Genomic DNA, 127,780 nt, shown 5'->3' on the forward strand with positions numbered 1-127,780 from the left:
TAATGGTACCTGCTCATCAGCATACCCATCAGCAGCTCCTCCACATAATCCAAACTGAACAATGCAGTCATTTACTGACTCAGCCCACTCACCAGCTTGTATTGTGTGACATCCATCATTTTCTCAGCTTGCTAAAACAGCCGTGCATGCAAAGAATCTGTTTCAACAACTGTTTGTCTTCAGGAATAGCAACCGGCGATTTCCCCATATTTACAGTAGCAGCGTGTGTCACTGGAAGACGGGCCTGGAAGCTCAATTAGCAATCCATGCATCAAAAGTGATTGTGTTTCTAGTCTCAGCATGACATTCATTTCACTGGTAAATGATAATCCATCCGGCTATCCTGAGTTACAAAAAAAGCATAAAATGCCATTATTGAGCACAAACGTCCCTATGTTTCACAACCCCTGGGCCGTCTATCTCCAAGCTAGTGCTTATCAGCGAGTTCCAATGTGCAGTCTGTGAGTATTTCTCTGTGAACCCAAAACATACTTCACAGATCTTCGAAAGTATAGCACCGCTGCCATTTAATAATAAAGGAGAAGATCACATTGCCTTCATTTATTGTCACATTGCCTTAATTTATTGTCTGATTAAAATGCAGCCTTTGCCGTCACCTTAGCAACTGCTTGAAAAAAGGTGGGTGGCGTGGGGGCTGAGAGAGGCAGGCATGTGAGCCTGTTGGTGTTCATCTCGGTGTAGTGTGTGTGTGTGTGTGTGTGTGTGTTGCTGCAAAGTTTCATCTCCCCACACGAGTCCTTGTACAAGTGCAGTAACGAAACATTCTTCACAGGCACACGACCTTCAGCTGTGCTCTTGCCGAAGATGCAAACTTGATTTGTTCACACTCGATCGGGCCTGCACCCTAAATCTGAATGGAGATGAGAATACTTGGGAATGATGCATAATTCATCGCTTTCAGAAAGAGGCGATGAACAGCCTCAGACTTGAGATGTAAGATTCAACAGATTGGACCACCTGTTCCCCCTCCTCACTTTCCCCCTTCTCTCCTTCCGTTCTCCATCTCTCCCCACGCCTCTTCCTCCTCTTGTCTCTCTTTCTGTCTCTGCTCCTGTGTTTTTTTCCGATTCAGCACCTACAGACGAGGATATTGAGTTGCTGCCAGTATCCCTCGTGGGGGCTGCAATGGAGGTTTCCACTCTCTGTCCGCACTCCCTCCCCTCCCCTTCTTCCTTCCTTGCTTCTTCTCTCTTTCTCACACTCCTCTCACACTCTCGCTATGATATGATTGTTCTCTTCTCACCTCAAATAAGCGCAGATGTAGACAGCCTGATGAGGGTTTCCTCACGAGCCGAGATGGAGTGGAGGGAAAGGAGCGAATGAGGGAGCATGAAAGACATAGAGAGAGGGGGGACAAAGAGCGTGCCTGCTGAATATGTATGATTTGAATCTTTTTGCGCTGCAGCGATGCTCTACTTGGCAGCTCCATGGACAGTTTTATGGGTCCCCTCCACTAACATGCTGTCATTTCCTTTAGGTGCCTGATGAAGAGATGACCAACATCGACACTATCAGGTTAGCTTCTCCTTCTCCATCTCTTTCTCTCTCTCTCTCTCTCTCTGCACATATCTTTCAGCGCTACACCATCACGCCCCCGCGCTCTCCCTGTCGTCTTCCTTTAAGCTCCTTCCCTCCCACTCTTCCTCTCTGTCTTTCCACTCTCGCACAGTCTCTCTCTCCCTCACTCCCTCTGTCTTTCCTCCCTGCTGCTGTTGGACTGGCGTGGTGGCGGCGTGCTGGTGTGCATGTGGTGGGGTTTCTCTGAGCTTTAAGGGAGAGCTGGGTAAACCAATCCACATCGCATACAGAGTGGGGTGTTCTCCATTTCCCCTGCGAGGCTCAGGCGGCAGGATTGTTATCACTCGGTCTCCAGGATGAAGCTCTGTGTGAGCGGAAGGTACCGCTTCCCTGTTTGCATCTTTGATTTGGATTACAATGCTGGCTTGGTTGTGTCTGTGTGCGAGTGTGTTTGAATGTGTGTGTGTGCGTGTGTGTGTGTGTGTGTGTGTGTATATATGTGCTCATCTGTATGTGATGTGGCTGCACTCACAGTGTCAGTTCGTGCTCTCTGTGTATTGATGCAGTGCTGTTGAGTATCATCTGCTTTTCTGATAGTTTGTCAAGATCACAGGGTGTTGTTTTTGCAGAACAAGGCTGGTGGTTGTATGCAGGGAATCTCTTGGCTTGAAAAAATTCACTGCAGCGTTTGTGGCGTTACTGTAAAAGCTTTTTTCTCTCAGGAATCAATCAACAGTCTTTTTAAAAAATTTAAAAAAATGTATTAGTCTTGAATGTGTTATGGTAGTAAAAATGTCCATCCTTGACTGTTTCACATCTGCTTCTGCATGATTTCAGTCATCACCTGTCGGAATGCACCTATAACCACTGATTAATTACTCTGCATGGCAGTGCTGCTTCACCTCGATGAGCAACTGAGCAATTGTAGCTCGAATCAATGTTTTTTAAATGTTTTTAAACAAATGTCTCAAATGTTCACCAAAGCCTAGGTAATAACTGAACTAATGCCTCCACACGCCTGCATTAACAGATTTGAAATGAGCTCATTACCAAATTACAAGTGCTCACCCAATTTTCTGATCAAAGTTGCATTACACGGGAATGAGGCAGCAAAGCAAACATGACGACGGTGCAGAAAAGGATCTGCTCCTTTTGATTTTCCTCCCTCTCTCCTCTCTCCTTTATCACCTCACTGTCCTACAGCAGACACGTTGTAATTGATACTATTACTAATGAACCGTTATTAATCCGGCACAGACGGAAATAGATCCCGAGCTTTCCCTTTTGTGTTCGCTTACCGATGGTATTATTACGATTTCAGGCCGACGACGGGGTAATTAATCTGACGGGGGTGTTTCTCCGTTATCGGGCATAAATTGTCCTCACCACTGTGTCACAGCTTTAATTGAATTGAAGCAGCTCTGCTGAGATAAGAGGACGTAGTCCTGTGTCTTTCCTCCTCGCTCTCTGCTGATTAGGAAACAAGGTCACCTGTGGCCTCTGAAGACGCCGTGACGAGTTTCAACAGGTCGCTCGATCTACCCGGAAGTCTGACCCGACATCTACATCCTATCCAGCCACCCCCCACTTCTCCACCTCCACCCATACATCTCATCTCCAAGACGCCTTCATCTCTAAGTGATGAAATGTCCTGCAATCTCATATCCCTCTCTCTCTCTCTCTCTCTCTTTCTCCTTCTCAATTTCTGTCCCTCCCTGTGTCGGGGCCCTGTGGTGGAGATAGAGATGCAAATTGTACACGGAGATACAGCACAGCAGGGAGCTCCAGAGCAGAGGAGACTTTGGATAAACAGATTTTATGTTTTTTAATAAAAGTGTTGTCAGAATATTCAAAGCACTTGTCACAAAACAATCTTCTGCTGAAGTGTGTTATTTTAGAAATCAGATTGACACCACTTGGGGGGTGAAGATAAAGGACAACTCCTCTCCAGGATGATTGACTTCCCAAAATGTAATGCAGCTTACGAAAGAGTGATGATGAAATGACATCCTTCGTGGCAACAGAACAAAAGTTTGACATAGTATTAGGATTTAAGAACCTGAATTAAAATAGTCAGGTAGCATAGATTGTACATTTAGAATGATACAGTCAGTGTGTCATTTAAACTATTCATTATAGAAGAAGAGCAAATAAGTGTTATTGAATATCGTCAACATCTAAGCAGTATCAAGTGGTTATTTACACTTTCCCAGTAAATATTTTTTAAATGTTCAAACTTATTGAATATCACCACAGTCACTGGATGGGGGAAAAAAACATTCACTGAATTTGACAACCTCGCGTCAAAATCAATTAAGTAGCTATGCTGGACCTTCGGATCATATCACATTCATTTCAGTTGATTTGAGACTTTGTGAAGGAAGCCAAAGCACAGGATGCATGCATCATTTTTCATTTAACCATTCGGTGACCTGCATTGTTGTCTTCCCATGCACCTATTCAGGTTTTTCCTTTGGAATACATTGTTGTCATTTTTGGAATATTGCCGATCCTGGCTGAGAGTTAGATGAGACACTCCCACGTCTTACCACCAGTTCAGGTAGTAGCTGTTCACGCTAAACTACATAAACCGATTGTTAATTAATATCAGTACCAGAAATATTAAACACTTTCGCAGCTATATCGTCCCAGATGAATTAGGCATCCATTGAATCACTTTTATTATAGATGAAGTGTTGCTACAGAAGAGCAATAGCAGACATTACAATGTGTGAGAAAGTGTGTGGGAGAGAGGCTGGTCTGAAGAGAGGTTAGTTTTGATCTGCTTATGTGGACACTGTTGGTCTAACAGACTAATGCGCTCCTCTACTGTCTGCGGTCTGAACAGTCCGCCCTCTCTCTCCCACTCTTGTGTCTATGTCTCTCTCTCTTTCTGTGGTGGAGCGCTGCACAGCTCATCTGGGGCTATTAAGTGTATCTTATCATCTCAACCCCATTATTCTTCCTCCCCTTTGCCCTCTTCTGCACCGGCAGTCGGATCGGCACAGGTCAGATTTATTTCTCGTGGCGATTGAAGCCGTCGACCATGTTACGGCTTCACTGCATAAACCAGTCTTTGACTTGAATTACACATTTACATAATAATCTACAGTATGTGTTAGGTAGAAAACATCACACTAATTCAATTAAATTCAAAGTGAGACTTTTGCTGAGCAGCCGACAAGTGCCCTCAGCTAAAATACTGAACTAATGTAGAGTGGCACCAAGTGGAGGAGAGTCAAAAAGTCATGCTGTGTATTTGTTTTGTTGCTTATGAATTCAAGATAGCAAAATCAGTCAGTCAGCATCTCTAAAGCTCAACAATTAGCACTTATATCTTGTTTGTTTAATCCAGAAAAAAACTACTAAGAAAACTGTTTCATCAACTTACTGAGAAGAATTTAAAATATAAAATAAAAGTAGGTTTATTAAGGAACCGTCACCTGGTTAAAGGAATAACCAGATAGCTATCACAAAAACTCCGTAAAATCACAAATCGTTGTTTTTACACCTCAGTTTTTATACACAATAATGACCTCGACAGAGACAAGCGAGCTGCTTCCAGTCTTTGTGCTAAGCTCAACGAGCTGCTGGCTGTAGCCTTATATTACCAGGCAAACATTAGAGTATTGTAACAATCTTCTCATTTCAGTCTGCAAATAAAGTTATTTTCCAAAATGTCTAGCTATTGCTTTTAGTCTTTATTGTAACCAAACATTGATTTTTCACCTTTGATCCCAAACTGGAGGTCACAGATTTCATACTATGCCACTTAATTAATGTCGTGATGCTGGAAAGCTGTTAGCACTTTATAGCTTTCTATATTTTCTCATCATAGTCTCCATTCATGCATCCCTGAGTTGAAGTTTTTTAGGCCGCCTCTTAAGATAGACCTTAAAGTACATCTGAGCCGCACGCTGTACAGTTGTGATGTATGATGCAAATACACATGTACACACACACACACACACGCACACACAACATACAGACTGACACACATGGAAAACACAACACGGAGCGGCACACTGCAGGCTAGCAGATTTGCAGGGGTGGCTCCTTTGTTGCGTCTAATCACTACCCTGTCCATTCGAGCGCCACTCGTAAACAATATGTTGTGAATCGTGGGCAGTGTGTCTTGTGCTTGTGTGTGTGTGTGTACGTGCGTGTGTCTGTGTGTGCGTGTGTGTGTGTGGTATGTGTTTGTGTCTGTTCTATTTTTAATGAGCTGAACCTTTTGAAAAGCTGCTTGTGCTTCTTCGTACCATCTCCTTTTTGTTGGGGCTGAAAAAATGGCAAACGCTGGCCTTATTGTGTGTATGCCACAAACATTTTAGTCGAGTCTTTTATTATTTAAATTACTGTTGAGACAAAATTTGGGAAGGCCAATAAAAATGACGGGATTGAAGGAAACGGAGTGGACAGAATTGGGATTTTCTTTACTTTATGGAAAAAATTAAATGCTGAAGCATTTCAGACTCACTGATTTGGGATCTCGAGGAAACTTGATTTCAAAAGAGGTTTCAGATGAAGTTTCAGAGTGAGTTTGTGGATTCTGGATTGGAGGAAAACCAGGTCTCAGTGGCTTTGCTAGGAAAGCTCTCAGTAGGATTTACTGGCATCGCAAACACCGATTTTCTTGTCGAGAGGCAGACGCTGTTTTTTGGTAGAACGCATGTGCTTGTGTGTGTGTGTGTGTGTGTGTGTGTATGTTCGTGGTCTTATAGCTTGGGGGTTTCTTGCCTCTACTCTACTCCAAACTTGTATTTATTTTGACTTGAATTATTTATGACAAGCACTTTTGAGAGACAAGGTTTGTGACAGTATTTTATATTATTTTGTATGTATCTATATTTGGAAACCAACTCAAGGTTTACATTTTCATACTATGTTAACTGCAACTTACATATATATATATATATATCTATATATATATATTATATATATATACACACAACACAATATACACAGTAATTATAGTGCTCATTATCTTTATATTTAGAATGTATCTGTGTTTTTATAATATAAGTAATAATTTCACAACATATTTCACAAAAATACATAACCTTTTACTCAAAATCAATGTATTAATAAGTGATTTTTAGAGGTGCTGGGAGACATATTTAGTTACCTTTGAACCTTGCATAGAGCCGCGCTAGCTGCTCCCCCTTATACTGTACAAACAGGAAATAGTGCATTTCCAAAAATTGTCGAAACTATCCTATAAAGCTCATTCCTGTGTAAGCAAAACTGACATTTTAATTTTTGGACCAACCTGCATACCTTTTTAATTTTTTTTCTGATTGCATTTTGCTGAAATAAAAATAAGCCGACCGACGCCGGCTCGCACACACATACATGCCTCAATCAAATGAACAGAATCAGAAACAGCCGTCTGAATAAGTCTTCACTGTTGGCTATTTGTATTTATACGAGTTTTCTTCCATTTGTGTTGTTGTTGTGTTTTGTGCTGTCTGTTGTTTACACGGCTAACAGGTTTTTTAAAATGCTGGTTGCAGGTGCTGCATTGGCTCATGTGTCACCCTACTCTTACATGACTCATGGTTCCTCTTGTGCAGGGAGAGTACGTAACTCAGAAATAGGAGCTAAAGAACAATGATCGTTCCTAAAAGAAAAAAGGGGGCTCTTAGAACAATGTTTTTAAAACTGTTGAAAAAATGCAGAGCCATTTTCAGCCTAAACTACAACTTGCTCTGACCCAATCAGTTCTCTGTGTTCTCTCCTCTTCTTGGGTTCAGACGAGCAACAGGGCTGTGTATATTCTTGTGTTTCATTTGGAGCTCAGCTAGTCTCCATCACCTCTTACGCTCATCCTGAAATCCTGTTGGGGATGTTTGCTGTGATTTGCACACTCCACATCAGCAGCACATGGAAACCCGTTCAGCAGGTCAATATCCCCGGCTGCTGCTAATGATGTTGGGAGTTGGTGTGTAACTGCTTAGTTGTCCTGCCCCCAGGTTAAACAATGCTGGGACAGAGAAGCAGCAGAGACACAAACCCACATACACTCTTAGTGCCCCAAGTTGAGAAGTGATCTTTCTCTTTTATTAGGTGGTTGAGTCATACTGCTGAGTGACAGCTGGAGGTTAGCCTACCTTGTTAATCTAAAGGGATACGAGGCCGAAAGAGCGTCTTCTTTGCCTTCTTCCTCTGCTGCTTCTGGATGAGTCACCCCCTTGGGTTCCCCCCTCTCTAATGCTGAGGTCTGGGCCTCTTTATTAGGGCTTTTCCTGAGAGCCTGTCTGCGAGGTACATGCGATCAGCAAGGCAGGAAGGAAGAAACAGAACAGGCGGAGGAGACGAGAGGAAGGAGAAAGGCAAATTATGATTTCCAGTGGAGACTGTTTGCTTTTCCTATCTAATTTAGTGATGGCTTCGCTCTCTTTCCTGTCTTGATTTAATTGCGACTACTCTAACTGGCGTCCCCCCCCCCCCCCCCCAAAAAAATGCTTCCTGCTTCTCCCTCATCCCAATTCCTCAACTTTAATATTCTCCTCCTCCTCTACAACCTCCCTTTCCTCTTCTTTTCAAATGCTCTGAGTTCCTCTCGAATGTCAGCATGGCACGAGGTGGGTGGCAGGCAGCGCCATCTGAACGAGCCCCGTCTCTGGTTTTGCTGCAGTGTGAGGATCGGGCTAAAGGAAGAAAGAGCAAGCGAGTGAATGAGCGAGGGAGCGATGGGAGAGTCGCTTGTGTGCTGGCGGTTTGACAGCGGACACCTGACGTGGCCTGAGATGTCGCCAACAGACGTCCTTTTTTGACTTCACGATCGAGACTGTTGGTTTATTTCATCCTTGAAATGGGGGTTTGAATTGGCACAGCCGATGCCGCAGCAGACAAACACGCACATACACGAAAACACACGCAGACGCACAATTGGTTGGAGACGTATAGACGAATGCACACTGAAAGTAGGAGCCTACATGGTCACAAAGCAGCAGCCACCAAAAGATGCTCACACCCACACAGATCTCACAAACACACACACACAACTACACACACACACACACACCACACACAGACACAGACACACACCGAGAGCCGTGGTGCTATGACTCAGAGGGGAGCAGTCTGGATTGAAGGCTCCAGTGGCAGGTGGTGAGCTGTCACAATATGGAGGAGTGCATGTCTCCCTGGCTGCCTCCTCAGCCCAGCAGCATAAATCACCTCCCAACAACTGTGTGTCAGTGGATCAAGCATGTTTTCTCTACTGGTATGTCATCAGGTTTTACTCATGCGTGTGTACAGTATCTACGGATTACAATCCTAATCGTGAGGCATCCCTCGCCTGTACCCCCACTGCACAGTCTGTCATTGTTTCGCGGCAACGCGCTCGGATCGAGCGCCTTTGATCAAGCTTTTTGACGCGCCATCCCATCTAAGTGATCTGCTAGATTTGTCTGCAGGCTGACAGCCGCACCTGTGCTGTGAACGCCATCGAAACACACGTGGCTGAGCGTACCGTGGCAATATTTGTAAAAAAGAAGCCTCGGTGCATTGGCCTTGTCAAAGCTCGTTTCATTCAAGACGTGTGTAAGGATGTGTCAGTTCATGTCCTTTTTGTTTGGACATGTAAGAGATGAAGTCTGCAGAAAGAGAATAGAGGACAGATAAGTCTGCTTGTCACAAAGGCCCCTTTCATCCAAGGCACCAGTGAATATAAAGCAGGCCTGTGTCCATAGCACAAAAAGCAGCATAAAACCTACAAATACCATTGCCTTTCTCTTTTAAGGGCCTTTGAAAACCATTTCCAACTGTCAGCTTCGTACTATGACAAATCGGCTACTACTTTAAAGGAAAATATGTTTTTTGCTAAATTTAGTCTGTTTTTAGTCTTTTCACATGAGAGATTTCTGTTTTTGTTTGTCTCTGTGCTCATTTCTCTGGTTTAAAGAAGAAACATTGAAATCAATATGCGATGACAGGTATGGGGTTGTTTCTGTGTCTTGCCAGCAGACTATTGTTAAAATGTAATCAATAATGTTGACAGATTTCTTTTTTCTGAAACATTAACCAAATTAGCCACATCTATGTAACAAATAGTATCAACCCAAAAAAATGCTGCAGCAACTTATTGGACATAAGAAATGCGCTGAACTTTAAACATTTGAATTGGTGCCTAAACAAAACACAACATTTATTTCAGATTTACGGTACTAGAAAGACTAGATCTCAAAATGAATCTTCAATGTCCCAGCTTTCCGATGATGTTCACCACTTTTATGTGGCGTATGCTGGAGAGCTGCTGTCTCCCCTTAAAGACAAAAATGACTCCATAGCAAAGAGAGCTGGAGTAGAAGAGGTTAATAAAAACCAATAAAAAGTGCAAATAAGTTGTAATATTTCATTTAAACCAACATGAAGCAAGCTGTGGAACATATCTCCCTCTGTAGATTTCTCCCCATTTGATTGTAAAACTCTTTAAGTCTGAAGGACTGAGACTAAAGCTTGACATTTACCACTGATGTCCTAGATACTTTCATTTTCACAACACAGTGTGTGACACATAAAAGCCACTAAAATGAAAGCCACAACACCATGGGTGGACTTTAACCTTTTCAGATTGTTAATACATGGAGCTTACTCTGAATTTAGTACAGTTTAAGGTTATTGCAGCATTCTGGTCCAAGATAAAACTGTGGGTAATTTTGCCAAATAAATATCAACGTTGTCCTTCAAACAGGATCCCTTGTTGATCTGTAATTACTAATATTGGCAAATATGTGTGTTTACTTTGTTTGGCAGGATCAGCGCAGGTAGAGTACTCAGTAACTCTGCAGGCCACACTTAGCGGGTCTCCTTTGGGAAACTAACACATATGACGGCTCCCTGTGGTCGACCCCTAAACACACGAGAGGGAAGGAACACAGACAAACCATGAAAAAGATATACATTGGCAAAACTGCCTTAAAAGTCCCCCGAAATGGCGGCAAACATCCGAAAAAGAGGTAAGAGAATAACTCTCAGACGCCATCTTTCCATCAGTCCTCGTTTGTATCTGTTTGTCCGCTCATCCGCCCACAAGCTGTCTTCTCTGGTCGCCCAGTGATGCTGAAGCGGGCTCATCCTGCCCGTCCAAGCCCAGGAGTCACGCTGCCTCGTCATCTCATCTCACCGGAATGAAAGCACTCATTATGTCTGACTCAGCTGGCGTTCACAGAGGAGGTCACTAATGGGGGATTTTTTTATCCCTGGAGCTACTTCACGTAAACTCATCCTCTATCAAACAACAAACACCTGTATTCCCCTGCTAATGCCTGCCAATCAAAGAGCGGCAGGAGGCGGGGGCTGCGGGGCAAAACAGCACAGCAATGCCTTCCAGTCAGTTGAGACACTCATTGAATCCCTTCGTAGGCAGGTATGGTTTTACAGTAAAAACATACCTGCCTACGAAGGGATTCAGCGGCTTTCAGCGTAAATCAATATGAACTTTTATTTATAATTCAGCCTAGTTTAGTACTGTATTTTATTTTGAATGGTAAGTGGAGATTTATTTCTACAAATATTTGTATACATTAACTTTAAAGGAGCGAAAGTAAGAAAGAGTCAGTTCCTCACAAAGCATCTTAGGGAGTAAGGTGGTGCCTTTAAAACCTGTGCTGAAAACCAACATGTCCCTTCTTCTACCAACAGTCAACTGCAGTTTAAATTTTAATATCTTACATCAAGAAATGAAGGAGGAGGTTAATAGCGCTCAACCTCACAGGGAATGTAAGGCCTGTCCGGGGCTCTCAGAATAGGTATACACTGTAACACGTAGTGTTAGTCTGGGTAGTGTGTCTGTAAATCAAACCATATCAAAAATACCATAATTGTTATTATGTATGTGACTGGCCAAGATTAACAATCAAGCAAAAGTGTTTTATAAGACCACAAATGTGGAATTAAACAGGACAAAATTACAAAGAAATGGCTGGTGCTATTTAGTCTTACCAACTCCTATCAAGCATATTAATATGCTGGGAACTGGATGAAAGGAACCTGTCCCTGATATTGTTTCAGTCTTCATCAGCCCCCACCGTGTGCATCTATGATCTTGTTAAAAGAAGAAGAAAGAGAGGAAGTGAAAAGAGCGCCCCACATCTCCATCCACTCTCTGCTATCTGTTATCAGGCTGCAGATAGAGTCATTACCCTCCTTTCTCCATCTGTCCGTCAATACAGGGTCCATTAAGCCCAGCCGTGCACACTCACATCCATCACGGCAACAGACATTTCCTCTTTTCCCACTCACACATGCCCTTTTATGAGACACAGTCCAGGTAATGCACATGCTCTGAAAATAGTCATCATTGTGCTGTCTGGCTGAATTACATGTGGGGGTTATTTATCGCTGTTATCTGAGCCTTCACAGTCTATTTGTGTGATATATTAGAGTTCATTGGCTCATATTTCATCACAGATTACACACTTTTTTGTCTTCTTTTGCTCAGTGATGATGGGGTTTCTGTGATGATCTTTTATGCAGAGAAAAAGATATAATACCAAAAACGACATTTAAAAAAAAAGAAAAGAAGCTATGTGTCCTGGCCTGCCTGGATTCTTAATTAGAGATCTGTGTTTTAGTCCCATGTTTTCCTCACACAAAGCACTTTCTCACACAACTTGTCTACTGTTATCACCCTCTCATGATGTTCTCATCACCGCTGCATGGCCGCTCAGGGGCGCATTTAAAAGATATGTGGACCCTTATAAGTCCATTTAGATAAGCATATACCCGAGTTACAAGCTTGTTTTCTTGCAACATAAGCCCTGAACACAATCATCTGCTGTGTGTGTGTGTGTGTGTGTGTGCGTGTGTGCGTGTGCGTGTGCGTGTGCGTGTGCGTGTGCGTGTGTGTGTGTGTGCAGCTCACTGCAGGAGCAAAAGGAGGATTTACGGAAGAGGCTTTCCTTCACCACACACAAGCTGGAGCTGCTGCAGAGCGAGTTCGACTCCACGCGGCAGTACCTGGAGACGGAGCTGCGACGGGCGCAGGAGGAGCTGGACAAGTTCACGGATAAACTGCGCAGGTAGGCGCGGACACACCGGACCGCACAGTGGGGGAACAAGTGTACCAGAACACAGCACCGGAATCTTAATACAGAGGAGAAACATGGACTGACAGGGAATGTGATTACATGCCCACAGTTAAAAGTGTATATTGATCCAGTGAGATGAGACATTCAAGCTGCATATCCTTTGTTTGTCACTCCAGTTATACCATGAAGCGATACACCACACCTTCAGTATAGTCCCATGTGTATGTGCATCTAAAGTTAGCCATGCAGTGTTGTGTTCTGGTCCAGTGAACAGCAGCTTTAAAATGGAAGAGATATTTGATATACTGTGTTTAGAAGGAGGCCCTCAAAGCCTAAATAGAAAGGAAAATATGTATTTCTTCATTTGCTGCTATGAAGGACCAGCTGACTTTTTCCTCATAGTGTGACAATCTAAATAATCAAGCACAGACAGGATGTTTTTTTTCAATACAAAGAAACCAACAGACACATTTTTTGAAATTTGGAAACTATTTCCAGGACTCTTCCCTGTGGATTCTAAGTACGAACCCGTACAATAATTTATTAACAAAGCCGTTTTGGCCCTAGTCAAGTACCAATTACTGTTAGTTTGAGTACATACATACAGTACATACATTTGAGTACACAAGAGTAAGTATTTTTTTCTTAGAAATCTGGGTCTTTGTGAATAAAAGAATTGTTATCTCATCAGCATTTGGTACACGTTCAAGAGTAGTTTCTAAAAAATGTCAAAAGCAGATTGTTATCTTGAATTAGAGCAGAGTCAAATCCATTTAAAGCCATGTTGTCTGCATGGAAATTGGCAAAGCAAAATAAACAAACAATAGTACTTCTAAAGAATCTAAATAATTATGGAACAAGAATTGCACCTTAAGGTACACCACAAAAGCCTCCGTCCCCAGGTTGGGATCCAATATGAGGAGTGAGTAATTCACATTATTATCTCGCCTTAAACAGTATGTCACTGCCTTCCGGGTCACATATAACAGACCAAAACATTCACAAAATCATCAGATCAGTCGAGTGAGGTCAGTGAGATGTGAAAATGACTTTTAAGTGCTATAAACTGAAACCGTGGCATGCAATTTAGCTCTGACTTGTGTACTGCTGAGAATACCGATTTGCTTTTGGAAACGTCTCCGGCTGCTATGTACAAACTATTATCTGCAAGTGAGCTGTGTCATTTATTGTGTCGTTTAGAATACAAAGCAGCTACTCGGCACTGCAGAGGATCAACCAAGATCTGGAGGAAAAGATCCAAAGAAATGTAAGTGTGTGTGTGTCTGTGTGTGAATTTCCATGCTAAAGCTTAAGTACCTGTAGACACAGAAGAAAGAGAAGCGCCTCAGCAAGTCATGGGGTTTAGACATGGTGGAGAATATTTGGTGAGACCATTTTAATATGGAAATGCCCTGCCGTTGGTGCAACTGAAGTTAATTATGGCCTATTACAATGGCCTGTCCTCCTTCTAGTGGCAGAGTGGTGGCAAACCCATTGTTCCTCAGTGCGTTGCACCTGACTTCATTTGTCAGACGCTGCTTTTGCCGGTGGAAAGATACAATTAACTGGCCTGCAGGAGAACACTATATGACAATCAGGCGTCTTTGCTGTTGAATGGAGAGCTGAAAACGTTTAGCGAATGGGTTCGTTACAGCACAAGATAATAATCACCACTGCCCTCGCCGGGATTACAACGCCGCAGCAGTTAGATACCACGTCAGTGAGGCGCTGAGGGTCACCCGGCTTTTTATGACAAGACAAATTGTCGGCGACAGCTTATTTTTTATTGTGGTGGATCGTCCTCATCAGCTGTTATTGATTCCTCTCACGTATTCCATTCTCAAGGGAGAGAGAGGTGCTGAGTGATCGTAAAGCTTGTTTACGCCACAGGTGCCACACACCCATCTGACCCCGTGACCCTGTACAACTAGTGGATGTAATTACAAGACCGATAAACACAGTGATATACTTTGTGTGTGCTTGTACTCGCACAGCTACACGGTTCCACCGAGAAAAAGCCTGAAGAGACACAAAACCTTTGCAGGCAAAGATACTTTTCTTTTATTGCAGCTCATATCATACTAACCTCAAACACTGGTGGGAAATTAGCAAGCACTGAATTAAAACTTCACACAAACCTGGTCTTCATCAGCCAACAAGGAGAGAAAATGTACTTCTGCGGAGGGCTCAGTTTACTGACTTCATGTTACCATAGTAACCCAAAAATTACAGTATCTCCTGCTGCCACTTATATTATTTTTATTATTATTATACTCAATGTGTGAAGTTGCTCTACACTCTTAGAAGTGAAGGTGCTAACAATATAAAAATCATCAAGGCATATATTCAGTGTTGAAATATTGATGAGAAACTTGAACTTAGACAAGTCACGGCGAATTTGCTCAGTTCTGTGAATTACTGTAGTGGAATTTGATTAATTAAAAGATTGTAAAAACTGGGACGCACGCTTTGATGAGTGTTGTTTCAACTGAAAACATCATCGTTAACGTCGATAAATCTATAAGTCTTCTTTCCATGCTGGTAATTTGTATAAACGTCTCTCTGGTCATCAGACTCAGCACCACGATGATGAGAAGCGAGCACTGAGCAGAGAGATCATCGTCCTCAACAACCACCTGATGGAGGCAAAGCTCACCATCGAGAAGCTGCAAGAAGACAATGTAAGAGCCTTGTTATGTTTTCATCTTTAGAGAATACAGTAACGCAGATTAATAGCTCCATCTTGTTTATCTGCCTTGAACAAAAAAATGGCTACGTTTTCTATTACAATTAGACATATTGCCTCGTTATGAAAAGGTTGTTGTCGCAGCAAAACTGATCACACACGAGCATTGAGATACTTTTGCTCCTATTAATCTTATTAATCTTCGCACAGAGAACGTTATATTTGCAGCTATAAACAGTCCGACTTTCAGTTTTCAAAGCAGAGAAAGTTTCCGGGCTAGAATAATCAGTGGAGATGATGAAAATACTCACCAACACGAGTGCATATTCATCCTTGAAAGTTATTTCTTCTCCTCTAATTGCGTCTCCGTAGGACATGTACAGGAAGGACTGTAACCTGGCTGCTCAGCTTCTCCATTGCAACAAGTCTCTCTACAGGGCGCAGCTCTCTGAGGTGAGATCTGCTCTGACTGTTTCAGGTCATTCAGGCTTGTAATCAAGCTAAAATCTTGGGTTTTTTTTGTCTGGAATTTAGTCTTCAAAATATATGTTTTTACATGTTTCATCCATGTTATCAAGATTTCAGTCACGTCCGATCCCTAAGAGGTTCAGTGTAACAGTTAATGAAAGTCACAAGCAACCAAAAGTTCACTTTTTTCCAGAAATGTGCACAATTCAATGTGCACTACATTTCTTAATACAACAATAGTCAAGTAAAAGGAATTCATTTTCTGAGAAATAGCTGTGATGAGCAAACGAAGAGGAGATGTGAGTTTCTTCAACAGCACTATGATGAATGTTCAGCTGACATAAAGAGGGACCAATAAGAAGCGCTGACTCGACTGTAATGGAAGGTGCCCTTTGGTGAGGCAGAGGAGATAAGAGACGAGACATGCAGGAGCGATGACTGCTGCCAGTCACTGCAGGAAGGCCAGAGGTTAGAGGAGTCAGGCTGTTCTTTGGCTAAATAACCTTCAACTGAGAGAAGTGAAAGAGGGTTGAACAAGTTGGCAGCTAATTTAAAAGAGCTGAACATGTTACCTGAGAATGTAGACATATGATCTTTCGCTTCAAGTTATGCCATGAGAGCCATGGTTGTTTTTGGTCATGGATGAAGGAAAAATGATCTAGTATTGTTATATTATTTAACCATTCAAGTGTCGTTACCTCGTGCTGGAAAATAAAAAGTATGAAAATAGTTTTCCTCATTTCTCTTGACTAACTATTTAAATGATTACAACGATATTACATGTTAATTGATGGAAGTATTACATTATTTTATTTCCATTTCAATATTAGATATATTACTTTACTTTTTTTTTTAAAGGTTTAAGGAAATGTTCTTAGTTCATTTCCATCACGGAAACGTTCATGAACGTTCATTCCATTATGTTGGCAATTTGTTAAAAGCTGAACATTCTAAATTACATTTCTATCAAAAAGAGGAAAGGATATATCCAATAAAATGTTTAAATAACATTTAAGTTGTACTTACATATCATTTTGAGGTACTTTACTCCCCTATATTTCTGAGGGTAACATACGTTTATACATTTATTTGGCAGCTGTAGTTACTTTGCAGATTTAAAATATTCATATGAAATAATATTAGCATTTTAATTATTAATTATTATCGATTAAGCAACCTAGCGGTTTGGACATTTGTTAAAATTAGTTCCTCCTTTACCAGCTGCAACATGAAAGTGATGCTTAGACTTTAATGCATCAATAATTATTTATTACTTTGAAATCGTCAATTCTGCAGTAATGACTACTTTTTGCATTTTAAGTATATTTTTGATGCTTTTGAAATTAATGACTTACTGTTCTTTACTGTTCCACCTTTCCTTTCATTCTCATTCAAATCTTTTGGAAATGAACCGATATTACATGCAGGCTTTGATATGAAAAGTAGCGCAAATCTTGTCATTCTCCTCCTGTCCCTCAACATGCAGCTACATCAGAGTATAATTATACTGCACTGGGTTTAATAATCATGTCATTGTATGAGAGTGATGAAGCCAGAAGCTACTCCAAGGCAGTTTGTGCACACATGTGAGGGACAGTTAACTGTTCAAGGAGCCTAAACTGCAGTGCAGCCTCATCATGCTACCCCGCTGCTACTGCTTGGGAAAAGATGCATATGGATATTGATGAGTGTTTTGACACCGTGCCAGCTGGGTCCCACTTTCCGCTGCATCAGCCCTGGCCTTGTGCCTACAGTATGTGACAGGGGTGGCTTTCAAAGCTGGCAAATGTCCACGTTGTTGCCCGCATGGCTGAATGGAATTTATCAATGCAAACGGCATTTGGTTGCGTACAGCTGACACAATATCCCCTTACACACAAACAAATACACACCCTCCATGTACAGAGGACAGGATTGGTAATAGAGGGGAACACTGTTGTGCCAAAAAGAGTGCAGGTCAAAGGCCATCCACGCACGCTCTGTATGTCCACCTGTCTCCTGTGGGTGGGAGCTAATCGAAAGCATATTGATGAATTGTGCTGCAGCATTTTGAGGAGGGCATTGGCTCTTCAGTGCCTGCTAAAGTGCTCCAGTTGTTTGTTTTGCTGCAAAACAACCACAGAGGGTGTGAAACGATTAGGCTCGGATATCTGAAACACCACATAAAAGCTCATCATGATCCTGTTCAAAACAAGACCAAGTGAAAAGTGTGTGGACAGTATTATGGCGTTCGGTTTGGTTCACGTTGGAGTAAAACTGTTTAGATCAAAATGTCTTTTCATGTTTGTCTGTCCTCTATCTACAGAGTTAAAATTAGCTCACATCTCATTGCCAATTAGGAACAACTGACTAGATTCCTGTTGATGGTGTGCTGCAGTTTACTTAATTAATGCTTGTTGCTATAGAGAGACACAGATAGTAGATGGAGACTTTTTTTCATTGAGAAATGCTCAGAATAGAACAACTTCTGTTGTTTTTCAAAGAAGGAGAATCGTTTCATCTTAATTTTCGCGTATATTTTTCTCTTTGTTTTGTCTCTTGTCACTTGAAAATGACAAGACAAGAATGGCAAACAATTATTCCTGACGAGGTGTAAATTACTCATACTACCGTACTGTGTGACATACTGACACACACTGCAGTGCACAGGGACATAAAATGCAATATATTTAGTTAAGAAAGTAAACTGTAGTATGAGCTAGATATCTTATTATGAATGTATATTGAGTATTCATACAATAAAGAGTTTACATGTTAAGGTCCCTTTACAATGTCGCATTTGGATCCAAAAAGGTGGTCCTAGATCACATGGAGACACGTCCAAAGACAACCTTCTGCAAAATACTGACATTGTCTGAAATCTAGGAACTAATTTCTCACAATTTCATTTCAAACATCTTCAAACCAACCTATTAGAATACAATGTACAATAAAGGACAATGCACTGGCCAGCAGGACATTTTGTAGGAACCATTTTTATTACATTTTGTAAGAAAAAAACACATCACAGAACAAAAGGAACAATAAAGAAACCAGCCACAAGACATGAAAGTACCATAAACAAAATATATGAGCAAGGAAAAAATAAATAGGAATATCAGTTCACAAATCTTTAGTTTTCTGATATAAATTGTAGACTTTGAAAAAATATCAACTAGAAATGAATAGAAAGAGGTTTGTTGCACCACTCGCATATGTGAATGTTATATTTACCCAGTAAAATAAGAAAATTAATAAGATCCAGCAAGTGAGTAATGAAAATGCCTGTGGGACTCGGGCACAGACGAAAAGCTTGCAGACTTGCATTTTCCCGACGTGAGCTGATGTTTTCATACACTATTTTCTAGTTACATTGCAGTGCTTCCAATTCACCATGCAGCCATTGCACGATCTGACACAGTTTGTGAGCAAAATTGTATTAGACCTGTCGCTCTGTGTGACTTGCAATACACGTTGTCACACAGTGTAGTGCACCTTTGATGCAGACAGCCTGGTAGACCTTCTGATTATAGTAAATGTCCAAGGAGTCTTTTCAAGTCATTTACACTGAATAGAATGCCAAAGCCTGTGAATGTTGACCTTCCTCAACCAATCATCAGGAGAGAAAGTAGTGCGACAGCACATCTCTATCTGTTGGTACAGCAACACTTATGTCTCATGTATTTTCCTGCCCTTCTTTTTTCTCTGACACTTGTAGCTGCCGGCTGATTTTCAGGAGCGACTGACCATGCACATGGAGGAGTCTCCTCTCTGCCACACTTACTCCGACTCTGTCCCGGCCTCTCTCATTGGCAAAGTGCTCGAGAAGCCAGACGAGGCCTGCAGCAGCTGCCAGGCCTCCCGCTCCCCCAGTCCCCAAACCCAGGACCATGCTTTTATCTTGGAGAGCTTGGGACCAGGAGAGCGGCTGGGGCTCCGAGCAGCCTACAAATCTGACCTGTACAGTAGCGACACGGCACTGTACTGCCCTGATGACCGGCACCGTGAGCGGAGGCCCAGCATGGATCTCCACGGTCAGAGGAAGCTTATCTACGGGCCCCAAATTTCTACCGACAGCAACCCAGAGGAGGGCTCGGTGGGCTTGAGGGCTGGCTTCTCCCAGGAGCACTTTGCTAAGTTTCCTGCCACACTGGGTGCAGGCTCCAGCTCCTACTCCAGCTTCAGTGGAGGCGGGTCTGAGGAAAAAGGCAACGGTCCGCCCAGCAGTGCAGCTTCCTCTCCGCACCACCATTCCCTCTACATGGAGTGGAGAGATGCAGGCGACTACGAGAGAAAGAGTGACTCATCCTGGGAGAGGGACAGTCCAAGAGGCTTTGCCAACGCACATCCTTTCCAGCAGACGGAGCTGAGCCACCACCAGAACGGCAGCTCGCCTGTCTACAGCCGCACCATGTCCTCCTGTTTCAGCGAGCCTTATGAGCCGCTCCCTCCCTCTTCATCCCCAAGCGTTGCCTATGGAGACAGTCGTCGAGGCAGCACATTTGCCCCCGAGGAGGAGGAGCTGATTGGTCGATGGAGACAACTCAGTGTGGAGGACTTAAGTGCCCACGCCTACCGCAGCCCGGGCCGGGCTTCCCCTTATAGCTTCTCAGAGCAGCACTTCTCCATCCAGCCTTCCAAGATCCGACTTGGCCCGCTCTACAGCAGCTTCCAGGAGGGGGCTGACGGTTACCATCATGGAGGGGGTGTCATGGACCCGGTGTGGGTAGCCGCCAGCACCAGCCCCGAACGCAGCCCAGGGCTGCGGCAGGCTCATAGCCAAGCCCACCTGTACCGAGCCGAGGAAAGCCACGGGTCGGAGCATAGCCTCTACCACTCAGGGAGCTCCAAAGACAGGGAGGGTAACGGGGCAGCTGGCGGCCTCAGCACGGATTATGTAGACCCCAGCCCCAACAGCTCTACAGAGTCTCTGAACCAGAGGGCCCTGGAGATGACCGCTGAACTGCAGCACTACCAAGTGGAAATGCACAGCCTGCCTGCACAGGGGAGCCAGTCGCCACCACCAGCCCCACCCCCTCCTCCCCCGTACAACCAAACATTTGGCTCCTTGGGACTTTCCAGGAAGGACAGTCTGACCAAGGCCCAGCTTTATGGAACACTTCTAAACTGAAGACGCAAGGCCTTCGTATGTGCAGCGACACCGTCTGTGAGCACCATCATTTTGAGAGACAATGGTTTGAATGGCAGCCAGTGGGCGAATAATTCAGTCTCATGAACATGTAACTATTGCTGAGTATTTAAATGCTTTGATCGTATGGCAATGGATGGAAACCGTTTACACTACAATTGTCCTGAGCAAGTACTGTAGGTCACGTTATAAGAGTTGGGTGGTGAGGAACTCAAGCAGCACGTACAATTTGTAAGAATGTGTATGTATTTAAATTACAAATGGTATAAATATATACTTATAACTAAAAATTGAGTGATATATTTTATATGTAGCTGTTAGCGAGATATACATCCAAATCAATCAAACAAAATGCAAATCCTCTTTATAAACCTGGAAATTGTACATAGATTAAAAACTGCCAATCCTATAATCGAAAACTCAAAGAGGTATTTTAATTGAGAATTGATGTGCGTGTAAACTACACATGGATTCAGTCCTTATTTGTAATGGACTGAAACAGTGCTGGCCTTGTGAGGCTTTAAATGTTAACGTTGAACACATGAGGACAACACAATCAATGAATCACTTCAATGAGAAACACACATTTAGTTTTTGTTGATTGAATTTGACGGTATCGGTGGGTGTGTTATATTGTTATCGATGGAACATTTTGAGATCTGTCTTCGCAGTCAGTATTATTTATTTTTTGCTCTTCTATTTCCCACACAGAGGTTTTCCTAACTCCATTCTACCTCAGATTTGGATGCCCACACCCCAACAAGCCACTGTAACCCTGTTTCTTTGACGACAATGCATGTTTATATATTTTGGTTGTTTTGTTCGCCTAATAAAGCACAAGTTATACAAATGCGCTCCCACGCCTTCCTTTAATGTTGAAATGTTGCTGTGGGGGGGGGGGGGGGGGGGGGGCCCCAGACATAATTTAATGTAGTCACATATGATCGGTGTTGTTTTAAGATAATTACATGTCTGCGGATGCAAGTTGATTGACTGAACTAAGAGGGAGACCCTTTATCATCCACACTCACATTGTCTGCCGAGTCACGACGAAGCCGGGCTCTCTCACTGGTGGGAATTTAAAGTGAGCTTTGGAGAGCCAGCTTGTGCCCAGTCAGCCAACTAAAAAACAGAAAGGGGTTTATTTGTGAGTTCCAAGGAGTCATCAAGACATCACTGCAAGGAAATGTGTGTTATGCTGCGAGTTATTGTGATATCAAACACACGAAATAACAGTTCATGCGCAACATGCAGCAGCAATGGCTCTTCTGCTCTTCTCGTGTCACGCTGACGAGAGGAATGTACACACTGTGGACAAAATATCAAGAATACCTTGTAATATAAATCTAAAAAGTATATATCCCTTCAGTAAATTCCACTTTTGTGAAGTTTCATACACTGTGCTCTGATTGATTTGCTGATTAATGGAATACTTAACCACACTAAATAACTATTTGTATATCAATTAATCACGTTATCCCGCGTTATCTTGAACTCTCGCATGCTTCTGCAGTGAACGGAGAATAAAAAAGCAGACAAGTCTTAATGAATTAAAGTAAATGGGGCCCCATGTTTAACAACAGCTAATCTATATCATCACATCCGTTCACTCACAGAACTCCGGCAGTATAATCCTCCTAAAAGTCTCATCTATCCAGTCGTTTACTCACCACTTCCCAAACATGCACCTTCGCCTAAAACCTTACTAATTAAAACCCTTCTGCATAAACAGGCTTGCACCGGCACTCTACTCGTCCATGTGAGTCCTGACGAGTCCAAAGTGTTTCAAATGGTAAAGCTTTAGCTAAGACACATGTTTTCTTTGTTCACCGGGAGACATTCGAGAAAAACTGTTTTCTTGAACAATTTACACGGCTAACAGAGGGCGTTTTTTGTGGGTGAAGTATTTAAACTCTTTTTAGGTTAACATATTGCAATGAGGTGGAGGGCTCGGATGGATGATTAATCATTGAACAGAAAATTAACAATTTTTCAAGCAAAAATGCCAACAATCCATATCCGCTTCTCTTGCAATAGTAAACTGTATATTTTTTTTTTTTTTTTAATATTGGTCGGACAAAACAAGATATTTTAAGACTTTCCATTAGGCTTTTGGTAATTGTGATTGTGGTTTTTCTGTATCTACAGACCAAATGACAACAATAATTGGCAGATAATCAATGAAAATAATTGGTAATTGCAAGCGTAGATTTAGTCCAACCTCAAAATCTAGCATTCTTAGCAAGCAGTTGTTTTATTATCACATACTGTGTGCGACAGTGATTTTCATGTATTTATACTTAAGTATCTGAATATCGCGTTGTATTTGTAGATAAATCTCTCTCCTGCTGAGGTGAAAGCGGATTTCCATGTGAGATTGAATCCTTCCACAGGAGGGAGTCCCGGTGCAGCAGCATCTCACCGATTTACATTGTCAACCTTTTTGTTAAGTCTCCTTCAGACGCAGCAGAAAGCATTTACACTTCAAACACATCAACACGGGGAAACTAGATTAAGAGCTTCCCCCACATCTCTTCGTTCTCTTTGCACTGCGTAATGCCTGCGTAAGCATACAGTTAGCATTCAAGTAGATTTCTTGTCCATGAACAGATAACAAGGTTTTTTTATTGTCTTTTTACATATATGTATGTTCATGATGAAGACTTCTTCCAGGGTTAGTCATTGTGGATGGAGCAGGTAAATTAAAAGGAAAACAAATTTTACACAGGCATTCATCTCGGTTTGAAACATATTTTTATTTATTTAAAGCTTTATACATTTTCTGCTCAACCCACTGCAATGTACACATTTCATTGGCACAATATGTCATTGAATTATTGATCTCAAAGTGGCAATAAGTCTTTTCACAAGCCATCTCCCGCAGAGCATTGTCGGCGGGCCTGCTTTTCTGACCAAGAATACAAACCATCCACATCACAGCACTCTGCTCAGTTAGCGAGTCCAACCATCCCGCTGCTTAGGTCCCACAGTTTCTTGGCTGCTTGGTCGTCTGTGGCTTTGGCCATCAGCTCCTCCTCCTCACAGTTAGCGAAACACTTCCCCGACACTCCCTCCACCTCAGGGGAGCAGGCCAGATAGAGAGGAGTCTGGGCCCCTTCCAATGGACTCTTAAAAAAGATTAGCGAGGCGAGGTAGAACAGCGGCTTTGCCAGGAGAGGGATTTGAGCATGCCTTCCCAGTCTGGTCCTCACGATGCCTGGGGTGAGAGCGTTGACTGTGACCCCCGTGCCCTCCAGCTTGCGAGCCAGTTCGAGCGTGAACAGCAAGTTGGCCAACTTACTCTGACTGTAGCAGAAGGCCTTGTCGTATTTACTTTCACTATTCAGGTCATCGAAGTTGATGTGGCCGTACTTGTAGAGCTTCGAGGAAACCACAACGATGCGGCTGGGAGCCGAGGTCTTCAGGAGGTCCAGCAGGAGATGCGTGAGGAGGAAGTGACCCAGGTGATTCACGCCGAGCTGCATTTCAAAACCATCCTCTGTCTTTGAGTAGGGACACTGGTAGAGTCCTGCATTGTTGATGAGAACATCAATCCTGGATTCCTCCTAAAAAGGGTCAGAGACATTTTAATCATCTAAATTCTAAATATAAATTTGATGAAATCAAAGACCATTCCATATAAAGTAAATGTAAATCTTCCTAAATAAATATAAAAAGTAGTGGTCACCATAATTAGCCCCCCGAAACAGACAAGTCACAATCTTGTGGGTTGGATTCTTGACTTTTTAACTAATAGGACACAAAGCGTGAGGGCAAATGGAATTCTGTCTGACCAAGTTTTCTCCTCCACTGGCTCCCCACAAGGATGTGTTCTTTCGCCCCTACTCTTCATCCTCTACACACATGTGTCCAAGCAGTACCACATACCTGCTCGGCGAGCAGGTATGAAAATAGGACCATTTTAAAATATGCAGATGATTCTGTTATTGTTAGTCAACTGCAGGGCGATGAGACCAGCCACGGTCCGGTCATCCATGACTTATTGAAGTGGTGTGAGGAGTTTTGAGCCAATTATTGACCCAAAACTGAATTTTGATGCAAACTGTGAAGCTGTGTGCAAAAAGGGTTTGAGGAAACTGTCCTATTTCCACATTGACAAAACCATGATGACCTTATTTCATCGTGCTTTTATTGAATACATTTTGATCTTTTTCTTTGGTGTCATGGTTTGGAGGCCTGTTTTTAAAGAACAGTAACTTCAGATTGTGAAAGGGTCTAGCAGGCTGATTGGTGAGTCACAGCTGAGCCCAGAGTCCCTGAACAGCAGACAGATACAACGGATAACCGGCTCCATCTTAAAGGACGACTCCCACCCTTTGCACAGGGAGCTTCAGCTTCTCCCTTCTAGACGGAGGTGTTTTCCAAGCGCTGAACATATTCAGGCTTACCAGACAAACCTTTGCAATGCACCTGCCTTTATTAAAACACTACTTCCTTTAGATCTTCAACACAGAGATGGCTTCATCTGTGAGACAAATTAACAAGTTCATTTAAATAAAGAACCACAATGGATTAGTTCATTATTTCATGTTATTTTCTAGATTCCAGGTATTTATAGAGTGTGTAAAGAGTCGACTAAAAGTTCTTCATTAAAGGGCACGCCCAACTTTTGATGGAGCTCCCTTCTCAGAACATACCGTCTAATAGCGTGACATTAGACGGTATGTTCTGGAATAATGAGCTATAATAGTAGTATAACTCTAATGAAAAGAGCTGGACGGAACTATTTTGATCATTTATTAAATTGTTTAATCAAATATATGATGGTTACGGGTTTCCAATTGTCACAATTTCCTGCTTTTCTTTGTTTTACAATATATTTTATTGGTTGGACAAAACAAGGCGTTTGAAGATGTTACATTGGGCTTGAGAAAACTGTGATGGACACTATTTTCTGTGTTTTATTCACAACATTGATGAATCGTTAATTGTTGTCATCTGACGGAAAGTGCATCTTGACTACATCTCACAAACACAATAAAAGGTTCAGGCAAGGGGGCCAACATTTCTAGACAGACCTCTGGCAGGATTTCGCTGGTAGATGCTGTCAGACTCTCTCATCCTTATTATTTAATAGGTGATCACACTGATACCTAACGGTGGTTTGAGGATACATATTGAAGTTCAGCACCGTGGACAGACCCCTTGCAGCTAAAGTACACGTAATTGGACATAACAAAGAAAGGAAAAGAACCAGACAGTCGGTCACTTCAAAAGCTAAACTGTATCTAAACAAACTGTCCAGTCAGCTGACTTCTCCATCTAACGTAGCCTGTCGTCTAACTTTACCTGTAGAATTTCCTCACAGAAGGTCCGGACTGATCTAAGAGAAGCGAGGTCCAGGTGTTTGACGACCAGCTCCCCCTGCTCTGGCCCCGCTAGTCTCTGGATGTCCTTCGCCGCCTCCTCGGCGCTCCGCTGGTCCCGACAGGCCATGATGACCCGGGCATGGAGCTTCAGCAGCTCCCCGGCCAGGGCCTTCCCTATCCCGCAGTTAGCCCCGGTCACGATGACCGTCTTTCCTCGCATCATGTCGGCTGGATACCGGAGGAGCTGTGCAGCTTTCTGTCGCGGGAACAAACGGCGCACGAGGAGCAGGACGCCGCCGCCGACAACAGCAGCTACGATCACGGCAGCGGCCATGACGACGACGGGCTACGGGCTGCGACAAGATCTCTCGGTGACACGGTGTGTCATGTGTTCAAGAGTTATGAAAGTACCCCGGAAATGCTCCACGCGCACATTCGCCACCGTAACGAGCAACGGGTCACTATATATTGTGGGTATTGTATCGTATAGAATCCGTTAGCATGACCAACATATGACGTTTCACAAGTTCACGAGAACACAAGGACGCAGATTGAGAAACGGCCTACGACAACCGCTTAAAGTCACCAGTTAACACGGTCGCCTGATAACACCGTTCTACATCCGGGGTATTTCGGTTGTCGAATACGTCATACAAAATATAGCGTTACAGTTGTTTCAACACTTTCCGCTAATATGGAGAAGACTTGAATGATCATCTTTCTGTCCAGAATGTATTTTATTATCCAGTCTCGTCCTTGTCCATCCAGTACGTCACAGTCTACGTAACGTCCATTGAACACTAGATGGAGCTGTATGAACATAAGGAGGGCAGCAAACGAGCTATTTTACCTTCAACCGTCTCGATATATTTAATATTGTTTACTGAATTATAAAGTCAGCAGCTGTGCTCGTATAGCCTATTTAGTTTCACCGATGCCACGTTCAATCTCCCCTCTGGTAGGAGACTGCGGTCCATCAGGACAAAGACCTCTCGCCACACCAAAAGTTTTTTCCCGTCGGCAGTCGGGCTCATCAATGGAGCCCGGGTCCCCCACTGACTGACTGTCATCCCCAGGACTACCTCCTCTTCTTCCTCCTTCCTCTCTCCTCCTTCTTCCCCCTCTTTTTATTGGCTTTGTTAGATGCATTGCATGTGTCATGGTTTTGAGTTAATGAATCCACTCTTTATTGGGACAGCACACTAGGGATATACAACGTGAGACCAAACTGCTTTCCTTGTAGAGTTGCTGCCTGGTGGATTTCTGCTGCATATAAGTTATTTGATCTAGCCTATCAAATATCACATATCTGAATTTTATTTTTTATATTTTTCTCTCAAACAATGGTAGTTTAGCAACAACAGATGAAGTGTTTGCTTACATGAACAGTCTTGAGTTGCTTTTGGTTTTAATCATTCCATTTATCTGTTTTTGCATCCTACTCTTTATCTACAATCTCTCTTGTGTGAATCCATTAGTGCAGGATATGGTGCTGCCAAATATGCGCCAGGACATTAGGGGTTATTGCTTATCAACAGTGTGTCGTTCATAACTGAGTCATAGTGTATTTCTGAGAGATTTATTGTCCTAATACATTGCTCTCATGTGTCTCTGATGAGAACAGAACCACATTGAGAGGCTGTCGACCAGTTAGTTCACTTCCTCTTAGCTCGCCGTGTTTCCAGTTGTGTAACACCTCCCGTTTATTTCAGGGCTTGCTTCAGTTCCTGTTACTTAATGGCTAAAATACAAAATTATTGAGAATAGGCATTGCAGTGTTACAGTCGCATGGTCTTGGACATAATAGTGGCGGTTTTAATTATTTCATCTTTTACCTCTGAATACCTCACAGCTCAAAGAATATTTTAAAAGTCTGTTTCTTTCTTCTTCTTTTCCTTTCTTTCTGGTAATTGGATAAAAGAAATGTCTTTATTTCTAACTCTATTCATCCTGGCTGCCACCCCCTCCATTTGTAAAGGTAAGTGAATCTCTTATATTTGATATTTGACTGGTTAGAGACGGTTCTGTGATTTATGGGAAATGCATTGTCTTGGTTTCGTGTTCACTGAGGTTAACATGGGTTTATAAACTGTTGGACTATAGCGAGAACTATTTTGCTAAAGTCATACAATGTAATTGTTTTCATCCAATCAGCATTTCATATCATAATTACTATTATGATTATTATTTATAGTTACAGGTGGGCCCTGCAGTCTAAGACTACAAACTGTTAATTCAACTTCAATTCAAATCTATACTGCTTTATATACTATTTTACATCCCAGGTGATACTTCTTATTCAAGAATATATCATTTAAAAATAATCCCAAATCTAACTTGGAATTGAGAATATTTCTATCACATTTAAGCATTATAGTATTCCTACTGCAATATTAACAAAGGTATTGCCCTAACAGACTATTCATACTAATTGTTTTATTAGTATATTTATGTGATATTGTCTAACAAAGTTGGTTAACTAAGTAGTATACACTTAAGTGCTCTACTTAGTACAATTTTGAGGTACTTGTACTTCACTTGAACATTTCCATGTCATGCCTCTTTATACTTTTACTCCATTTCTGAGGGAAAAGGTTTAGTTTTTATTCTCACTACATTCTTTTGACAGCTGCAGTTACTCTCCAGATTCAGATCAGTAATACAAAATCTAATTACAAAAATAATTATGATGTACTATTCTTAAGCAACCGTGCAGATTTGACAATTGCTAAAATTAGCTGCACTTTAACCAGCAGTAACAGGGGAATTGTTACTACACATAAATGCATCATAATATAATTACATAAAATACATCATTCTGAAATAGTTAATTCTGCATATTGTGCTGTTTTTTTTTTAACATTCACAAATCATTTAAATTAAAACTAATTCTTTTAAACAAAGTCAAAAGAGTCTTGTGAAATATCTGAGAGTCAAATTACTCTCATGAGTACTCAAAAGCAATCCAACAACACTATAACTGCTCCATGTTTAGCTGCAGATATTTTCTTAAGTCTTTCTCACCCAGAGACACAGATAACAGATCTCAGATGATGAGCACCATTTGAAGATCAGTTTATTTCGATAAAAGTTTTCTGGATTATCTGCACAGCCAAGTGACTAAAGTGCCTCAACTGTAGTGGGATGGTAGTAGTTTTGAATCAGCTTCATCCGTGATAAAACTAGTCTAAATATTACCAACAGTATACCAATAGCTCTGGTTAGAGTTTCAAGTTCTTTGTTGTCATTTGCACAATGATTACAGAGACCAGAGGGTGGCAATGAAATCCTTAGATCTCAGGCTCTCTCCAACAATGCTCACACAAATATGTATTAAAAAAAGACATGAAAATGTGTAGCAGTAATTGGAATACATTATAATATATTGTACAATATAATGCTTTGGTAGGGATACAGTATGAGTAACCATATTGATGTACAAAATGCCTCTTTTTCATCCTGCATCAGTTATAAATCAGTTATGTTTTCATCTTAGTGACACCAGAGAGCATAAATATGCCCATGAGAAGCATTAATGAAGCATTAAAGTCTTTATGACTTCATATTTGCTCCTTTTGGTTTGTTTGTATAAAGTCAGTGTGAACTGGACCATACCTAAAAGGCAACAATGTATATTTTCTCCCTTGGTCCAGAACAAATGAACTGTACAACTGTGAAGTCAAACAATATGCTGTCTGTTGCACAATAAATCAGATATTTGTAACCTGCCATGGGCACTTCTTGGCTTTTGGGGCTGTAGTTAAGTATCTTGCGATGCCAATGTTTTTTAATAATGCAATTTAAAGTCTTCCAATTGAAGTCTTCCAATTGCGGGATAACGTGTAAAAACGGAAAGTGTTGCGTCATCAGAGTTAGTGATCAACCAACCGACGACGATTGGTATGCATGTAGATTTTGAGATTTGTCTGCACTTTATTGTTTGATTGATCAGTTTCTAATATTGAAAAAAAAGCCCCTTAGAAAAAAATGCAATCAAAAGTCAACTAATCAGTCGGAAAACAAAAAAACAAAATAAACTGGCCAAAGAAGATGTTGTGTCTCAGCATTTGGAAACAGAAACCACCTTTTCCACCCCCACGGATGGCCCTCAGCTTCGTTAGAGTGCATGAGTGCAACATCAGTTCACCAGCACCTTTAATCCAACTTGCTCTTTCCACCTGATTCCAGTCTTCATGCTAAGCTAAGCTAACCTGCCGAACAGACATGAGAGCAATGTCAATCTCCTCATCTCACTCTCAGTGAGACAACAACCTAAAGTGTATTTCCTAAAGTGTCAAACTAGAAATATATCCGCGTCTTAAAATATGAACATTAACGGTACTGTCTCCTGCAGGCCAGCATGAGAACACCTGCAAAGTTGTCCCGCGCAATGAATACATTGAAGTGGGATCCGATACCGAGGTAGTGTGCCAGACTTCATGTATCCCCGGCAAAATCTATTGGACACTGAACAAAAGACGTATGGATGAAAGCCAGTCAAGCACGGTCAACTCGTCACACGCAGTCCTGTCACTCAGGAACTTCACCCTTCAGAACGCGACCCTGCAGTGCCTCAGTGCAGATACCCTGCAGGCCCTTGGAGGCACCATCATCAGAACGTACTGTAAGAATTTTATTTCTGCTTATACACCTGATATGGCTGCTTTGCAATAACATAATGTTCAATGCTATAACGTTGGTGATTTGCTTTTTTTCACAGCAAAACCCAACAATATATCATGCATCTTGCATCATGAAAATCAGTTCGAGGACTATTCACCAGACCTGTTCACGTGCAACTGGGAGCATCAGATTAAGCCTTCGCCGTATATAAACTACACTGTATTGATGTGGGTGTCGTGTTTTCCTCATCTTGTGTGAGAACTAATGCAGGACCAATTGTTGGTCTCGTTGATTTGTGTACTTAATATAAAACGTGTTTCTTTCAGTGGCTCTTTGTCACACGAGTCCCAGCACGAGATCTGCAAATCACGTATAACAAACTGCAGAACCACGTCTGAAAGAATAAGTCTAATTGACAATATGACTATTACTGTGAGAGCTGAAGCTGCTGCTTGGGAAGCTGTGTCTGACCCTCGTGAATTTTGCCCAGATCACATATGTAAGTACCATATCAAATATATTCCTTAATGACATTGTTGTGTTTTACCACAGCACCTTTCTGCATTTTAATGAGCGGGCGTATCCATTTTCCCTCAGTGAAAATGATCCGTCCGAAGTTAACTTTAAAAACCTCCTCCGATCATGTGTTGGTGAGTGTCAGTGCGAGGAGCCGAGCAGCTTTTTTAAAACAGTGTCGCTGTGAAGTCAAATACAGAAAGGTATGTCCCTCTTTGATCACCTGAATGCAGCATTTGAAGTATTTCCCAGAAGCAAACTGAGTTTGGAATAAAACCCGACAGTCTATGACTGATCACAAATCAGAACACGATAAACACCAAAGATATTACAGAAATGAATCAGCACACTAACTGAATTGAACTGGATTTAGAGCGTCGACTAACTGTCATCTTCTCCCTCGTGACAGGAAGAAACAAAGTATCACACAATAAAACTAATCAATCTAGTAAACATATAGCCTACAGTTCATATCTGAAAAAAATACGTTAATATATGCTATACTGTATGTGGAATCAATTCTCATGTTATTTGACATCTCAAGGTGGTTGTAAGTTGCAGAGTTTTATAGTATGACTTTGGCATTATCATACTGCATCCCATGAATGTGGATCAAAAGACTGAAGTGTATCCATGCTTGGTTGGTTTTCAGGGACTTCTTTCATTTGTATTATTAAGTCGAATATATCAGACCTTTTTAAGAGAAATCTGAAGTTCTGAAGAATCTGAACGGTGTGTTATCAAGTGAAAGCTGGATGTTTATATTGGATTTTATTCAGATGTAACAACCAGAATTGGGGCCTATTTACAGCTGACCTCTTTTCTTAAAACAACACCAACATGTAACAATGGCTGTTTCCAAAATCACTTTCTTGTTCACTCATTCACTACTTCACTACTTCCCAAATGGACTCTCAATGGTTTACTCAATAGAGAGAGCGACACATTGACATTTCACACACTTATCATCATTTTGCGTCATCGCTGACATCTGTAGATTAGTGCAATTGTAATTTTCTTATCTATAAAATGCTATGCATTATGGGATTGTTAGCAAAAGGTATACAAGCCTGACAGGGAAACTACTTCATGCGCAATTGTGAAATTTGTAGTTAAATGTGGTTAATTAGTGGTTAAATGTACACAATCAGAATACTCATACACAATGGTGGACAGTGAATGTAGTGGACTACAGACCAGACCAGCATTGCCTCATCAAGAGCCACTCACTGTGTAAGCGCCCTCTTTTGGGGGGGAAGAGTCGCTATGTCACATAAGGAGAGTAGAAAAAAAAAAAGAGTCCAGATCTTATGTGACGCACATAAGATACGAAGAAGGGTCAAGGTTGCAAAAATAATTATTAGACATGTCTTTAAAACAAAAGGTTTGTTTAACAAGAAAGAAAGAAATACAAACTTTGTCAAATTGCATTGACATCTATAGGATCTTCAGTTGTCTATCACCCATAAAGGGGCACAGCCTTGACGTTTTGACCGGCCTTGACCGGCAGAACACCAACATTTGTTCAGCTGTATTTCTCCCAATGGAAATAAAACAAGGTAAAAAAGTAGCACAGCTGTTTTTGATTCCGATGTTTTTTTTTGGACTCCCCTTCATGACTAATTGATGCCGTTTCTGTTGCAGGTTGTTGATGAAGGACCTGTTTCAGAGGTAAGAGAGAACCGACCGTGTTCGTTACAGATCTGTCTCGGTAGTATAATTATGGTCCTTCTGGGACTTCTCGAGAATTTTAATGGATGTTTCGAACAGAAATCGTTCTGTTTTCTTTTCCCCCAGTGGGTGCGCAATAACACTCTGAAGGGAGGTCACGGGAACGAGACCATTGAAGAGTTTGATTCCTGCAGTAACTACACATTTTCAGTGCGCTGTGCTTTAGTCGAGGCCCCCTGGAGCGACTGGAGCGAGAACAAGACAGTTCTGACCAAACTAAACAGTGAGAGCAACGTCCAGTCGACTCAATCACCTTTGCACAAATATCGTTCAAATATCTCTCATTGTTTTTGAGCTCTTGGATTTTATTTGTAGTAATTGCGAAAAGCCTGTAGAATATTTGTCCATTTAGGATTGATCACTTTAATAGTTTGGAGATGTCTGCCACCAAGGTACCAGCTCACAGGGATCCTAATACATGAAGTCACACAATCAAGCTTTGTGGCTATTTCTGATCTCAATTATTCTTGTTTTTTTTATTGTTCCTGTGATTCTCATTGTTTTATTAAACAGGCCATGTCAGGAATATCTCAAATGAGATCACATATCTGTATGACTACTCGTGTTTGTATTCACTTCTGTGTTGTGGGATTGTTTGGAACATATTTTAACTCTTTACAGAGAGAGATTTCAAGCTGCGCCTGTGGAGAAAGGTGGCTGAACCAGAGGAGAATGGAGTTAGAAAGGTTCATGCCATGTGGACAGTAAGGAAGCCTTAAAAAATGAACTTACCTCATTTCCAAACTCATAATTCAGCTTTACAACCTACATTTCCTCAGAGATATGCTCCTCACAGTACGTATTGTGCTTCAAACTGTCTACGCAGGAGATTCCCTCAACATGCCGAGGCACATTTACCTACACAGTCAAACAGACTCCCTACCAGGAACACGGGATGGGAGTAAATTATACGGAGACTTTATGTGGCAGCTCAACTTGTGGTGTTTATGTGAACCAAGATGCACACAGAATAAAACTCACAGTCCTCCATAGTGGAGCCCTGCTTCTAGAGGACTCTGTTTATGTTCCAGCCATTGGAGAGAGTGAGTTCTAATGCAATTGATTCCGTTTTTTTAATGGATAACCACAAATTATGGATCGAATTGCTTCATTTTAATGGAACAATGCTTTGCCCTGATGCATGTTTGTGATTTTGTTCGAGGCTATTAGCTTAATTTCTCCTGACCTCATTGGGCAGGCCTCCCTCAAGTTACTGACATCCAGACCTCAACGCTTGAAGGCAACATCCTGGTCAGCTGGAAAGCTTCAATTGAGCCGGTCACTGGTTACATGATCGACTGGACACACGGTGGAAATCAATACTTTTGGAAGGAGAGCAACGGCACTGACACAACACTGTCTGGTAGGTTGGAGAACAGACACTTTATGGTTGTAATATCCAGCTGGCTTTCCTTCAGTAATCCATGCAGTGAGTCCTCATCAAACCCATGCTGCTTAACGGGCTAGGACGTCACCTGTTTTACCATCAGATCAATTTGTGTCGTCCTATCTCTCATCGTCTGGGTGTAGCAAATAATGGATTCACTGGTGCAAACAGTTTTGAAAGCTGTAATGCATCTTACATTTTAAATGTGGAGCTTCCAATAACTGACGGACCTCCCACAGGAGGGGAAAATGATACAGTCTCCTCTGTTGCTTCATTCTCAAAAATCAAAGCTTCAGAAACCCTCGGCACCTTTTGTGTTGTCGGATTTGGGGATGGGGGGTGTAATGTTTACCAAGCTTACCCTTTTAGTTTAGCGTGTAAGCAGTTAGTTAGCAGTTAACACAAAATACATTTGAAAATTAACACTTTGACCTGATGATGACGCTACATTTAACGTCTAGGTATCAGCAAAGTTATTACAATTCAGGATTGTATGATATCAAATGTGTATTGCCGAGCAACCTGCTGCAAATAAATAGAAGTCAGCATATCATCTCCACTACTTGGTCCATACAATCTACATTTACAGTCATCAGTCTCACATGAGTAACAGCAGCTGCTGAAGGCTCTACTCCCGATGGAACAGCCTCATTACACACAATGCACCTTATGGCCAAATGGCACACCGGGTTTAATACTAATGTTGTGAAATAATTTACAACCACAAATGTCAACCTTGTGGTGGCACTTGGGGGATATCTAGGGGATCCCTAAAGCCAGTTGACATCCTCTGAGAAACATGAATGTCATTACCACATTATCACATGTGGCGGACCGGCTGACACTTTAATGTGTTTTAACAATCACTTGCCCCTTTTCCCCTTCCTTACAGGACTCCCGGATGAGCAGCCCTACAACGTTACAGTAACTCCCCTCTTTGATGGCAAGACAGGTCACGGCACACAAGCCCTTCAGATCTGCTCCAGAGTCGGAGGTGCGTCATTCAGATTTTTTAAAAATAATTCTGAAAAGTTTTTCTTTTTTCTTTTTCATGATTATAAAAACGTGGTACCCACAGAGCCGGGAAATGTCATGATCCAGGTTCAGGCTAAGGACAGAAGTGCCCTCGTGAGCTGGAATGTGACAGACCAGGGGCCATGCAGTGGTGTTGTGGTCACCTACACCGTCTTCTATAGTGTACAGAAAGGACCACAGCTCAGTAAGTCCACCTCAGACTTGGTTGAAGTTTACAAATGAGTCGAAGATGTGCTCTTGCTGTTCCTCCTATGACATTGCTGTTGTGGTTTTCTTCTAGATGTTACTGTTAATGGCACAGAGCGGTTCATCTCTTTGAAGGATCTGGTTCCAGACACCCAGTACAGCGTCCATGTCAACGCCACGGCTCTTACTGGAACCACGCGAAGCCATGAGACGCTCTTTAAAACCAAAAGGTTTGGTGAGTACTCTGCAGCCATCTCACAGGAATCTGGAGGCATGACATTGAACGGAGTGACTACTGCACTCACAGAACTGGGGGTAGAATGTGCAACAGTTTTATGTCAGACATTTGTCTCCCTCTGTTGGGTTATAGGTGTAGAGCAGCACACGCCAACAGCAGCAACAACACATAACATAACAGTGAAAATGTCCCAATCCATAACTTGAAAAATGGGCCCTCAGAAATGAAGATATTCCGGCTCGATGGCATCACTTGAAGCGATGGTCAATTCTACCACCTTCCTGTACTGTCGCTTGTGGCTACAGTAGCTGCTGTCCTGGACATAGACATAGAGCGCCTTGTGGTAGAGATTATTATCTGTGGCCCATATCCACAGGTTCTCTTCAGCCTCCAGTGACGGCCATGAAATAAGCGCCACTGTCTGTGTCTAGAAAGTATCAAGAAAGCCAAACAAAATGGAGGTTCTTGGACACCAGCAGCTGTCATCTGAGTTCAGGTGCTGTGAGATGTGTGCGGAATAAGAGTCTGCATCAAGCAGAAGACAAAGATAAAGTACTGTTTTAGACTGAGGTTGTAAACCAGTATGATAGTACAAATGTCAAATATGTGTGTTAGCTCCTAGTTGCTCAAACTTGTCCTAATACATCAGGTCTGATGCAGTAACACACTGCATGCATTACATAGAGTTCGAGAGAAGTGAGTCATTTGTTCGTGTGCAACAAACTAATATGCAACAAGAATTATTTTTTCTTCCGTAGATCCGGAGCTCATCACAGTAGTCAGTGTCTGCGGAAGCATCGTTATACTTCTTGTGTTACCCCTTGGGTTATGCTGTGCTATTCGGTGAGTTGGCATCTTTTTTTTGTCACTGATGATGTGATATGGATTTATTTCAAGAGAATAAGCTGAATCTAGAACATTTCCATGTCACCATTAATAAAAGACATATTTAATATTTTTTATGGCCACAGAATCTTGAAAGAAAGTGTCCTAACGCTGCTCTTAATCTGATTTTTAGATGGAAGAAATTTAAGGAGAAGCCAGTGCCGAACCCCGGCCTCAGTTCTCTGGCGTTGTGGCCAGCACCGAGTCATCAAGAGGTGAACTCAGCGAGGAGGGAATAATTACGCCCATTTTAAAGTGTCTGAGGGAGTGAGACGATTCAATTCTAGGCCATTTCTGTGACATTTTACAGTAAAAAATAAGAATAGTTTTTATGATAAAATAATTTAAATTATTATTAGTTTTAGCTCGACATCAAATTGTGCTTCTCAACATGAAGATATAAAGCATTTAGATGTATTTCACATTTATAAATATATTGAGTCTAAAAATACTGGAATCAGCCTTTGTGTATATATAAGTGTTTTTCTTTAATTGTCGAACGTAAACTCTCCCCAGGTTGCTTGCTCAACCCACAAAGTCACCGAAAAATGTATTTTAAATAATACATTTTATTTGTGATCTGCAATTCTTTCGCCGACATTTCAATGTTTATTTGTGTTGTATGATATCTACAATATGTTTTATTTTAATAAATAATAACACATATAAAACATTTAGAAAAAAAACACTGAAAATATAATGAGGACATGGCCTCAGAGTTCTCAAAGGGGACTGCAGCCATAATGTCGCATCAGTACTGCTGGCTGTGTACGATGTAATTCCCACCAACAACATGACACCAGCTGATTTCACTTTGAGGTCACTTTTTTCTGGTGGAAACACCAGGGAACACCTGCTCAGGTGGTTTTAGAGTCATGATTCTGTAACCGGGGTTCTATCTCCTGAATAATCCACCTTCTGTGTGTGGATGCATCCACAGGGAATGTGTCCCTTCCAGCCATTCAGCAATCCTTCAGAAAGCCTCTGTGACAGGGTTTACACGGGGGAAACTCAGCAAGGGACCACCTCTCCACTCGCCGCAGGCTGTGATGGAAACCCAGACAGTTTCCAGACGGAGGAATACATCGACCCGGCCACGTTCTCGTCGCCAGAAGACCCAGTCGAACCCTTGGAGACGCAGCATCTGTCTTCTCCTGATGATTCCACTGCCTTGCTTCCTTCAGGGAACAGCCCGTATCGAAGCCAGACTTTTGCGGAGAGCTCTGCCTCGAGGTCCAGTAAACAAAGTAAGCGTGTTGCAGTGAAACAGACAGAGAAGATAACACCGGTGATGGTTTACTTCACTTTGGACATGTTAGAACAACACCAGGGAAGTGACAACAAGACAATATCTACGTTCCAAAAGTAAAGACTTGATAACCCAGGTCATCAATGCTATGTTTTATGTAAATAAAAGTACATTATGTTACTGTCCACCCTTTATTGATCCTAACATGTTAATATTTATAGCTGAATAATGTGTGCAGCTGCTTTATTGAGTCAACTCGATGTCTTTTGCCGAGATAATTATATAGAGATAACTATATATCCCTCTAGCAACATTGTTTGATCTGATATAATGTAAAGTCAATGAAAGGGATTTATTTTTTCTTCGGTAGTGACAACATCTACGCCATAATGTGGACCATTCAGAACATTTAATGTAGATAACATTCATTTTATAAAGCAATTGGGACACATATTATGTGGTGGAAATTATCAAAATATGTAGCCTACATGTACAGACTGTATAATATTATATTACAAAGCACAGGTTTCTCCAGTGATCGCAGGCTGAAGATTTATGTCAATGGTGAGAATGTGTACATTTCGTAAAAGTCATAATATTACTGATAACAACAATTCCTTTTCACATCTTTCTTGTTTGTTATCAGAAGTAAACTGCTTGCTCGACACTGGAAAGATGTTACTCGTTGCAATTTTTCCTGTACAACTTGGCATTCAATTTTAACAATGTCATGCACTTTACATAAGCTGCTTAATTGTATAGCATTTATTGTTTCACGCCTAATTTCAAATATGCATGAGATAGTATAGTCTTTGTTGTATAAAATGGAGCGCAAAAGGCTTCAGAACTGCACTTTTTACAGAGTAATGGATTATTATCACATATATAAAAGAATGTTTAAATATTACATTTGTTTAATGTGTCAAACTGCGTAAATTACCAACTGACATTGCAACATGTAATACATATTCACAAAGTAAATGAGTTTGAAAACTGGCATGGATTCTATGATCTATTTTTATTGAACAAAAATAACAAACATAACCAGTAAGAAAATAAACAACGTATATATATTTTGTGTTTTACAAGCTGTCGTGTTATTTAAGTACAAATATGATTTAATGTGCTACCTGTAATCAATTTTAAAGATAAAGGAAGATATGTCTTGTGATTAGAACATACATTTATGAATGGGCTAACAATAAAATCAGACTAGTAATATAGTACTACTAGGCTTTAACAGAGTAATAATTGGCATAACATCAGCAGGCTACATGTTAATAAGGATGGGGCATATTTGTGTCAATATGTTGATTAAAAATAAAAAAAATATTTTTTAATAAATTAAAAATAAATAAAATCTTCCGAGTATAGTTTACAAAAACATACCTCTTGTGTAATGTCTCGTATGTGCCAACAGGTGGCAGTGTGGCGCGAGATGTCGTCTGAACTACAGACATTAACCAGTAGTAGAAGGCTCGTTTGGTGACTGGAGGGACGTTATGCTAGCTAATTGCTAACTATCTGGATTTCAGGAAAACAGACTAAAAAGATGACGTCATTTTAGGGATGCTGATCATCCGCGCGTCGCAATAACCTATGTTTCGTGTAATTACCTGCCGGCCCGTCATAAAGTTGACTGCAGGCGTAAAGTTGTTGGATGATTCTCCTGAATCAGTACCTGAAGGGCCCTCAGTCCGCGGTGCTTGGGTGAACGACAACCGGGGATCACCGCCTTTTGAGAGCGGGAGCATCGAAGCTTCAGTTCATACCAACGACTCACTGCACCGACTCTTCTGAACATGTCACACACCGGACCCCCCGGACCCCCTCCTCGATGGCGGAATTGTCCCAGAAGAGGACAACCGGTGGCAGGTGAGAGGAGACAACACAACGTTAGATTAAGCAGTTTAATGTAGCTAGCTAAGCTACGTAACGTTGGTGCTATTGCTACAAGCTACGCAATTAAACACATGCTGGTTGAACATCGCCATGCCTTTCCCGATACCTTTATGATCAGCTTTTTAAATTCCCAAACGTCATGATGTAACAAGCGGCACATAACCAGTGATTTCTGTCTACTTTCAGTCGTGCATAAATGGAAAAGCTAGCATCACAACATAGTGACGTTGGCGAGCAATGCAGTCCAAATGAATACTTTGACAATTTAAATTAAGCGATAGTTGGTATGAACTGGGATGCCGACCTCACTGGAGGACATTAATGCACCACAGAAGCTGAGCGTTATTTTAATTATAAGCGCATTTTATGGTTGTAGCGAGATCAACTTAGTTAGCTCCATTTTTAAATGGAGTGTGGTTTGACCCTCTTTTCCGGCGCGCTTTGTTTAGCTAACTTTGGCACCGGGGGCTGACGGGCTGCCAGTGCCCAGCTCCCCGCGAACATCAATGCTTTTTTGTTAGTTAATAACTGATTTAATTCTGAGCAAAAGATGCATTTGTGGGTTGTGCATCATCTATTTTTTCCCCACTAGAAATAATGAATCAGAAAAGTGCTACTGAGTCGGCTAGCTTTGCTGTCGAAGCATCACGTGTCAAAACAAACCGTGGCTGAAGCATCGATGTGCATGATGCTGCGTCGTAGTTATCCATTAATGACAACACATACTACTTGTGTGCTATTTCACGGTTGATTTAAGACGAACATATCTCTTAAACTGCTATATATATTTTTTATTTTTTTGTGGGGGATTTGATTCAATATGATAATTGTGGTCATCTTGGTAATTGTTGACAATATGTCATAGTTTATTTGACTGGGTTTGGGAAAATTCAGTAATTTGATTTAAGGACAAAGACAAATTAAGCTTTGGATGAGCCAACTAATCAGTGCGTTGGCTCTCTGGTTCATTACTTGTGTTTTCACTCGTAGGTAAATTCCTGCCAATGAAAACAATGTTGGATCCCAGATATGATGACCAAGTTGCAGAGGAGAACAGGTTTCACCCGAGCATGCTGTCCAACTATTTAAGAAGTCTAAAGGTAAGTAACTCTGTGAAGACTGAAGTTCAGGGTGACATTTTAAAGTGGGAAAAAAAAATTAATCCCACCATGTCTTTTTTTTGTCTTTCTTCAGGTGAAAATGGGTTTGCTGGTGGATTTGACAAACACGACGCGTTTTTATGACCGCAACGACATTGAAAAAGAAAGCATAAAATATGTTAAGCTTCAATGTAAAGGGTACGAGTACATTCACTGTCATAATAATAATAATAGTCATTGCTTTTCCAGACCCAAAGCTCCATGAGTTAAACTAATGTAAGTTGTAGTTCATTCATTGGTAATGTCTTAAAACCAGTGTGTCATCCTGTCTGTTTTAGCCACGGAGAATGTCCTTCAAAAGAGACGACTTCGATGTTCATCCGGCTCTGTGAAAACTTCATCGAGAAGAATCCCGAAGAATTGATAGGTAAGGAAACCACAGCTTAACAGTCTAAGCAAATCGATAACTGATTTTGTGCTGGTTTGTATTTTCTCTATTAGTCAGAGATGTTTATCTGGTCGTGAACTTGTTTTCATACGAAGGCTTCAATAATCCGTCATTTCTATACATATTCAATAGTAGCATCATGTACGTGTGTTATGTTGTTGAATCTGAAGTACATTAGAGGAAACCGTACTTGTCACTGCAGTATTTGATCTAAGCCCAATGGTTGCACCTCTTTGATGGTTTGATTGATTTTTGTTTTTTTTAACTTTTGTTTATGTAACAGTTTTTTTATATTTAAAAATGCTCAGTTCCACCCACGATAAACATTTACACTGGAGCGGGTTTGAATTTCTTTCTTGTGTAAAAGATGTGAGCATAATGTCAGAAATGAAAGAATAACTCATTTTTATTTCAGTTCTTTAAATTAAAAGTAGATTTTATCACGTCTGCTCACAGAAGAATATGAAGATGTATGAAAGCAGAAGTTCAAAGAGTGTAAAAAAAAACAGCTGGCACTGCAAATTAGTTTTCACTGTAATTTACTCAAACTGTTGGAACAGCTTTGCCTCAACAATAACTCATTTAGATTTTGTTTGGATATTTCTTTTAGCACCCTCAGTTCTTAGTGTTCAGACATTCAAACTTAATGCCTGAGCAACATTTGAAAACCTTGAATCTTAAGAACCAGCACCTGTGCTTTATTTCTAAAAACATTACTTTGGCACTCTTTTATCAAAGTAAAGACTAACATTGTACTGCATTCTTTGAACATTTCTGAATATCGTTTTGAGTTTCCTATCGTGTGACCAAGATATTCCTAATTGTAAGTGTGCTTGCAACTGTGTGCCTGAGTTCACAGTGAGCATATTGTATCTAGATATTAGGTTTACTGTGGTGGCTGTGTTTTCTACAAGTTCTGACAACTTTATTTGTTTGACCAATTTTTTTGGGATTATTTAGTTACTTACAACTACTTACTTATCTTAAAGGTGAACTACTATGTTATATATATATATTTCTATGGTCGAAGAAAGTCCAAAAATGTTTTTACGTATACAACTCTCTCCCAAAAGCCTTTCTAAGTAAAGGTTATTTGTTAAATTAGCTGAGGTTAACTAAAACAGACTTCAATATTTTTAAGAAAAGCCTATCTTTATTGGCATTTTTCCTGTGATAATAATATAACAACGGATAAAACTCCTAATAGGATTTAGATTTATTTTGTGAAAAGGCCTGCTTAATCCATAGAGTGCAAGACTTAATCAACTGTGCTGTTGGTTGCATCAACATATGTGTCCAGCAGAGAGCAGCCTTACTTGCAAATGGACAAGAGGTGCATGTTTTATATTCATATAGTCACACTTTTAAACATCTGACACCTCCCAGTACAACCAGCCTTCTGCTGATGGTCACAGAGTAGACCATGAAGCAGCTGGAGGTTAAATGGCCATTCCAAGGTTTGTTCAAACGCCACATGGCATTTGCACATTTCCAAAACAAAGACAGTGTCGTGCAAGTCACTATGTTGTTAGTTTTTTTTTTTTTTGTGCATGTGCGTGGGAGTTTCCCATGAGAAACAATACTCCTCTCCAGTGAACACTGTGTAGGTGATCTTGAGGTGAAAGGACATCAGTAGGCACCGAGTCTAAACCTCGACTAAATACATTTGGTTCAAAAGGCAAGATTGTGTAGATGTCTGTATGTGGACAGGTTTATGGACTGTTTCAACTATATTTCATTTTTGACTTCATGTAAAGGGATACATGTAATACTACTCACTTTATTGATATGTATGTGTGTTAATTTGAGTTGGGACACACAAGTTCTATGATGCTGATTGCTTCATGTCACAGTCTTCATGCATGTGTGAGTGGTTTCCAACACAGCTGAGAGACCAAGTGACCCTTGACCGCATTCAAATTGCTTAATGCATATATCTGTATCAGTGTGTAATTCGGACCATAAGTAACATATCATTACTACACAGAATCTGAAAAGTGTGTGTCAAGAGCTAAATGGCCCAGGGCTAGTGCAGGGGGTTCTTAACCTTTTTGACCTTTTTAAGTACAAAGTGGCCCATTAAAAATTAATATTGGTTTAACTAATTGATCTCACTCTTAGTTTGATTTGTATTCAATAACTAAATCAAATCCACTTACAGTTTAACAAGCAAATCCCTGATACAATGTGATCATCACAAAGACATTTGTTCATCATGTGTATGTAAACCTGCGCATGCAACAAGACGCCCAACAGGCGAACAATTAATGCAACAAATCAAGCCAATACAAAACCATTTTGAAAGGCTGGAGTCAGGCTTATTAACACAAAAATACATAATAATTAGATTGTACTACAGAAAAAAAAGGAGGGACTGGAAATGTTATAAATAAATAATATGTGGTAATAAAATGAATACATTCAAAATAATATGTTTCAATTTAAATAAAACTGTAAATAAAATTTAAATACGGTGCAAATGAAAATATAGCCTTTTACTCTGCTAATGATATGCCACTTTAGCTTTGAGTGCTGCATTGATGGCGTTCACACACTGGGCTCTGCCTCGTCACCTCCCTTTACAAAGCCCTACTTAAAGTCGTGATTTGTACTTACGCAAACCACTTTCATCTTCATGTTTTCTTTTTAAATACTTCTCCATAACCTTCGCTACAGGCTAGCGGCTGGATCGGGTGCACAACTGAAAGCTTTTTGCGTCCCTCTAGGTGGCGATCAGGGGCCCCATGGTTCACAATCACTGTTCTAGTGGAACACAGTTTGAGACTTCTCTGGTTTTTACATTTTTGAGAAAGAGAAAAACATGCTTTTTCTTCTCATTTGTCTGGTTTTAGTGTCAAAAGTTGGTTTGAAACAATGTTCTGCTGCAGCATGGTGCATCCTGGGAGATTCTTATCATGGCCACATGGGTTTAGAAGTGGGACTTTCCCAGTATGGACAGCAGGGTGCACTCCTGTACCTCACTCTGGCATCCTTTAACCCTGTCCTGATCTGTTCTTACCTACTGACTGCTGCCTGGCTTGAAAATCCAGACATCAGAGAAGAATGTGTGAATGTCATCTCTGCAATGTCCTGTCTTTAGCCAGCTGGTGATTAGGCGTTGTTGTCTCTGTGGTAGACAACAATTGGGATGGTGAATGTGATCCCCATCCTCCGACGTTGGTTCATTTCATCTTCATTGGCATTGCCAGGCAAACTTCCTTTGCTGGGGAAATATGAGAGTCGGAGTGTTTTTATTTTGTTGTAATTTGAACCTTGCTGTGTACCTGCTGGTTTGGAAGAAGGTCACTTTGTTACAGATTTATTATTATAAATCTTTTTTTTTAGTGGAACATCTTTTTGACGTGATGAACTAACATCTTCAGGGAGCTTTTTTCACCTTGAGACAGAGTTTCTTCACACAAATTTAGTTTGCAACTTTATGAACAATTTGGTAAAAAAAAAATAAAGAACGTGTAAATATAAAGTGGGATTCTTAGTTTTTTACCTGTGTGCTGCCTTTTTTTTTTTCTCTTGAAGGAGTTCACTGCACGCATGGCTTCAACCGGACAGGCTTTCTGATGTGTGCTTACCTGGTGGAGAAGATGGACTGGAGGTAGGAGCATTTCCCAGTTGTCTTGAGCGACACCACAACCCCCCTCCCTCCCTGTGGGTTTATAACCTCTCACCCGTCAGTCTTTTTTTATGTGATACTCCCGTCTTCCCCTGGTAGTTCTGTTTGTGTGATGGCACTGGAAGGTGCACTGTCAGTTCAAATCAACACAGACGTCTCAAAGAAGCTGGCTGGTTAGTAGTGACCGAGATGTTAAATAATTTACAGCGGCTGAGCAGGGGAGGTTGAAGATGTGTCTTTAGTCAGAGGTGGAGCAGCAGTCGGAGAAGGCTGAAGCCCTGGAAGCTGTCGCCAAGTGGGCTGATTAAAACCCTCCCCCGCCTGCTACATCCTGTGTAATGAATATTCTGAGAGCAGTTACAGCCCTCGTCCAGTGTCACGTGTTGCAACATAAATTGCAACTAATGATCAACGCTGGTACAAATGCTTTTTTTAGGTTATGGCTAGTCATGGAAAAAAAAACCTAAACCCCTAAACATTTAGCAGCTAAAGATTATTTTCATTGTCTGAGTCTGATTTTTTTGTATAGTTAGCCATTATGTTATGTTATGTTATGTACTATTCCTCTTGAGGAATATTAAGCGTTAACATTAAGCGTGTACACTGAAAATAAAATGATTAAAAGAAAATGGCAAAAAATGGCCATCAGTATTTCCTAAAGCCCAAAGCAGTAACCCTAACCCACTAACAAATTAAATTTATAGCACAATTAGTCACTTTAGATAAACAACAAATTAATTAATAAATTAATTAACTGTTTAAGTCATTCTTTTCATCGAAATTGCTCAATGATCCTTTTTCAGTTTTGTCAATGTGAGGATTTGCTGAAGATCCGTTAAATGTGAAATTCAGTCAAGAAAGAACATAAAAAACAATATAAAAACTACACTTACAATAAATACAGAAATTCCGCTTTAAAAAGATAACCCGTCTGTTTGCTCCCTCTTATCAGCATGGAGGCAGCTGTGGCTGCCTTCTCCCAGGCCCGGGCCCCGGGGATCTACAAGGGAGAGTACCTCAAAGAGCTTTTCCGCCGCTATGGTGACGAGGAGGACGCGCCCCCTGCCCCCGCGCTCCCTGAGTGGTGCTTCGACGACGAGGACTCCGGGGACGTGGACGACGACGGTAACTCCGTTGGCCAGGAGTCGGGCCCCAGCTCCTCCGGGTCAGTGCCTGGCAAACGAAAGAAGGAGAAGCTAAAACTGGTAAGACTTCGGGGAGCTCCAGGAAATGGACTGTTAAGTGCCGTTGGTCCCTCTCTGCTCGACATGGGCCTCATGCAGGGTGATGGAGGGTCTGAAGGGAGACTTTGCTTCTCAGGGATGAAGCTCTTTATTTATTGTTTATTGCACAGAATTGGCTGAAATTGTCAGTAACACTTTGATATTGCGTTACTTTAAGATGTCCACTCGTTCAAAACTCTGCACATTCAATATATATCGGAGAATAATAAAGTTGTAATATTCTGAGATAAAAGAGAGCATGCTACCGAAACTTGTGGTCAGCAAGAAAATCCAAGATAACATCAAAAAGCATTAAAGAATGGCAGAAAGTTTTCAATAACGTCTTCAAATCCTTTACATATATCAAGTGTTTGTGTGTGAAATCTCTGCAGTGAACGCGGCTGTGTTGTCACTAGAGACACCGCGGTGGACACACATCTGGTCCACAACCAGGACCACCCACCACAATAAGTTCAGTCTCACCAGAACGTTTTGTGCTCTAGTAATTTAGAAATACTAAATTATTTATCCAAAGTGTAATTTGATCGGTGCCAGTCGTCTCTCTCTCTCTCTCTCTCTCTCTCTCTCTTTTTCTTTCTTTCTTTCTTTCTTTCTCTCTCTCTCTCTCTCTCTCTCTCTCTCTCTTTATAAGGTAATTGGTATTATATTACATGTTTTAATGATATAGCTTATCATATCTTTCTACTAATGTCCGTTGACCAAACTAGGTAGATTAAATGTCTTTTTTTTTATCAGTCCAAAACCCAAATATGTTCAATTTACTATCCTTTAAGACGCAGAAAAGAAGCTGCAACTAGAGAATGTTTGGCAGTTCTGCTCGAAAAATGACTGACACGATTAACTTGTTATCAAAACACTCGCCAATTAGTTTACTCTTGTTTGTCTAATTGTTTAATTGACTAATCGTTCCATATATATATATATATATATATATATATTATATATATTCATACCACAATAATGATTTGGCCATGCCGCCCAGCCCCGTCTTTACCAAGGCTTTCCAATTGAATCACTGCTGAGTTTTTTTAGATTGGTTAATGCAATTTCAAATAGCATTTTCACATATTATGCCGTAATACTTAACCTCCTTCCAGATAGAAAAGTGGAGAATAAGATTGATATGACCATGATGGTGTCACTGCAGCCATCATACTAAAAAGATATGCACCACTGGCACCTGGGGTGACACATATGATCATACCACATCTGCGTCTGTTCTAATTGGCGTATATTATCACATTATACCAGTTTCAAGTCTGATCTTGTCAGATTTAGGGGGGCAAAGGTAATGTCAAAAGAGAAACGGGTGAGGTAAATGAGCAAGAATCACTCTTATTAAGAAAAGAGGGCTACAGTGTTTCGCTCAAAGTAGATAGGAGATGATATCTGCATAAACGGGTGAAGGTAGTGAGGGGGTGACGACAGAGGCGGCAGTCTAGTTTCCAGGGAGATGAAGCAGAGGAAACAGGGTTTATGAGGCGGATTCATAGAATAAGTAAAGTTAGAAGGGTAGAGTTCAAATGAAAAGATGGATTTGGTTGACTTTGCACAGAGGGATTCATAAAGCAAAGAAGCGGCTGTTTATGAAGCATCACAGGGATTTTAAATGTTTTTTTTTCTTTTCTTGTATGTGTAGGAGGGTATGAGTGTCTCTTTATATACAAGCTTGTGTTTTTCTTCTTCTTTCTTTACCTCCCAGGGTGCAGTATTCCTTGAAGGCATCACAGTGAAAGGCCTCACACAGGTCACCACACAACCCAAACTAGGAGAGATCCAAAGAGATGTGTCAGGGGATGGCCGAGTGGGAGCGGTAAGAACCTCTCTTTGCCCTCCTGGTTACACGTGCTGTTCATGTGGATGTACTGTTCTGTGTTGTCGGTGACTCATTTGGCGTTAATCACCCAGCGGTGAGCCCTACTAGTTAACTATTCCGTCTACGGAGCCCGATTCAACTGCTAATCTCTCAGTCGCAGCGACGCTGACCTGAGAAAGCAGGCTGGCTCGGTGCGGGGTTGTTTTGCTTTGGTTGGGCTTTTGTTTTCACGTTGGCAAACACAGCGCACTCATGCGGACCTGAACCGAACGGCTGTGCGCCACATAACGTCTTGTCGCGGCTGAATCCAAGCAGAGCACGTCCCTCTGCCAGCAGTTGAAAAGAGTTGAACAGATGAAATGGAAATATATATCACAGCATCTGATTCTTTACCGCCCGCTGTTTGATTATTAGCTGAGAGACATTCAGCAGTTTCATACCTGTCCACTTCACACGACACCTGGCCTCCATTGAACAAATGTCCCCGTCCTTGCTGCTTCATAAAAGGATGCCCATATCATTATTGCCTTGGCAACATCTACTCTACCGGGGCTATATTGAAACATGAAATAACAATTATTATTGATGATTAAATTAGGTTATAAGTGATATTTTGTTAAAAATATTGAATATCTATTATCGCCATAAATAATTGAATGTTATATAAATATGTTATGAGTTAAATAGAAAGTAACCAAAATAAACTATTCTATAGAGGTCCTATAAAATGGTACGATAAAGTGTATTTCACAGTTCATTCAAAATGTATTGCACATTTTATAACTGTTACACGTAAATGTTTAGGATCAATCGCACTAACATGGACATTCTATTATATTTATGCTGAATTCATCATCTCACAAACTTGTTCATAGGAGTTTTGCTATATGGACATACCTTGTATCTTTTTTCAACTTATAATCATACATTTCCAAGATATGGAGTGTGTAGCTGCCGCCTCTGCTGCTCACTCCTAACTGACTGAGGAGACATCTGGAGCTCCGTAATAATCATAGTGTTAGGACCATAATAGAAGTCTGTTAGAAACCCGGTTATAAGATGTATTTATTGTTGTTGTAGGTCTGGTTTTCCTGGTGCTCAGCCCGTGTCCATGGACAGACAAAACCTTCATTTCCTGGAAAAGAATCCATACAAAGTCAGCTGGAAAGCTGACGGCACGCGGTAGGTCTATTGTTCATGCTTTTCTTTACAATAAATGTCTTCACGTGTCAATGCAGGTAGCGCTCTCTGTCGGGGCTGATTGGCTTCTCTTCCCATTCTCGAGGCCCTTTTTTAAAAGTCGGTACGTACACACTGTCATGGGAGTTGTCCAGCAGAGGTGTTAAGTTACCTTTCTGTCTTGTTAGTGAAGACTTGAGAGGAATGCTAACGGGACTTTCAGTCCTAGTGCTCGGGTTAGATGTGAACAGATTTGTAAAATAGCTTCACCGATGGAGCCACAGACTGAACAGGATGGCCGTGTCCAATGTGAAATGAGAGGTGCAATAACACATTGTGTATTTCCTGTCACATTTCGGGTTTTAATTTGTTGTTTTCTCTTATGTCTCTGTTGCCAAACGCTAGCGTCGAGCACGTAAATGGGAATTTTAGTATTCCACTAGCATGCTGTGAAGCCCTGTCTGTGTCTGTGTCTGTCTCGCTGGCACAAATGTGCAGTGTGCCGGTGAATATTTAATGACTGCAGTCCATTTCAGTATTTTATATAACGGTGCTTTAATTTCCTGTAGGAGTGAGACCAGCAGAGTACCTATTTGGCCCCTGACCAAGCTGCTGTAGATATGTGTATACGACTGCCATCATCGGCAAAGGCTTGAGTGTTTTTAGAACGTTTTTCTCTTAAATGTGTATAGAGCGATGCTGAGCCCTTCCTCTCCAGCATGGAGCTCTTGTCCTTCGGCCCCAATTTCCCTTCAGCTACTTGAAGAATCTCGCTGAGGAGTGACGCCATATTTCTTTAGCCATGTGCAACAGAGAGAGACACAGTATGCATACTGCTCGGTATGAGTCATTCCTCAACTGCAGGATCTACTATGATCTCTTCAAATTTGAACATTCAAGCAGTAAAATTAAAGTAAAAAGTTATTTCGACAACTGGAATAAAGTCGTATTTTTTTTATAATCAAAACAATATCAGCGAATCCAGGAAAACTGCGTGTGCGTGGGTGTTAAACAACACCGTACGACGAAAATACTTGGGGGAAAAAAAAAACAATTGAATAAAGCTACCAATTTCAAACATGCACTTGAAAAAAAATAAAAAATGTTATGCAGAATAATCGAATGTGGAGAATCTATTGATCAAAAGTTGCTCCTCAAAGACGAGACTAGCTGAGTTTTGTGAAACCCTGAATTAACGTTGGATGTGTCCTCTTAGAGTGTTCTGTTTTGTACATGTTGGTAATTCCTCTCAGCTAAATTTGTGATTTTTGAGTTTCATAAGAATATTTCTGTCAACTTGAGTTACTGCCAGTGTCGCCAGGACCTGATATATCTTGTTCCTGTGTGCCATAGACCTCAATTGTGTCCAACAACTATTAAAAGCACACCAGTGAGTCACATTGTTGCACTGGGTGACATGTTCCCTCATTATGATTAACGTGGGCAACTCTGAATCTTTTTTGAAGCGCTAACTACGTATTAATCCACGACTGAAAATAGTCCCCAACAAATGCAGTTGCAACTAGTTTTGTTATCAGTTATTTCTAAAGAATGACAAGCAGGCTTGGTGCTGCTGAGCGCCACAGACTGTGAGGGCAGTCAGGAAGTAGACTAATGCTGCCTTCACATGGGGTTGTGTAGTGGAAGTGGACTTTTTCGGGTTCACTAGTTGTGACGCATTTGTTGACGTTTTTAGGAACAGCGGAGGCAAAGGAAGTTTATTTTATTGGTTGATGGTAAGTTAATGAATTGTGTTTTGAGAGTTTTTCTTTGTAATTGTATACATCTGAGGAAAAATCCCAACAACCTCATCTTTTTGTTGTTGTTGTTGTTATTATTATTATTATGTCTTTACCTTTCCTACATTATGTGACTTGCAGCTTGCAAAATATATTACGGCTGGGATGCCAGCTCCTGGAGTTATCATCACACGGGTACTATCGTCAAAAAGCCAATGAGATTCTTTCCATTGGATTTTTTTTTTATGGATTTTTGCAAACAAATAAGCTGTGTGACAAACACACCTTTATGACTCTTAAACGTTTAGTTAAGCAAGATAATCTTCACAAATGAACACCACTTGGTGCAATGTTAGGGTCCAAGTTGCGTTTTCACGACTTAACCACATGAATGCCAAACTTATCATGAACATTAATGTCCACGGCTCAACCTCACAAGTTTGACGGCAGCATAACACATTGCTTTTGGTCATTTAAATTGAATTTGTTGACTAATATCGGGGGAAAAAACGCAGCCGTATTCCTTTTTATAAAATCTTGTTTGGAGTTTGGGTGAATGGTTAGTTGTCTCTTTGGAGTTGATATGAGCTCTGACCCTGTTTTAGCCCATCTGTTACACAACCAGGACCATAATAGGCTCACCTGAAGTGTGTGTGTGTGTGTGTGTGTGTGTGGTGTGTGTGTGTGTGTGGTGTGTGTGTGTGTGTGTGTGTGTGTGTGTGTGTGTTGTGTGTGTGTGGTGTGTGTGTGTGTGTGTGTGTGGGTGTGTGTGTGTGTGTGTGTGTGTGTGTGTGTGTGTGTGTGTGCATTAACCATGAGAGGGTCTTGGTACACTCAGTGTTTTCCCATATTCTCTGTTGGATAATTGAAAGGCTTCAGTCCTTTTCATACGTAATGTTAGTGCTGCCCTCATCTGGAACATCTTTCTAGATAATTGGTTCACCATGTAAAAGAGTGAACTTGGAGATGTGTATATGATTTTGGTTAAGATATATATATATTATATCTCTTATTATATACTTCACTGTATATATATAAGAAGATAGAAAGTAGTGTCCCATCAATGATTTTTTTATTTTCTCACAATGCAATATTGTTTTTTTCGAGCTGCATCCAATTGTCTGATAAATAAATATGTTTTTGCAACTCTTGCATAGAATATCTGCAAGTTCTTAAAGTTTGTTGACACTCTGCGACAAACTTTGAGTTGCTGTTCATATCCTTCCTTGTGTTGACAACCTCAGAACTTCCTTATATTCACTCCTGTGGCAAAGTGTGATTTGGGAGGCGGTGAACTTTGATTGTCTTTGTTTCTGTTATTTCAGTTCGGTGCCCGTCTCCTGTTGCACTTTTGTTCCACAGGCTGTACAGTATGTCTGACAAAGGAACCCGCAGAAAGGATTGCTGCCGTGTTGTCTGATGAATATTCACACAGCTCTAGTCTTGCTGCTGTCTGCTGAAAGCTGCGAGTGGCTGTCTGTTCTGGTGCTGCTGGTTTGATATTACTTTATTCTACTGAGCTGAGAAAATGTATTTTTATTTTTTTTTAAGCTTGCTACCTTATCAGTGCCTCACCGGAACCACTATGGTGTTTAATTCATCAACATACGCCTCGTCTTTTTAACAGGTTTGGCTTTTATGTGACATTTTCAGTGATGATTAGAGACAGTTTGGTAAAACGAAGTAAAAACTTCTTGTTTTTTACGATTAAACGTACACAGGTCTTCAATAAGTCTGCAATAACTCAGAATGATGGACAACAAACACCAGCGTTAAAGTGAGTCAGAAGGTTGTGGGCTCTTCTGGGGCCAGTGGATAGCAGCAATCACTATAAAAGATGATTGATTCCATTTTTAATCACCATTTATTTTGCTCTATTAATCCTAAACCTTGTCAAATTATGGAACAAGTATGAATTCTGTAACATTTGCTCTAGCATGTGGGGGGACTTGAAGTGCATCAGATAATATTAATGAGTTTTGAGGTGACATTTTCAATAAGATTTACTGGTCGCAGGGCTGCGGTGTAATTTGGCATTCTCGGCATGCGTTGTGTAGAGTTTGCAGAGAATTTCTTATTAGATATCCTACTTTCTCGACAGTGGCATTTTTTTTAAGAACTGAAATGGATTTTTAATAGGAAATTTGTCTCTTCAAGGTGGTCCGGAAAGATTTTTCTCTTTGCATATTGCCGGAGGTCCTCACTTATGTGTTAAACGTTTTAAATCCCCCTTTATCTTACCGATTGTTACTTGGGTGAGGACAAGAAAAGCATAGTGTGCGCAGGAAAGGGTGAAGTGAGCAAATGTGTTGACTTTCAACGTGTAATGACAGACCTCCTCTCAGTCCCTTGTATGGCCACGGCTAAATGCACAATATGCCGGGACTGAACCCTAAACCGAAGATCATGCAACTCTCCAAGAGACTCCCAATCACTTATTTATGCTGAATATTGGCTCAAAACAATACAAATATTTCTGAGCCCCAATGCACAGACCAGTCATACAGTGAAAAAAACGGTCACTGCGTGCCAAGGAGGCGGCTTCCAATGGGCTTTGGAAAGGACAGAGCCAAGAGGAGAAAAATAGTTGTATTTTGAATCAACTTCGAGCCTTCTGTCAGGGCTAGATTGGTTTGAGCCCCAGAGAGGACAATGAGAAGGTAGAGGGACCAATTTTGGACTTTAAACAAACACTGCTGCTGAACTTGGAGTAAAATTGGACTTGAGAAAGACTTTCTTAATTTCCTCTCCTAGCAACAGCACATCAGTCACTCCTTTAAAACGAGGATTCAATCTGCCAGATTAGCTCTCTTGATTTAGTTTAAGCTCTTTTCTGTTTATTGGCTGGTTATTTTCAGAGCATCATTACTTCTCTAATTCTGTTGCTTACTTAGTTTATTATGTCCATAACCCATCTTAGTGGACGGCTTGTGCGCCAGACGGCTCCAAAACTCTGCCTCTCTCTCAGGTTAATGTTGTAACTAAAACTTTGGGCTGCTTATTGATGTTCCAAATGGCAATGAGAACGAAATGGGAGTCATTTAATTTACAAAAGTGCAAATTGTAATTTGTAAACTGCATTACTGCACATTTATATTTACGAGGTTATCTTTCCTGTAATGCTTTATAGCAAAGAAACCACTGGGACAGAAGTTGAAAAAGCAATAATGTGGGTTTGTGGAGCTTTATTCAGCACATACTCAGCTGCTGGTCAGGAGACAGTTTGTTACTTTCTACATCCCCTACTTTTTATTTGTCACTCTTCATTGGCAGAGATATGTGCTATGGCTATTAAAGACCTGCCGTTTGTTACATTCTGATGTTATTGCGCTGTAGTTTCACAGATTCTTTGGTTATGGCTCGGAGTAGCACTGTTTGGGATGCTTTCCAACAAGGCTGACACATTTTTGATAAAATAAATAAATAATAAATAATAAAAAATAATTGTCATGTATTCATTACTCCCAAAATCCCAAATGGCCCATGCAATAAGGAATTGTAATCTCACATTATTCATTATGCATGAACATTCATTATGATTAGTTATTCTCAAACTGATCGCACTGTTTGTTGTGTGCAAATGGTGCGTGTGACTGTCCCGGGTACTGAAACCGAGGGGCGCAGTCTATCTGTTTATTTATTCATTCATCAACGGCTGACATGTCAGCAAATTTAATTGATGCCATTATTGCCCATTTTGTCACCATTTCTGTTTGAGTAAAAAGTTAAATCCTTGTCTTCATCTCTCATTAGACAATAAAGTAAGGTACAATATCAATGATTGATGACAACAAGTTTGAGGAAAGTCTGACAGCCTTTGTTGTTGTTGTCGTCATCGTCCCTTCAACGCTTTGAATAACCTTGAATATTTCTCTCTTCAGCTTCGAAAGCACCAACAATTTTATTTGCGAAAGCCCTCTGCTCGGGAAGCGGCTCCTTCTCATGCTTTTTCAAACTATAAACACTTCAATGATGACTACTAAATGGTTGTTTTGGCAACTTCTGGTTAAACTTCTTATCTCAGAGCTGTTTTGCTGATCTCTTCGATGGGAAGCATCGCGCCGTTCTCCTGCACAGTGGAGGAGACAGCCCCAAACAGGGCGGTCAACAGCGGTGCATTTGCGACCTCTGATAGTGTGCATGGGACTTTCTTTTTTTCTGATGCATTGATTCAAACAATTATCAAATGTCATGTGAAATCATTTTCTTTACCAACAACTAAATTCCTGTTTTAGTTCAATTAGACTGAGGAAATTTGTTGCATGTAACTTACTCCATAAACTCCAGAACAGCACCACATCTCACATAAAAATATAATATCTGTCATCTGCAGTATGTACTCCACAACATGGGAAGGTGGGTCTTTTTGTGTAACTCTATTATCAAAATGAGAAATCAACCTGGACTCAGTGCGGCTAACAGAGCAGTCTTGCCCATCGACGCACCACTAATGATGTGCAAAGCAGCTGGATCTGATCTCAGGCCTCCCCCGGAGCTCAGCTGCTGTCAGTCATGCCGCGGGACTAGACTGGCAAAGCCGACACAAGGCCGCCTGTGCCTCATTAGGGCTAAAGTGCTCGGGGGGTTAACGGGGCTGGATGAGGATGAAATCTGAGGCTCACAGCACCCATCAGAGGACAGGAGGAGTAGGGGAGAGTAGACCGGAAGGGAATAAAGGAGAGCATTGGATTGAATGTTTTCTGATGGCTCCTGAAAAGAAAATACAGTGTATTTCAGGGAGAGATGACCACTGGGTTTGACATCGCACTAATGGGCTTGCTCTGCTTTCTTCTGAACATACTTGACGGCGTTCGCTACGGCTAACTAGCCAATTAGACAGCAGGGGAACCACTTGAGCTCAGGCCTGTGGTGTCCTCACTGGTTGACAGATCCTCTGTGTTCATACACGCTGTTTGATATTCTACACTGGCCCTTTTCTGGGATAAAAGATATCCCCCTTTTCACTATAAGATCTTCTTCACTTTGGCATTTTGCATAAACGGAGCCATGAAGACATTTCCTGTTCCCTGTCTTTCATGCGTTTGTCTTTTTAATGCTTTCATTGTGCCCACTCCCACCCCAGAGTAGGTGCACCGTGCAGCTATATCTAGCCCACTCACCATTCTTTCCTTTTCTACAGGACTTTTGGACGTCCCTAATCTAGATCTCACGGCTTTTTGTTTTGTTGACAGGAGGGGGAGGGAGGGTGGGTTCAAAGTCATCGCTGTGAGCTCTCCACCGATCTCTTTGATCTGAACAGTGTGTTGAGGGTTATGATATCTTCTTTCATTGGCAAGTCTGCTTGAGGAGCATTCAAGTGTATTGGAAATAATGAGCCTCTCATCCCACTACCCCCAAACAAAAGCCCTTATTGAAATGATGACACATTTACTTTAAAGGGAGAGGCATCTACCTACGCATTTATTCCCAAAAGTACCAAAAGCAGAGCATTTAATCAATGGCGAGCTATTTCTAAAGATGATGGTTTTCTTCTCCTCTCTTCCCCACCCAACTTCACGTGTATGAGAACAATATTCACTGCTATATCAAAAAACTGTGCTGTCAAGTTCGATAGTAATCTTACGACACGCCGTGCCTCAAATATAATAGCGACCTAGCAATAAAGAGCCGCCCTCTCAGGAGAATTCACCGTCTTGTGTTGTCTTCAAAATGCAGTCAATTCTTATTTGTACAAAAAACAAACTATGATTAGTTATTAATAGATGTTTGTCATCTCTGGGGTGCAGTTCTGTACAGAAGCCATTTGAGATATCTTTTCATGTGAGAACCCATATTGCAGCCTCGTATTAAAGTTGCACTTTTCCCAATATTTGTATTGATTATCAACCGGGACTTGTTATAACGGCCCTCAGATCACCTTAACTTTGCCTCGCTGCTTTTTTATAATAAAGTTGAATCGTCATTGTGAAACTATACTCGAGCTGAAACAATTAGTGGATCGACAGAAAGGGCAACTACTCTGATAATTGATACATTCTTTGACTCTCTTTTTTTTTTTTTTTATCAAACCAAAACCAAGTCATTGATTCCTCAAAACGTTTTTGGTCTCATTTTTTCCTGTTTGAAGATTTATGTCATATGATATTGTATATTTGATAACTTTGAGGTCCACTGTCGGTCAAACACAATTTGAACAACATCTGCATGACTTCTTGACGTATGTTGAAGGGCATTTTAAACTTGAGAAGCTAATCAGAATGTGAAGCGATTATGAAACATAAATTGCAGCTCCATACTATGAATTTAGAGAACACAGGGGCCCTTCACGTCAGCTGGTATATTATTCTACACACACACAATCATTCTTGGCGCCTTGTCAAGTTCCCCACTTTGAACCAGCTGGTATTGAGGGCATATGTATTACATATAATCCCTTTTGTGATTATAAAAGAGAATCACAGCAGGTATGAGAAATGCATAGCTTGGTCACTTAGGAAGTCATTAATCTCAAGTCTGTCATCAGACTTTGTTTTCCCTCAGAGGTGTGAATTCCCTCTGCTGGTTTTAATATCCGAGTTTGTGCACCATCAAAGCTTTCTACTCATTTTCATGGCATAAATTCCCTCAAAGTTCCAAGATAATTAGCCTCTTCTTCCAGTCCCATCTATTGTAATATTTAACCTTTGGATACATAGCAGGACTGAAGTTGCTCATGAGGACATTAGTTCATCCTGCTTATTAGCACTTGGTATTTTGTGTCCAAGAGCAGCAGGCAGCCCACACAGTGTAATTGGGTTCATACGAGGTGTGTAATGAAGCCGTCAGATTGCTAATATTTTTTTAAACTTTTATACAGCCAAGTCTTTCACAATGTTACTGGCTTCTCCAGATAAACTCACTCCTAACTCATCAACCAGAAAACAAACTGTTATAATTGACTTATTGCAGAAACAATCAAATAGTCTTTTAGTATATTTATTGCATGCAATTAAGGTAATCGAGTAGTTCTTCAAGTTGTTCTTCGCTGTGTTCGGCGTTGAGGATTTGCAGCTTTTCTATGTTGTAAACTAATTATCTTTGGGTTAAGGACTGTCTTTCAGAAGATATTTCAAGATGTCTCAATGAGCTCATACTTACCAATTTTTACTGAAAAGAGCTACTTCAAAATGTAGGATCTCTTTCCTCTCACAAGCCTTAATTGGAAAAGGACAGATATTCAAGTCAGTCTTAAAACAGCCCATAGTTATATTGAAACTCGCAATGAGAGACAACATCTACTTATCTAAAAGATGAAGAAGGGATTTACCGAGTAATGCGTTACCTTATTCAAGTTGCAGTTGCTGCCACCATATGGAATTGGAAATACTGCGCAGACCAGTTCTTTGACATAGTAAGCAGAAAACATCTGGCCGTCCGTTTCATAAGGGGAATTAAAACGCTCATGATGGGTTGTCTCCAGGTGGTCGCGCCGACTTGTCAGAAGACATTTACATAAAGCCGAACTTTACTTGACTGCTTACCGGCTTTTTAGTCTTGAATAGGCTGCCACGCCTTTTAATGTTTGATTCCATATGTGTGAATGACATTATTGCAAAATTACCCTGCCCTGTTTATTGGCCTACAGTTCTGGGCTTACTCAAAGTATGCTAATATTCCAGAACATTATACTCATTATACCAAATATATTTCTATTGAAATACAGTTTGTGCTACCCTATATTTTGTTCAGAGTTATGACAAAATAGAAATTCCAGTAAATGACTGTTAACAAAGTTGGATAAAGATCTTTCAGTGAAGGCTCACTGCTGCTACAGTCTCCTCTGGAGAATAACACAGAGGCAACAATGGTGCCTCTGCTTTTGGGTGTGGCCCATCTTTTTAGCTCATTTCTGGAACCAGCTGAAGGGAGGAGGATCAAGGATGTTGTCAGTCTTCTGTCCCTCATTTGAAATTGCCAGCACATCCGACTCTATTGATCAAACAAAAACATTTGATATGAACACTTCGCTTGCTTTCGTGCCTTTCCCGACTATTATATGTTTGTTACCAAGACTGCATGTAATCTGTTTATTCAAAAAATGTGAGACCCTTATTTATATAAATAGAACCTTTTAGGATGTAACTACTCAACAAACTGACCTCTAGTTTAATTAACGCCAATCAGACTGCAACTTAAGCTCATATTTGACATATTAGCCTAGTCTTGAAATTGTAATTAGGTTTCAAATGATCTGTATGACCATGTTGTCCAGATGTGGTCCTCACAAGATATTATAACGGATGGAATGAGAGCTGTTAACATAACCTTTTCCAAGTACACCTCAGGAGATAATTATACCTGAAAGTAAAAGTGTGCACTTGTGTTATTTGAAGAATATTCTGTGTCCTCAGTAGTATTTTTGTGAGTGAAGATGGAGGTGTGAGGCTGATGCAAGTCTCAAAGTTGAAGTGTTAGTCTTAATGTCCATGCCGAATGCTTTATCAACCTGACACACCTGTGAGCTTAATGAAGAGGAAGAGCAGAGACAATTTAATACCAGCCACATGCTCCTATCAGGACCTCATGCTGGTAACTGGCCTATTTTGACAGCTATTTTGTTTGCAGTCTTAACAGTCGCTGCGCTCAGGTTTTTGAATCTTCCAATTAAGTGGACTCAAAACAGAAATATACAGAATAAATTACAAAAATAGCAGTAAAACCCTTGCAGTCTAATAAGATTGCATTACTATTTTTGTCAAATGAGATGAGGACACATTTTCCTTTTGACACAACTTGCAATAATCTTAGCGAATTCCTGACAAAGATAGCCCATGAAGATTAATTATCAATAATGAATCCGTAATATAGTGTAGCCTATGCCAACATACGTATATTATAATAGACCTGGGTTTGCGGAGACTGTCGAATAATGTCCTCTGCTGTGTTTCCGTAGCCGGGACCTGCTGCACCTGCACACAACAGACGGCTTTATCAGTCTAAAAATAGCTTAGCATAATTAATGTTGATGGGATATTTTGGGGTTAATGCATCCTATATAATCAAGACAAAACTCTTCATTTCAATACTGATTTGGACGTCGATTACCATGGCAATGTCAACGTTTTGAGTATATTCCTGCAGAAGGGGAAATTGTAGGAGACTGGAGGCTATTTTTAGTTTAGTTTTTTTTTCTGCTTCTAAGTCTTTGCCTCACCTGCAAAGACGGGCCATTGGATTAGGTGAGCTTCTTGCTCACCTAATCTTCGTGATGGAGGCGATCGCTGTATCTTCACCATGCAAACAAGTGAAGGCTGCAAGGCGACCACCAGGGACGACTGTAACGGAACGAAATGATGGGTTTGCAGTCATTGTTCACACATTTAGACGTGACTTAGTTGTTCAGTTCGTATGCGTTTACCTAAGAAACTAGTTTTTTAGTTTCTAAAAATCCTACTGATGCCGTTATGAGAGGTTAAAGTTGGTAGTTATGTGTATATTTGTTGCCAAGCAGTCCTGTTGTAAAACACTGTTTGCAATGATGGTTAATAAGCTGCCATTAGCATGTTTCTGCTTGGTTATCTTATCTTCTCAGACTTTTGTTATTATTTCAGTTGAACACAATACATTTGCGCGTTAGAGATGTATGCAGTCTTGGTGTTGTAGTTGCTGAGCGGAACCAAAAGCTTAAGTGTTGTTTCTCTTCGCTCACATCAATTCAGCTTTTAGGTGTGATTACCATATTTAGTCCTCCAAATAAACTAATTAAAGAAAATTATACACAGTTCTGTTTGTCTGGAGAAATGCACTTTCAGCAGAGCGATGCTTTGTGTATTAATGAAGTGTCACAGGGGTCATCAGAGTTAGAAATATATAAATATATGATAAACAATAATAGAAATATATAAAATAAAAATACAAATACATAATAAATATAACCCCAATCCAATAAATATAACCCCAATCCAATGCACTGACTAAAATGGAAAAACATCTGCATGTTCTATCAATTAAATAAAACAATAATGAAACATTGATGATGAATAATGTAGCCATTGTAACATTTTTGGAATAAACAACATCATCAAACCCGCAGCCTGTGTGATCTGCATTATAACAATAACATTGTGACATAAGATATCCGATTAGCTCGTAGCAGTCCATTGAGTCTCTCTAACACTGTGACCAGCATGAATACAACTTGCTACCTTGTTATCAATTTGGTTCATCTTCTCCTGCAGGTACATGATGTTGATCAATGGAAAAAATGAAGTATTCATGATCGACAGAGACAACACCATCTTCCACATAGCGAACCTAGAGTTTCCTTTCCGGAAGGAACCACGCGTCCACCTATCAAATACTCTATTGGATGGGGTGAGTTATTTTCCTTCCTATTTCTTGACTTGCTATTGGGTTGTTGAAAATCCTATATCTGCATGTCCCCTCCGTCTTCAACCTTGACACACTCCCGCCCCGCCGCTCAGTCTTGCAGATAATTGACATCAGTTGCCAAAACCTAGGTGAAAGAATAGCATGTTTTTGTCTGCAGTAGAGCCTGTAAAAGACAGCAGACAATGCAGAAAATGAGCACCCCCGCCCTGAAGGAATAGCTAGTGAAATATGTTACGGTTTCCCGTCACTGCTGCCACGCGGTTCCACACTGTGATGTCTTGTAATGCTCAGCGGTGCGCTCCCCTGGGTGACGGCGGGGGCACGCTGACTTCTCACCTGTCATACTCGGCTCAGACTTTCATTGGCATACTTGTGCTGCTGAGGTGACGCAGCAGCAGCAGCAGAGAGGTGCACATGCATGAGTCACTATCACGCTCCCTAACTGGAAGAGAGGGAAAGGAAGTCTCAGCCGAGATTTGATCATAAATGTCTGGCAGTGTTTTGTGTTTGATATTCCAGGAGGAGAGATGACGGATACGTTGCCTGTGATTGTGTTTGTTTTGTTCCTGGCCATGTTTTGTAATGGAGTTTAGCTAATTTATGTAAAATAGGTATGTGTCTCTTGGCTTAACAGTTGCTGATCGATGCGGTGCATTTAGTTTCCTCATCGGGCAGGACATCTAATTGCAGCGCGTTAGTGTTACTTTGAAGGCAGCGGTGCGGGCGTGTGTTTAGATTGCTACAAGCTTCGTTTTGACTTTGGTTATTCGTCTGTTGATGCTTCTGGCTCTCAGTTCAGAGAGGCTCTGTGGTGAGCCCTGTAGAAGCCCAGCTGTGGCGTCTGATATGTTTCATCTTTGGCCCAAAGGCACTGGTCTTTGGCCCAAAGGCACTGGTCTTTGTCTTGACGGGCTGTTTTGTTGCTTTTAATGAGCTTTACATAAACCTGAGTTCCAATATTGGAAGAGTGCGCCGTGTAGAATGAATTCCTGGCGGTTTCATTTGGTCACATTAATGTATTCATCTGCTGCTCTCTGTCTGTGAAACGGTTCAGTGCACCAGATGCTTAGTGATGGCCGCCTCCTGGAATGACATCATTGCTACTCGCCTACCCCTCCTGCAGTGATCTGTCTGCCTGCCATTCACTCCTCTGCTCCACTCCTCCAGTCTGGCTTTTGGCAATTTACTGTTGATGTTTGGTCTTTTGTCTGATAAAGTAAAGTCATGTCAGCCAATAGGAATGCACATCAGCAGCTTTGAGAATTGTTTCATGAAGGGGGATATTCAGATTCAGAGAGAAGTTTGGGACGTGTTTGCTTGGCATACAGCGTCTATGTGACTGAGACGGTCCGTGTGTGTTTGCGTGAGGTGAACGTTGTCATCTAACCGCCCTCTGCAGACCTCTGCATGAAGCCCAAAGTGACTGTACACACTCGCTCCACTTTCGTCTCCCCGTAGCTCCACATACGCACCGGCTTCATGGCGGCTGAAGCCAAAGGGTGACAATACTGTCACTACGTTGATATTTTACCACATGTTGTTGTGGACTCCAGATTCAAAAGCCAGTTGTCATCCACATTCAAAACTCATCTGATTTTAATTTAGAGGAGAAGGAGCTGCAATCAACATGTCTTTTGCAGATGAAAGTTATGTCCACACAGGCCATTAAAGAGAGAGAGAAATGCAGAACGAGGGCCACATTGTGAGGTAAATGAAAAAGGCACATTATCAGTGTCCTCGTCGGACTTGACCTCAACAGCAGGGGCCATGGAGTCCATATGTAACAACCTCAATAAAAACAGCTTGATCTAGTGGACCATTTTAAAAGAGGGCTGCGACATTAAATGACTTAAATTACCCAAAATATGTCCATCTTTTTAAAATGACAAAACATGAATGCAAATAATTCAATCTTAATTTTTTTTGTATATTCCTGTCAATAGAGATGAACGGATTCCAAATTTAATGACCTGCGGAATCCGACTTTTGGGCATGCTGTTTTTCTTAAGATTTATAATCGATAACGATCTCCTGACTAACATTTCTCACCACCGTCCAGTGATATTATTTAAATAATCCCAAAATCAGTGTAAACTGTGAACAATTCTAAGTGTTATCCTTTTATTGTCATCTATAGTGGTTATTTGCATATAAACGCAATTTTAAATGAATAGGAAAGGAATTATTGTAATTTTGTTTAAATACTTGCTTTGATTAAAAAACAATTCTTGGCTTAAGTTGTTTTAATTGTGTATTCAAAGCAGCTTAGAGCTAGTCTTAGAGCGTTAAAACAGGTCATAGAGTCACAATTATGCTGAGCAGCATACATGGGAAGTGAATTACAATATAATAACTGAGTGATTAGTAAGATAGATTAGATAGATATTTAGTTACTTTGTTAATCCTGGAAGAGGAAATCGTTTTTGCTCCAGCAGCGTTTATACATACATGTTTTAAATATAAAAATGCACAATATATAAAAAAAAGCCAATTTGAATAATATTACATTAACTAACAACACAAGTTTGTTCTCTAATGGTTTTACTGTTGATCCTCCGTGTTTTACTTTGTATCTTCTATATAACTTCTATATGACCGTTAAAAAAAGCTCATATATTAGAACAATGGCCTGTCCTATCGATTGTTGCTTCTCTACCTGTCATCCAATCCGAAACACTATAGCTTGTTAGTCAAAATGGATGTCGGAATGTTCATATAATAGCCGATCCTTTCTGACCCTCTACACGCCAGTTACAAGCACAGAGCCACTGTTAGTCGCCTTAAAGTTTTTATGAGGGCAAGGGGAATAAATGTAGTGCTTCGCTTTTCTATACATACCAAGCACCTGAGTTGAGACCCTACTTTCACTTCCACAGTGGCGGTGACGTCTGCGTCTCTGCTGTCACAACAGTCTCCTGGTTGCGTAACAGTTCTTTGAAAGCTTCCCATGTGTCGCTGCACCTGAACTTTTCAACTTGAGGGTCTTGTATAATAGATGTGCAATGCTATTTCTGCTCATGTCCTTCTTTACCAGACACCACCACAAAACGCATTCACACATATACACACACACACACATAACATACACACAGCGCACACACACAAACCATCTCCCCAACTCCTTGCTATCCCCCTTCATTGCTGCAGGCATCTTCCTCTCTGAATACGCATACTCTTGAGAGCACTCATCCCTGGTGTCCCACTGTTTTCATCCTCCATAACTATGTGCACAGAAGAACCACATGTGATGTTAAGAATGTCCAGATTGTTTCTAAATATTTTGGACATCTTTTCCTCTCAATCGTTTATGCTTATCTCAATAAAAACAATATGTATCTCTTTATCTCTGCAGGAGATGATCATCGACAAGGTGAATGGTCAGCCCGTCCCCCGCTATTTGATATACGACATCATCAAATTCAATGTGAGTAGCCTCGGTCGGTCTAGAAAGTGTTGTCTTTTTTTTAAAGATTAAAAGGTCCGACAAATAAACAAACAGAACATTAGAAGCATGTGTAGGTCTATCAGCAGCTCCTTCTGCTCTCTCCTTTCAATGTACTATTAACGAGGGTCAGCAGAGGAAATTGTTGTTTCTGCGGTCGTGGTCTATCAGCAGGTCGGTAGACGACATAATTAGTGCAAGGTGTGGGATGTTCGTCAGGAGAAAGCTTGGATGGGATTTCCTTATCCTGAAGTCTGAAAAATCCAATTCCCTGTTGGGCTCTTTTAGTAGGCAGCAGAGGTGTGTTCATCCGCAGTATTTGCACGGGCCAAGCTGTGTCAGTCTGCATGTTGGAGGGAAGCGCATGATTCTGCTTGACCCCCACACCCTGTCACGCACTGAGCTTTACTAAAGCCTTACCTTAGGCACCCCACTGGCTGAATGGTGTCTGACCCACACTGAATATTTATTTAAAAGCTTGGTCTTTGTGCTTTTTACCACTAAAATTGGTTTTGCCAGAGCTCCATTGACGAGAACTAATATGTGTTTCAATATTAATCCAAACTTTTGACATTGTCAGAGTCACTGTATTGGGTTCAAGTGAACCTGATCATCAGTCCATTACATTGCATTATAGCTGGGTAGCAGTAATTCTCCCGGCAAATCTGTACATGTAAAATTGGCTTTTATGTGAAATAGGATATGTTTCCTGTTACAGTATAAACTGCTTGTACTCGTTGGTACAGAATCATTCCAATACAAATGTTGTTTAATTATTTTGCTTATAGTAATCAAGTATTCTGCTTACAGTGTTAATTATGGGTCTTTCTTACGTGACAGTATATTTTTATTACTTTAATTATTGACCGGCTACTGTAGCCTACTTTGGTTCACGGTAACCCGGCTGCTTCTGACTGGTTACCCCGAGTCTGGTGCTGCGTGCACATTGAATTTATGACGGGACAAAGAAAGTACATTTTTCTCAATGAAAAACAAGCCAATGCGCTGCAGCAGCAAAACTTCCCAACTCAAAACAGCGAGAGTGACGGAGACCGAAAACGAATGCAGGTGGGGAAAAGGCTTCTGCCTTTTTAAAACGGCAGAAGCCACAGTAAATAGTAAAAGCTTTATATTAAGGTAAACATATTTACAGATTTATATTTGATGGTAAGTTTGCATGAGAAATGAATACACAAATTACTTTTCTCTCTCAGATTTTTCATTTGTGATCAATTGGACCCGGGACAGATTCACAAGGTTCCACTGAACATTATTTTATTATTTTTTCTTGAGAATTGCCTCAGGACACCATTAAAAGGCTGTTAATTGCGCACTACTTTTTTCAAACAGTAAATTAATTCATCCCTTCAGCCGATCTGCTCGCTGCTAATGTCAAGCCGAGATAATAACGGTTTGCTCTTAGCAAGCCTCAGCCGTCTTACTTATACAAACTTAATGAACACCTCAGTATGAGGCGGTTGCTCCTGCCATTATGTTTGTCTGTCTCCTCCTTTTTTCTATTGATCAGGATCAAACCAGTAAGCGGTTCAATACAGGCTCCGGTGGTGAGGGGAACATCTTTGTAAGATGGTGCAGAGGTTAGCAGCTCCACATGGCTGCAACCCCCCTACACCCAACCCCTCCCATCAGTAAAGCACAGTTTATTGATCCGAGCCGGCCATTATTAGCCTTCTCCATTATCTGTGGTGGGCTGCTCCTTGGCACCGAGGCTCCATCCCGAGACTGAGGATGGAAATGCAGCAGGAGGGAGAACCGGCCACCGGCTGTGCCCGTGGCCCGACGTGACACCTTACTTGTTTGGAAAGTCACACACTCTTTAGATTAGAGCGCGATGAGAGTTGTGTCTCCTTTCCTCGTGATCGGTGATTTAGCCGCGACTGAAGGGTCAGAGTTGACTTTGTCCTGTGGATAAATGAGTGTTGGCATATACTGCGCTCTTCATGTCAGAGCAGTTGATATTCTTGGTCATCGGTCAGTGTTATTATGAGAGCACTGATGTGTAGAGTACCTCTGCGACCATGTAAACTGACTGACCCTGGCTTATTCCCCCGAGACGTGGAGGGAATCTATTTCCGCTCTTTGCTGCAAAGTATAACAAATACTTATACTTCTGGGAAAGTTGTTGCAGCTCATCAGTCCCTGTCAGCTCCCCCACTGTGGGCGATCTGACAAGATGTGATGAAATCACAAAAACAATTACATATGTGTCCCTAATTTTGACGTTACTGTAGAAAGCTATTATCTAGAAATAAAACTGGAGGTTTTCACTCGACGTCAAAGTCCTGACACTTTGATTGACCTCGTTATGTTTAAAATAAATCTCACCTTAGGTGCAGAATTGGACAAATTGTCTTAATCACCTTAAGAGCCAAGCAAAAGGAATGCTTATAAAAAAGATTTCAGCCCCATTTACTGTATCTCTGCAGGGCTTTTCTACTCCCTCGGCTGCATCCTGTAAAATCAGTAGCTGCATCACTCTTATGGCGCACTGCAGATAAGAAAAGGTATGAGTTGACAGGTTAACGCTGGTACTGGTGCTAAGATAGTATTGCTCTCTAGCCAGTGAAAGGTTATTTTTGGGAGTTTTCCCTGATCCGATGTGAGGTCCTGGGACGGGGATGTCGTATGTGTACAGATTGTAAAGCCCTCTGAGGCAAATTTGTAATGTGTGATATTGGGCTATACGAAATAAACTGAATTGAATTGAATTGAATTAAACACCACTAGTGTCTAACAATGACTTGCCAGGAAATGTGAAAGTCCTTTTTAATTTGCACATGATGTGTCACAAGATTGGTTAAGGTGGGTTATTATGAGGATAATTGTACTAAAATGTAGCTGAGGGGGGCAGTAATGCGCTCTCTTTAACCGTAACGGCCTCATAATTCAACACCTTACATTATCTATTCTATAAATAATGCAGGGAAAAAACGCTGCATTATCTATAGAATACTTTGTTATTAACACCTACCACTGGTTCCACATTTTATTTAGCACCGCTCACCAAAATAATGTGTTTGATTGGTTTTCATTCTAAAAATAAATAAATAGCTTCTCTTTTTCTGCAAAATATCTTGCAACTAAGTTTAAACACAGAGATCTAACAGCTCATTGCTTGTGTAAAATGAATTTCTCTATTTAAAAAATATATTTTTAATTTTTTAACTCAATCTGCGACTGAGCGCTAAGCTACATGTATGTATGTATGTATGTATGTATCTCTTCCTCAAGATACTGCATGTGCATTCGCTTGGGCCCTGTGATGGTGATGCAAATAGATACAGAATGTGGTTTCAGGCCAAAACAGCCTAAAAGCCTTTTTGTAAATAAAACAATCCCAAGGGAAGCTGCACATTAAGCATCTGTTGAGTGGTCCCAACACTGATTTTGTCAGCGTTGTATAATGTAATTTATTCCAATCATCCCAGACAGTCACACAGCTTTTAACGCTATTCTCAGCACTGTCAGATTTCTCTTTTTTAAATGTTCTTGTTATTTTGCCGTATTCTTGAGGGCATCCATCAAACTCTACAGCCTCACAGCGGAAGGAGAGTCTTATTTCAGATGCTGCTGCTCTCTGATTTTAAACATTGAATGACTATCTATATATATAGATTGTTATTCATGCACACCGTTCAATTTACCCATTATAGGGGTTATGTAAGTAATACACTGAATCGTTCCTTGTTGGACTTGAATACAATTTGTGTATCTTTCCATTTATGATGAATGCATCTGTCTGATTCATGTTCCATAATATAATATTTAGTATTTTAAGAATCTTAAAATATGTATGTAAACGCTGTCATACATTTATTGTTACAGTGAGCACAGCTAGCATATGTTTCTCTTAAACTGACTGAGATTCTTTGGGGTGCAACTGGGATTGTATTGATAATCTACTAATCCACAGATTAGTTTTTTTTTTTTTATAAAAGAGTGTGAAATGTCTTCCACAATTTTGCAACGGCTAAATTCCTTCTCGACATTGCTTGTTAGAATATAAAGTATATTCAGTTTACTATCACATGAGACAAAGACAAGTGAGAAGTTTACTAGGGAATTGAGCTTTACAGTACATGTATAGTAATTGTGGGCAATATAGGCAGAGGTGTCCTCCGGCAAGCTGCACTATTGGCATCAGAGCAGATCAAGGCATTTCTTTAGAGATTAGTATCAGTTACTGTGTACAAAGCCATTGCTGTTGCTTGTCAGAAATGGTGCAGTGTGCTCCGTTGACGCTCTGGCCTCGCTCAAACCCACGGTGATGACATTAAGTCAAAGTGAAGCAGCACAAACAAGTAAATGGCAGCCATCAAGACGTATTGCTTTCTGCTACCACAGCAAAACAATCATGAGCGGATTTCACTGATATGATCGGCATTTGTTTACAGAAATGTAATTATTTGGATTAATTGGATTATCAAGATTCCTTTGTGTATATTTTTTTACTGTTGACCAGGCGATGACAGCACATGCCTTGAATCATCCACACTTACATCTTGTCCTGTCCTCATGACACTGCTGACAGACGGTGCCAAATGTGTGGGACATGATACCAGCTGTTGCTCCAGGAGAATATAGTGTTGTTGTTTTTTGCAGTCAAACCGAAAAAGAACAAGAAGTCCTCAAAGTGATGCCTATTTGAGACTTTCTCAAACTTTTAATTTGCCTTCGACCTTATTTGTAGTTGCCAAACTGTCATTATAGAGTGATTAATTCATAGAGCAAGTTGGATTGACTCTAAAACAGAGACACAGTCATGGCAAAACTGTTCGATTATTACATCGTTATGGCTAATGTACTGTATTAGCAAACAATTGCCTACTTAAACATGCAGCAGACACAGGGCAAGTTTTTTGAAGATGTTTTTAATTTATAAGGCTTGCCATTGTGCTAAAATAAGACTGCTCTGATCTTTCTTTTACTGCTTTGGGTGATATCTGTGTGACTCACAAGACAGTGCAGTCTCGTAATTACATCTAATCTTAACTAATCATTGGCCATCCACCTCCTCATCCCCTCTGAAAATGAATCGTTTTCCTCCCCCTGTGGTCCAATAGTTCCATAGAAGGCTCTAGAGAATAGAAGTGGCCTTTACCACACAGTAACCGAGCGGAATACAAATTCCCCCAAGTCGCACCTTCTCGCTCAGTGCCTCTCAATATGGTTTAGGAAATATTGATCCATAACCCACGTGTGTAGACACAATAAAAGTGTAATTGTTTCACTCAATTTAGTTTTATTTTTTTGGAAGTTTTTTTTCTAAAGGGTAAAAACAACACGCATTGTAAAAAGAAAAGCTAAATGTAGACAGAAAAATGTTGCGTTAAACACACATCTTTGAAGAAAGGTTTGCACTAGAGCTGCAACAGTTGGTCCATAATTCGTTATTCCATAATTACATTTGGTGGTTCTGTGATGCTTTGTCTGTCTATTCAAGAGAATAATTGGGAGATAAATCTGGAATTAAAATAATCACTCATTGTAAAGACATATTACAGTGACCATTGCATGTAAAAGCATGCATACAGCGAGTATAACATGTAGGGGTAAATAACTATTATAAGGTGGAGGAGGAGTCTGCTGATGTGTTGAAATTGTTGTTAATCATTACCTGGAGGAAAAAAAAGGGCCTTAAGATCGATCCCGAGGACCTCCAAAGAAAACCCCTTTTTCCATAAATGTTTCCATTCTGTTTTCCCATTAGCAAATATAATTTTTCCTTTTGTAATCATATATTATACTTAACTGTGTAAAATAAAAATGAAAATGTAGTCAGTCTTTATACAAAGGGGCAAAGAGTTAACTTATTAGTCATCAAGAAAACATTTAAAATGCTTCAAAGCATTTGTAGAAGCATTTTAAAATAGTTTTTTTCTGCACATCATGGCCCGATGACGTAGAGAATCAATTTGTCAGTCTCTTGGCAGCAAAATAAATGGCAGCTTGGTTGCTAAGTTTGAGCTCCCTCTTTTCCTTTCCGATAACTTGTGAGGATTATTAAATGTCAGATTGTTGTCATACACTTAGTTTGTGTCCATCTGGCAATATTTATACAAATAATTGTTCTTCTACTTTTAGGTTTCTTTTTTTGCCGATGAAAGTGAGTCATTGTGTTTCAATCACTTTGTCATTTGAACAACAGCGATATGTGGTGGTGACCGTCAGTGGACTGGCTTTTCAGATTTTAACTGGGTTTTAGCCGGGTGGGTTTGGAGCCCCCCTTGCTTTGTCTCAGTGGTCTTGCATGTCTGACGGCTCAGGTTGCTGTTCTTATCCTTTTGAGAACAACTGTGTGTGGTTGGCTAATGATTGGAGGGAGCTGTTGTCATAGTGATGAGGGAAAAATATTTTCACTGTATTGTGACTTTTTGGTGTGGACATTCCCGTGAGCGCAAAGGATGTCAAGGTCTTGTTGGCCGACTAGGACCTGCATACTGCTCAACTACGGTGTCGTTATAAATACAAGCCGTAGTGCTATATTGATTCTATGATGTTATTGTGTGGTCCAGGGTTGTATAGTGCTTTTTAAGGTTGCAGACATTTCTTTTCTTTATTGACTAATTGATTTTTCTTCATAACATGCCTAAAGAAAGACGAAGGAAAAGCAGCAGTATTCACGTTTGAGAAGCTAGAACCAGACAGTTTGGGACATAGTCACAATAGCCCTTTTTGTTTTCTGTCAACCAACTCGTCTTTTCATCTTCAGCACTACTCCTGTTGCTCATCACCATGTTCCCAAATGTAAGGAATGAAAAGATTCCAATAAAAATCTGCATTAAATATCACTTAAAGTTGGTGTAGAGGTCTATTTGTCTGTCTTGTTATGACTCACAATAGATCAACAGTGTTGCCATGGCAGTGAATTGGCAGCTCATTAATCTGTAAATAATTTTTCCAAAAGAAGTATGTATGTTAGATGCTATTAATGTAATATTGAAGGCAGTGCACATTCTAAAGAAACACTATTCTTGTATTATATTTCATTTATATTGAAAAGATGTTTTTGTGCGTGAGTCTGATGATGTAACTATATCATTTCCAGGTTACATTAAGTGATGACCGAGTTTGTTCTTTGTGTTTCAGGGACAGCCTGTCGGCCAGTGTGATTTCAATATTCGGCTGTTATGCATAGAAAAAGAGATAATTTCACCCCGGATGGAAAAGATGAAGACCGGACAGATTGACAAAACCAAGGAGCCCTTCAGTGTCCGAAATAAACCTTTCTTTGACATTAATGCAGCACGAAAGGTAATGTGAACAAAGGCGTCTTTTTCCCTTTTCAAACCCATTTTCCTATCCCCATTCATTTCAAAGCACACACAGATATTCAAATACAGATAGCTCAACATTTTTACCACTATTTAATCTACAAATATAATGTGTAGTTTCAGTAATGTCCCAATTGAGGAACCAGAGAGAGAGCAATTGATAAGACAGCGTCTTGTGGATAGCATAATATCACCCACAATAAGGAGACTGGCCTCCTCCTGCAGTCACGCCTCAGGTTCTTTCCTCTAAAAGATGCTGGCAAGGCCATTGAGGTTTGTTTAACTGGAGTGAGATCGCAGTCTTCGTGGACTTTGAGCTCCACCAAGATTTAGTCTGGTCGCAGATTCTTCCTTTAAGAACTAGCAGGAGGACCCAGTTTCGAAATGTCTTGTTTTTAGCGGTTAAAAAGTCACTGCTTTGTGGCTAATAACTCTTAACGGCTCTTTTTTGTCTGTCTGTATGAGTACACCATGACTTATTAAAATAAGTTTATGTGAAAAGATGGCAGTGGAATAAAGCATCACAATACACTGCAGATGAAAGCAATTACTGTGTGAGCTAGTAAGTATGGAAACATTGCACAGATTTTGTTGCACCTGGCATTGCTTAAAATAAGATTGATAATACCAACAATGAGTGTAAAGTGTATATATTTTTTAAATATTAATTCAATTACTTTCCCTGGACTATTTTGCTTCAGATCGTATTTTTTTTGCATTTTCTATCTAGTTATCATACAAATAAATAAATGACCACGGCTCAGGCTGTCGTACTGTGCTGTTCACAGACTGAGGACAGCAGAGCTTTTATCCTCTGAATAGCTGTTAAGCCTTCCTCAAAGGCCTGCACTTTTGCCCTAATACCAGGCCCGTGGGAGGTCAGAGCACAATTAATTTGGGGCTTTGGTCGGGCCAAGATCAGTTGGAAATGTTGGCATTTCACATTCGCAGATGATCAAAGTATATGAAGGGGGTGACGGTTTAGATATTTCTTGTGTTGTGGTTGCATTTCTTCCTCTGCCAACACCGATATCCTGGTGTTTGTACTTTTGTAAAATTCCTAATATGAATAGTTGGGTTACCTCTGGTTTAACCCTGGGCCAGCTCCTCCCCTAAGGACTGACCCCCACCCTCAGAATTAAGTCACCGGAACTATGTCTGGTTTCTGACTGCTCTATTGTGTTGCACAGCTCCCATCTGCTGCCCGTACAGTCATATCTCTGTTGTATGGGACATTAGAAGAGGAACACTGGAATCTGGCGTATTAATTCATAGCAGCACAAGTCCTTTTAGGAATATTTCAGTCACAGACTTGACTTGTATGCTGGCTTTTGTCTTTGGCTTGGCTGCTGTTTCTCAGCTCAGACACTTCCACGTGGATGTCGCCATTTCCCACCAATTGGAACCATTTATTCGTCATGCTTTCTTCACTTGTCCAATTATCAAACAAAGACCTCTTTTTGTACATTGGAACCACCAGATAACACATTTTGGAATTTCCCTTTTTGTGGACTTGGCGCACAAAACACATTTTGTGGAAAAATATAATTCTACATTTTATGGCACTTAGTTGCTGGTGTCTGTTCGACAGTTAATTGCTTTTTGCATATTTTGTTCCGTTTGAATAAGCCTAACATTTGCAGAGAGCATACCTTAACGAAATGTAACTCGGATTTAGTAAAGTCACTCTTGATAACTTTAAAATTACAAAAGAAAATTAGATGGTATTAATTTGTCCTTGCTCTTTACAGAATATCTAATATCCCTCGCTCATTTATCATATTTCTCAAGGTATTAGGCCTAAGCTGAATAAAGTTTCCCCTAATGAAACCGGTATCTCGGGTTGACCCTAGGCCATAACCTGCCTCCTCCCAGGAGTGCCGATAGGAGAGAATGACTTTTGACCCCTTTGAACCGAGATTGAATTTGGATATAGACCTAAAAAGTAGTTATCTGGAGACTTGAACCTAATCACAGTAGCTGCGATAAAGTTTTAAAGGTACCGTATTTTCCCCACTATAAGGCGCACTTAAAAGCCTTTAATTTTCTCAAAAAACGACAGTGCGTCTTATAATCCGGAGCGCCTTATATATGAATTAATTCTGGTTGTGCTTACTGACCTCGAAGCGATTTTGTGTGGTACACGGCGCTCTGTCAAAATGTTTTAGTACGACTTTGGTAAACTACAAAGCCGCACCGCTTGCAGCATTATGGTACGTTCACACCAAACGCGTTGCGAATATTCGCAACGCTTTACTCGCGTCAGTTTATTCGCCAGTCAAGTTGTGTTCATTTGTGTCTTTCGCAACCAGTTGCGAAAAGGGGGCGTGGCTTATCTCCGTGGCTTGTCTCGGTAAAAACAGTTATAATTTCCTCCATCCACCACTGTCGAAATAACCATTAGTTCTGCTTTATACTTGTTGAGGACATCCCATAAACGTCGGAACATCTAACGCCCTCGTGTTTGGGTTCATAACATCACCCGTAGGCTCACACAGCTCGGGGAGTTTCACCGACTCCGCCTCGATAACTTCCGCTTCCAGCGCTACCAGAGCAGCAGCAGCCCAACGGGCGGAGCATCTCAACGCTGATTGGCTGCTACAAGAGCAGCAGCAGTCCAACGGGCGGAGCATCTCAACGCTGATTGGCTGCTACAAGAGCAGCAGCAGCCCAACGGGCGGAGCATCTCAACGCTGATTGGCTGCTACAAGAGCAGCAGCAGTCCAACGGGCGGAGCATTTCAACTCGTGTTGGAAGTTAAAATATTTCAACTCTGGCGAAATTTCGCAACGTGCGAAACGTGTCTATGAATTATGGCTTCGCCATAATATTACAGTGTGTGTGTGTGTGTGTAAGGACCCCAAAATGGCACCTGTCAAGAGACACGCTTACAACGCGGACTTCAAACTCAAGGCTATCAGTCACGCAGTAGAACATGGAATAGAGCAGCTGCGACAGAATTCAACATTAATGAATCAATGGTAAGGAAGTGAAGGAAGGAAGAAGATGACCTGCGCCAAGTAAAGAAGACCACACAGAGTTACGCTAACGTTTGATTTAGCGGTATCAGACTGTTTTTTACGTGTTACAACTGAACAAGGTTGGGAGTTATTGTGAATACGCTCATTAACGTTTGAACAATGTTGAGAGGTTTTGTGAACACGTTTAATAAAGTTTGACTGACTGTTTTGTTTCGCTTAATGCGCCTTATAGTCGGGTGCGCTTTATATATGAAAAAAGATCGAAAATAGACCATTCATTGACAGTGCGCCTTATAATCCAGTGCGGAAAATACGTTATATACTGAATACAAAATAATCAAATCACGCTGAATCGCAGATGTCCATTATTGCCTTGTCCCTATTTTGTTCGGTGGGCTGTTGGCGATATTGTGCTGAGAGCTATTTTGCTGCTGCCGGTTCATCAAAGAAGTATTATCTTTTCAAGTGGGACCTCCAGTAGTCAAACAACTGAATCTTGACTGCTGCCTGTGGACTTGACAGGCGCATTGTCTATATGTTTTGAGTGATTGGTTGAGGATGCCAAGATGCTCCACAGAGCGTTTGAATGGCATTCTTTAAGGTTTTGTGTTAAATGTATTGTATTTTTCTTTTACTTCCTATTCAGCACCTTTTTTTTTTATTCGTCCATTTTTTTAAGTGTGTCTCTTATGGTTGCCTTTTATTCAATAATTGATTTATTGTATTAAGATATTTTTTTTCAACTTAGTGGCTGAGCAACACCAATGTAATATAATAGTTGTGTGTTCTGTGTCGCATGTGGCTGTCGTGTGTCTCTCAGGCCGACATGTGACCGGGTTGTAGAATTAGTGCGAGTGTTGACGCCAACAGCAGTAAGTCTTGATGTGAGTTTAGGTCTGTCACGATTACCATATATTGTCCAAGAAATAATGTGCGACCATTTTATTTTACTGATATAATAATGATATGATAGCTTTCATAACCAATTAACATTTTATTCTCAAGAATATTGAGTGACATTCGTATGTACAAATGATCAATGTCCATATATTGTACGATAAGTTGATGATGTAACAGGCCTACATGCTGCGGTACATACAACAAATACACATTTTAATGTAACATATCTGCAGCTAAATATGCTCTTGCCAAAGCGTGCAACCTCATTAGATGCACTAAGGTCGCCACGAATGGATCCAAGTTCAAATGGACAATATTACATTACATTTTGAGTGTATATGTACAAGCCGACAGGGTATCGGGTAACTGCAGCCAACCACATGACTTAAATGACCAGACTCCATACCTGGCTCACCTTCCTCTGCAGTGGGCTGAGTCGTCATTAACGGACCTTGGATCCATGTAAAGGTCCCCTCATGGTCCTTCTCTTGTTGCTACACTCTGATCTCAGAGTCTTGCTTTCTGCAGGTTTCTCGTGGCCTGGCCAGATAAAAACAGCGTGTCTCATTAGCGGAGTGCTGTCAGTCTGCAGGTTTCCCTGTTGCTCACTGACCTCGCACCTCTGTCAGCTGTCGAGTCTGCAGTTGTTTGAGAAGCGTGACCCTGGGTCTCCATCGTCCCCTTTATGTGTGCGCGTTAACAAAGTCGAGCCTTTGGCATTGTGCTAAATCTGATCTCGATATCTGATTCAGTTTGTGATGAATCCACGCCGCCTTTATCAGCTCAAATACAAATGAAGATGTGCGTTTCGGTCACTTCACAATATTGTCATAAGTATTTTGCTAGAGAATGACACAATCTGCCTTATTGCCCTGTAAACCTGCAGCATCTTATTTGTTATAATTAACAGCAACACGTGGGAACGCTTTGGCGGGGAAATAAACTTTTCGTGTCGCACAACTGCTGTCCTACTCAGTTTGAGAAAATACTGCAAATCCAGCATTCATCTTCCTTGGTGATACACCACTGTACGGTTCGAGAACAAGCTGCACTGTATCACCTGCGTCCTCTCTCTCTCTCTCTCTCTCTCTTGCTGCTGCTGCTGCACCCACTCAGAGGGAAACATGTTGACTGTTGTATAAGGGCTTGGGATGCTTGGAAGAAAACACATCATGGACCCGATGACTAATATCTGTTTACCTCAGTTTGCTTTGATATTTCTTTAGTTTTCTTCAAAGCCTCCAAAACATTACACAACGTCTATAGAGTAAAGTTCTGATTCACTGGAGAGAAAGCGGGTGAATATGTGGCAGGCACAGCGAGGAGAGGCTCATTTTATTTGTTCTGCTTGCCTGCTCTCGTTGTAATATCCGCAGCCAATGTACTCAAGGAAGGGAACAAACATCCTCTGTTTCAGGTCAACAGGTGTTTTTCTTCAAAATGTTCTTTGGACTTTATTCTGCATTTGTCTACCTACTGTTTTTAGTCTGCTGTGTTCTAATAATACAACTCTACATAATCTTTTTTTGAGAAATCTCATTTGAATAACTTCTGTGTTGTACTTCTCAGTATTTTATGTAAAGCTATATAAAATACAGTGATACTTTTATGCTATTGTGTGTGTGTACTCTCAGTGGTGGCATGTAAGTACGTTTATGCAAAAACTACTTGAGTACAACTTAAAGGAATTTGTACTTTAGTAGTAGTATTTCTGTTCAGTCATTACACAATAGAATAAGTATAAACGGTCTACAGTAAGCAAAGTAATTCTGAGTGAGAGTGAAGTAATGAAGAGGAGCATCCTACATTCTTATCACATTACATTTTATGTAAGTTATGGTGGAAATGTTTTTTATTTAGCCTATAGTAAGGAAATCACAACATTCCCTGTCACCACTGTATGTGTCATGAGTACAACATGTCTGTGTATTGTGCCTTGTGTGGACGGTGCACACGAGGTGTAACATCTAGCTTTGCTTTTTCTTTTCTTTTTTCATGACTGCCTAATAGACAACTACTTTGCTGATTCAAGGATACGTTATTGTCATTATGCAACACAGGGATGCACAACACAATGCAGGTGTAGCCCATTCAGTGCACAATTAAAAAAACATCTGTAAGATGTGGGCACAACAGTAACTGACATCCTGTTGCTGGGTTACCCTGAGTTTTCTTGTGACCGGACATTAGCCAGCCACAGAATGGGTGGTGGAATAGCCTCAGGTCGTAGCTGGGTTAGCTTAGCCTCCATCTCTCTCTGCTCTCCTACCTCTTGACTCTCTAACAGTGGCGTTGGGTCCGGCCGGTCTAGCCGCGTGGTCGGCCGTGAGCAGATCTCGTCTTCAGGTCCGCTCCCCACGAATGTACCCAGTCCCCATTGATGAGTGTATTCTGTCATATGCTATTAGTTGTACAGTAGTAAAGACAACAAATTAGCACAATAATGTAGTAATATTCACGGGACCTACTGAACATGCGCCACTTTTGCCATAGCATTGCTTAATCCATCCATTTAATTTATTGAAAGTTATTATTTTGTTATTTATTGACTAAAAATGCCCAATGTTTTGATACAATACAGTTTCACATTCAGTGAGAGTTTCATCTCAATACATTTCTAAGTCTTGATTGGTCTCCCTACTTTAACAAGGGAAGCAAATTCTTTGAGCACCTTGAAAAAAAAAAAAAACCCTGCAAAGTCAAACGTTCTTTTCTTTCTGACATCCAGCCGGCAGCAGCACTCTGAAGCTCAGGGCAGAGTCTCCTCTCTAACTGTAAAGTAGACGGCACACATGCTGCTGGAGCCCAATGAAGAGATGCCTCCTGGTTGTTGCCTCTTCACACTCACTCTCTGTCTGCTGTCTGAGTGTGTGGGCTGTGCTCGGCACCGCTGTGTGTTTGTGGTTCCTCTGTCCTCTTCCGGAGACGGGCCGGTGAGGCGTCTAACAGGCGGTGGTGTAGCTTCAGCACCGAGTCCCATCTCTGACTGCTCCGTGAGAAATTAATCCTTGTATGGCTTGTTTTTTTTGGCATTACACTTATTATTGCCTGTGTGACTATTCTGTCCCACCAACTTGTGCACCCTCAACTGTCCTGATGTGCATCAACATGTGTATAGCTTGCCTTGTAGTAACCCGCTATCTACACTTTCTATATCAGGGGTCACCAACCTTTTAGAAACTGAGAGCGACTTCAAGAGTACTGAGTAGTACGAAGTGCTACTTATTTGATACAAACTTCCTGAATTACAAAGTTGCACAGATCAACTTTTAATAATAATAATAATAATAATAATAAGAGTGAATGTGAAGAGTGTCTGATCACCTGTCAATGTTAATAACTGATTTCCACAACTATCATCGTTGCTTCTTTCAAGTTGCTTTTTGTGCTTTTAGCACCGTCCTCGTTCACAGGCCTTTTCAGTCCGTAGTGCGCTGCCAGGTGGGTAGTAAACATGGAAGCTTTTGTGACACGCACTGCAGTGTCTCTCCACATTGTGCCGTCGCAACCGTTACCGCGCAAATGTTACACACACATTTTTCAGCAAAAAGAACGCTTCCTCCCAATCATTGTGAAACTATATTTTCTTTCGCTTTTCTGCGATGTATTCTTTAGTTTGTGGGTTAACTCACACATAGCTCCCCATTGTAGCTGCGTCCGCTGCCTTGTCTCAGTGAGATGGCGCTTTGACATGCGCACAATATTGAACTTTGACTTCAGACAAGGTCAGAGTTCATATATACATACTGTACAATGAATTTTTGTAACTTTTATATTAAATATTGTCATTTTAAAATCTGCATTTAAGGCAAGCGTTTTTGATTCAAAAGGAACAGCAACTACACTTTTTAGACAAATCTCCATGGTGACTCGTGCTATTATTAGAACATGCCTTGCGGGCGACTCACATGGTCCTTGCGAGCGATAAGGTTCCCGCAGGCACCGTGTTGGCTACTTCTGCTTTATATGTTTCACACACGCTTCATGCTTAGCGGTGTCCTGAGCGTGAACTCATTAGTTAATACCCCTGAACAAAAGTATATAACTCAATTACTACAGAGTGTGCAGCCATTCTCTCTCTGTTATCCTCAACATGTTTTTAATTAGTCAATAAAAAGATGACTGTCAGAAAGTTAATCCCCAGCTGTTTAGATCATTCAATTCAGATTAATCATTCAAGTAATGTTCTTAAGCAAAACATTTCTGGCTCCAGCTTTTCGAATGTGAATATTCGCTTGTTTATTACGCTCTCATGAACATAATAATTACTTGCAGCTCTAATTTCAATATTTCCTGTAGTTTTTTTCAGGTAGAATTTTGTATGGGAAGGAGACTTAAGCTTTATTATTGAAATGTTATAATGTGGGGAATGTCGTAATGTGATATAGTAAGAAACCCATCTCCCTATTTGCACTGATAACCAAAGCCTATTAATTTAGATGGCTATTTATGATAAAAAGGAAGCTGAAAACAAAACATATGGTTGCCTGAAGCTCCGCCTCAGTTCAGATTATGAATTTCAAGGCAACAATTTCTTTGTTTCTCAAGTCTTTGTCTCCTTAAATAACTTTCTGCTAACTTTGTCTAATTTCACGGTAGGCGCTAGTCACTCATCAGGACTCTTGTCCAGTTCGCCGCAGGTTTCGTTTTCATATCACACAATTCAATTTCATGCTGTGCCCTGATATTTCTCATCATCCTTGCATGTTTGAGTCTTATGCTATCCCCTTATTGGTTTAATCCTTACAATTTGAATGTCTCTGTTCGTCTTTTCCCTGTTTTCACGAATCAATGCGTAAAACCTCATCTCTTTTCATGAAAAGACCTCTATCCAATCAAAAGATAAGATATCAGAAGACGTTAAAATTCTTCAGACTGAAACCAGACGGCGGTTTAGCACCCCATCCATCCATCCATCCATTCTGCGGTGTGCTTTTCGTTTAATAGGGAACTGCATCCTGTCTTCAGAGCGGCGTTCACATTAGGTTTGAAAGGAGCCTCCAGCAACGTCCCCGTGGTCTGACTGGAATATCAATCCATCCCTTCCGCCTTTGATTCAGCCCCCGCACCTAAACCTACCAGGTTGGGCAGACGGCAGATGAACATTAAACCTTCAGGAATGGAAAGTGCATATCATGTCGGTTCAGGTGTGCTGAGGAGAAGCTGGCGGAAAACCCACAGAAATATTTAACATGCATACATGTTATATATATATATATATATATATATATATATATATGTATGTTTGTATGTATGTATGTATGTGTGTATATATATATATATATATGTATATGTATATATATGTGTGTATATGTATGTGTGTGTATATATATATATATATATATATATATATATATATATATATACATACACACACATACATATATACACATACATATATATATATATATATATGTATATATATATATGTATGTATGTATATATGTGTGTGTGTGTGTGTATATATATATATATATATATATATATATACTTTGTTAGACAGAGTAAGACATTTTAATCTAGTTCTGATCATTCATTACGGTCTTATTAAGGGTAAACTACCCTTGATTGCAAGTGATTCTGATTGGCTAATTGAAATACGTCTTTGCGGTGTAGACAGACTACAGTAGAGTGAATGGTATATTTCCTGTCACTATCCGGGCCAGACAACACCAAGCCAGATATCACTCATCGTGGTGTCATATTGTGAAACGCGCCCCAACAAGAAACACTGGAGAGGAAAGTGGTCTGACTTCCATCACCCTGACATCCAGTCTCTCGAGGGGAAAGACATTGCAGAGCATGTTAGCGGTCGATTGGTCTCCCCAAGCCTTTCCGTTGTCCCCGTCTCTGCCCTGGAGTCTGCAGTGAAAGCTTGATCTCCTAATGGGGCTTTGCTGTTCGTCTCTGCCCACACAGCCTTACTGTACCAGGCACAACTTTGTGTTTCCTTTACCATGAAAGCAGGGTCGCTGCCCCCTCGCTGCGTTATTGCTCCAAGGAACTTCCTTACTGTAGGAGGATGTGTGAGTGGAAGTCTTCTTTCTGCTCCTCTTTCCATCCAGGGTTCACTTTGCTTGATGGAGGTGGTGGGTGGGTGTGCTAAGATGGCAAGAGAACTGAAATGGAACTCCCAGATCTTACCGCCTACATACCGTTCCATCATAAAGGCATCAGTTCTTTTTCGTCTGGCTATCTGCCTTCTCCATGTCAGCATGGTTGTCAGGCTTCGTGTGATCTGCTGTGACTGATTCATCATTCTGGAGAGCACTGATGTTGCTCTGCTTTCTTTGCAGATAGAGCAGGGACCGAACACTTTTCCGTGGCTGAGCCGCTCGCTCCTCTGAGGGCTTATGACTTAATTGACTTCCCTGCAACACATCTTTTCAAAGTAGTTTTGTTTTGCGTCAAAGTATTTTGTCGAAAGGTGAAATCACCCTGCGGTATAAATATAACAGGCACAAATGTATCTCCATCAAAAGCAGTGCTGTGCAGCGGCAGTGCTGTGGTTTGTAAGGTTTTTACCCAACTCATTATGGGCTTTTCTGCTAGTGCGATGCTGAAGTGAGACCAGAACATCCGAGTTCTGTTTGACAAGTAAGGTAATCATTCACAATCACATTTTAGTGTGTTTCCATCCACCTATTTTCATGACATAATGGAGGTGTAACACACAAAGACGTGCAGCATTGTTCCCAAAAAGGCAGGGAAGAAGACTGCAAGCTAGTGAACATGCAGTTCTAGAACAATGCACGATTGTATAAAAAATGCTTCATACATGTTTTATCAGAAAGGAAATTATTTCAGCAAGTTAGAACAATAGGTATGTCAACATGACTTTTGTTTATTTACATCACAAAGCACCTTTCACATGAAACTTTAACAATGGAAAGTAAGCCCGAAGAACACTTTTCCATTTTCCATATAGACGGATGGAAGAAAATATTCAATGAGAGCTTGCAGTGAGTTTCAAATGCGTGTGTGAACAGAAGACGCCAGGACTTTAGCTCCCTCTAGATTTCAACTAATAATTCAGAAATGTATGTTCATACCAATACTTTGTATCTTCATTCATCTCAAAATATGGATAATATCCTTTGCAGCTCATATTATCTGATGTATTAAAGCATACACTAGTACCTGCTCACTGTGAAAAGATTTTAAAGGCAGACTAAATGTGTCTTAATACAGCTGAGACGGACTAGTTTGGTCTCATGCTGCACAAACTGCACCTGTTTTCCAATGTAATTATGTCATATTAGACGCTTTCTTGTATTTGTGATTGAGGTTATCATTTGGTTGTTCCAGCATTTGGACAGATGCTTACTTTGCTCTCTTCGAGTCAACAGGCACCTGCATTGTCCATGCCTGCTGATTGGAATATGAGCTGGACAGAGATACAAGCGTTGTTAATTAATATTTAATCACTTAATTTGATTGTCTGCTGTCTGAATGACAGGAGACAATCAAGACTTACACTATGTTATAAAAGGCCACTCAAAGCATATTGTTGTTCCACCTTTCAATACCTCCCTCGTCTTGATGGCCGAGATATGATACCTGATATCCGCTGCAGTGCACTAATGCATAAGCTTTCTATTTTATTGACCAAGGCCATTTCCTGTCAGCCTAAATAGATTCACCATCTACCTCCACATACAGATTACTCGACAGGTTTTCACACAAAAGATTGCGATATAATCCATATTTCTGCAATATTTACACTAACAATTAATGGTCAACAGTGAATCTGCCATCTCTGTTAACGATAACCCTTTAAAAACAGCTTACAGATGCTGTTTTGTGTGCAATCCTATATTGGATTTGGCATTTTGTATTACATTATAGTCAAACATTTTCCAAGGCATATGATACTTTCTTTTTAGATTGATTTCCTACCTTCCAAGCAGTAGGAGGTCTCCCTTCATGCCATTGCAGTATATAAATAATATATATATAGATATAAGAGCACAACATCGTATATAACGTTTTGCACAGGTGTTGTGAAAGTAACATGGTTGAATTTACTGTGCAGTTTCAGTTGGATCTCATATCTTGTGTTCACTTCTCAGACATTGATTTTGAAGGTCTTATATTTCAGCTCTTTCAAATATCACTGAAGATGGAGCACTCGGCTAACCTTGGCTAAGCACACAAAAGCTTGCAAGTCTCCATATTCATACTTGACTGCACATCATTCTCGACATTGTATTACTTTGCTTCTCTGCTTCAACGCTGTGTTTTTAATTAAACCCCAACGCTTATCTATTTCTAATATTCAGCTTAAGTTCATTCAAGGTCTGTGTAGAGATGCGAGGCAAAGATGCAGCGTGAGTTTACAGTGTGACACAATGTTCACTCCTCTTTGGAGTTTTAACTCTAAAAAATATGTCTGTGTGTTTATCTTGAGTGACTCAGTGTGACTTGCATTTCCTTCAGACCGTATATATCTTTTGTACATCCAGGGGAAGTGCTAATGGCTAATTCTGCATGCTTTTTAATGCTGACAATTTTCCAAAATGTAGCCCACAGCTACATTACTCGATGGTAACTTTATACTTCCTGTTTACGGCCCTTCAAGCCCTAAATGATGACCACAGTGTCAGACGATGAAGGGGGATGACATTTTCCTAAAATCCTAAAGTTTTTTCCGATTTTAAGCAAACCTGATTCTTTTAAGGTCTGGTGTATACAACAAATATGCTCTGCAAATCTGAAATAATTTAGCCAAAGATGTACTGAAGGTGTTTTTTTTCAGTATCTTATTTAATCGTCTTTTCTTTTAATAAGCCATAAGCCACGAGCCCTCTCTGTGGCCCTGTGGTCTTTTCCTAAGTTTGTTCAATGCCCTCAGTGGAGAGTGGGTTTATACTTTAAAGTTCATATAGGCTTGATTTTGCTATTTGGAATTCAAGGTTCCGAGGTTACAAGATTAAACGTGTGTTGTATATATCAAATTGTTGTGTGCTTGTATCTTCCATGTAATATAATAATAACAATGAACATTATGTTTATAGCACCTTTCATGCATGAAATGCAGCACTAAGTGCTTTGCAACAGAAGAACATGATATAGAATGAACAAAAATAGAATGTCATAATTAATGTAACATAAGTGCCTTGAGTACCTTTTTTAAAGCGCTATACTACTAAAATGTATTATCATTTTAAAACACACTTGAAAAAGATAGAGCATTAGGTTGAAAATACAACCCACCAAATAATAATTGTAAAAAACGCAGTTCAAAATAATGAACTCGGTACCCGTATTTGCAGCATGCACATTAATGATCATGGTATTCTACTCTGGTCTTTTCGTTTCTACACTTGTGGTGGAGAATTTAGTTTTTAAGATAAAAATGTAAAATATTTTGCCTTGAGTGTAGTTGCTGGAATGTAAATTTCAGGGGAAGAGGAGTTATTTAAAAAAAAAAAAGAGTCAAAAAGGAAAACACTTTTAAATTGGGGCATCTTTTAATCAGTTTTTATATGCAGATTGGATAATCAGCCTTATTGTAGTGGCTCTAATGTGCCGTGTTGTTGATGTGCTTCATGATGTAGAAAATATGCTTTTGTTGTATAGCAGCTCTGCCACTCCTCCTGGGCATCCCAGGTCTGCTGTGGTGCCGCAGGTTTCTTTTCTCGACAACAGCTGTGGTGGTTGGTGTTAATGGAAGAGACGAAATCCACTCTTTACAAGGAACCTAATGATTTGTTGCCATTCTGGTCCTCAACCTGGGCGGTCAAGTTGCAGATATTGATCTCTCTGTCATGCATTACCCAGTCAAAGAAATTAGTGCTTAGTTTCAGGGCTCGATGGATGAAAACGAGCCATCAGACTCTTCTCACATAAACCTAGTTATGTTGAAACTGTGCCTAGTTTTAAAGGGTTATGTATTGTTGGCAGACTCTATAGATTTAGTCAACTTTATAAATCAATGTCATTTTGTGTGTTCCCAGCTGAAGCTTTCAGCTACCTTTTCATTGTTTTGCTTGGCTGAAACTGTGTCCTCCTTTTTCAGCTACTGGAAGGCAGCTTCACGTCCCAGGTCAGCCACGAAGTCGACGGACTTATCTTCCAGCCATGTGGGGTAAGCCTCCCTCTATGTATGACAATCTGTCCATTTTCAAAGCCGTTGCCACAGGTTGAGTCTCAGGCGAAGCTTTTTCTTCCACCGAGCTGCTACATAACAGCTCGTCACGACCACCTGCCGTTTGTCACTCTGTATATCCGCATTTCCATCTGTTATTGTAAAGGAAGCTGCACTCCTACATGAATTCACATGCATATAGCGCCTTATTTAAGAAGCTGCACAGTAAAATAGATACATGGCAGTTTGTGTAAGAATACCCATTTACTAGGTTGTTGGAATCGCAGAAAATCCCCTTTATCCGTGACTGTCATGCCATGCCTTCTCTCTTCTCCTGTGATAGACTCTTGGGACAATATTCCACAGTGTAGTATATGAAATATGGTTTTGCTCATAAGATTAGTGCAGGAGTTGTACGGGTAGGAATCTGGAGTTGAGCAGAAAGTAGAATCAATCAAACTCACTTTTCCAGTGTGTGTGCGGATACATTTAGGTGTATACTACTTGGTAAGAACCAAGTCAGTTGTTTGTGGGCTCCCTCGATCATAAAACATGCAATTAAATAAGCCATTCCTTCCTGTTAAATGCAGGCTCATTAGCATACACTGCCCCACCTTCTTCGTATCTCCACCCACGGCTTGAGAACCTGTTGCATTGGTGTATTTTTTTACACCACAGTCTCTGATTTGACCTGTTGGTTTGCCTTAATCAGAGAGGGCACATTTCATAATGGCAACAGAAGCATTACAATATTTTTGGCTTGAGATTTGCATGACAAAGCAATGTAGAGATGTTCTGCCATATGTAACTTTGGCAAGTTAGTTATATATTTTCTTCCTTGCCTATTTCTTCTCTCAGTAGCGATGATGATTCCCAATGTTGCTTAATTTACTAAGGAAGAAATGAGAAGGGGAATTTGTAATAATGAAGATTTTCCCTCAAGGAATGCAATATGGAGGATTCTTCCTTTCAGCATGGCTGTATACAACTCCTTGAATTCATATTGATTATGGATTTATATCAGAAGAATTACAGCAGTAAAAAAAGTAGTTCCCCATACCTTGGATCAATATAGTGAGATAAAACGTGTATGGGGTCAAATATCAAATACACAGGGCATCAACCAAACAGATAACAACATGGGTGAGATAACATGTTTCTGGCTGGGACAGATATGATAATCAATAATAATGTTAATTATGTTTTATTGAATAAGCAACAAGAAGTGACATATAAATGGTCAAATAAGTAACGTCACTGGCCTTGTGAAATGTATCTGTTAATAATAATATTTTAGAGTGATTAGTATGTTTACTCCACATTTATTGGATTGAACATGTTCAGTTTCTTTCTCTTCTTCTTCTCTTCTCTCTGTGAAGTAATTGGTGTAGAACCGTGGCTGTCAGGTAGTAACAGTTCTCAGGAGATGTGGGAATTAAATCTAGAGGAGGCAAGTTTACACAGCTGCTTCGTCTCTCCACCACAACATGAGCAGAGCTGGTTAATTGATGCGTCACTTCCTGATCAAAATGGCAACATACATGTCTTACTTTTGCAGGTGCTTGCATTTCCTGCCACTCATGTATTCCAGACATGTTGTTGTCAAAATTGGACCTTGTTTCTGAAATAATGTTTGGTCTGTAAACAAGAGGGTGTGCAACTTTGATTTAGTTCTCTTGTTTCCACAGTTGATTTATAATTTCTAAAACTGTAGAGGAAATATTGTACTGTATCTTTGCTGGAAGATAAATCAATTATGCTAAAATAGGTTTTGATCATTGGCTTCTTCTTTAGCTACACATTAAGCAAGAGATGCTTTTGACATTATTGTTAGAGGATTGTATTGAATTTCCACAATCCTTACCAGCAAGGGGTTTTGGTATATGGAGCACATGGGTTAATGCAACCAGCCATAGATTTCTTTTCTTCTTTAGCTTCAGTGAATTTAATGGATTATAAACAACACGGCACTGTGGCCCTATGGGCGCAAAGATGTATTTGGCATTTATCAGACCGGCTGAGGAAACTGCAACAACATCGTCCGCTTCCCAATCATGGATCACAAATACACTTTTAAGCAGTGCTTGGGATTTGTTTTTGGCAGGTGCTTTTGAAATGATTGCTGTTCAAAAGGCAGGAATAGAATCAGCCGGGACAATGTGCAAATGTTCTGCCAATAAGAAAACTGATTGCGTGGACAGGTCCATTCTGTTGGCAGGTGTTTTTTTTTTCACCCCTTTTAATATAATTCTCGCCTTTTGGAATTAGAGTGAAGTCCCTTCATAGCGCTGTATGATACATAGCTCATTTTAGAAATTACCGCCATCGAGCCAGATTTCCCATGTGCCCCATTAAAGCTCATTATGGTCATTAAGATGCTTCTCAGCAGTTTCATGAATCCGACAGAAGGAAATCTCTCCAAGCTCTTGAAGGTCAGCAGCTGGTTCCCGTCTGCACGGTCGCTCAACCGAATGGAACGGGTTGGCAAAGCTGGCAAGTCCAATGTGACTGAGGGATAATGCAAATAGTTGGCCAGCTGATGTGACATGCAACGATGTCTGACTTTACTTTTGTCTCCGTAGCATCTACATTAAACATTTTTCTTTTCATTTTTTTTCTAAAACTACAACAATAACCAAACTCGGCTAATGAATATGGTGTGACGGGGGCCTGTCGGTACGACAGCCTTTGCATGCATTTAAATGCAGCAACAGAGACTCATTTAAATGGCATTAACCCTTCACAACCCCAATGACATTTCCAGTTCAAGCTATGTTAAAAAAAAAAAAAAAAATAGCTGTGCATGTTGCAATGTTTAGATTTTGTCCTGATGCTGTCGATGAAAACAGTGAACATGGATAGCAGCATTCTGTTATGTAATAAGAAACATAACTTAATATTGAAGGAGATAGTGGGATGTGATGACCTACACAAAATACAACTTGTACAGCACGATAGTAAACTGCTCTGAAAGAGTTTTTGCAAGAGGCTATTAAATATTTATCAGGAATAATTAAGGACGTTGGATAGAGGAAGATCAGGCAGGAAGGTACATTGCTGCTATCTGGCACTTTTTTTCAGTTGAACTTCCTCTTTTTTCGGGGGAAACATTTGAAAAGGAATTTAATCATTATTATCTTTTTTGTCTGTAGCATACACAGAAAGTGGGTGAGGCGGTGTGTTCACAATCCATCCACGTCTGATGTTGTTCTCTTGTTCCCTTTGCATGTAAAGAAAAGGCTTTGTGTGATTTACTGAATTAATGCACTTTTTAAAATGCATCTACTTTGTTGACCTTTTTGGCTTGTGTCATTGGATTATTGATTGACACTTTGACTGTTGTTTGAGATTCCCTTGATATGCCAAACTATGTAAATAAGCCATTATTTGTGAAGGATGCTGTGCGGCGGAAGAGAACATGTTGGGTCGTGGGGGAGCTCCTAATGCCACCACCTAGAGTGATGGCTCGAGGTTCTTTATGTGCACATTCTCCTCAGGGGCAGTGCCATGTGTTTCCCTCTTCAGGAAGAGATCATGTTTAATTGTTTTATTTTACCCAAATTGATTAAGTATTAAAGAGACTCATGACAGCATCTGGTTCCGAAGTAGTTTAGCTGACTGTGAATGCTTTGTTAGGCATTAACGTTAATACCCTTTTTGTTAAGAAGTCGTTTTGAAACATTGCAAGGACTGAATAGTTTTAACGAATTTTCCACCTTTTATGTGGATGTCAAATCGGTGCTGATGGTAAATGTGGTCCACGGAAGAAATACATTTCCTGGTGGGTGCCATATTGACCAAAAAAGATGATCTCTCTGACTGAGGAGCCACTTCGCTTGTATCAGAATGACCATTCATTTCTAATTCAAAGAGTAAGATTTCAAAACATGCCCGGCTCTACACCGTTTGCTTTAGCTTAATAGTCTTTGGTCAATTACAGCCTCAAACTGAATACTTGATTACAAGCAAATCACTTGTTTATTAAAGGCATATTCACGTCAGTTTACAGTAACGGATGGATGATCTTAAATTCGTTCACCACCAACACCACTACCAACCATTGGTGCTTGCATGAGGCCATTAACACGTCTCACATTGCGATTGTTTTCCAAAGTCATTGATTTTGCCGTTCTTTACACCAACCAGTGCAATCTTAATCTTTCCTTCTGTGAATGGGATTTGTGGTTGTCTCGGTGTTAATCTCAGCAGGATCTCGCTGCTGAGAACGACCATTAACATGAGCACAAAGGTTGCCCCCCGTGGTGGCCTGAAGTCACTGGGTATGTTATCTCACCCAACACATGGTGTCCTTGGAATATCTTTTCTTTTGTTCAGGCAACATCGGAAAGATTTATAATTTATAACGGAACCATTGGCACAGATGGTAGAATTGCTTATGGGAGAGCACCTCAGATGGTGATCTCTGTACAAAGAATGCAAAGAAGAATACAAAAAAATACAATTCAGCATCACTCAAAATCAGTACAGTGAGTGTGCTTCACATTATTGGACCCAGTAGAGCTTTTGAATCCCCCGTCCCTGAATTCCTCAAACTTGTTTATGCCAAGACAAATCTTTAACGTCACTGCACCATTTCTTTCACATTTACATCAAAATGACAAAAAACACACTTTAAAAAACAGGCCAGTGTGTCTGAGCTGTAACAGAGGGAGCTTTTTTCTGGGGAACAGATTTATTCGACTTGTCCAGCCTGTAATCTGTGGCACACTTTCACAATAAGTCTGCCTCAGAGCCAAAAGCTGTTGTAGAAATGAGACCGAGCTAATCAAAGCATACCCGGGAGCAGCTTTTTCTTTAATTAAATTGCACTTTAAACATGTATTGTGCTGTTGTTTATTATGGATGCGTACTACTATCGTAACACTACACTATACCATACTTTTGAATTCAAGCAGACACTCCAGTATTTATAAACAATTGTGTGGCAGATATTGCTTGGGTTTGTTATCTCATATACTTGCCAAATAATTAATTCAAAGCTAAAACCACTCTTAAGATGTTTGTGTGCAATAGTTGTGATTTATTTTTTACTCATTTCCCACTAAAGTCAAAACAGTGGTGAGAAGGAGGTACAATATGTAGCAAATTGTATTCATGGCAACTTCAGTTACATTACTGTATAATTTGCCAGTAGAAAATAAGTTTTAAAAAAATTAGACGACATATGGAAGCCGTCCAGCATAACCACAGTGATGCATCTAAATCTCAATTTAATATTTTAGTCATTTTAGTGTCAGTCGGTCCACCACTTTGGTTTATACCAAAATATCTTGATAGCTATGAGATTGAAGTTGGTCTAAGTAATTATTTTGGAAATCAATATTACTAGGTTGTCGTTTTTTTTTCCTGAGAGATACAAATCCCACCTCTGAACTGCTTGCATACCTCTTGAATAATAAATAAATAACCATTTATTGTTCTACCAGGAGTATATCCACTACTGTCATAGAGCAGTGGTTTCACATGTTAGTACTCTGGTTCAGTGTTTCCTCTCCATATCTAGTTGAAAGGATACAGTCCTTTTTCTTTCTGTTGAAATATAGATTGTACTAAATCAAATACCACTGGCTATTTCTAGACTTTAAAAGGGTAACAAATGATTATAGCTTGTCAGTTTGCTGTTATATTGCTGGACTAATAGTTGATATCCCCCCTGGTTATTTATTTCCCTATACTGACATCAGAGAATAGCTACGGTTGGTCCCACCAATCACAAATGTAGCGGGGCTAACTGATGTGGATCGAAATCTCATCGCGGGTAGCATCTCTAAAGCTGCTGTTTGAAAACCTGCCAAGCACCTGCACCGTATAAAAGTAATATATGTTGTCCTGATGAACCACTGCCTGCCTTTTCATTTGTGAGCTCCGGGTTTAAGGAGGAGCTTTCATGTTCCGATCATTCCTGGAAAAATATTGTTGGTGTGTTTTCTGTCTTGTGGTTTTCTTGCCAATTCGGACTACTTCGAAAATGCAGTTGCTTGTGGGAGTTATAAAGTCTTAGGTCGCAGTTTCGTGGACTACTTTGAGTTTTTATCTTTATCACCAAAAAAAGGTTGAGTTGAAGTAGAACTTCTAAGCCAGCCGAGCAGTGCTTGCACAGCAGTGTTTTTGAAAGCTTGCAAAATTTCTACACGTTTGTTATATTCACAATTCTTGAACAAGAGATAAGGAGATGGAGTCCAGGAAACAGAAGTACAGGAGCATCAAATATAAGCTACTATAGGAGGTGCAGGTTAAAAAATAGTAAATGGAGAACAAAGAGAGAAGAGTAACAAACCATCAGTAAATCCTTCAACATTATCTGGATTACATCCTCAGTAATATTTATTATTTGAGGATCCGACAACCCTTATTATAAAAATAAAGATTCACGTATTCAACAGTTTTTGCTTGTACAGCTTTCTACAGAAGAAAGGATCCCTCTAAAAATGGTTGACAGTGTGGTCTGTAGTTCCTTATCCTAAGTGACAGGGACTTTGTGCCTAAATAAACACTTAAATCGAACACACACCCTATGAAAATATAGTTGTTCAATGGTCAAGCTGCACACCAACAAAATTCCATTCAACCACATACTGTATTATTATGCTGCAATATAATAACCATATCACACAAAAAAAAATTATCTGCATGATCAGAAACACAAAAAAAAGAAAAATGAACTGGTTGTAGTGACGCTTTAATATTAGTTTGGAATTAAAAGAGTAACTAAAGTTCCTCTGTCTGTTGCACCTCTGACCACATACAGCATCACGTATGAGTGTGGTCAGATGCCACTGGTTTCACTGGTTTCCACCATGTGGCGATAACACGCGAAGAAAGCAACACAGGCAGTGAAGAAGACTGCTAGCTAGTAAACTCTGATGTGAACAATGTAGGATGTCAAATATTTAAAAAAAATCAGCTTTGCAAATGTTTTGGGAGGAAGGAAATGCATTTAACTCACCAGTTAGACCTCAAGAATACACAGTTTGCTTTTGGTGAGAAACACTGAGTGTAAACATCACTTTCTATTGTTGAATGAAAACTGCACACGTCACCTTTACACCGACTTTGAAAAGACAGCTGGTGTGCGGTTTAGTTTTTTCTGTATTCAGTTGTATTAACATAGCGACATACTATAATGTATTACATATACAGTATAGTGTGTGAATACAAGTATAAGTAGCAACGTCTAGAAACGTCACGGTTGAGTTGAAGGCCATTTTAGGGCTGCACGTGTTGTTAGACCTTGCACTCATGTGGTTGGTTGGCTGTTGAATTAGCCAGAAATATGTATTTTTTGCACTTTTCCAAAGACAGTTCAAGTAATTAATTAGTTTTATAGTAAATACACAAAATTGTTGTGGCATTTGTGCTCTACTTTTTCTTTCTTTTTAAGAAGCACTCACACTTTCACACTCAGTTTTTCTTTCCCTCCGTCTCACAGTTGCTGCCTCAGAACTTCTAACTTGAAACAGCAGGCAATTTCTATGCAATGGAACATCATTACAGGAAAATGATTTTGCTAGATGGGGAGGTGTCTGGGTTTGAAGGTCTTCAATACTAAAGCTTTTGTTTTGTATGTGCAGACACTTATTGACAAGGCAACTGGCAGCCCTTTTTTCATTTAGGAATGCATTTAAAAGTAGGTTATTTATTTAAACTGCAGTCTGATTTGGGTTGCTATGGTTCTGCTGGCTTGGATAAAACAAATTTCATTGGGGTTTAACCTCTATTTCCTAACAGAGGTTAACGTGTGCGGTTATTGTTTTACCACAGTGACGATAAACCAAAGTTTTTGCCTATAGTTTTTAACTCTTCAGAAGTTAGCACTGTATTTATTTCTATTTTATTCACCTCATTTATGAAGTCATTTGATTAACAGCTGTGGAGGACTTAATCACCAGCGTGTATGCATTTAATTTGGCATTAGAGCTACATAGGAGCCATAAGTCATTTCTCAAGAGATTATTTTTATGCCTGTGCAGCAAAGCATAACTAACTACATTGAAGAATGTTCCTTTCCACACTCATGTTTCCAGTAGAAAAGATGTACTCTGTTCAGGTTCTTCAAAAGAGACATGCACTCTTGTCCTGCTCTCTAGCTTATTTCCGGTGAATCGCCTTTTTGGCACACGGAGAGCTCCACCGCCGACAAAGCAGAAGGACCCCACACTCGTGTTCCCTTCAATTTACACCTACATTGACAAAGTCAGTCTGTCCTTGACTTACCCAAGTTATTAAAGTAGAATTTCCCAATGTTACCATCAGTACAGGATTTTATTTTCATAATGATGCCCATTATTATGTTAAAGTCCAACTGAAATCCCATTCAGTCATCCCTTTTTGTCGTCAAGAATAATGTCAATGTTTTTATATTTTTTTATTTTAAAATGGTTTTCTTTTTTTTTAAAGGACCAAAAGGGTCATAAGTGAATTGATTGAAGAGATCGTCATTGTTCAAAAAAGCTGTTAACATAAATAATCTCTGGTCTCCAACCTGAAAGTCAAATATGCTAGTTACCCATCAATTCACAGCAATACAGTCACAGGACCTCAATATGCTTCAAATAAAATTCTTACTGGATCATCTAACAGCTTCTGAAACCCCATTCCCAACGTCAGAAATTTGCCAACGGCTTTGTCAGACTTTGTCTTTCCGAAACCGAGAAACTGTTGGTAGCATCCACTTAACGCAACAGATTGGCGGGGTGGGGAGGGGCGAAAGTAAAGCAAAGAGTTAAAACGTTTGTCTCAGGCCGTCTTTTTTATTGGTGTTCACTAAAATATTATACTTCCGTCACTGTGTGTTCAACGGAGTGCAACCCCATGAATTCCTTCAGGGAGAGGCCCTTCCAAACGTTGGCACCATTATCCACATTTTCATGCATCATCAAAGACGTTCAAAAGACATTGTTCCTGGAGAAATATTGGAGAGGCAGTGTGAAGCAGCCTGGAGGAAGTCTCTAATGGCGTCTCGCTCCATTTGAGGAGGAACATTTGGAGCAGGTATAAACACTTGTACAACATCCTATCAAAAGTCCCTTGTGAGCTGTAGAATCGTACAAGACAAGTGTAAATTCTATGGTTTCTGGTCCTGAAATGATTGAAAACCATTAGTAAAACTACAAGATTGTAATGCTAATCGTTAAACAGCTTACCAATTTCAGTGTAGTTGTGGAGGATCAGGGTAGTAGTTTTGGACATCTGTAAGATCATCATATGTTTGCGACTTTGCTGTCCTGTGAGAACCGTGTTTCTCTTAAAGTCAACATTTCATGAGCATTTTCCGGCTGATCCAAGTTGAACAAGTAGGAGAATTTTCTTGATCCATAAAGGAACTCTTCATACTTGAGTTTATTGCAAACATTAAAATCAGACATCAATTTTGGAAATGCGTTGTTTTTGCTCTGGACAGGAAGGGTACGAAAAACTGTAATCTGTTAAGTAGTTACATTCAAACAAATGTAGTTGACTAAAGTACAATGTTTGCCTCTTTATAGGTATAAAGTATCTTGAATTTACTTGAGAGAAGTTACATCCGATCAATATTCATTCGTGAGTGCAACCGGGAAGCCCTTATTTGGTCCCGTGCTGTGACACACAGGTTCTCCTAAGTACTCCTGTCTGTTTTCCACACATTTCCCTGGAGTAGACTTCTGTTACCGGGCAACCTGACAATGACAGAGTCTGGTCATCTGTTCCCGCCTCCACCCGTCATGGCTTTACATTCCTCATGTTCCACTGTACTTTCGTGTTTCACGTCCTTCTTAAATGTCAGACCACGCATAGATAATCAAAGCATGTTTGTTCGGTTATGTGTGGTATGTTGACAGGGTGTTGATGTGATCAATGCTATGCTGTTCAATCTAAATGTGTCAGCTGTAACACATCTATATGATGCTCCCTCCGTGCAATTTTCTACTTATATTAATTTTCATTTATGTGGAGTACTTGAACAAAATATTTAATAAGCTCTTTTTTTGTTTGTTTCTCATGACGTTTTGATACCAAGAGACTAAATATTAACCGAAGATCAATTCAGTTCCCCGTCTTGCTGCTCGAGATGGTTGGAGACACCAGTGTATCATAATGGAGCCTAATTGGTTTCAGCTCATTAACTGTGACTTTTGCTTTAGAAAATTACTTTGAAGTAATTAAGTCATTCTGGGTTAATTAAGTCATTCTGGGTTGACTTCTACTCATGGAAGCACAGGGTCACACTCTTTCCGTGAAAGCAGCTTCAATATGTATTCAACCACAACCAATCTTCCATAATGTAAATGTTTTGGGGACTGGGTTTCACTTGCAGAGATACAAGGCCGGGAGGTTGTGACGACATCCTCAAGTGGAAGCGCCCAATCTCAACTCTGTGGACTTTCGCCTCAAGATCACCAAAGTCGGAGGAGAAGGGTAAGTCCACTGTTGCCAGGGAAACGCTCTGCCTGATGAGTGTAATAGCACCTATCATTTGTGACACACTGGGAGTACTTCACACATACACACACACAGTTTATTTCTGTGTCTAAGGCAATGCTTAATCTTATATTTCCTCCCATTTCCTTTTTGCCTCGGGGTTCAATTCCTGTTACAGTTACGGTGCTACAGTGGGCAAAACGTTCATTCCTTTCAACATCATCGCTTACAAACGCTTTTGTCTCCAGCCCTAGACATTTCTTATTTGCTGTATGGGTAAAGAAAAACAGTACTGCCGTTTACCTTTTTTTTTTTTTTCATTTTATGTGTAAATTATTGAGATCCACTGGTGCTCATCCGAGCCCTTATCATGGTAAACATTAGAGCTCTGCCGAAAAACCGATTCTATAGCGATAGTATGTCGATTTCCGGAGATCATTACAGCCTTTGGTATACAGACATACATATCAAATAGAAACTCACAGTAACATGGTAGTTGGCTGGAAGTCTGTCTTTAGCCTATTCGAGTAATGTGGCTTAGGAAGGCAATGAGCTTCTTTCAGTCGGTCACTTTTGGTCCAGACCGAAGTATCTCAGGAAGGTTGGAGGATTTTATCTCGTGACATATTTGGTCTTCGATCAAGTGTCTTAAATAACTATGGATGGATTTCGCATGACTTTTGGTACAAATTTTCTTGATGCAACAACATTGTTTGTTCACTGCTAACACATTAAATACAATGACCTACATGGTACTTTCTAAACATCAGCATATGAGAATTGTAATTCTGAGCATGTTTGCATGATGACATTAGCTTTTATCTCAAAGCAGCACATTGTGCCGAAGTGCAATCTCACAGAGCTTCAAGCACGCCTTAAAGACTCTTATTCTTTTCTTGAGTGCGAGCAAACCGACTCATAGCACTGAGCTTTCTGGTCACGCTGCCTTTTCCTCTGAGAGCCAGGTGACCTTACCGACTGTCCCAGCTTTGTAGCCGTGAGCCTGCCACCATTCACCAACAGCAGACTGAGAGGATCACAGCAGGGCACGGCCACTCATTCTCCACCAAGGCCAGCCAGCTAGTCAGCCTTTTGACTCCTCCCTGTGCGTGGGAGAACACAGACGATCATTGTTGGCATTTGGGAACAATCTGATATTTCCCCCTAAGATGAATTTTGCTGGCAGAGGAGCAATCAGCAGACCTCACTCAGTCTCCTTAGTTACTGTCTGAAAGAGAGAGACACAGGTAACAACTGTTTATTCATCAGGCAACACAGTCGGTCCTTGAGCATGTACCACAGAGGCATATAAAGCCTAGCAAGTTTTATTACCTTCTCTGAAAGCAGGCACAGAGGCAGACGGTGATTACTGTGCGGCAGGAAGAGTTGGAAGATAAAATGGAAAGATGAAGCAATCCCAGAAAGCATGCCAGTGCCCCTCCCAAGTGTGGAACTGAACAGTCTTTAGTATTGTATAGATAGCTTGACTTAAAGATACTTTGAGAGGTCATGAGAGTAAGGGTTACATCATCAATTCAGTAGTGTCTTTGAAGGAGCCAGAGAAGGTGAATGGTACCTTTTTGATTGGCTCTCTAGAGGCCCGAGTCCAGGTTTCATGTTACTGGTCTGTCTACTCTGTGCACTCAAGTGTCATTACATCATCCAGATCCATATTTTGTGTGAAGGAACCCAGTTAGGTTTGTTCACTTCTGACTCATTATAAGCGTCAAGGTGAAGTTAACAACATATGGTCATCAGTGCTTTTATTCTCGACTGTGTTACCATGAGAACTCATCTCATTTGCAACATTTCCACTGCAGAGCCATCATGGCGTTGTCATTTGTGGTTTTGAGTGAGAGAGGTATCTCACTGCACTTATAGTGTAATTCAGAGGAAGTGGATCTGACATGTCAACAGGGCTTGTGCTTGCAGGTTCTCAGTCCTCTTCACAAACACGAGGTTTGCTGCAGAACAAAGGTGAAGCCTTTCTTTGGACTTTAAACCGTCAATTGATTTCTCTGTATGGACGCAATGACCTGGTTGCCTCCAATTGGCACGTCATCACAGGGAGTGTTGGCTGAACTCCAGCAGACACATTTGTGGAACTTAATATTCCACTGTTGAACAAACTTGTGTTACAGTATTTATAAATTATTATTGATAATATTTTTGCAGCATGTCCTAATAAGTTCACGCTCCAAGACTCTCAAAGTCCGTCACATCGCTGCACCGTCACATAACAATACTTGATGTCTTTAAGTCATTGTGGTTTTCACACTACGTGGCTGACCAGCGACGGGGTCACACGCTACAAGATCATTCCCCGGGAGGAATCCCCGATAAGTATATTTTTGGACTCCAAGTCCTGAGTACCGAGCATCTTGGTATACGTCTTTGAACAGTTCACACATATTGATCAAGCGCTTAGCCAACACCGATTCTGATCTGGGACTTTCGTCTGGGAGCTCCAAAGAAATAATGCCAAAAGTGTGGTAATATTTTAATGATACTGTTGGCAATATTTTATATTTTTGTTACTGTCCACAAATCAATTTAAAGACCAAAAACAACAATGCATTAGTCCATTTTTTATTAATTTAATGTTGTTTTTATAGGCAGATATACAGGCATGGAGTAATGACACATACCACAGCATCTATAGCCTCAGTTAGTTTAAAATCCCACTTCTAATTGGGTCTGAATACAGAAACACTAAACTCAACAACACAATATACAAAACAGCAATAAAGGTGACACAATAAAACTCAATGACGAGCTCCAGAGGATTCAGGACTGTTACTGGATCTTCTTTAAATTATATTTCAACTATGATTCATTTTAAGGAGTTCTACATATTGATTCCCAAAATGACTCAGCCAGAAATCCATTTTACGTAGCTCTCCGACTTTCTGACCCTTTCTATTCCACTCAGCCATACTGATATGAAGATGAATATACAGTGTACTTTGTACACTGTTATGTTTTGTTTTTATAAAACACTAAAGCAGCTGGGCACAAGAGTCCTGTATTGCTACACAGGAAATACAGGATCAATTAATGGATAGTTTCAGGCTTTTCGTTCGATTCGTTGACACGGACAAAAATATTGAATACCACCCGCCTCATCTTTAATACGTAGAGAACTATACAGAGTGCATAAATAAATAAAGTGTTGATGCTCTTTCACTTTAGACACAGCACCTCAGCCCTTTCTTTAACACAGTACAGTTTGATTTTCCAATTTTTGCTTTCATGCTTTATAAATCATTGACCTATTGTTTCCAGCTGTTCGGTACTACATGCTGTTTAAATACAGTGACATTTAACACGCATGTTGACTGTTTAAATGAAAACCCCTGCCTTGTGCTGGGATCATACTTTCATCGGTGTTCTGTGTTAAGGTCTTTAATTTTAACATAATTCATCGGACCCTTACTTTAGAGAACATTATGTTTCAGTTAAATTAAAGACAGCAGGACTTTCAGGACCTCAAACATTTAGATTGCGAGGGCAAAAGCAACTAAGCATCGTGAAACGGCTGGTGCACGACAACTAAAGAGTCTGTTCTTCTGAGACACTCTAGTATATATATCTCTTTCCTCATCCGTTCTATTGCCTCTGGTAAAATGTCATCGAGATCTCAGTGCTTTAGAAAACTGTGCCTCGATCATTCCTGCAAGTTTAGGAAAGTGTTTTTTGACAAACAACAAGTTCGTCAGCGATATTTATAGAACAAATTACGGTAATGGACTTTGTCCTGTTAGGTCTTGGCATGTGACGGTGTCCATCACTGCATGGCTATTTGGCTCCCTTAATGTTGACTGCTGCTTCCTTCCTGCTTGTGCTAGCTATCATTACACAGGAGGGGGCTGGGGGGGATGGGGTCTCCGATTACAGCTCCAATTGAAATCTCTGAATAAGGTGCATCGGACTACGTAGCCGCACTGTTGTTTAGTGGCCCCTTTAGCGCAATAGCCCCCTCATTTATTTTCAAAAAAATGGTGAACTGATATAAAGACATTGTCTGGATATAACATGGGGGGTGGGGGACAGTGTGTGATTAAGACATCTGCTGGGCGTGATTTCTGGGATGAGACATAAATACCGCACTGATGCATGTTCAGGGTACTGAGAGACGCACACACAAGACAACAGGACATATAAACAATATAGTCCGAATTAGCTGAGCATAGATGATCTATATAAATGCTCCAATGATTTGTTATCAATGCACCCACACTGTAGTTTCCTCTGTAAGTTTAGAACCGTGAAGCTGCGCAGAGAGACAGAAGGGCTCAGAGAGGTGTAATCTCACATCTCTGCCGCGCTGTTACTAGCTGGAAAATGGAAGCGGTGCAGTGATTTGCACCGCCGTCAACCACTCAGATGCTCTTGTGTTGAGGGTGTTAACCATGATGTTTTTGTCTCTGTAGGCTGCTTCCACAGACTGTCGGTTTGCTCTACGTCGGCAGCTATGACAGGCCCTTTGCAAAGATGAAGGTGAGAAAAATAAATGTGTTGCTTTGTTGAATTCATCTTTGTGCCAAGAAGCCAGAGCCCCCTGTGCTCTTCCAGCTCCCCTTTTTGAAAGGCACCAGATTTGTTTTTTTATTGATAGTATGTCATCACTGAGTTCACACTGCCAAGAATAAAGGGAATGCATTAGGTGTTAGTTCTTTTTTTCATGTGTTGCTGTGACACATGAGTAATTGTACTAGTTTCATTGTTCTTTTATGGGGAGAGTGGTCGTCCCGTAACTACAAGGTACCCGGTTCGATCCCCGCTCTCATCATAGTTGCATGTTGAAGTGTCCTTGAGCAAGACACTGAATCCCCAGTTGCTCCCCGGGCGCTTCACTGCAGCCCACTGCTCCTTAACAACTAAGGATGGGTCAAATGCAGAGAAGAATGTGTGGGGTTAATAAAAGTGTACATTATTATTATTATTATTATTGTTATTTATTTAGGGACACATCATAATTTTTAGATTCCCATTTTACCCACAAAATGTATAATCATACTCAAATATTTCCTTAGTTACCTGTTGTCTTGATATATTCAGGATAATGTGCAATGCAACGACATGGTCACCATGCTGTCTCTCGATTTCATCTTTGTATCATTCTCTGGTGAATTGGTGTGATTTTGAAATGATGTAAGGCTAGCTACTGTATGTATGCCTTTCACAGAACATGTGTAGATCATCAGGATGTACAAAGTGTTTGCACTTGATCACAGTGTAAACACTTGAATGATGAAAAGTGCCTGTGTCGAAGGCTTTCAACCAACATCTCAACTGCCCAAATATCATTCTTAAGCGCTTTCTACACGGAACTATATATATATATATACATATATATATATACATATATATAATAAATATAAACATATTATATATATAATAAATATGTATATATATCCTTATATATATATATATATTATATATACAGATAGATAGATAGATAGATAGATAGATATATCTATATGAGAGATATAACCAGAGAGAGAGCTTTGATTTCTATTTTAATGTACAATTGTGAAAGCCTTTTAATAGTCACATTCATGCTTTCCCTCTGGTACCTTGTGTATCAGCCCTGGGCTCTGCAACTGAACATAGTGGAGGCTCTATTTTATCTAAGCTCCTCTTAGAGACACATTTGCACCCCGGGGTCCTCTTCTGTTGGCTTTCATCTTGCCAGTTTTGTTATAAAATGTTTTTACATTCGGTGTGAAAATGCTGAAAAATGGTAATTACTTGCTAGAACAGGACACAGCGATTTGTGGTGTGTTTGTTTGCAGCCTGCAGTGCACCACCACAAAGTAGTTTTCATATGCATTGCCTTGCTCATGGGCATGTCAGTAATATCAGTGTCAATTAGATGTTTCTTGGGGCACATCCATTTTCTGACTCATTTAAAAGAAATCAAACTATAAACTGTAATTCGAAAAAATTTCTTCATGAAAACCTGTTTTATTTGCCACATTTTGATAAACCACCAAAACCAACTCTTTAGTCTTTCTTGGTATCATTCTTTAAATGTCTGACTTCTAGAAGAGGTGGATTTAGCTAAAGCCTGGTCGAAGTAATACCTATTGATTCCCCATGTTGGTTAAGTTTCACCACTTCATGAAGTCTGCTCCCTGTGTGGAACTATATGCGGCATGCTCAGAGTACAGCTCATTAATCATAAATACGTTGAAGAGTGCCTGACAGATCTAGACACCAGAAACGAAGATAAGAGCAGCTCTCTGTCAAAGACCAGTCCCTCTGATGAAGCTGTGAGAGGTGCCAGTGTGCACTTTACCTGCTGAGCACTGTCATTTTCTTTCCGATTTAATGATTTCCCTAATGTGTCTCTCTATGCATCAAGAAAGAGTATTTTGTTATTGAACTGACATTAAAGTGTATTTTCAAAGGCTTTTGTTGCCCACAGCTTGTTGTAAATGACATGAAATGTGGGATGGAGAACCATGAATACAGTCAAAGTAATTAAAAGTGGTTCGCACAGAAAACTCTCAATCGTGCTGAGCAACAAAACAAACTAATCAAGTAAAAGTGTGGGAGGTAAAAACACAAATCTTAGTATTGCTTGTCTTTTGCCTCCGTTACACTTTATTAGTTTGGGTTTGTCCTCACTGTGACGGTCAATCTAAACGTGTGGGACAATTATTCGTTAATATATTTATTCTCCAGAAACCCATTACATTGTTGCTAATAGAACATATGAGGGGGATTTTCTAGCTTTACTATTCACTCTCACAAGTCACTCACTTGAGTTGTGTATATTTTAGCAGGTGCTGATATTAATGGACAGAAGACATCTAATGTATTCTGTTTGCATGTATATTAAAGACTGAACATTAGTGCAATACCGTATTTCATCTGTGTTGTTCCCTCTGAGGGAGTGTTCGTTCATGTGCCTACTTTTGCATCTTATGTCCTCGCATCACTTATATATTCTTTCGTTCAGTTTCTGGTTATTAAAATGGACCCGAGTGCTGCCATGTCACAGACCTGCGGGGCGGTTCTGATTAAGTCTAGAAAGGCACGGTCAGTCGGAGAGCAATATGGGGGGAAACAAAGCAGCTATGCAAGGAAATCACAAACTTTAAATCTTTGCTCAAGCATGATCTCTAAAACATTCCTGTAATAAACAGTAGCACAATGTACCAGTACAGCTGTCCCCACAGATCCCAGTCTTTGATTAAAAAGGCAGGTTAACTGCGTGTTGTGCACTGACTAGTCAAAGGTCATATTCTTCCAGTTGTCTACAGAATTAATGCCATATTTTATTAGTGTTTTCCAATGAGGAAAACTCTTGGTCCTGTTGTCCCTGACTTTGTACTGATAGAAATGTGTTGGATCAGCATGTATAATTAATATGTTGATTCCTGGAAGTGATTAATGGTTTTAGGGACATGAGCCTGTGCATCAAGGAAATAGCTTTGCGTTAAGGATAATAAGTCATGCTTGGATGAAATTGGAGGTGAGTGAAGTTTGTAACAATAATGTGTCTTGCCTCAATACCACAAATTGTGTACAAATTAAACCAAACTAATTAGCATATCATGTTAAATAACATGTTAATTAGTGAGCTTTAGAGACATTCATGGGCCTTTTTTAATTTTGGAGGATGCCAAGCAAGCCGTTTCCTCCTCCTTCTCGTCTTAATGCAAAACTAAACTAATCACCGCCATCCAGCTCGGTACTGAGTGCACAATCATGAGTGGTATGGATCTTCTCAACTCTCTGAAAAATTCCATTAAGTGCATAATATTCTCTTATAAATTATTATACTCCAGATCATTTTCTTGAGTTCAAGTGAGAAAACAAACAAGTTGTATTTCTAATGTATGAGGATCGAAGCAAGCCATTCTTACAAGTGAAGGACACCCACGGTTTCCTAACGAGTAGCAGACATTAAACATATCTTGATACGGCGTAGATTGTTTGAAAGTGTAACAAGTGTCTGTACTGCTTCTGATTCTTGTTCGATTTTGACTGTAGTTTGTAAATCAGAACAAGCAAATATTGGAATAGAAAGGCAGGGGGACGGATCCCTTCTGCTCTGCAGTAGTGCAACACTGGCCGCTTACTGCCTGACTGCCAAAGTCCCGGATATCTGGTCGCATGCGTGTGCTGCCATAATGAGGCAGATTTGGACGGATTAAACACCAAGTGGTGATGGCAAAATGTCAGCCAGCATGTCCACCAGCAGGAAGAGATCCCAGTCTGCAGCAGAGCGTCATGCCTTCCCAGTTCTCTGGCGGCTTGCTGTGTCGAGCGTCCGGAAAGCTGTGGGAGTCTGTCGCTCCTTTAGCTCGCCTGTTCTTCTCCAAATACAGAACTGTTTGATTTACAGTTAGTCGTATTAATGTGCCGTCTGTCTTCAAACTGAGATCAGAGAAAATGTTGTGGAGGTAAATCAGAATTTTGAAACAATGACTCTATGCTCATGAGTTATGATCTTTGTGTTGTTTTCTAAAATCCAGTAACTAGCATCGCTGTCTTTCCTACTCACACATTTTATTTGCTTCCTGTGTGATTTCGCCCCCCCACCGTGGTCCCAGATGCCCCACACTTCAGGATCACACATGCTCTTACTTTGTATTTTAGCGTCTTGCCAAACACTGGTGCTTTCCTGGCGGTGATCGTCAAGGTCTGACCTTGAAGGTCACATGGAGGTCAGCCTCTTTGTCTCTCGAGTCTCCACACAACCTCTCAGTGCACTAAATGTTTCTGCTCGGTCAGGGCGAAAGAAGCACTGACTCATGTCACCACCGTTTCTTTCGGTCAAAGCCAACCGTAGATTAGATTATTGCCGCACGATTTTGTTTTCACAGCAGAATATGATGTAATGAGTCAGTGATCCTGTGTGTCTCAGGAGGAGGAACTATGTAGGAATCCTAAAACAGTCATTTAGGTTATTTAATATCCAATATCTGTTAAATGTCCTAATATTGCTCAGTTTAGTCACCACATTACATCATTTTTGAGTCCACAAAGGTTAATGGGTTTCAAAACGCTGACTGCTCACTTCCATTTGTAGCTTCGAGAATGCAATTTGTTTATTGGCAATTTTAATATTACCAGATTTGTTTCCCCTCTTGCTATTAAGAGAGTTGAAACCAGCAAATGTATTTGCTGCAGGCAAATGCTACTGCTGCCTGAATCAACATAATTCGTCTTGAGCTGAAAAGTAATTTCTTTCCTAACTTCCTTTTTAACACCACAGTCGTGTGCACGTAAGCGTCGCCTGAAGTGCGACTCTCCCTCTAAACGCCTAATCTACTCGGGAGTCAGACCCCCAAAAGTGAAAACAATAATTTGCAGCATATTGATATTGCAGTTACATGTGCCAATCAGTGTGAGCTGTTGGCATTCATCAGTGCAACAGCATTTCTCTGAAAGTGTCTCAAAACACATTAGAGGGTTTATCATTTTCACTGGGGGCAGCAAGAGGAAAATAAAAATGCCATTGGTGTCTCCTTCACTGTGGTGTCGTGAAGTACAAACCATCTTTGCATCTTTGTCTTCACAGGCCACTAAGGAGCTGAAACAGTACGACAACAAGATCATCGAGTGCACCTTCGCCAACAACACCTGGGTGTTCATGAGGCAACGGGTGGACAAGAGCTTCCCAAACTCCTACGACACGGCAATGGGTAAGACCGTGTCCCTTTCTGTCTCCTGAGGAGGGAATAGCAACCAGCCAGCCTGCAGCTAATGGCTGCAATCGACAGGATTTCATATCTATACGCGGTTGCACTGTTTTAAAGCTGCACTCTAAATCCATATATTTGGTTATGTTTGTGAAAAGGGGTCACTTGCAGTAACAAACCCAAAGATCACCTGATTGAGTGCGTCAGCATCTTTCAGCTAATTGTTTTTGGTTCTCCGACCTGTAGCTTTAATGTTTTTGTTCACTCAATGCTCTCAAAAGCTAGTTTCAAGGTAAAAAGCTCTGATAAGCAAACAGTACACGACATGCTCGCCACAGAACAACAGACGGAAAGATAACGACGAGCTGGTGAACCAGCGCTGTGACGGTATTCCGGTGTCACCGGTATTAAAATTGACATTTTTTCATACCGTGTGTTTAATCTGGTCTGTAATTCCATTATTAAAATTCTGTTCTCATTTCTTTCAGGGTTATTGTCATTGATAATATCAATGATAATAACTTTAATAGTGTGGTACCATGAAACGGTGATGTTTTCTGTGACTATTATGATATTGTTAAAATTGTATACTGTTGGTGAACATAGTTGAGCATTTAGCAGCTAAAGAGCCTGATGTTTCTCTCAGGAGATGGTGGAGATAAAAATATATATATATATATATATATATATATATAAAGGCAGAGCTGCAGTAACATCATCTCATTGGGTGTGCGCTCCGCTTCACTAGCACGCTACGCTAGCAGAAACCATCATATGGGACTCCACCACTGCGAGCTAATCACTCGACAGAATCCAGACTGTTTGCTGTCCTGGCTCCTCGGTGGTGGAACGAGCTCCCCACTGACATCAGGACAGCAGAAAGTCTTCCACCGGAAACTAAAACACATCTTTTCTGACTATACCTTGAATAAAAACAGATTAGCACTGCAGTGGCACTTACTTATGGTATTTTGTAGTTTGGCTTTCTTGAAGAAATGTTACTTTCTTAATTGTTGTTGTTCTGAGTTTGTACTTATGGTTTAATGCACTTATCGTAAGTCGCTTTGGATAAAAGCATCAGCTAAATGACATGTAATGTAATGTAATGTGCACAGTGCACAGCGGCCGCCATGATGCTACGCTCACATGCAAGAGGTAGGCGGCTGGCTCGGCTAGCAACACACACAACGACTTCAGATTTATTTCAAATAGTTGTTTGCTGCTATGTTAAATACTCAGAACTTCAGATTTTAAACCTTTTAAGTGTAAAAGTAATTTAGTTTTACAGTTCAATCAAATAAAATCAGTGATTCATTCTGATTTGAATTCCGAACAAACCTGTTTTCCCAAACATACGGAACGGTTTCATAACAGCTTCTTGAAAACAGAGATGGAGTAAAAACAAAAGAGAGAAAAAGACTGAGAAAGAATGCTAAAGTAATAGTTTACCACAGCAATAAACCTTTTTGTGTATAGCTCTTATCTAAATGCTGACTTTACAATGCTGTACACATAAGGTGGCACATAAAAGTACAAATTGAAGCAATAAAAGCACAAGCGAGAGAAAATACATTGAAAGAATAAATTGAATTGAAAGAAGATAAAGATGGAAAAGATTGTGGTGAATTATTGATCTTCAGATCCTCAGGCAGGCGGTTTGGAGCCCAAATGGCAAAAAGCAATTTTTTTTTTCTCAAATCCAGACAGCGCATTGAATTTCTCCTCAAGCTAATAATAATAATATCATTAATATCAAGATAATAATATCATTGCTCGAGTTGTCCACTGTTCCCTTTACTGCTGCTTTGCCTGTCAAACTCAGCATTCAAGATTGTCTCACAATAGTTAACATTGATCATTGTGGCAGATCGATCAGTCAACATTAGCGTTTTGGAACAATTAGCTCTTCATTTCAGACTTCTTTCAGATTTTTCCAAGTTACAGATTTTGCAGATTTACGTAGCTATAGCTCGCCAATTTGACAAACTCTCTACAGATGCTCCTGTAACCACACCCAGCTGTGATGCAGCTGAGAGGAAAAAGCATACTGTCACCACCAGTTGGCAAGGAAAGCAGGATTATTAGACTGGATGCTACTTTATTTGTAATACTCTGCAACATAATATAGAACTCATCAACTCATCACCATCTAAGCCTGGTCTTCACCTTCACCAAGTACTAACTAAGTTAGGCCTTGTTGATCTACTACGAATGAAGTTTCAGTAAGGCCAATTCCTCGTCTCAAATTCGTTTAGATGTTGGTGGAAAAAAATTGGGGCACTGGAAATGCATCAAGCACGGAGGATTGTGGGTGTTCCAGGAGCGTGGAGGATATGAATGTACGCTTAAAAGGCCTCTGAACAAAGGACTCGGTCCTCGGTAGAATTCAAAGGATCCTCGACTTTCTAGCAGTCTTCCAGCAGGATCCGATGACGAAGCATCCTTAAAATGTGGCCTTTGAAGGATTCTTCTTTGTGAAACGGCTTCAGTTTCTGTAGTTTTTTTTCATTTTTAAAAGGCAAAGAAGGAAACCACCTTTTAAACTCATTACATGTTACGAATATCTTACTAAAGCTCCAACATGTCGTATGACAGAGCTGTAGTTGGGCTTTAGTAAACAGTCAATTATGTGTTAAATGTATTACTTTTTTAACTTCCTGACTTTCTCCCGTGTTTGTCGTTTCTCTCCTCAGCCGTGTGTAAAAGCATCCAGGAGCCCGTCACGAAGGACATCCTCTTGGAGTACGTGGACCGCTGTTCTCCAGGAGTCCAAGCACAGAACCGGAAACACCCACCAGACCCAGACTCTGAGCTCATGCCCCCTCCTCCTCCAAAGAGACCCAACCGGGTGCCCTAGCCCACAGCTGGGCTTTCCGGACTGCTCTCCAGTCACAGTGTGCATCTACATCACCAGCCACGTTGACCTCCCCCCCCCCCCAGAAAACAGACATTTCAAGGCTTTCTTACCCTCAGCACATTTGCTTTATCAGCCTGTACATGCAAGGACTTCAGAAACCTTTAAATGACTGCCTCGTCGTCATTAATTTACTTTGTAGACTTGTTTGTAGCTTTAATTGCTGGTGTTTTATTAAAATGAAAATCCTGACGCTTAGTTTATTTTTGGTTCCGTTTTCCTATTTATCTTCCTTTTCTTTTTTTTTTTTTAAGTCTGAGCTATTTATCTACAGGGACATTGTTATGGCTACAGCATAGCATCTGACAATGCAGACCTTGTATATGTGTTGTCAACTAGTTCCTTATTTCTATTGAAGGAAGAGTAAACATCATCAACACTCAGTCTGCTTTTTGAATGCATTGAAATCGGGAAACAATCCTTCAAATGCTAGTTTGCAGCATCAGAGATCACATTAAGATGAACTCAAAGCTGCGTTGTTTTGACTTCAATTAACAGAATAGGGTTGCTGCCACTGTTCACTCATAATGCGAAGTCAGGGGTTTCCAACTGTTTACTTATCTAAAAAGCTCTGTGTTTCTAAGATTTTGTCCAAAGAAGCTCATCTGTGTGGACTTTTTGTTTTAAAGGCCACATGGGGGGCGGATAGATGACAACATGATGACATAGTCTCAAAAACTAACTACAAAGGAGTACATACTGTGAAACCGAGCTACAATGGGTGACACATAAACCAACATAAAGTGTGTTTGTAAGGTGAATACTTTTTAGTGTTCTTTGAGTCAATTGATGTTTTGAAGATGGTGATGGAGAGCGCTGTCGACTAAGTCTGACCCAAAGAAAAACAGTAACATTGGGTTGAGATCTGGAGTGGAAGTTCTATATCGGCCCTGTTTGAACCTTTCAGAGACCCCATGCCCCAGAAATGTTTCATCCTAGGATTTCACAGGCATGTTTACACTGTACACAGTGAATACGCCGTCTGGCAAACCAGCTTTTAATTTGACTTTATTCATTGTGTTGATTCAGTGTTGTGTTCAAACGTGCTGATTTAACTGACGACTCGTGCAGCTGCGTCAATTTCATTCCCACCGGTAGCCATTTTTCTGACGCTGCTGTTCATGGATGTAGCTGGATAGGTGGCTACGTAGGAAGGTGATGCCCCACACAGGTGATGCCTCACAAGGTTTTTGAATGAAGGCTGGGACACGGTCCTGACCTCTGGGGTACGGCACATGCACAGTGTTACTGGAGCTGCAATGTTGGAACCTTTTTGGTTCGAAAGTGCGTTGTTTGGCAAGTGCAGAGCAGATTTCACTGTGCATGTGTTGTACCCCGATGATATGACGCGTGGCATCTCCTCTGTTAATGCTCCTTGATTCTTAATCTCCTTTACAAATCTCGCATTGTAGTTGACCTCTGTAAATTAAGATGATTTCCCATCCGACTTTAAAAACATGCTTATCATCGCTCCTCCATTTTAATACCATAGCTTGTTGCCAGGAAACATTTCAATTTATTTTTCTTACCATGTTGCCCACGTTGTTGCCTGTTGCTAGGAGTGTCGCCCATCTGAACTGTTTATCACCCACTGTAGTATTTGTAGAAATTATTTACTCGGCAGATTTCACATGCTGACTGGTTTATTGACATTCTTTGGTTGGGTTTAGCCTGTGTAAATCAGAGTGAAATATTGTTTCCATCAGTTTTATGTATTATTTATTTATGTATGTTTTTTTTATTAAGGGGACAATCTCTCTTAAGTGGATGATGCTACAGAAATTATTCAACATTGAGGGATATTTATATTTCTGTCTGACTAAAAAAAAAAGTGTGCATTTCAGAACCAGTGTGTTGTGGAAGTTTGTTTGAAATCCGTGTTTCTGTGACCCCATGCAATGAAACGGCTTGTTTTCTGAATTTGTGCTTATTTTAAGATCAGGGTGAAGGTTGTAGTAGTCATGCAGCGTGGAGAATTTAGATCCAGAGTAAATGCAAGTCAGTGGGGTGAAACGCACCTTGCATTTGTGTTTTGAGTTCCTGTCTGTTGGTGCCTGAGGCAACGGTTCTCCTTATAGCCGAGGTAGATGAGCTGTACTCCCGGGGCTCTCCTCCCCTCTGGCTGCACATGAAAGCCGACGGATTCTCATCAAAGCCTCAAACCTTTTTGTTGTGAGGTTGCTGCCGCTGAGACATTGCTGCTCTCATGCAGCAGGTGCAGACACATTCATACCAGTTTTTCCTCTTCTTAAATTCCATTCACTTAAATTCATTCTGAATCTTCTCAAACCAAGCTGGGACTGTAGTTTTTCGATCCAACATTACCAAAATCCCTTTCGGCCAAATGGTTCTCTGGGTTCTCTGCATCCTCCTCCTTGTGAAAACATTGCCAGGGTGGAAGCACAAGAGAATGCACACAAACACAAAAAGGGTGAACCAACATTATCAATAAATTTGTTTCCTCTGGGTGCCATCGGGTGCAGGAGGCACGAAGGGGAGCGTCTGTATGGATCAGGAGATGTAAATTCACACTTTGCATAAGCACAGGTGGTGCAGCAACGATTATGAGGCCGACTCTTTCTTGGCGCAGGTGTTTAGAGGCTTGAATCTCCAAAGCAATATTAAATCAGCACAGATGACTTGCAGGCCATTATCATCCCAATATATGCATTATGAATAATGCATTTATGTGGTTCTCACTGTCTCTGTAATCTGAGCTGCAAAGCCTTCTGTTGAGCTCGAACCAGCTTGTGTGCTCACTTATTGTACTTGCTCAAACCATACTTTTTTTTAATAACTTTATCCCTTTTTATGTCATCTTAAAAACAATGCAAAAAGACCAATAGATCCTGATTAAGACAAATTAATAATAATCTACAAAAAATTCTAAGGAAATATATACACTGTAAAACATCATACAGGAATTTAGTTTCTACTTGGTCCTTACTGACCATCAGAGGCAGTGTGTAACACTCAATATCTTCCATCTCGCGCACACGCAGGTTGAGTCAACAAACCAACTCAGATGACCCCCAACCAGGTATAAATGTCATCTCTGAGATCGGTCCTTTTTCATCTTCTCTCTTAAGCGGGCTAACTATGGTTAGCTTGCGCTAATTTGTCTACAGTTATGATTTCTTGGAGCTTTGAGCCTTGTGACCACCGGTCAGAGTTGCCAATCTCTCGCACTCCAAAGACTGCGACAAGCAGTCCCTCTCGGGTGAGAACGGGATGTTCGCCGTTCAGACCATCGAGCCTTTCGTGCGCTCTTTCTTCAGTCATCACCAGTGTGATACGGACCATCTTTACTAAGGAACATTAACAGAGTTACTGATGGTTTGTTTTGCAAAGTGCTCTTGCTCGAGCTAATTTAATGGCGTGCTAGCGAGATCGTATCCGCTCGGTGTTTGCTGGATTGACAACGTTCGGACAACGTGTCCTCGCTCCCCTCTGACCGTATAGACTCTTCCCTGCCCGTTTCTTCGCAGTCAGTATGATCTCGCTCAGGCTGACTTTAGCAACCCGCATCAACTAGTAGGGCAGGGTTTCTCCAGAGTCATCGCTATGTTTAACCCAGCTCTAACCCTGTATGGCTCCTCTTCAGCTTGAAGATGACCATGACCTCTACCCCTCTTGGCCTAAAGGGTCTGAGGGAGGTCCTTTTACTGACCCTCCACCCTAGTTCAGGGAAGGCTGATGCATCAAATCCACCCATTGCTTAGCTGGTTCCTGAGGACGACATTATCTTAGTTGCAGCATCGGCCAATCTCTTTACTCGGCTTATCTCTACGGTGACGAGTGGCCCTCCCATGCTTCTGGCCCTGACTCCAGTTTCTAAGCTTTTAGTCCTTTAGATGGGGCAGAAGACAGCTCCATGGGGTCTGTCATTTGCATGGCCCTGGCATGCCTTCAGCTGAATATACGGAACCTCCGCCTGCTAGGACCTTTTTCAGGCACATTCCTGCCCGCACAACCTTTATTGTTCCTCCATCTGCCACCTTTACTGTTCCTCCCTTTGAAGAATCTCTGAGGGAATTGCATGCAGGATGGACTACATCGGATGGCCTTATATCAGGGACGCAGCAAAATTTGGCGCAGTCATTGTTGTAGAAAGACCATCCGTACTGTCCCAGTGGAACCCGGGCAGCTGTTTGGTTGAGCTGCTTTACAGGCACTTCAGCAGACTGTTCAAGCTCGTCAGACCAGGGATCAGTTCTCCGGTCTTTGCATATTGATGGGTGCAGTGTGTCCCTTTTTAAATTCAAAACTGATTAAAAAGCTCCAAACTTCGATATTACATTACATTTAGCTGATGCTTTTATCCAAAGCGACTTACAATAAGTGCATTCAACCATGAGTACAAATGTAAAGTTTCTTCAAGAAAGCCAAACTACAAGAAAGTCATAAGTAAATACCATTCAAGTGCTAATCTGTTTTTATTCAAGGTATAGTCGGAAAAGTCGATATATCCAACAAAAAAGGATTTACAGTCCATATATTATTACTCATTTTCATTGATTAATGGCCCCAATATATTTAAATTATCTGTTGAACTATTTAGTTCCATTTTCATCTTAAATTTCTGCAGATGTTTAAGAAGCTAACTGCCAATGATAATTTCCAGTGCACTAATCTCAGAATCGTGAATAATCTGATTAATTTTAATAACGAGCTTTGCTCTAGATAATGAAGTGAGACAGCTCTGACCTGATTACCCTGCTGAAATTAGAAATGTAATCACATAAATGTCTCATCTGCTGGAGTCTGGGAGGCATGGCGCCATAAATCTATTATAGCAGATTCTCTTGCTCATAAACTCTTCTGAGGTGTCATGCCATGTGGCAACAAATAACTTCTATCAGGGGGGGAATGGCAATGAAGCGCCGTCAGAAGTAGCAATCAGGAGGTTGTTTGTCACGGCACATTCTGCTGCCATCATTTGCAACAGGAGCACAGCGAGGCTAATGTTTGATCTCTCTGCTCGCTTGTCATTTTTTAATGAACACGACACGAGGCAAAAGGTGAGCCTGAGAGACAAACTGCAGTTGTGCCTGCCGTTTCTTTTCTGAAGACTCCTCAAGCCACTGAAATAAATCGTGAAAAAACAGTTAGAACATCTTTAGCGCTAATGGGTCGTTTTTCTGAGTGAACTAAATATGTGGGCAGGATACAGTTACTACTGATTACTACTTAAGATTTAATTGGATCATTCATAAGTTGGTGAATAGTGCAAGATACAGTTTCTGCCAACTGAAATGCAAACACACACGCTTGCTATGAAATCTCTTCGCGAGCTACTACATCATGAGTAGCTATTGGTCAAATCCAATAATTATCTGTTTCATTTAAACATCTTTTATGTCTAAAGAGTCCAAGACTCGTCACCAAAAACATTTTAATGTTTTACAGGAGGAGAAAAGAGAAATCTTAAAGTTCAAACACCTCCTATTAAATTATTATGGTAGCGTCGACGACTTAAGAGCAAACAGCCAAGTGCTTAAAGTTTACCCTGTTGCCCCAAATCATATTTGACTGGATACATTTATGTAATTACGCCAGAATCATTCCAGGACAAGAAAGGTTTTACATATATTTGGCACAAACAATTACTAAAGTCAAAATGTTTTTATTTGTTTATTCTACTGTCTTTAAAGAGTTTATTTTTATTTGTGTAGCTCACCCCTTGGCGTCCATCCGTTAAAATATCATTGTCACAACTGGTTTTAAAGTAAGGTGCTGAGATCCGACAGGTTCTACTCAAACCTAGTCTTAGGATTTATTTGGATGCGAGCGGTACAAATTTTGGTTTAACTGCATCATAGTTGCATAAATTTATCGGTTGCCTGTACAAAATGTAATTATTGGCAACATTACGGGTTTTCTCACGTTTTAAGTTTGACCTCCAAATAAAGTGTTTTCAACCTGCGTTGTCGAACTCTCTGTTTAGCGATGATGCAACATTACAAGACCTTCAGAAGTCAATAGAATCAATAGTCAGACCTACTAACAAAAAACTAGCATTTTCAAATGCACTTAGTTGTTGAAAAACCTCCAACAAGCGTTGGTTCAGATCAGAGCAGACGAGGCTAATAGAACAGGCAACAACAATGCTGCCTATTGTGTGTTTAAAGCAGCATCTTTAAAGCTTTTAGGTCAAACTGCAGTTACGCTTAATGACTTGTGAAAATGTCTCAAAACGAAAATAAAAGTACACCTCCCTGGTGGATGTTCCCTCCACCTCATGCTGACATTCTCACATGCACCAAAGTTAATGGAGTAAAGAAAAAAAAACTGAATCGTGTTGCAGTCTTTATTCTTCTGGCTTTTTAACATTTCATATTGATTACAGCAAATGTTGGTGTGCTGAAGGAGAAGTGCAAATAAAACAGGGAAATTCAATAATCAGTGTAAATGTTGGCAATCACTGCCACTCAGCCTCCAGTCGCTGGGGCTTCAGCAGAGCAAGCGCTGAATAAATTATGCAAACAGGGAAAAGGCGATTATCATGCTTCAAAACTTCACTGATTTTACAAATAAAAACTTTTTAACATGTCACAAACTGGAGTTGTAGAGTTTAAAAGATGTTGTGTTTTTGAGACCGAGCGTTAAACCATGAATTTACAAAGACACAACAGGATTTCCACACTGTATTTTGAAAAGTATAACAACTTTACGTAAAAATTAAGTTTTGTTTCTGACTTTTTTTAATGTTTGTTTGTTTTTTTGGTCTTTTCCCCGAGAACGTTTTTTTAATCTGACGGCATCTTGATCAGATGTGCTACTGAGTTGCATCCTGGTTAATGTAGGATCCAGTGTTTTCAAAAGTCAATTTAATGTCATGATATATCTCGGCCTCTTCTGCATTAAATTTGAGCATTTCTTTTCATATTTCATGGACGTGCAAGTGCAAGACTTTTCATGTCATTTTTCCAGAAATGTAAATAAGGTGATTTTCCGGTTCGCTGCACACTTCACAGAACGTTACCTGCGTTCCAGGCACATGAGATGAATCAACCTCTGCTGTGAGAGTACTTGACAGTAGCAAGTCTGACGTACTTTAGTGCACCGAGAGCGTGCTCCATCACAGAAGCACCAACATTTATTCTCAAAGCAGCAGTTCTCGATTATCCTCACGCTCTTATATTTCCAGAAATGTAATGGTTAAAAGTTGAACACTGTTAAAATAAATAATTCAGATCTATGCAGAGAACTGATCTGATTGGTAGGAGATCTCAAGTGTGGGTCTGCAGCTGGACAGTCGGGTGCCTTTCAGGGGATCTGTCGCCCGTGGTAACCAATATGCCTTTGGTGATCCTCCTGGTTGTCATTGCTGTGGCATTCTTGATGTAGAAACACTGTTAATCTGGTCGGTGTTTGATTCAGTTTGTTTTCAATTTGTACTAATTTTCTTTAATTTTTCCAACTTGCTTTTCTGTTTCATTGACAGTTTTCACAACACAGTCACCAGAGATGGCACCCACCTGTCACTCAAAACGGCCATGCCTTAAATTATGCCTAATTTGATTTAAACGGGTGAGTTATATAAAACGTCACACCCCATACAGTTGTCATGAATGGGGATATTAGCTGGAGAAAAACATTTTTAAAAAAACATCATTTTATTCCAGTCTGTATCTCTTTTCAAGTGGTCATTTGATCAACTCCAGTTTTTGACACTTCTGCATGGCTTAATCTCTGAGTGATGAGTCACTGCACCTGTCTGTCCAAGGCTAATCTCACGTTCTTCTGCAGCAAACTGCATCGTATCATCACACAGATGAGTGCGCTCAGTTTGAGTGTTTTGGGCGCTGTGTTTTGCCAGCAGCGTGGCGGCCTGTCCAGGGTGTCCCCTGCCTTCGCCCTATGTCAGCTGGGATAGGCTCCAGCGCCCCCGCACCCCCTAATGAGGATAAGCGGTATTGAAAATGGATGGATGGATGAACTTTTTGTTTTCTTGTTGGTGCAATTTACGAAAGATATGATCTCCAGAATCTCTCCTTGACTCGGTCTCGCAGATCTACAGATTATCATAGTCAAAGTGGCGGCGGCGTGGTTTGGAGACGAGTAAATTAGATTTGGTGGAAAGCCAGTGAGGGGGCATCTTTTGTCACAGCTAAAGTCATTTTTCAAGTGGTATAGCTGCAGGACTGTGTGCTGCTGCTGCTGCTGCTGTGTATGCACATAATGGGAGAGGGGGACATGATAACATCTTTACTCACTGGGCATATACATTAACTTGTTGTTGTTTTGGGGAAACAGAAAAAATGAAGGGGGTTTTGGGATTGCTGTACATCCAATTAGGAGCTGTAAAGGAAACCGGACTGCAGTCTGAATGACGGCGTTGACACAGGAATAAAGACTCTATGGAGAATCTGTCAAGTCATTTTGGAGTGCAGTGCTCCCTGTAAAGCAATTTACTGCCGACCGAACACAATACGCTGATGAAATATCTTTATGTTATTGATATGTCTGCTCTGCTCTCAACACTAATGTCACCCCTTCGATCTCTGTCTCTGAAGCTCCCTGTATATTCCCTTTCATGAACAAACGGTGATGAGCACAGCCCCATTTGAAACCACGGTCCTTTCGCCAACTGGCTGATGCAGGGCCGTCTGAGTCATTACACAGATGCACAATAAAAAGGCCGAATAGAACAGACGTACTAAAACTCATTATCGTCGAGCTCTGCATGACTAATTGTATTAATTTATTCCTGCGGTGCTTCAGATACACAAAGGAATAGACACAGATTACCTGTGCCACATCACAGAATCAAAAATAAATGTCCAATATTTCCATAAAACGCGGTGAGATTGAATGGATTGATCGTTCCATATCAGTGTGTCCATCACAACTCGTAGTTATTGTATTTACTGTCATGCTAAGTTTATGAGATTGACAAATCATCACTATCTTCCACATCAAACTTGTTTTTATGTGCATATAAAGTATCTGTTATATAACATTAAAGAGGTTTTTGACATACTTTATTCTCAGGACTCTCAGGGAGTATTTCTTTGTTATAAGTAAATCACCACTTCCTATGCACAAAGAACAAATATTAAATCTTTCTTGAAATAATTTCAGAGTTACTTATTTTTGTAATGAAAGCTATAAGCTTAGAAAAATCTGATATATTTATCTGAACGTGTTGCTAGTAATTACTTTGGATGCAATGCAAGACTTTATGAATTTAATAAAAGTGAGTCAAAAAGATTTGTCAAGCTTTCTGCATAATAATCTCTATAAACAGATTCTGCATTCACATGCAACAAGACAAGATGTTAGTATTCATTCTGGTTTCTGTTTGTAGTCTGCGTAGTTTTGACTAATGATGTTCGGCTTTTGTTGAAATGGTAAATAGTCTGTGACGAGAGCAAAAGAAGCAGAATGCATCGGCTGAAATGCGATATGAGGAACATCACTGGCTATCATCTACAATGGTTAAGCTTTTTATTAGTTTATAATGTGGTTGTAGACTGGCTACCTGTTCGTGTGATAGCTTACAAAAAAATATGTTGTATTTCGTGTGTATTTTCCCTAAAGAATGTCCAGCAATGCAAGCGATCATTACACCTGTGCAAGCCCATCCAGTGTTAAGGCAACAACTGTACTTGGTTAGGTTAATAAGAGATTGGTTTGGTTTGAGATAACTAAAGAAGTGACGCTACTTAAGGAAGGAAGTGACACAAAACAAGTCAAGGTCGACTTCTGGTTTCATACGGGACACGAATAGCGGTCTCCTAGGTGAAAGTCCGTTATTTTTAGACCCACCTGTCCGTCCCAACTTCCTGCCTACACAGACTTTCTACGCTCATTCTACGATGTCACCTGTTCGTGTTCACAATTACATGGATTACACACGCATTTATTGTTGTAATCGTTGGTGTAGCTACAAACGGTGTGTGAGAACAGCCTGAAGTGGTGGAGCGACCGATCGACAAACATTGGTAAACCGAGAGCCGCTACAAAGGTTAGAAAGGCCAAAGTGATATCCTAATGAGGTGTATGCTGCATCGCTAAACAAACCACAGTGGCCATGTTCATCATAATAAAGGAGCAGGACCCCCAACTGTGGTTCACCAAAGCATTTATAATCGTTTTGTGGCAACAACAGAAGGATATGATATGTATGGGCACAATACATGTTAGTGCGATCAATTCATTGTTGGTGTTGGTCTTTTCATGGGTTTTGTTCTTGAGAAAAATATAGGATGAGCCAAGAAAGACAATAGCCATGGCTTTGCCTGGTGATGTTTCTTCACTGATTCTGGTGAACCTCTAATCTGATAGCTTGCTTGCCTCTAATTCTCTAATATCCCCATCTGCTTGCATATCAAATCCTTGTAATGTATCAGCAGAAGTGTTGGAGGTTGGTGTCGCTCTGCTCAGCCTCTACAGCTGTCACCACAGGGGTCTGTTTGATTTCGTTGAGCTCCGCCTCTGCTCAGCTTCCAGCAACACTAATGACAAGACTGGATGTCGTTGGCGAAGTATATGATCGCTGAGGATAAGACACTTAGAGTGGAGGGAAACTCCAAGCTTCATTTAGCCAACAGTGTATTCACTGCGGTGGCTGGTTTACACACTCTTCTAAAGGCCTAAAACCGAGCGTTTGACATGAAAACATATAACAGCGTCTTTATTTTGTGGATCCTCCATATAGAGAACAGAACAAAAATGATCCTTTTTCACGCTATTGAATAGTGTAAAGCATGATTCACACACACAAAAAGAAACCCACACATAGTATTAAGATATTTCAAATTGCTTTGCCTCAAAAAGACATTTCCACTTTAACTTAGACTTGCCGCCTATTTGGCTGTAGAGAAAAAAATATGTTGGAAATTGCTGCTATTTGTAACCATGCATTTTATTTATTTTTATCCAAGAGCAGATAATAAATGCGAGGGGGTGTTTGTTATTGATATAATGACACTATAATTCAAGCTTTGAAATTAGAGCTTAAGCAAGGATTGCAAAGAAGAGGCTTTGTGCAACTGCTGCTCAGGCTCTTTGTGTATCTGAGCGGAGGCGACTCAAAGCTGATCTCAGTTTTACAGCTTTATGTTGTTAGGGTTTGAGTCTGGATTCGTCCGTCACACCAAAGAGTGCCCTCTTACTCGGCTCTGTGTTGTTCAGCATCCGTCGTGGTTTAATAGAGGACAGCAGTAGTGAACGTCTCCTTGTATCAGAACTATTTGGGATTACTACCTTCCTAAAACACCAGCTCAATCCTTCAGATGAAGGACCATATATTATACAGTCAGCGAGCTGTTTCCAGCTCAGCGATACTCTCTGGTCATAAACTGCTGTGTCACACTTTCAGATAGCAGCCGTTGCATGCTGTTTGATGGTGGATCAATGATTTCATCCCATCTGAAGCGAAAGCTGAAAGTGCACTTGACCACAAGGGATGCATGATAAGAATACAAAATATACATGAAATATGTATATTGTTTGATTTTGATTTTGAAATACTGGATACTTCAACTTGTCACAGCAGTGACTTTAATTATTTGTGGTCTCAGACATATTTAATGATCACTAAATAGCCTTTGGGCTGTACCAGCTGCTAACAGTCAACATGCACTAAAGGCCTTTGTTTGTCAACAACAAGAAAGTGTGGGGTTATAGAGGGTTATCATTCAGTGTCCATCACTGCCTCGACCAATGAGTTCCTCACCATCAGCAGGACACAACTCTCCTCGTCTTCAGTGTCTTCTTAGCTTCTGCCCTTTCACAGGTTCATATTTGATAAGACCCCTCCGCTTAATGTTTGGCAACCATAGAAAATGACAAATGACCACGAGAAACCTGATCGCCAAAAAGAGACTACAAAGTGCAGATTACATTCAATGACGTCATTGTTTAAGGTCCAAGGTCCATTGTTTAAGGTCCAAGTGCAAAGTTTTTTAACTGTATGGTTAAGATATGTGGAAAGATCACACTGTATATTTTTTTTAAAAAAGCAAATATTGGTTGCCGCTATGTACTCCGGCATCCTGCAGGAAAGTCTGACACCCTGCACATCCTCACTTTCAGCATCGGCACTGAATTTTGGCAAGGACATTGTACCGAAATCATGATGTGAAGAATTGTCCAATATGACATAATTCCTCGGGATACTGTGCTGGGTGATCCCTTCACTCTAACTGACTAACATCCCCAGCGCTCATAAAGAGCAGCGTTTCCAGCAGTTTTTCTATCTGAAGCATCACTGAATGAAACATTTTAATGGGACCAGGTCACAGTAAAGCTCAGACCTGTGATCAGGTTCAAAAGACAAAAAAGGTTGAGAACCACTGCAGTGGTGACAGGCCCAGAAGGGCCATCGGGAGCATGGGGAGTCTTCCTGGTGGCCGGCCAGCTGATCGGCCTGGGTTAAATAGACAGAAAATATGGCAACAAAAAGGTTAATGTGTGGTTTTTTACTTTAGCTTGTACAATAACGCAGCGTACATTCCAAATCTCTTAATTGTCGCCCCTTCATTGTACATCAGTTATTTGATTGGACGCTGCAGCTGATCGCTGGAGTTTCATACCAGAGTGAATACGGATCTCAGATTAAACTCAAGTTATATATTAGATTTGTTTTCTGATTCACCATCTGGTCAAAATGTATGTTTATTGTAGGTCTGAATAACAAAAGGACCACAAGCAACTTTCTTCATTTATAAAAAGAATTGTCTTTTCTGGATCTGTTATTTCCCTCAATAACTTTTGTTTTGGATACAATGAAAGAGAGCTGGAGAGAGGAAACACTTTTTACATAAGTTATCATCATTTCTATTCAGTCACGTGAGGCTGATCATTCCTGAATGTCGGGTTTGATGAGTTATATAATTTAAGTTTAACCTGAAACATTGAGCCTAAAAAAAAGAGAGAACACAGTATAAATACCACCACTGTGTATACATACTCAATGCAGTTTGTTTAACAGGTAACAACCCACAGAAAAAATATCTCCACTCTGACAGTGATGATAACTGTGTCTTTATTAGAATAAGTAGTAGTTTAACACCATTGAATCAACTAAAAACATTTTATGATCATTTCTATCATTTTAATTGTGATCAGCGGCCGACGTTGCTTCAGGCGACGTTTCAGACGAAAGTACGTCTCATTTCTCTTAAAACATGTTTCCTCGTTTCCTCTCTCCTCGCATGGTTTACTTGCGTCTCTACATGTATCCCTGGTGGAAGGGACTAAGAAGGGAAATGGGGATGCAATTAAGAGACTTGGGACAAACCCATAATCTGCAAATATAGTGCCACTAGGCCCTCTTTACTACTACTGGCACGACTGAATGTATTGGCTGGTTTACTGGGACAGAGGGATCAAAGAAGGTCTGTACAGAGATGAAAGTAGGGTCACACATGAGGGGATCGGCGGACGATGTTTGTATCGAGGACAGATGAAAGCCAAGTTGAGAAAGCCAGGGGGTTGAGCCTCAACATGTCGTTGATGAGGCATGTCATAGCTGCATCGTTGCCCCCCTGAGGTTTACTAGTGAGAGAGAGAAGAAAAGGGTGAAAATGGTTCCAGAGGAAAGGATGTAAGAAGACAAATAAGGGGGAAATGGGGTTATATATCTAAATACTGCAGGTAGAGACAGGAAACCAAACAGTTTTGTGTTTATAACCATTTGTTTTTCTTTTTTATCTTGTATAGATGGTAGTGGTTTTAACAGCTAAGACTCAGAACAAACCACAAAATCCAGAATAAAGTATTGACAGCCTTGTGCTTTAGCCCCCAAGTTGGACTGTGCTTTAGATGAAAAACACCTGAGAGCTGCTGTCTCGTCTAACTTAAAGCCCCAAATCTGTAATTAAGAATGATGCCACCTGTTGGTATTGGTTTGTTCGTCTACGGACATTTTTTGTAAAGCTCTCTTGAGCTTTGAGCTTTTCAAAGAACAGTAGCATAAAACTGTTAAAAGTTGTTATGCAGCCTGCCCCTTTTAATAAAGCCATTGGGAAGTAAACACAAGCATCTATATTTTTTTTTTCTCTACCAACTGCAATTACTGTGAATCTTTCACCATTAGGATTAACAGCATTATTTCTGTCACAGTGTGTAGGTCTTCCTTTTACCATAAGATAAAAATGGAAAGCCATTTTGAGAGAGGATTACTGTATTACCATATTTCATAATGCAAGAAAACTGAGACGTCACTGGAATTATTTTTATTTGCAGAATTACGTGCTCTCCCATGGTCTTGTTACAAGTGACATAATAAAACTAAAGCCACAATCTATATAATGTAAATAGAAAAAAAGGTACTTGAACAAGGAAGCACTCAGGAAGCAAACTAAACTATAACATTAGCAACCCAGACAATTACAAACCAACATTCCCCTTGATTGTTTTCCTCCTCCCCCCTATTTCTTTTCTCTTTTGGGAGCCTAATTTAAACAATTTTAAATAACATGCTTGCTTCAAAATCCACTTGAAGTCCTCCGCATCAACCAAAATACAGTTTGAAGATGAATATGTTTCCACCCTGCAAGAGTGGACTAAACCACATGTTCTGCTATTTTAAACTCGTAATTAAGTCAGCAGAAATAGTTTATTTTTTATGTTAATAATAATAATAAAAAATTGCAGATAAAAAAACATTTCTATTTCCAGACTTTTTGAGCAACCTCTCTTGGATCATCAGATTTGAAGACAACATTGATATGGAGAACCTGTGGTGCTTGAAAACCTATAACATTAAGAATATATTCCTTAATATTGCCCTAACATTTTCCTTTTCTATTTTCTCTTCAGTGTCCTGACAATTGAGCACCCTTGAGTTTTGTTTTCACTCCTTGTCAGCTAAGGCAGAGCTCTTAATTCATGTCAAACATCCTCCTCTTCTAATAAAAAAAGAAATGAGAAAAATAGTCTGTATTTTGATAACATGGTGTGTCAACATGACAGTCGTCCCTCACCTCCTCCAGCGTGTCTGTCAACATACTCTGACTTCTTCCCACACCAGCTTCACTCAACATAAACGCCATTTTAAATACACTTCCGGCCCTCCGAAGATGCAGAATGTCTCCTCCCACACCGCTTGTACAAACTACACACACACACACACACACACACACACACACACACACACACACACACACACATACTTTAGTTTAGTGTTATGGGTTCATATGTAATTTCTGATCTGATAAGTTTGTATTGATGTACACACAACATAACGTTGATGGTAATTTTAGTTGTGTTTTTATTTTGTTTGTTTGTTTTGTTTGTTTTCAATATAGACACTTTTTTTTTTGTACTTGTGTTTTGTCCAACGTATCTTCATACAACGGTTTGTTTTATATCTTGCAGAAAGTTACTCCTGTGAGAATGTGTAATATGTTTTTCTTTCTATTCCAGGTCTTAAATTTTAATCCAACTCCAAAGACCCATTTTCATTCTTATTTAGATTATTTTTTATTGTGATGGCCTCAGCATTCCAGTTCCACCCAGAGAGTAATTCAAGTTTCTTCCTATCTTATCTCCATCTGCATTTCAGGAAAGGGAGGTCTGATTTCAATGTGGATGTAGATGGTAAATTAAATCTGCCGACATAAATCCCAGTGTGGATGCAAAGTGAAGAGTAATGACAGCTGAGAAAAAGAGCCTTTGTGTCACTGAAGGAATGGTTCGACATTTGGAAATACACTTATTGGTTATCTTGCAGAAAGTTAGATGAGAAGATTGATAACGCATTGATATTTCTATGGTAAAAATGAATCCAAAACCAGCAGCCAGTAAGCTTAGCGTGACGACTAAAGGGGGCGAAACAGCGAGTCTGACCTTTTACAAAAGTAAAACCAATCAGACTATACCGTCACCTTTAGGCCCATTAAGCTAAACTGATAAAATAAGCTTCTGGAGACAGAAAGTGAGCAAGCTCATCATCCAAAATGTCAAACAGAGTGTGGGTAATCTATTTTAGAAACATCTTTTGTTTTATTTGTTGAAATTCTCTACATTCTGACCATCCATTAATAAATCGAATGCTCTGCCAAAAAATATATATATAATCTGGCATTTCTGGCTGTCGCAGGACTATAAGCCCATCGATTGGGCAGGCTACGTACCTGTCTACCTACCTGTCTGCCTGTGCACTCAATGCATCATTGAGTCTTTCATGCTGCTAGCATGACAGCTGTGAGTACTAACAACAGTCATGTTGGTTGTTTACGTTCTTTTTGATAATTTGGGGATAGTGGCTTTGGCAACGTTCTCACTAGATTTAGCAACACTTCGAGCTTGTGCAGGGCGGCACGGCGGTGCAGTGGCTACCACTGTCACCTCACAGCAAGAGGGGGCCGGGTTTGATCCCCGATCCCGGGTGGTTCTTCTGTGAGGAGCTTGAACGTTCGCCCCGAGGCAGCGTGGGTTCCCTCCGGCTTCCTCCCACAGGCCAAAGACATGCAGCTTTGGTTAATTGGACTCTAAATTGCCCGTAGCTGTGAATGTCTCTATATGTGCCCTGCGATATATAGGATGAGTGGTTGACATAATGGAATGGAGCTATAGTGCTGCTTGATACTTTTATTGGAAAAGAGCTGACAACACTGGGCTGGGTTTTTCGGATGGATACTTCTTAAAATTGAGCTTACTCTTGTAGTTTTCTCTAAGAGATGCACTAGGAAAACTTCAAAGTGATCTCCAAGAGAGAGCAGTGACTCATCCAATATGCTGACATATTAAACATTGGCTCTCTTTTCCCAAATCTAATTCTGGAGCTGGGTTGGAACAGCTGTCAAACTGAAACTGAAGCGCAAAATGTCTCCCCACAGCAGTGACTGAGAGCTCCGTCCAGAGAAACCTAGTAAACATCAGCAGGCTGTGTGCATTTTTGGGGGATCTGAACATGACCCTCTCTGGACCATTTTGCAGTTGCCAAAGTGCAAAGAATGACCTTGTTTGGATTTGAAGCACAAATGTCTTCAGTGTGTTTGGAGTCAGAGTCAGATCATCACTGTGCCAACCTGCGTTCACACTGGTGTGTGTGTGAGTGATGCAGAGGGAGCAGGTCATATTGGGGAAGGGGCAAAGGGAATTTGTTTGCCACATATCATTTGTCAGAAACTGAGAAAGATATTCTTGTGTAAATAGCAGCTTCAAATGTGACACCTGCTTTTTTTCACTTCACTTTAAAAAAAAAAAGAAGCAATTCAAATGTGTCTACATGTCATTCTATTTGTATTTGTATTTAGGTTGTGCTGAGCAATTTGCAAGCCTAACTTCAGTCTTTCCATAATCCAGGCTAAGGCCCTGATAGTTTTTAGGTGTTCATGAACAGACGTGGAATTGACCTCCAGCCAGATTTCAGACAGCAGAACTTCAAGGACTTTTTTCCTTTTTTTGCTCAGCAGTGGATGGATTGAAAATCTTCTTTTGTTCATCTTTGAGCAACAGCTAAATCCATTAATTTCTATCATCAGTCTGGATATTGACCCGATGAACAAGCTCTTCACAGAGATATTGATTATGTTTTCAATTTTTATCGAGTGAAGATCTCAGTCTGTCTGGGTAAAGGTTCTGCTGAAGTCTCAGGGCTCAGTAGTGCGAATGACTGCAGCCCTTCAGTGCTCACTCTTCAAGCCCATATCTGTACAGTATCTGCTATTAAACCACATGATGCAGTGACACCAACATCTCATTCCAGGGGAGATTTGAGGGACATGGTTACCATGATTCCCAAGTTTAGCCTTGGTTCAGATAGCAGATGTTTACCATTTTCTACTCATTCTTCTTTTGTTCTTTGTCTCGTCACCTTTCCTCTAGGAGCTGTAATGCACCATTTGTGCGCAGCTTAGTAACACTTGTCCGATCACGATGTGCTTGGCCGGCAGAGATACCCACTCCAGCACTGTTGTGCAGCAGAGGAGGATGCTACACCTTCTGGAAGTCCCTGAGATAATTGGCACAGTACATCTTGTTATTGGCCTTCCCTTATTTTTGATGCAACGATGTCTGTTGTGAAGTCTCTCCCTGTGTAAAGAATTATTATGTTGTCTTGCTTTGTCTGTGCTCAACCTTAGCTGTGTCGTGTGACTCGTCATTTCAGGCCTCACTGGTTGTCATGCCAACAACATATCTAAGGCAGTCGCGCCAGTTGAGTAGAGGAGGGATGGGATGTTTGCACAATTCATAGACAGGAAGGTAAGTACACATACAGTAGGTCAGAGTTTACACTTTAGTCTGGCTGATACACTCTTAAAGTACATTTCAATGGAAGCCCTTGAATATCAGACTTAAATATTGCTTGCGTAACGCAGGTTACATTGTTTATATTGCATTAACATTTTCTCATTTGAATTAACACGTTTATAGTGTCCACTGCACAGCGATGGCACCATGGAAAATTAAATGTCTAACAGCTGTCCCATTTTCATGTGATGATAAGAAGGCAAATTGGATTATTGCATTTTCATTTTAATCATTACTCAGACGGGACATCAATATGTGGAAAATGAGTATCCTTAATATTACATTTTCATTTTTATTATGGTTCCCTATGGGCTTCCATACCTATACATATGTTTTTCTTTCTTTTCGGTTACGTAATGATACAAAAATCTATCATCATTTATGATCCGGAGCAAAGTCACAAGCCTGCTGACGAAACAATGCCCTGAATCTC

At 40.5% G+C, this 127,780-nt stretch overlaps 4 protein-coding genes across 6 annotated transcripts; 3 read left to right on the forward strand and 1 right to left on the reverse strand.

Moving 5' to 3' along the window:
* Nucleotides 1-10,416: 10,416 nt before the first annotated feature.
* si:dkey-174m14.3 (uncharacterized protein LOC563117 homolog) lies at nt 10,417-20,842 on the forward strand. Its single transcript, XM_034528013.1, has 6 exons — nt 10,417-10,505; nt 12,408-12,569; nt 13,779-13,845; nt 15,152-15,259; nt 15,637-15,717; nt 19,430-20,842. Exons 1-6 carry the CDS (start codon nt 10,435-10,437, stop codon nt 20,840-20,842), a joined length of 1,902 nt encoding a protein of 633 aa, XP_034383904.1. The 5' UTR covers nt 10,417-10,434.
* A 2,755-nt stretch (nt 20,843-23,597) lies between these two features.
* rdh14b (retinol dehydrogenase 14b) lies at nt 23,598-27,238 on the reverse strand. Its single transcript, XM_034527103.1, has 2 exons — nt 26,171-27,238; nt 23,598-24,426 (listed from the first exon to the last, which is right to left on the reverse strand). The coding sequence occupies exons 1-2, from the start codon at nt 26,522-26,524 to the stop codon at nt 23,809-23,811; spliced, it is 972 nt and encodes a 323-aa protein (XP_034382994.1). The 5' UTR covers nt 26,525-27,238; the 3' UTR covers nt 23,598-23,808.
* A 156-nt stretch (nt 27,239-27,394) lies between these two features.
* Nucleotides 27,395-39,036, forward strand: LOC117727081 (interleukin-31 receptor subunit alpha-like). 3 transcript variants are annotated; one of them, XM_034527100.1, is made up of 16 exons: nt 27,399-28,168; nt 30,545-30,814; nt 30,911-31,040; nt 31,140-31,312; nt 31,411-31,532; nt 32,974-33,000; nt 33,127-33,283; nt 33,682-33,764; nt 33,887-34,103; nt 34,259-34,423; nt 35,340-35,441; nt 35,526-35,666; nt 35,763-35,903; nt 36,665-36,749; nt 36,925-37,006; nt 37,732-39,036. In XM_034527100.1, the coding sequence occupies exons 1-16, from the start codon at nt 28,114-28,116 to the stop codon at nt 38,158-38,160; spliced, it is 2,379 nt and encodes a 792-aa protein (XP_034382991.1). In that variant the 5' UTR covers nt 27,399-28,113; the 3' UTR covers nt 38,161-39,036. The 3 variants fall into 3 exon arrangements, with proteins under 3 accessions (XP_034382992.1, XP_034382991.1, XP_034382993.1); XM_034527101.1 differs by lacking the exon at nt 35,340-35,441 and having other exon boundaries at nt 27,395-28,168; XM_034527102.1 differs by lacking the exon at nt 27,399-28,168 and having other exon boundaries at nt 30,551-30,809.
* A 453-nt stretch (nt 39,037-39,489) lies between these two features.
* Nucleotides 39,490-110,977, forward strand: rngtt (RNA guanylyltransferase and 5'-phosphatase). Its single transcript, XM_034527619.1, is given in 19 exon segments — nt 39,490-39,915; nt 40,933-41,042; nt 41,137-41,240; nt 41,381-41,469; nt 45,028-45,103; nt 46,074-46,326; nt 48,068-48,145; nt 48,147-48,178; nt 49,262-49,363; nt 61,278-61,413; nt 64,784-64,855; nt 71,984-72,148; nt 86,071-86,139; nt 96,455-96,472; nt 96,474-96,495; nt 96,498-96,555; nt 100,992-101,058; nt 106,100-106,223; nt 108,914-110,977. Coding segments are annotated over 19 exon segments (1,812 nt in total). The 5' UTR covers nt 39,490-39,842; the 3' UTR covers nt 109,078-110,977.
* The last annotated feature ends 16,803 nt before the right edge of the window (nt 110,978-127,780 follow it).

Source organism: Cyclopterus lumpus, chromosome 24, assembly GCF_009769545.1.
Source record: "Cyclopterus lumpus isolate fCycLum1 chromosome 24, fCycLum1.pri, whole genome shotgun sequence".
Lineage (NCBI taxonomy): Eukaryota > Metazoa > Chordata > Actinopteri > Perciformes > Cyclopteridae > Cyclopterus > Cyclopterus lumpus.

Excerpts from the sequence above, each read along its gene's own strand:
- si:dkey-174m14.3 (XM_034528013.1), top strand. The coding sequence starts at position 10,435 with ATGAAAAAGATATACATTGGCAAAACTGCCTTAAAAGTCCCCCGAAAT. Across the intron at positions 10,506-12,407 it reads GGCAAACATCCGAAAAAGAG|CTCACTGCAGGAGCAAAAGG; the intron begins GTAAGAGAATAA and ends GTGTGTGTGCAG. Across the intron at positions 15,718-19,429 it reads ACAGGGCGCAGCTCTCTGAG|CTGCCGGCTGATTTTCAGGA; the intron begins GTGAGATCTGCT and ends TGACACTTGTAG.
- rdh14b (XM_034527103.1), bottom strand. The coding sequence starts at position 26,524 with ATGGCCGCTGCCGTGATCGTAGCTGCTGTTGTCGGCGGCGGCGTCCTG. Across the intron at positions 24,427-26,170 it reads TCTGTGAGGAAATTCTACAG|GAGGAATCCAGGATTGATGT; the intron begins GTAAAGTTAGAC and ends GACCCTTTTTAG.
- LOC117727081 (XM_034527100.1), top strand. The coding sequence starts at position 28,114 with ATGTCTTTATTTCTAACTCTATTCATCCTGGCTGCCACCCCCTCCATT. Across the intron at positions 35,904-36,664 it reads CTTTAAAACCAAAAGGTTTG|ATCCGGAGCTCATCACAGTA; the intron begins GTGAGTACTCTG and ends TTTCTTCCGTAG. Across the intron at positions 36,750-36,924 it reads GGGTTATGCTGTGCTATTCG|ATGGAAGAAATTTAAGGAGA; the intron begins GTGAGTTGGCAT and ends TCTGATTTTTAG.